Genomic DNA, 144,179 nt, shown 5'->3' with positions numbered 1-144,179 from the left:
AGAACTATTCTAGAATCAAGTGATTCTTGGAAGATAATACTATTGCCTTCACAATGTCTTCAGTTACCTCTTTCAGAACCCTGGAGTGCAGTCTATCTGGTCCAGATGACTTACCTATCTTCAGACCTTTCAACTTCCCAAGTACCTACTCCTTAGTAATGGCAACTACCCTCACTTCTGTCCCCGACACTCTTGAATTTCTGGTATACTGCTGGTATCTTCCACAGTGACGACTGATGCAAAATACTTATTAAGCTTGTCTGCCATTCTTTGTCCCCCCATTACTACCTCTATAGCGTCATTTTCCAGCGGGCCAATATTCACTCTCGCCTCTCTTTTACTCTATATATATCTAAAAAAACTTCTGGTATCCTATTTTATATTATTAACTAGCCTACCTTCATATTTAATCTTTTCTCTCCTTATGGCTCTTTAGTTGACTTCTATTAGTTTTTAAAAGCTTCACAATCCTCTAACTCCCCATTTCATTTTCGCTGTATTATATACCATCTCTTTTGCTTTTATTTTCTTGTCAGCTATAGTTGCTTCATTCTTCCTTTAGAATACTTTTTCATCTTTGGGATGTATCTATCTTGCACCCTCTGAATTGCCCCAGAAACTCCAGCCATTGCTGTTCTGCCATCATCCCTGCTAGTGTCCCCTTCAAATCCACTTTGGTCAGCTTCTCTCTCATGCCTCTGTAATTCCCTTTACTCCACTGTAATACAGATACATCTGATTTTAGTTTCTCTTCCCCAAACTGCAGAATGATTTTTATTATATTATGATCACTGCTTCCTATGGGTTCCTTTGTCTTAAGGTCCACAATCAAAACTGTTTCATTACACAACACCCAAACCAGAATTGCCTTTACTCTAGTGGCCTAAACCACAAAATGTTCTAAAAAGTCATCTTGTAGGCATTCTACAAATTCTGTCCTTGAGATCCAGCACCAACCTGATTTTCCCTATTTCCCTGCATTTTTAAATCCCCCTTGACTATCATAACATTGCCGCTTTTATATGCCTTTTCGATCTCCCATTGTAATTTATATCCCACTTCCTGGCTACTGTTCAGAGGCCTGTATGTAACTCCCATCAGGATCTTTTTACCCTTGCAGTTCCTTACCTCTATCTAGAAGCATTCTACATCTTCCAATTCTGAGTCACCTCTTTCTGATGATTAGATTTAATTTTTTTACCAGGAGTCACTCCACCTACCTACCTACCTTTCGATGCAACCTGTATGTGGATGTTAAGCTCCCAACTGTCATCTCTTCCAGCCATGACTCAGTGATGCTCATAACGTCATACCTTCCCATTTCTAACTGCGCTACAAGATCATTTACCTTATTCCATATACTGCATGCATTCATATATAACACCTTTGGTCCTGTATTCAGCACTCTTTTCAGTTTTGCCCCCATGTTACACTTTAACTCATCTCACTGACTGCAATTTTGCCCTATCATCTGTCTGAAACTTCCGCAGAGGCCCACTACACAATGCATCAACTTGTATATCAATTGCCTTATCTTCGGCCCTATCACTCCAGTTCCCATAACCCTGCCAAATTAGTTTAAAACTTCCACCAGGATATTGTTTCCCATTGGTTTCAGGTGTAACCGATCCTTTTTGTACAGGACATATCTTCTCCAAAAGAGATTCCAATGATCCAGAAATCTGAAACTCTGGTAGCTGTACCACCTTTCTCAGTCACTCATATCATCGTATTCCTGCCTTTACTAGCATGTGGTACTGGGATTAATTCAAAGATTACTACCTTGGAGGTCCTGCTCTTCAGCCTCTTCCATAACTCCCTATACTCACAGCGCAAGACCTCTTTCCCCTTTCTACCTTTGTCATTGGTGCCAATGTGCATCACAACCTCTGGCTGCTCATTCTCCCTCTTGAGAATCCTTTGCAGCCACTGTGAGACATCCTGAACCCTAGCACCTGAGACTGATGGAGTTTATGAGAAAGACCAGAAGAACTCCAGGAGGAAAAGAGTGAGAACTGAGGGGCAGGAAATAAATGAGGCATGGTCAATGAGCCTGCCAACTCTAGCAGAGGGCAGTCATGGCTGAGAGACCAGAAGAGGCAGCTTTTGGAAGAATTAGAATTTGGATTAAATATGATGGAGATGTAGGAATGGAAATTTTGTCATTAAAGAGTAGAACAAATATTTTCAAAGGTAATTTACAAAGAGTTGAATTCTACATTTATTGTGAAAGATTTCAAAATTAATGCTATTAGGATATATCCTAAACCCACATAACACATCAGTTCAGGGAGAATCAGCTTCAGCCATTTAAACATCGAGCTAAAATGGATGGTTCAAGTTCCTCTGATACTGTGGAAAGTTTTGAAGTAGATTGAACAGGGAACAACCAGATGAATTTTATTGTTTCTCATCATAGCATCAGAAGGGATGCTGATGAAATAATAGGAACAGCTGAATTCAGCTTCTGGGCACTATAAAGAGCAATAGGCATCATTGGTTACCAGGTCAATTCAAACTATTAGCTTTTGAACTGCTATCTGCAGTAAAGTTGGAAAATACTTCAGAATTTAAAGCTGTAATTTTGATTGAAGGAGTAACACGATAAGAAAACAATAGGATCTGTATCTGGACTTGAAAATATTTTTCACTTCTATTCTGTTTATCAGTAACAATAGATTTAAATGTATTGATAATTTGTACCATTGATAATTCTTCTGAACATTTGAAAGGAAGAGTGAATAATAATTGATTTGTCTTTTCACCCAATTCACTGACTTTTTTTTAACTTTTAGCAGCGATTGAAATCAATCTTAAAATGTTTAGAACAGTGGTCAGGGCAGAATATTTCACATAAGATTTTGAACTTTGGACAAGGGTAGCTGGTGATAATGGAGTCTGTGTAGGAAAAATCACCCCAAGGATCAGCCTGTTGTTGCCCATTTAGAAATCCAGGAAAGTATCACAGATAATACTGCCAAGGATTTTGTTAATTCAGCATTATATTAAAGGTAAAACCTAGTGGTTATACTGTCATAACCCTCAACATTTCTTCAGATCCCCAATGAACCATCTCCCAAACTCCAGTTCAAAACCCCAATCCTCTCTGAATTCTTTTCATTTTCTGCATTATCAGCCTCCTGACTTTTCCAACCTTATTCATAGACCTTTCCTAACTTTCCTCGTGCTGTTCTCTTATTCCTCTCCTACAGACCCTTCCCTCATCTTCTCCCACCAGATCATTTACCCACCTTCATCCACTTTCTTCAGCAAACCTTCTGCCTCCACCACTGATCATATCTACCACTCCACCCACAATCCAGTATCCAAAATGCTATCATCATTGTAAACACTGAAGTAAAGGCTAGGATGTAGAAGTTATCCCACTATGCAATTCATTCACACAAAACCAGCATGTTTTCACTCACATTCTGCAACAACTTACGTTTTTGTACCCATTTCAACACTCGGTAAAATACTCTTGCTGCATTTAAGAGAACTATGGCTCTTGAAATAGGATTAACATCCAGAGAAGTGAGGCAGATTAGTGAAGTATATTCAATTTCAATTTCATACAGATATGTGATAAAATTGTAATCAGTTTTTCCTTCTGGCCAAAACTGACATAATTTGGTATTGGAATGATTTCTCAAGATTCAAGATTGTTTAAAGTCATTTCCAATACACACGTAGGTCTGTAATCTACTGTAGTTTTTTGGGTTGTTTTACGTAGTTCAGTGTAGTTTTTGTATTGTTTCATGTAGCACCATGGTCCTAAAAAACACTATCTGACTTGACTTGACTCGATGTGTAAAGGAGAACAAAATAATCGTTACTCCAGATCTGATGCAGCACAAAAAATTACAACAAGATAAAGGGCACAATAATTTTTTAAAAAACACAAGATTCTGCAAGAGCTGGATTTCCAGAGCAACACACACAAAATGCTGAAGGAATTCAGTAAGTCAGGTAGCATCTATGAAACAGTCGATATTTCAGGCCAAGCTACTTTGTCAGGATTGGAAAAGAAGAGGGAAGACACCAAAATAAGAAGGTGGAGGGAGGGTAAAGAGGACAAACTGAGAAACAGAAGATGAAAGGCAGAGGGGAAAAGAAAAAAGAGCAACAAATACTGTAAGGAAAAATCAATGTTCGTGCCATCTGGTTGGAGGTTATCTAAATGGAATATGAGGTGTTGCTCCTCCACCCTGAGAGTGGCCTCATCATGGTGGAGGAGGAAGCCATCGACTGACATGTCAGAGTGAGAATGGGGACAGGAATTAAAATGGTTGGCCTCTGTATAGTCCTGCTTTTTACAGGATTAGTAGGGGGAGGATGAATGGACAAGGGAATCATGGAGGGAGTGAATCTGCAGAAAACAAAGAGTGAAATAATTTTTTAAAATACACAATAAATATGAATAAGTAAGATGGCTAATATACATAGTTTGATTATATGTCCAAAAGTGACGGTAAGTGTCTGTACATAAGGTGACTGACAGGAAATGATAAAGTAGAGGTGGTGGGGGATGTAGAGGGGGAACTGTTTTTGAGTCTGGTCATCCTGATGTGGATGCTGTGTGGCCTCCTCCCTGATGGAAGTGGAACAAGCAGTCCATGAGTAGGGTGGGTGAGACTCTTCATGATGTTACTGGCCTTTCTCCAGCACCTTTCTGTATAAACGTCTAAGATAGCAGGTAGGTTGGTGCCGGTGAAATGCTGGGCAGTTTTGACTTCCGGTTGTAGAGTTTTTTTGACCACCACAGTGCAGTTTCCATATGAAGCAGTGACGCAGCATTTTAGGATGCTCTCTACTGCACATCTGTAGAAGGAAGTGAGTGTAGCTGTGCGTAATCCAGCCCTCCTCAGCCTCCTCAGTAAGCAGAGGCATTGGTGAGATTTCCTAATTGTGTAGAATGGATGTACTATGAAAGCTTGTGCAAGATGTTCCAGGAGTTTGAACCTGCTTGCAGTTTCCACTGTTGTGCCACTGTGTAAAGGGACGTGTGAGTGGTTCAAGTTCTCCTGAAGTCGATAACCAGCTCCTTTGTCCTGTTGACATCGAGGAAGAGGTTATTTGCTTGGTATCAGGCCTCAAACTCTTCCACCTTGTCTCTGTAGGCCGCTTCATCTTTGTTGGTGACGAGCTCCATCAGTGTTGTGTCATCGGCAAACTTGACAATACGATTGCTCAAACGTTTGGCCGCGCGGTCATGTGTGAGCAGAGTGTACCACGAAGGCTCAACTCAGAGCCCTGGGGGGCACCTGTGCTGAGGAGGAAGGGGAGGGAGGAGTGATTGTGCATCCTGACTATCTGAGGTCTGTTGGATAGTAAGTTCAACACCCAGTTGCGCAGTGGTGTTTTGTTCACCAAGGGTTGTTGGGCAATAGTACTGAATGCCCAACAGCATTCTGACATACAGTAAGTGTTCCTGTTTTCTAGGTGTGCCAGGGACAGGTGCATGACAGATGCCATGGCATCTGTTGTAGAGTGGTTCTGTCGGTGAGAGTGTGCAATGTGGCAGGAATGGAGCTTTTGATATATGCCATACCAGCCATTCAAAGCACTTCATGTTGATTGGCCACTGGGTGGTAGTCGTTCAGTTCTGAAGGCATAGAGTTCTTTGGAACGGGGTGATGGTGGCTGATAGGAAACATGTGGGGACAGCACCCTGGATGAGTGAAGTGTTGAAGATGTCCACGAGCTGGTATGCACACTCCCGGAGTAGTCAGCCTGGGATGTTGTCTGGCCCAGCCACCTTATGGGGATTGACTCCGCAGAGTCATTCTCACATCTGCGGCTGTTACAGACAGTGGCTACTCACCTGCGAGGGGACTAGCTTTCATGGCTGGTATTGTGTTGCATGCCTCGAAGCCGGCATACAAGTTGTTTGGAGCATCAGAGAGGGAGGCATCACTGGTACAGTTTTTCCTTGTATAGTCAGTAATGCCTTTGATGCTGGAAATCATTATTGGACAGGTGTTGCTGAATATTTTGTGTGTAGGTGGTCTTTGCCCTCTTGATGACTAAGATGATATTTCTCCTGGCTGCTCTGAGACATGTTCTGTCTCCAGATTTGAAGGTAACATCCCAGGCTTTTAGTAGAAAACACCTCTATGTTCAGCCAGGGCTTCTGCTTGGGCCGTGAGATGACCATCCTTGAGGTACCAACATCACCTACACACTTACCACCGTGGCTGGTGACAGATGAGGATTCCTCGAGGTCTGTGTCTTCTCCATTTGTGGCAGCCTCCTTGAACATCTGCCAGGTAGTCTGTTCAAAACAGTCCTGAAGCATCGAGTTTGCCTCATTAGGCCATATAGTGGTGGCTCCCTTGACTGGTTTCTCCATGTTCAGCAGCGGTCAGGATGCTGAGATTAACATTATGGAGAGAGGCCAAGGTGAAGTCTTTCTAAGTATTGTGTCTGTTTGTTCCCCCGGTGACCATGGTGACATGTTGCTGGAATTTGGGTAAAACGTCTTACAGGATAACATGATTGAAGTCTCCTGCAATTATGAAGAGACTATCCGGATTTGTAGGGAGCTGATGATACAGTAACGCACTCAGTGTGTCCTTGGTATTTGCATTCAGGAGATGTAGACAGCAGTGATGAGCACAGCACTAAACTCATTGAGTGTGGCTGGCATATAATTGTAAGATATTCACTTGCCCCACAACAGTGACTGCTAACTACAGATGAGTTCATGCACCAGTCGTCGTTAGCATATACTCAGATTCCACTTTGTTCGGATTTCCCCAACTGGGAGTTTCTGTCCGTGTGGGATAGAATCATCCTGTCGAATTGAAATGCCAAATCGGGCATGCTGCTGTTTAGCCATATTTCAGTGAAAACCAGATTGCAGCAGTTTTGCATCTCTTCCTGTGTGTTCATTCCCAATCCCAGTGGTACCACTGGCCTGGTGGGGTTAGCACTCAGCCTAGTGAGGTACTCTGGCTCTCTTACTATATTTCCTCTTCCCCTCGCATCCTCCATCCCTCAGCTAAGCCATCTAGGCCAGGTCGCTGTCTCCGGGTCTGGTGTCCATAGAATCCCTATTCTACTAAGCTATTAACTCTGCTGACGGCAAATTAAAGGTAATTTTGTCTAAGACTTCAGTGGTGTTGTATTCATGGAGCTTTGGTTGACAGAAATCCGTGACTAGAAACTTTCAAACGCTATCTAAGGATTTAAAACTGGCACCATTATTGGGAGCCAGAGAAGCTGCTGTGTCTCAGCATGCTGCCATTTTTTGTTCTCTCCAGGTTAATCCAGTGCTCCCTTTTCTCTGTGTCTAAGACAGTATCTTAAGGATTGAGAATCACTTGCTTCCACGTTGGCTCAGTGCAATCTGATGCTCTTAAAGGCACCAATGTCAGACCTTCAGTTTCTGCCCCAGGTGCGATATGGAGTACTTAACAAGGGAGTTTGCTAATTTGAGGTGCACCTCTTCCGTCATTTACGCTGAGTTCCTTTGTGCTCCTGAAGAATGAACTCTAGTGTTGCAATGTCTCTTCATAGGCCAGGAGTTTCCACTGGTGGGATTGCTACACTTTTACAAATAGAAGAGAACACTTGTTTGCTCTATCCACCTGGTGATCTCTTGCAGTGTCAGTGCTTTGCAGGCACCTACCATTCTTTGTGTAAGAACCTTGCCTCACATATTACTTTCAACTGTTCCCCTCTCACCTGAAACCAATGCCCTCTCATATTTGACATTTCCAACCTGGGAATAAGACTTTGACCTTCCATCCCATCATCATTTGACGTACTTCTCTCGGGTTTCCCCTCAGCCTCCGATGTTCCAGAGAAAACAGTTCAAATTCATCCAACCTCTTGTTGTAGCTAATCCCAACATCATCCTGCTGAGCCTTTTCTGAACTCTCTCCAAAACCTTCACATCCTTCCTGTAACATGGCCACCAGAACTGCACACAATACTCCAAATGTGTCCGGATCAAATCTTTAGAGAGCTGCAACATGACTTGTCAATATTTATACTCAATACCCCAACTAATAAAGGAAAGTACACAAAACGCCTATTATGAGAGAGCTTGTTTGGGGAGTCTGGTTTGTAAACATTATAGCCTGCCCATTGGATCTGGCTGATTCAGTCTTCAATGCAGGGGACTTAGTCCTTGATTTATTTATCTGCTGTAGGTTTGAAACAAGGACTCATCCACATACTGCCAGGAGAAAGTAGTATTTACCCCCGACAGGACTGTGAGAAGTGTCAAGGGCACAATGGCTGATGCTCACTTTGGTGATTGCCAGCTTCACCCAGACATGTACATGTTACTAGCAAGATTAGCTCTCAGTCCTCTTTCCATTAGGGCCTATGCTTGATGTTTGTCTGACACCCAGTTACAACAAATAGCAATAAACCTTTCCACTCTCCTGATATGCTAACTCAGATTCCATTCGGAATGTGATTCTTATAGTGTAACTTTTGGCTTCAACCTGTTTAGTTTTGCCCATGTCCTCCAGGCACTGAAGGCTGGATTTGCATGTTGATATGCTCCCTGTACAAACCGCTGGACGGATTCATCAGAGTTGCTTTAACTGTGTTTGGACAAGTTTGCATTCTAAAATAATGAGACAGAGAATCATAATATCTTCGTAGGAGACCACTTAGTTCAATGAATCCAGTCAGCTTGTTGTAGAGTAATTCACTTAGTTCTATTCCCCTGCTCTATCCATGTAATCTAACAAGTTTATTTCTCTCAAGTGCTGATTCAGTTTCCTTTTTGAAAATTTACACCCATTTACTGGCTAATCTTGTTCTTAACTTGAGTATTTTTTAAACTTTCACTCACTTTCTCCAAACCAAAGATGAAGCTATGAGATTTTGCATGGGTCCAACCTATGCCCGTCTCTATGGGATATCTGAAAGAGTACTTGTTTCAGTCCCAGTCAGGCCTCAACTCTGTTCTGGGTATGTTGAATACTGCTTGATACTGCTTCCTGCACAAAATTTCACAACTTTTAGCTTCTTTGCCACTAATTTGAACCCAGCTTTTATTTTTACATTGTCAATCTGTGACTCTCTCTTTCCTTTTCACTCTCTCTACCTCCATAAAGTCTCACAACTAATATTCGGCACACACAGCACACAGACTTCCTTAACTGTCTCATCTACACCTCCACCCAGTCTGCTCCTATTCCATCCTCCCAGTTTTTCTGGGAGAATGCAATGGAAGTTTCTCTTCCACCTTGCACCTAGTGCTTTTGAGATGCCTTCCTTCTTCCTCAGCAGCAGTTCTTCCACCACTATTGCTGGCAGGGCTCTCAATTAGGCATACTCCACTTTCTGCATGTTTCCTCTCATCTCCTGTCAATTCCAAACCCATAATATGGATATAGGCTCCTTTTGTCTTCATCTTTCTCCACTCCAGCCTTCATCCTTCACAATTTCCACCACCTTGAAAAGATTTTACTACATCTTTGTCACCCATCACTTGTCTGCATTCCAAACGTAATTGGCAATAGATTTATTATTGTACCAAGATACAGTGAAAAACTATTCTACATTCACATGGATCATTTCAAATTATAAGTACATCAAAATATTACAAATGGCAAAAGCAATAACAGAAAGCAGAATACAGTTACAGAAAAAAGTGCAATGCAGGTAGACAATAAGGTGCAAAGGCCATCATTCCTTCATAACTTCCTGGGTTACTTTTCCATCACCAGCACCCTATGAATCCTCTTCTCACATCACTTCCCTACACAGCAGCCGGAGGTGCAACAGCAACTCTTTCGCTCTGTTACTTGCACCATTCAGGGGGCTAAAAACACCTTTTAAGTGAAGTAACTAATCATGTGCACTTCTTCCAGTTCAGTGTACTGAATTCTGTGTGCACAGTATGGTCTTTATATTAGAGAGCCTTGGTGATTGCTTTGGAAAACACTTCCATTCAGTCTATAAAGATGACCTTAGCCTGCAGTCATCTGTCACTGTAATTCTCTATCAACTCAGACCTCGCAGTCTGCAACCTTTCACTCTCTTCCAATAAAGCCCAAATTAACCCTGGAGTGATGCAGCACTTGGAACTCAATATTGAATTTGGTAATTTCAGATACCCAGCGTGTGTCAGAGTTTAGAACCTAAAGCACTACAGCACAGGAATAGGCCTTACAGTCCACAATGTCTGTGCTGATCTTGCTGATTTTAACTAATCCCATCTCTCTGAGTATGGTCCACATCCCTCGATTCTCTGCATGTTCATGAACCTCTCTAAATGCCTCTTTATTGTTGTTATTGTATGTGATTCCAATTAGCAGCACATTCTAGACAGCTACCACACTGTGTAAAAATAGCTTACCTTGTAAATCTTTAAACTCTTTCCCCCCGCCCCCACCCCCACCATCTTATATTTGTCATCTTGCAAATCAAATGGTTGTAAAGAAACTTCTCACCAGGAGTTGCATTAAAATTTGGGAGTATCTCAAACCACTTCACAATCTCTCTTCTCTCACTCAATAATAATAATCTATTTATGTAGTGGCTTTAAATATGATGTTTTAAGGCCCTCTTATTAAAGTGCTATCAAACAAACTTTGGGATTACCCTATACAAGAAGGTTTAGAACATAATGGGTTAGAATGAACCTCCCCCAAAATGTAATGGAGAAATCACATAGACAAGACCTCCCCCTTTTGGAGCCACATGATGAATTTAAGTAGCAAATGTCACTCATGACATGAGCTTTGTTCTGATGAGTCCTGTTAATGAACAGCTTCTTTCTAATATCTTCACCAGTTACCTAAAACCTATGTCCACTAATTGTTAAACTCCATGCTACCGGAACTAAGTTGTTTGCGTTCAGCCAGTCTTTCTCAATATTTGATATCTCCATTAACATTATTTTTGTTCATTTGGCTATAAAATAAGCAATCCCTACCCATCCACTCTCACCTAGAAAATATGATACTCAGTGACTGGCAGTTTCAATGTAAATCTCCTTTGCAACTTTCCCTTAATATAGTGACCAATTATATCTTATAGTTATTAAGTAGCTATTCTCTAGCCATATTACTAATGTTTTTCACAGTTCCAGCATGATTTCCCTGTTTTTATATTCAATGATTTGGCTAATAAAGACAAAATATTCCATATCAACACACAAGATGCTGGAGGAACATAGCAGGTAAGGCAGCATCTACGGAAGGGGATAAACAGTTGATGTTTTGGACTGAGACCCTTTATTAGGACTGGAAAGGAAGGGGGAGATGCCAGAATAAAAAGGGGGGTGGAGGGGAGAGGGGAAGAAGGACAAGTTAGAAGGTGATAGATGAAGACAAGTGGGTGAGGGAGGGGGAATGAAATAAGAAGCTGGGAGGTGATAGGCGGAAAAGACAAAGGGCTAGAGAAGAAGGAATCTGATAGGAGAGGAGAGTGGACCATGAGAGAAAGGGAAGGAAGAGGGGCATCAAAAGAAGGTGATGGATAGGGGAAGAGAACAGAAGAGGTAAAAGGCTAGAGTGGGGAATAAAAGAAGAGGAAAGGGGGAGGGGGAAAATTACTGGAATATTTCTTTTCATCACTTTGTCTGTCTATTCTGCAATCTTCAGGGATCTTTGAGTATGTGCTGCAAGATCAATCTGTTCCTCTATTCAGAGTGGCCTTTGAGGCAAGCAGAATCTCGACAAAATACAAAACAACAAATGGTGATATCTCAAACTTCCATCCTAGAAGGAGCTAGAAACATATATGAACATTCATTACCATAATCACATTGATAGGTACAAGTCATTGCCCTCTTCTAAGTTTGGTGTTCAATCTGTAATAATTGGTAGATTTCAATTAGGACAACCTTTTTACAAAATGTAGAAGGTAGAATTGGACCAGGAACAATCGAAACAAGTTTGGCCTCCAGCTGTGAGCCCTCATATTTACACTTTGTCATACTACCTTTCCTTGTTCTAGTGTGAAGAACGACCTGGTGTTTGGATGACTTAAATGCCAGAAAAGCCAGTGTGTCGGGACAAGAGGCGAGAGTTAGGCCAGTTCTGCTCTCCACTCCGTGACCTTTCACTCGGCTCTGGGCCAAAGTGAGGCTGATGCTATGGGCCTGCTCTGGCTGCCCCAGGCTACACGTCTATTGACTCAGTTTTGTTCTGAATGCTTTTATTGTTTGCACGATTTGGTTTTTTTTACACTCTCTCTGCACATTAGGTGTTTGATGGTCTCCTTTTCTATGAATTCTTTTGGATTACTTTGGTTTGTGGCTGCCTATAAGGAGATGAATCTCAAATAATATAATGTATGCATACTTTGTTAATGAATGTACTTTGAACTTTGAACTTCACCCATTTTCAGGACATTAACTCCTATTGTGTATATTTCTATAGATGCTAACATACTAAGGCTACGTCCACACTAAACCAGATAAATCTGTAACCAAAGCTTTTTCTCTTCGTTTTCACCCTCCGTCCACACTTAAACTGCGTTTTCATCCCCCAAAACCAGAGCTTTTCAGAAACGCTTTCCAGGGTATATATTTTTGAAAATGCCGCTTGGGCAGATCAGTGTGGACGGGGTAACCGGAGAAATCTGAAAACGCTGTCAGACGGCAGCGCGCCATTTCATTGTTTTCTTGAACGCAACCTAACAATTTCAGAACAGACGGCAACGAAACTGAAGCCAGAAGAGTTAGAAATCTACTCACCAAATACTTCGACCCATAACTTACTAAATAAATAAGTATACTCACTTTGCCCTGTTTTCTGTCCTTGCTCATATGAAGGTGGTTTACCTATTTATCCAAGTACTTCTCTGACAATAGATGTGTAACAGCCTAATGTAATATTGTATGGAAATACAAGATAATACTGATGTAGACATGTTTTACACATTTAACAAGGTGCTTTATTAATGCAACAGAGTTCTTCAGTTTTTCAATGTTTGTCGTCAGCTGGGTCATACTGTCTGTGAACTCCCTGGCGGTTGCCTCCATACGCTCCAGTATTTGTTTTTTTTTAACTTTTAAGTCCTCCTGCGCAAGAGCCAACAGCTGTCCGTCGTTTAAGTTTTTCTAGTCTGTAACTGAACAAACACACACCGTCTTTCACAGCGAGATTTGACACCAAACATGTCGCTTGTTTTTGGTAGATGTGTCCTGCGCATGCGCAGTAGGAGGAGATTCGCCGAAATATCCATTTCAATGTGGACAGAGATATTTTTAAAAACACATAATGTGGATGTCTATCGTTTTTACGTGAAACCGGCGTTTTCAAAATTATTCGGTCTAGTGTGGATGTAGCCTTAGTTAGGAAAAACTATCTTTTAGAAGCTAAATATAATTACATTTACAAACTGATTGATTTTCATCTTTCGGTTAACCCACTCAGAAAGAACTGATCTTATTTTAAACACAAGCAGTTCTGCAGATGCTGGAAATCCAGGTCAACATACAAAATGTAGGAAGAACTCAGCAGGTCAGGCACCATATATAGAAATGAATAAGCAATCGATGGTTCGTGCCAAGACCCTTCTTCAGAATTGGAAAGGAAGGAGGAAAATGTCAGATGGGGGGAGGGAAAGGGGGATAGCTAGAAAGTGATAGGTCAAGCTAGGTGGGTAGGAAAGATGAAGGGCTGGGGAGGAAGGAATCAGATAAGAGAGGAGGGTAGACCATAGGAGAAAGGGAAAGTGATAGGCAGGTGAGAAGAGCTAAGAGGCCAGAGTGGGGAATAGAAGAAGGGAGTGAGAGGGATTTTTTTTACTGGAAGAGCAAATCAATATTCATCCCATCAGATTGGAGGCTACCCAAATGGAATGTAAGGTGTTGCTCCTCTACCCTGACAGTGGCTTCATCTTGGCACAAGAGGAGGCCATCAACCAACATGTCGGAACGGGAATGGGAATCAGAAATAAAATGTTTGGCCACCGGAAAGTTCTGCTTTTGGCAGATGGAGTGGAAGTGCTCATCAAAGCAGTCCCCCAGTTTATGCCGGGTCTCACCAATGTTAAGGAGGTCGCTTCAGGAGCACCTGACACAATAGATCTTATCTCGCAGCCTCAATGTATGTAAGCCAGGGTAGAGATGGTGAAACTGGAAACAGATAGGGCCATAGAAAAGTACAACACAGAAACAGGCCCTTTGGTCCATCCAGTCTGTGCCAAACCATTGAAACTGCCTACCCCCACCAACCTGCACCAGGACCATAGCTCTCCACACCCGTACCATCCAATCTTCTCTTAAACATTGAAATCCACCTCACATGTACCACTTGCACTGGCAGCTTGTCCCACAATCTCACAAACCCTCTGAGTGAAGAAGTTTCCCCTCATGTTCCCCTTAAACTTCTAACCTTTCACCTTTAACCCATAACCTCTAGTTGTAGTCCCGTTCAACCTCAGTGGAAAAAGTCTACTTACATTTACCCTATCTATATCCCTCATAATTTTGGATTCATCTATCAAATCTCCCCTCAATCTTCTACATTCCAAAGAAAAAAGGCATAACCTATTCAATCTTTCCTCCTCAGGTCCTCCAGACCCAGCAACATTCTTGTAAATTTTCGCTGTACTCTTTTCAGCCTTATTTACGTCTTACCTGCATGTAGGTGACCAAAACTGCACACAATACTCCAAATTCGGCCTCCAAATTATGTCTTATGGAAGCAGAGGAAGTCATTTTGGTGAAGAAGTAAGTAAGTGGTCTTGCTGGCGACACCTAGAAAGTGAGAATATTTGCATTCTTTACCAGAAATAAAAGTGCCTTCCAAACTCTTTTAAGTGTTCAGTCAGAAATGACAGTACATTTAAGGATTTTACTGTGTTAAGTTGGTTTTCTACTGCTCGTTACTGCTGTCGGGATATAGAAGTTAATTTCCTCAGGCAATTTCAATCACCAGTTTCAAGTGGAAGATTAGTCCATAAGAGAAATGCAGGTGTTGAAATATCTAAACCAGAAACATTTCTGCTAATAAAGTATTTTTAAAAATATTTTTAAAACCCTTCACAGAGAAATATAGCTCCAAGTTTATTGTTCTGGGCATATATACCCAGGGTATATAACGCCTTTAGAGTTAACTTCTGCAGCAGCTGCACAGTACATTTCAAATATCAGTTAATTTATACTTAAATTAACATGAATTATACATACCTTAAACAACAACAATAAACTAGGGCAGCTTGATAGTGAAGCATTTGCACATCATTTTACAGTGCCAGAGATCACCGATCGGGGTTCAATTCTCCCCGCTGTCTGCATGGGGTTTGTACGTTCTCCCTTTTACCACATGGGTTTCCTCCAGGTGCTCCAGTTTCCCCCCATATTCTAAAGACACAGGGTTCAGTATAGCAAGTTTTGGCCATGCCACGTAGGTGCCATAGGTAACACTGGTGAGCTGCCCCCAGCACAAACCTCAGACAGTGTTAGTTATTGATGCAAAACCGCACATCGTTCTGAATGTTTCAATGTGACAAATAAAGCTAATCTCTATCTTTAAAATAAGCATAATAACATTACAGCAAGTTGAGAGGAGTTTAGTCCGAGGCAATGTTAGTGTTTTTTATCTTGGTTCAAGAACCTGATGACAGTGGAAAGAAGCCATTGCTGAACTTCAAGGTGTAAATCTTCAGGGTCCTGTATCTCCTGCTTCATAGCAGCATCAAGAAGAAGGCATGACCTGGTTGGTTGGGTCCTTAATGATGGTTGTCACCTTATTGAGACGTTGACTCCAGCAGACATCCTCGATGGTGGGGAGAGCCACGTCTGTGACAGACTCATCCACCATTGTCTGTAGCCTTTAGCATTTGTGTGCATCGGTGCATAGTGTGACTTTGAATTGTGGTCACACAGCGTTAACGTCATTGACTTGATGCCATTATGTGACTACTAAATAGCACGGGCTGAATCAGGCTGCCGTCCCAAAATGAATGAAGTGCTTCTACACCAAGAGTTACTGAAAATAGAGGACTAATAAGGCTACATCCTGGTTGTTTCCTATTTCCAATAGATCCTTCTGTACTTATTTTATAATGACAAGATATTGTCATAACCCCACTTCTCTTGGGTAGTCTTGCTGCTTTATTTCTCAAAATAGACTATTTATTATATATCTGCTAGCTTGGAATGCAGTAAACTAAAGGGAGTTCTTCACCACCAACAACTTACTGCTTCCTACCAAACACAAGTACAAAGTTAAAGTTTATATTAGTAAGAACCAGGCTTACCAAATGGAACGCTTGGTTCTGTCATATCATGAAAATAACATCCACACCCATACCTAGATAAAGTTTTACACTGGTAAAAGACACTCACTGGACAAAGTCCAGTAAAATAGCTATTCTGAGTATTTTTCTCTGATGAAGATTTCAGGTTCTATTAAGCCAACCAGCATCAGAATCCAAGCACAACTGGTGTTATTAATAGATTTGTTTACTGTTTATCCAACCATGAATGTATCCTGATTTAATAGTTTGAGAAATGTTCCTGCGTGCACTCATACAGCACAAGCTGCAGACCTATTTGTTCTCTGGCAAACAGTACAGCAAACCTCATTTACTGAGTTTTCAGATTTTAAAAAAACATTGGTGATTTTTCTTTCCCTTCCAGAACTAAACAACTACTGCCCAGTGGCACTGATGTCAATCATGATGAAATCTTTGAACAGCACATATCAAGAACTCCATTCTTGCCACATCTGACACTCAACAAAACACTTAGAACACAAGGACACTTATGTCAGAAGGTTGTTTCTGGCTTTCAGTTCAAAACTCAACACTATTGTCCAACAGACCCTGGTGAACAAACTCCTTCTCCTCAGTCTGAGTACACTACCGTGCAACAGAATGTTGTACTTCCAAATTAACCAACCTCATATCGTTAGGATGCACAGCCACTCCTCCCTCCCCATCATTCTCAACATGGGTGCCCCCCCCCCAGGGCTGTGTGCTGAGCCCATTGCTGTACATTCTGCTCACACATGACTGTACAGCCAAACACCCAAGCCAAACTGTTGAGTTTGCCAATGACAAAACGGTGGTGGGGCTCATTACTAACAATGATGGGTGGAAGTGCTGAAGGCCTGGTGCCAGGCAAATAACCTCTTCCTCAATGTCAACAAGACCAAGGAGATGGTTATTGACTTCAGGAGAACTCAAACCACTCACACCCCTCTTTACATTAACAACACAGCAGTGGCAAACTCCTGGGAGTGCACGTGTCACACAACTTCTCATGGTCCCAGAACACATTCCTAACAATCAGGACAGCTCACCAATACCTCTGCTTTCTGAGGAGACAGAAGAGAGCTGGACTTTGCACATCCATACTCACGCCATTCTACAGATATGCAGTAGAGAGCATCCTATCAAGCTGCATGGTATGGAAACTGCACTGCAAAAGACAGGACAGCTCTACAACAAGTATGCAAAACAGCCTGATGCGTCACCGGTACCAGCCTACCCACCACTGAGGACATACATAGAGAAAGGTGCCAGAAAAGGGCCAGTAAAATCATGAAGGATCTCACTCACCCTGCTCATGGACTATTTGTCCCACTTCCGTCAGGAAGGACCACCGGACTCAAAAGGAGTTCCTTTCCCCAAGCAGTAAGTCTAATCAACACCTCCACCCACTCTTTCATGCCTCCACAACCCCGACCAGTACTACTTTATGTACTGAGCCTAGCATCGCCATATGGGCAGACAATCAATCAATGTATATAAGCTATTTTATGTAGTTATATTTATTGTTTTTTTAAATTATTATTATGTTCCTCAATTTATTGTGGGCTTTTTTTTGTGCTGTATCAGATCCGGAGTAACAGTTACTTCATTCTCCTTTACACTTGTGCACTGGAAATGACATTAGGCAATCTTGAATGTTAATTCTATATTCATGTAATAAGTACATTGTGTTTTATTTTGGTGAAGCAGTCAATGTAAAAAAGTTCCTGGTAAGGCCAATAGCTTTCTCCATGCAACAGATCCAAGGCCCCACAGAAAATGACTGTGCATTATAACCTTGGGACTTATGAAAACGAGCACAGCAGCAACTTCTGATCAGAACTAACATTTGAAGGCTCATTATAATAAAAAGATATTGTCCAACAAAAGAGGTTTTTTAAAAAATCCTATTTACTCCTAAAAGTGTTGAATTATTTCACCATATAAAAACTCCATTTTTATATGGCATTTATTCCCTTATAATTCTGCAAAAAGGTATTTGAAATGATTTCTCCTTTATGTGAAACTTCCTTTAATTGTCTTATCTTGTGCTGTGATTAGTTGTGAACATGCATGATATTCAGTGATGTCAGCTGCATAAGTGAACTTGCCAATGAAAGGAGAATATTAAGAATCCAAAATCAAACTTCAGAATAATCCAGTTTCATACTTGCCAGAATATTCATTCCCATTCCCTTTCTTGTTCCCTTTTTATTTTACCTTCTTGTGGTTTTCATAGTCCAGGCTATAAAGATTGCTGGCCAGCATTTTGCTGTTTTTGGCTTCATTGTTTCAGCTGCTATGTGTTCTCTAATGAACTACTTTGAAATTGATAATTCTCCATCAGAAAGATTGAGATGTCAACAGCCTGAAACATTAACTCTGTTTCACAACTCAGCAGGCCAGACAGCATCTATGGGAGGAGGTAGTGACAACGTTTCGGGCCAAAACCCTTCATCAGGAGTGAAGTAACATGGGATGGTCGAGGGGGGATAAAAAGTGGGGGGAGGGATAAAGTAGAGAGCTGGGAAGTGATAGGCTGGAGGGAAATGGGCTAGGGGAGAATTATGGGAAATAAAAGAGAAAGAAAGGTAGGGCTGGGGGGAGATTATAGTGAGGGGGGAAAAAAGAGAGAGAGAAAGAGAACCAGACTAAAATAATAGATAGGGATGGGGGTAAGGTGGGGGCAGGGGTATCAATGGAGGTCTGTGAGTTGAAAGTTCATGCCAGCAGGTAGGAGGCTACCTAGGCGGGAGATAAGGTATTGCTCCATCGACCTGCGTGTGGCCTCATCTTGACGGTAGAGGAGGCCATGGACAGACATGTCGGAGTGGGAGTGGTCTGTGGAATTGAAGTGTGTGGCCACAGGGAGATCCCACCACTGCTGGAGGACTGAGCGTCAAGATGAGGTTAATGGACAGTTTTCCCACTTCTTATCCCCCCTCAACCATCCCATGTTACTTCACTCCTGATGAAGGGTTTCGGCCTGAAGCATTGTCACTACCTCCTCCCATAGATGCTGTCTGGCCTGCTGAGTTCTGCCAGCATTTTGTGTTTTTATTTATTTCCAGCATCTACAGATTCACTCGTGTTAACTCTGTTTGTCTCCAAGTTTTGCTGTCTGGAGCAGTATGTTCTTTTCCAAAAACTTCTAGCATCTGCAGTTTTTTGCCTTATAATAGTGCTAACATATGACACAAGAAGGCCTCCCAACCCACCCCCTGCAGTTTTATTGTGTGCATTTCTGCTCAGTAGATTTCAGAAAGGATGTGGAAGCTTTGGAAAGGGTGCAAAAGAGCATCACCACAGTATTTCTGGACTAGAGATTATTTTCTGTAAGAAGAAATTGGACAAACTTGGATTGTTTTCTCTGGAGTGTCAAAACCTGATCAAGGTTTACAAAATTATGAGGAGGTCAGATTGGATAGATAGTCAAAGTCTTTTTTTGACAAGTATTAGTGGTCACAGCTTTAAGGTGAAAGAGGGAAACTTTCCAGGAGGTGAAACAGCCAAGTTTTTTTTTACTGAAGTTGCTAAGTGACTGAACATTCTCTGTCGGGGTGGGATGGATGGCTGGTAGAAGCAAATAAGATAGATTTGAACAGGCCTGTGACCATGCAGGGAATGGAGGGTTATGGATCATGGGCAAACAGGTGGCATTAATTTAAATTGACATCATAGTCAGTGCAGACACTGGGGGCCAAAGCTGTACTGTTCTGTGTTCTATGGGTGTAGTGGCAGTGCAACGCTATTGCTGCTTGGGGCATTGGAGTTCAGAGTTCAATCCCAGTGCCCTCTGGAAGGAGTTTGTACATCCTCTCCATAGCATGCGTGGGCTTCCTAAAGGTGCTCCGGTTTCCCCACAGTCCAAAGACGTACCAGTTGGTATGTCAATTGGTCATTGTAAATTGTCCTGTGATTAAGCCAGGGTTACGTAGATGGGATGCTGGGTGGTGAGGCTTGAGGGGATGGAAAGGCCTGCTCAGTGCTGTACTGTATTTCTAAATAAATAAATGAAACGTTAATAGCATAGTAAGGCATTCAAATGGGCTAAAACTGGGCTCTGAGGTTGATAGAGGAATGCTTAAACGTGCAGTAGAACATAGATGATCATTGGGCATAAATATGGCAAAAGGAATGTAATCCAGAGAAGGGTGAGGAATTACAATGGGGAGCTGTTGGTGTGCAACAGGGTGAATTAATAATTGATAAGCTAGGGTTATTTTCTTTGTAACTGATGAAGAAGATGGCGCCAGCAAACAATGTGACCAAGGGCGATGTCCTCTAAATGGTTTGTGAAACTACTTCTTCCACATTTACTTTTTCCTTCAGTTGTGGTTCTACCACTGTTGGACCCTGTGATCTACATTTTGGTGCCGTGTTTTCAGGCTGACTGAACAATCTAGTGCACTGCTGTCTCTGAGGCTGTTCGGCATCAAGGCCCAGAAACCTGGAGACAGGGCACGGGTCCAGGATCGACTCCATTTCTCATCTATCTCACCCATTAAGGCACTGAGGAAGAACGAAATCATCGAGGAGTGAGTGGAACACAAGCGGAAAGCAAAAATTAGTGGGAAGATAGAGGACTGGGAAGTTTTTAAAAACTACAGAGAGCAACTAAAGCCATCATTAGAAGGGAAACGATGAAATATGAAAGCAAGCTAGCAAATAATATCAAAGCAGATAGAAGAAGTTTTTTCAAGTATGTTAAAAATAAAAGAGAAATAAGAGTGGATATAGAAAATGAGCCAGGAGGAATAATAACAGGAGACAAGGAGATGGCTGATGAACTAAATGAGTATTTTGCGTCAGCCTTCACTGTGGAAAACACTAACAGTATGTCTGATATAGTATGTGAAGGAAGAGAAGTAGGTGCAGTTACTGTTACATGAAAGAAGGTGCTCAAAAAGCTGAAAGACCTAAAGGTACTTAAGTCACCTGGATCAGAGCAACAGCACCCTAGAGTTCTGAAACAGGTAGCTGCAGAGATTGTGGAGGTATTAGAAATGACCTTTCAAAAATCATTGATTCAGGCATGATGCCAGAGAATTGGAAAATTGCAAATGCTACTCCACTCTTAAAGAAAGGAGGAAGGCAGCAGAAAGGAAATTATAGACCAGTTAGCCTGACCTCCATGGTTGGGAAGATGTTAGAGTCAATTGTTAAGGTGATGGAGTACTTGGTGGCACAGGGCAAGATAGTACAAAGACAGTGTAGTTTTCTTCAGGGAAAATCCTGCCTGACGAACCTATTGGAATTCTTTGACATTACAAGTAGGATAAATAAAGGGGATCCAAGCAACACACACAAAATGCTGGTGGAACTCAGCAGGCCAGACAGCATCTACAGGGAGAAGTACAGTCGACGTTTCAGGCCGAGACCCTTCATCAGGACTAACTGAAAGAAAAGATAGTAAGAGATTTGAAAGTAGGAGGGGGAGGGGGAAATCCGAAATGATAGGAGAAGACAGAAGGGGGTGGGTGAAGCTAAGAGCTAGAAAGTTGATTGGCAAAAGGGATACAGAGCTGGAGAAGGGAAAGGATCATGGGACGGGAGGCCTAGGGAGAAAGAAAGGAGGAGGGGAGCACCAGAGGAAGATGGAGAACAGGCAAGGAGTTATTGTGAGAGGGAAAGAGAGGAAAAAAGAGGGGGAGAATAGTAAATAAGGGGTGGGGTAAAAAGGGGAGGAGGGGCATTAACAGAAGTTAGAGAAATCAATGTTCATGCCTGTGGTGAACTATGTATACCTGTCTGGACACGCCCCTCTGCTGACTGCTCCTGAGGCTCCTCCCACCGACCCCTGTATAAAGGCGATTGAAGTACTGCTCCTCCCTCAGTCTTCGACATGTCATACTCCCTTTTCACTGTTAATAAAAGCCTATTGTTCACTTCCAGTCTCCGAGAGTTATTGATGGTGCATCAATGCCATCAGGTTGGAGGCTACCCAGCCGGTATATAAGATGTTGTTCCTCCAACCTGAGTTTGGCTTCATCTTGACAGTAGAGGAGGTCATGGATAGACATAACAGAATGGGAATGGGATGTGGAATTAAAATGTATGGCCACTGGGAGATCCTGCTTTCTCTGGCAGACCAAGAGTAGGTGTTCAGCGAAACAGTCTCCCAGTCTGCGTTGGGTCTCACCAATATATAAAAGGCCACACCGGGAGCACCGGATGCAGTATATCACACCATCCGACTCACAGGTGAAGTGTCACCTCACCTGGAAGGACTGTCTGGGCCCTGAATGGTGGTGAGGGAGGAAGTGTAAGGGCAGGTGTAACACTTGTTCCACTTACAAGGATAAGTGCCAGGAGGGAGATCAGTGGGAAGGAATGGTGCGGGGGGGGGGAATGAATGGACAAGGGAGTCATGTAGGGAGCGATCCCTGTGGAAAGCAGAAGGGGGGAGGGAAAGATGTGCTTGATAGTGGGATCCCGTTGGAGGTGGCGGAAGTTACGGAGAATTATATGTTGGACCTGGAAGCTGGTGGGGTTGTAGGTGAGGACAAGGGGAACCCTATCCCGAGTGGGGTGGCAGGCGGATGGGGTGAGGGCAGATGTGCATAAAATGGGAGAGATGCGTTTGAGAGCAGAGTTGATGGTGGAGGGAGGGAAGCCCCTTTCTTTAAGAAAGGAAGACATCTCCTTCATCCTGGAATGAAAAACCTCAGACGGAGGAATTGCGAGAAGGGGATGGCAGTTTTGCAAGAGGTAGGGTGGGAAGAGATTTCCCCCTCCCCCTCCTACTTTTATATCTCTTACTATTTCTTCTTTCAGTTAGTCCTGACGAAGGGTCTCGGCCTGAAATGTCGACTGTACATCTTCCTATAGATGCTGCCTGGCCTGCTGCATTCCACCAGCATTTTGTGTGTGTTGCTTGAATTTCCAACATCTGCAGATTTCCTTGTGTTTGCGCAGATAAAGGGGAAGTAGTGGATGTTGTGTATTTGGACTTTCAGAAGGCCTTTGACAAGGTGCCATACATGAGCTGCTTACCAAGTTAAGGACCCATGGTATTACAGGAAAGTTACTAACATGGTTACAGCATTGGCTGATTGGCAGGAGGCAGTGAGTGAGCATAACAGGATCCTTTTCTGGTTGGCTGCCAGTGACTAGTGGTGTTCTGCAGGGGTTGCTGTTGGGACTGCTTCATGTTATGCTGTATAGAAATGATTTAGATGATGGAATAGATTACTTTGTTTCCAAGTTTGCAGATGATACGAAGATTGGTGGAGGGGCAGGTAGTGTTGAGGAAACAGGTAGGATGCAGGAGGACTTAGAAAGATTAGAATAGACAAGGAAGTGGAAATGAAATACAATGTTGGAAAATGCGTGCTCATGCACTTTGGTAGTAGAAATAAATGTGCAGACTGTTTTCTAAATGGGAAGAAAATCCAGGAATCTGAAATACAGAGAGACTCGAGAGTCCTTGTGCAGAACATCCTGAAGGTTAACTTACAGGTTAAGTCAGTGGTAAGGAAGGCAAATGCTGTGTTAGCATTCATTTCAAGAGGTCTAGGATACAAGAGCAAGGATTTGGAGCCCTCATTTTGGAAAAGAGATCTTGGCATTGGAGAGGGTCCAGAGAAGATTGACAAGGATCAATCCAGGAATGAAAAGGTTATCTTACGAGGAACGTTTGATGGCTCTGGGTCTGTACTTGCTGGAATTCAGAAGGATGAGGGGGAATCTCATTGAAACCTTTCGAATGCTGAAAGGCCTAGGTAGAGTAGATGTGGAAAGGATGCTTCACATGGTGGGAGAGTCCAGGACAAGAGAGCACAGCCTCAGGATAGAGGGGCGCCCTTTCAAAACAGAGATGCGGAGAAATTTCTTTAGCCAAGGGTGTTGAATTTGTGCAATTTGTTGCCACATGCAACTGTGGAGGCCAGGCCGTTGGGTGTATTTAAGGTAGAGATTGGTAGGTTCTTGATTGGACATGGAATCAAAAGCTACGGGGAGAAGGGTAGGAACTGGGGTTGAGGAGGAGATTTAAAAGGATCAGCCATGATTGAATGGCGGAGCAGACTTGATGGGACAGATGGCCTAATTCTAATCCTATGTTTTATGGTCTTATCGGTGTTCAGCGCCATCTACTGGCCCATAGCTTGTTGCTACCAGATGAAGGTGCCTACATTCTCTCTCCCTCTCACTCAATGCTACCTGAGAATTGTGCCGGAGTCCTGGGTCTCGGGCAAGGTTTAATCAACGTGGTTTGTGGATTGGTCTCTGTAGTTCATTTTATGATGTGCTTCTGATTCTGGGTTGCTCCTTTCTGTTGCTACTTTGGGTGATTTTGACTGGGCAGCCAGCAGATAACGAACGACACAGTGCTAGATTGAACCGAACTGAACTGAACTGAATGTGCCTGGATTCTTTTCTTTCTGTGTTTTTTACTCTTTTGTTTGCCATTTGTGCAATTTGTGTTTTTTTTTGTGCATTGTGGGGAGAGTGGTTGATGTTTTTCTATGAACAGATTCCATGGTTTGCTTGTTTCATGGCTGTCTCTGGGAAGATGAATTTCAGAGTTGTATACTGCATACATACTTGAAACTGAGGGAAGAAATGTATAAAATTAAGAGGAGCTTGGATGGAATACAGAGGAAGGACCTATTTTCCATTTGCAGATCAGTCAGGCTTTCTAGTAATTAGTAGATGGACAGAAAATGTACATTCTTTTTCATGTCCTGGTTGGCAGGGTTCAAGGACACACTAATTGAAAGGTTAGTAGAAGCAAAACACTTCACCAGATTTAAAAATATGTTTGGCATACACTTGTAGAGTTGTGACCTGAGCCCAAGGGCCTAGTGCTGGCAGTAGGATTAGGTGGAATACCTCTTTTTCAACCGGCATGAATATGATAGTCTAATTGCCCTTACTTCATGATGCTCACTCCTTTAAATAACTACAGATTACTAGCACCACCTGCAGGGTAAAATATACATATGCGGAAAGCAGGTTTGAAATACAGGAATGGCTAGTTGGTATGTCTGTAGAAAACCATTCATTCTATAGACAACAAGGCAGGAATACATACAAACAAGAGAAAATCTGCAGATGCTGGAAATCAAAGTAATACACACCAATTTCTGAAGATTCCATAGATGCTGCCTGGCTCGCAGAGTTAGAAATATACAAACATAGAAAACTTACAGCATGATACAGGCCCTTCAGCCTACAAAGCTGTGCCGAACATGTCCTTACCTTAGAAATTACCTAGGGTTACCCATAGTCCTCTATTTTTCTGAGCTCCATGTACCTGTCCAGGAGTCTCTTAACAGACCCTATCGTATCCACCTCCACCACCGTCGCCAGCAACCCATTTCATCACTCTCTGCGTAAAAACTTACCTGATATCTCCCCTGTACCTACTTCCAAGCACCTTAAAACTGTGCCCTCTCGTGTTAGTCATTTCAGCCCTGGGAAAAAGCCTCAGACTATCCACATGATCAATGCCTTTCGTCATCTTGTACACCTCTATCAGGTCACCTCTCATCCTCCATCATTCCAAGGACATAAGGCCGAGTTCACTCAACCTATTCTCATAAGGCATGCTCCCCAATTCAGGTAATATCCTTGTAAATCTCCTCTGCACCCTTTCTATGGTTTCCACATCCTTCCTGTAGTGAGGCGACCAGAATTGAGCACAGTACTCCAAGTGGGGTCTGACCAGGGTCCCATACAGCTGGAACATTACCTCTCAGCTCTTAAACTCAATCCCATGATTGACGAAGGCCAATGCACCGTATGCCTTCTTAACCACAGAGTCAACCTGCGCAGCTGCTTTGAGTGTCCTATGGATTCAGACCCCACTGATCCTCCACACTGCTAAGAGTCTTACCATTAATACTATATCCTGTCATTACATTTGACTTACCAAAATGAACCACCTCATACTTATCTTGGTTGAACTCCATCTGCCACTTCTCAGCCCAGTTTTGCATCCTATCAATGTCCGCTGTAACCTCTGACAGCCCTCTACATGATCCACAACACCTCCAATCTTTATGTCATCAGCAAATTTACTAACCCATCTCTCCACTTCTTCATCCAGGTCATTTATAAAAATCACACAGAGAAGAGGTCCCAGAACAGATCCCTGAGGCACACCACTGGTGACCGACCCCCATGCAGCATATGACCCATCTACAACCAATCTTTGCCTTCTGTGGGCAAGCTAGTTCTGGATCCACAAAGCAATGTCCCCTTGGATCCCATGCCTCCTTACTTTCTCAATAAGCCTTGCATGGGGTACCTTATCAAATGTCTTGCTGAAATCCATATACACTACATCTACTGCTCTTCTTTCATCAATGTGTTTAGTCACATCCTCAAAAAAATTCAATCAGGCCCATAAGGCACGACCTGCCTTTGACAAAATCATGCTAACTATTCCTACTCATTTTCCTCCAGCATTTTGTGAGGAAACGCACACAAGTTCTTTTAACCTTTTACTTCTGAGTCAAGAGTACTCTGTAAGTTGCTGAGCTGATATTTAGACTTGCTATTATTCTAGTGGAGTTGTTGCCCTTCAATAATAGGCAAGTTTAAGTTTATTTGTTCTTTTTTTTTCATTTCAATGTATTTATGTTTTTAAATAGTTAATAGCGTTTCCGCGTATTTTTCAATTTACAATTTTTGCTGAGGTTTGTTTTTGGGACTTGATTTTTTTCAACTATTTCCAAATGTTTGTGATCATCAGGTACACTCAGTAATAGTGGGAAAACCTTCTCAAGGTCATGCCAAGGATGGCAGAAGGCCAACAGGGCAGTCCCAGGATATTACTCTCCGCTGCCTGAGACCTAACCATCATTAACAACTTTCTCTGTCATGGAAGGGCCACAATAGTGATACTTGCAGGACATGAGCAGTCTCACTGCAACAAAAATGTACTTTGGTCTCAGGACTGGCACAGAGAGCAACAACAAGGCAGAACTTAAAATCAGTTTGATCAACCCAACATTACCATGATAATCCTTTTGTCGACAGGAAGCTTTATGATCCAGAATCAGTTGTTTGTATGTTACTGAGAAACGTACTTGTATATAAAATTGTTCGGGTACATTTCATTTGAAAACAAATTTAGAAGGTGATCATTTCAAATAAAACTTCTGGAAATGTTTTGAAGTCTAGACAGGTAATGATATTTTGAATGTAAGCCAGTATAATACTTCAATTTCCATGGAAATTATAATGTTCAAGATGGAATATTTTGAATGTTTTTCTTGGAGGTTAAGAAACTTAAAGGGTACCAAAACATTTACTGTTATCTCAATCTAGTCTACTTACAGGTCCTAAATGATGTATATAATCAGATAAAAATTATATGTCCCTGGTTTATTACACTGTACAATGGGTCCAAGCTCCCCTCCTAAGCTGGCTCTTCACTGTATTTGAATGGAGTTCTGTACTTTAAGAAATGCATTCTTTCAGAGGAATCCACCTGTCTGCTCAGAAGTATGTCATTGAAGAATTGAAGAATTGAAGAATTGTTTTTCTAATATAAAGTAGTGGAGGTTATGTCCAAATATCACCAAAATTAAATTTATGGATTGCTGTTTGTGGGCTCTTAATATGTACAAGTGTACGACAGACAGTATTTCCCTACGTTACACTGGTATACCACAACAGCATCTCATTAGTATTTATTGGAATCTTGCAGTCATAAAACGACTGCAGTATATTGTTGTTGGTCCATGGTCTCCCCTACTACCGCGATAAAGACACTCTCAGGTTGGAGAAGCAACACCTCATATTCCGTTTCAGTAGCCTCCAACCTGATGGCATGACCAGTGATTTATCTAACACAGTATTTTTCCCCTCCTCCTTCCCTCTTCTACTGTACTCCTGACCTCTTCTCTTCTCCTCATCTGCCTATCCCCTCCCACTGGCGCTCCTCCTCCTTCCCTTTCTCCCACAGTGCACTCTCCTCTCCGATCAGATTCAGAATCAGAATCAGGTTTATTATCACCGGCATGTGATGCAAAACTTGTTAACTTAGCAGCAGAAGTTCAATGCAATACATAACCTAGAAGAGAAAAAAATATAATAAATAAAATAAAAATAATAATAATAATAATAATAATAATAAACAAGTAAATCAATTACAGTATACATATATTGAATAGATTTTAAAACAAGCAAAAAAACAGAAATACTGTATATTTAAAAAAGTGAAGTAGTGTCCAAGGGTTCAACGTCCATTTAGGAATCGGATGGCAGAGGGGAAGAAGTTCTTCTTGAATCACTGAGTGTGTGTTCAGGCTTCTGTATCTCCTACCTGATGGTAACAGTGAGAAAAATGCATGCCCTGGGTGCTAGAGGTCGTTAATAAAGGACGCTGCTTTTCTGAGACACCGCTCCCTGAAGATGTCCTGGGTATTTTGTAGGCTAATACTCAAGATGTAGCTGACTAGATTTACAACCCTCTGCAGCTTCCTTCGGTCCTGTGCAGTAGTGCCCCCCCCCCCCTCCACCAGACAGTGATGCAGCCTGTCAATGCTCTCCATGGTACACCTATAGAAGTTTCTGAGTATATTAGTTGACATGCCAAATCTTTTCAAACACCTAATGAAGTATAGCCACTGTCTTGCCTTCTTTATAACTACATAGATATGCTGGGACCAGGTTAGATCCTCAGAGATCTTGACATCCGGGAACTTGAAATTGCTCACTTTCTCCACTTCTGATCCCTCTATGAAGATTGGTATGTGTTTGTTTGTCTTACCACTTCTGAAGTCCACAATCAGCTCTTCTGTCTTACCTGATGTTGATCTGGTTGTTGCTGCAGCACCATTCCACTACTTTACTTCACTTTATTGTCACCAAGCAATTGATACCAAGAGTGTATAATCATCACAGTGAAGTACAAATCAAAATAAATATAATAAATCATAATTAGAAAACAGAAAAGGGAAAGTAAGGTAGTGCAAGTCAGGTTCAGATCCGGGTCAGGTGTTCAGCAGTTTTATCACAGTTGGAAAGAAGTTGTTCCCAAATCTGGCTGTAATTTTCAAGCTCCTGTATCTCCTCCCAGAGGGAAGTGGGACAAAAAGTGTGTTGGCTGGGTGGGTTTTGTCCTTGATTATCCTGGCAGCACTGCTCTGACCGCATGTGGTGTAAAGTGAGTCCAAGGATGGAAAATTGATTTGTGTGATGTACTGGGCTAGGTTCACAATTTTCTGCAGCTTCTTCCGGTCTTGGACAGGACAACTTCCATACCAGGTTGTGATGCACCCTAGAAGAATGCTTTCTACGGTGCATCTATAAAAATTAGTGAGGGTTTTAGTTGACATATCTCACTTCTGTATGCCCTCTCATCATTACCTGAGATTCTACAAACAATGGTTGTATCATCAGCAAATTTATAGATGGTATTTGAGCTATGCCTAGCCACACAGTCATGTGTATATAGAGAGTAGAGCAGTGGACTAAGCACACACCCCTGAGGCATGCCAGTGTTGATAGTCAGCGAGGAGGGTATGTTATCACCAATCGGCAGACTGTGGTCTCCGGTTAGGAAGTCAAGGATCCAATTGCAGAGGGAGGTACAGAGTCCAGGTTCTGCAACTTCTCAATCAGGATTGTGGGAATGATGGTATTAAATGGGGAGCCATAGTCGATGAACAGCATCCTGATGTAGGTGTTTGTGTTGTCCAGGTGGTCTAAAACCACGTGAAGAGCCATTGAGATTGTGTCTTCCGTTGACCTATTGTGGCAGCAGGCAAATTGCAATGGGTCAAGGAATTCAGGCAGGGAATGAGGCAGGAATTCAGTTTAGTCATGACCAACCTCTCAAAGCATTTCATCACTGTCGATGTGAGTGCTACTGGGTGATAGTCATTAAGGCAGCCCACATTATTCTTCTTAAGCACTGTGTATAATTATTGCCCTTTTGAAGCGAGTGGGAACTTCCACCCGAAGCAGTGAGAGGTTGAAAATGTCCTTGCTGGTTGGCACAAGTTTTCAGAGCCTTACCAGGTACTCCATCAGGAACTTCCATCTTACAAGGGTTCACTCTCTTTAAAGACAGCCTAACGTCAGCCTCTGAGACAGAGATCACAGGGTCATCAGGTGCAGCAGGGATCTTCACAGCTGTAATTATATTCTCCCTTTCAAAGCGGGCATAGTTGAGTTCATCTGGTGGTGAAGCATCGCTGCCATTCCTGCTATTGGGTTTCGCTTTGTAGGAAGCAATGTCTTGCAGCCCCTGCCAGAGTTGCCGTGCAGCCGATGTCGCCTCCAACCTCATTTGAAATTGACTCTTCACCCTTGAAATAGCCCTCAGCAAATCATACCTGGTTTTCTGGTACAGGGCTGGATCACAAGACTTGAATGCCACAGATCTAGTCTTCAGCAGACAACGTACCTCCGGGTTCATTGACAGCTTTTGATTCATTCTTCTTCAGCCTCCTTTTTACCATTTCACCATCCCTCTTCCCCCACCCAGCTGGTTTTACATTTCATCTTGTACTCCTTGTACTCCTTTTCCTCCCCCCCCATCCTCCGCCACCTTCTTACTCTGCTTTCTTGCCCCTTCCTTTCCAGTCCTGATGAAATGTTGTGTTTATTCCTTTCTGCAGATGCTGCCTGGCCTGCTGACCTCCTCCAGCACTTTCTACGTATTACTCTGGATTTTCAGCATCTGCAGAATCTCCTGTGTTTATTACTTGTCTGCATTAAGCATATTCAAAGTGGCTACAGCTCAAGGGAAATCTATGTGAACAGTGTTGTGATGCCCCCAAGAGACCATTTGGTGTTAGAAGAATCTACGCTATATGCCTACAGCAAAACTAATATGCATGAGCAGTTTTAGAAACGACTTTACTTACATTTTCACAAACACAATTATCCGTAAATTTTTCATCATTGTTGTCGCTGCTGTGGAAGTGTAATAAAAAATTATTCTCTCTATTCATCTACGCTGCTAACAGGTATGTATGATCATGAGTGGATTAAAGCACTTTATTTTGATTACTTTTAAAATATGCTAAATCTCTTCTAGAAAAATCTACAAGCTCTCTATTAACAGGAAAAATATTTTTAAAGCTGCTATTAAAAAACCATCATGAAGACCCTGGTATGGTATGATTTATGTCTTCAGTCTAGTTTACTTAATAATCTCTTGTACTTGTGATTGATCTTTTTGTTTTTTTTGTCCATGCCATTAGCTGTTCTGTACAATATAATACCAATAAAAATTGCACCAAATCGAAAAAGGTTAAAAATTGTTATTCTTAAAGTCATAGGAACAATTTTTATTTCAGATATATATCACCACTCCTTCAATCAATGCTTGATTTCATGCAGAAATTGATCTCAGTGGGTGCTCTGTTGCTGAAATTTCAAGAGTTGTTTAAACGTCATTGAAAATCTCTACCTTTTCATCAAAACCACCAACGGTTTGTGGATCTGCTAGCGCCTTACCAATGGGCATAACTTAATGAAATCTGCACCCGTTTTTACCAGAAATTCTGAATGTCTAAATTAGAATCCATTGACAAAATTGAAAAGAATTGGCCTTTCTGAGCTTTTGTCAAACAGAAACAGAACATTCTCCAACTTCCGTTGATGCCCCTCCTCCCCTTCAAACTGTGGTGAACTACACATATACCTGTCTGGACACGCCCCCCCCCCCCCCCCCCCCGCTGACTGCTCCTGTGGCTCCTCCCACAGCCCCGGTCTCAGTCTCCAGGATGTAGTGTGGTGGTCAATTGCTGCTTGTTCTTTCTTCCAGCCAATAAAAGCCTATATCTTGCCTCACATCTCCGAGAGTTATTGATGGTGCATCAATTTTATTGGCTGGAAGTTTTAAAACATGGAGAGTATTTTACATCCGGAAAAATTAGATTTCAACCCCCAAGCTCCAGAAGCAGCTCTTGCCTTTGAACTCTGGCTTGCATGCTTCCAGTCATACTTGGAAGCGATTCCAGTGACTGAGCCTGCCACAATGTACAAAATACCACTATCCAGAGTAAGTCCGAAAGTATTCTCCCTTATCAGAGACCTGCCAACCTACCAAGGGGCACTGGATGCCCTCAAAAGACAGTACCTGCGGCCGGTGAACACTGTCTATGCAAGACATCGCTTAGCGACGCAGCGACAGCGACCCGGCAGGTCGAGTGGGGAGTTTCTCCGAGCCCTACAGACACTCGTGCGAACCTGCGACTGCAGAGGACTGACGGCGGAACAACATGCGGAACTGCTAGTACGAGATGCCTTTGTTACGGGGATCAGGTCAGTGTACGTGCGCCAACGGCTGCTGAAAAATGCCGATCTTACCTTACGCTTGGCGATCAAGACAGCCGACACGCTGGAGGCTGCTCTGCACAACGCTGACACTGTCCACCCGCGCAATGCCGCACCGGTTCCGTGGACGCTGCAGACCCCGCCGCCGCCAGTTCCCATGAGCGAATTCACCACCTCCGCTGCCAGTCGTGAGCCCACGAACTCCCCGAAACCAACCACAGCTGCTGCCAGTCACAAGTCCGCATGGTGTTACTTCTGCAGACTCGAAAAGCACCCCCAAAAATGCTGCCCGGCCCGAGAAGCTACCTGTTCCAGCTGCGGGAAGAAGGGCCATTTTGCCAAGGTCTGTAAGTCGGAACCACGAGCGGGGTCAGGCAGCGCCGCGTGTGAGGCATGGGGGTCGCCATCGTGGTCGCTGCCATCTTGCCTGCCTGCCTCATGCAAGGCAATGGGGGCGGCCATCTTGCCTACCCACCTCGTGCGAGGCATGGGGGTGGCCATCTTTGTCGGTGCCACCTCGCCACGCCACCAACCCACAGGTGTTTACCAGGCACCAAGACGGCGGTTCTACTCTGGCTTCTGTAACCCTCGACCAAAGCGCCCCACACCAGCTTGCAAGGTCAATGATGGACTTCCTGGTGGAGGGGCACAGGAATGCTGCCTATTTGACACAGGTAGCACTGAGAGTTTTATTAACCTGGACACGGTGCAACGCTGCAGACTCGTGTCACGGCCAGTAAGCCAGAGGGTTACCATGGCTTCTGGGTCTCATTCCACAGACATCCAGGTGGGTTGTGTAGCATCATTGGTGGTGCAAGGCACAGAATGTCGGGACTTTGCGCTACTGGTCATGCCTCAACTGTGTGCGCCTGTGGCTATTGGGGCTGGACTTCCAGAGCCACCTCAGAAGTGTGACTATGGCATATGACGGGCCCCTCCCACCACTCACTGTCAGGAATCCTCAGTTTTGTGGGACTTCATCATATACCCCGCTACTGACCACACACACACACACACACACACACACACACACACACACACACACCGACCCGCACATCCCAGCCAGCACCATGCCGACAGCTGCGCTACTGACACCACTTGCAGCCTCTCCACCCTCAAGATCCCTCCCCCACCGCTGTTCACCAACCTGACCCCCGACTATCAACCTGTGGCAACTAAAAGCAGGAGGTACAGCGCGGGGGACAGGGCCTTCATTCAGTCAGAGGTGCAGCGGCTGCTCAGGGAGGGGATCATTGAGCCAAGCACATGTCCTTGGAGGGCCCAGGTGGTTGTTATTCGGACCAGGTGGAAAAATAGGATGGTCGTGGACTATAGCCAGACCATCAATCGGTTCACGCAGCTTGACGCGTACCCCCTACCCCGCATCGCGGATATGGTCAAGCAGATAGCTCAGGGGGGCGTCACGTGATGTCATAGGATCGAGACGTTGGGAATCCAGCTCCCTCGTAAAAAGTAATGAAATAAGGTTTCAATGAAGAAGAGTTAACAAATACCTACTAGAAACTATTTACAAGCAACTCAGGATTATCTTTTGATATGGCTCCTAAACCGAAACAGAAGAAAGCTACTATTTCGAAGACTGCGCAAATCAGCGGGGAAAAAGGCCTAACCGTCTCGGCGAAGCCTCGGACTCAAGTTGGATCTCCTCCCGGCGAAGTGCATGGCACTTCTGATGATGCGGGACAGGAAGTAGCAGCAATGTCGGCGGTCTCTGAGAAGAAACGGCAAGAACAACGCATGCGCGAAAGTTTGCATGAACAGATATTAACAAAACTACAAATCCCAACTATGACTGGAAGTGAATCGGAAGTAGAATCAGACTCTTTGGGAAATTCAGAGGAAGAAGAAGAGGAAAAGAAGGAGGAGATTAAAGGAGACATAAAAGATATCCTGATGTATATGATGAATGAATTAAAAGCTATAAGAACAGATATAAGAAGGATGCAGAATACACTCGATAATGTGGTGGAAAAACAAAAGAAGATGGATAATAAAGTTAAAGAGATGGAAGTAAAAGTTGAAGAAAATACTGAAAGAATAGATAAGATAGAAGACAATAATCTTGCTTGGACAATAGAAAGAAAATGGATGTTGGAAAAAATAGATGTGCTTGAAAACTCTAGTAGACGAAATAATATCAAAATTGTTGGTCTTATGGAAGGTACAGAGGGAGAAAATCCAATAAAATTCTTTCAAGAATGGATTCCGAAAATTTTGGAAATGAAAGAAGGAAGCCAAGTAATTGAAAGAGCACATCAAGCTTTAAGACCAAAACCTCAACAAGATCAAAATCCAAGATCAATTTTGATAAAATGCTTAAGATACCAAGATAAAGAAATGATCTTGAAGGCAGCTACTCAAGGTGCTAAAAAGAGAAATGGGCCATTGATAATAGAAAGGAAAAGAGTTTTTTTTTTATCCAGACATAAGTTACGATCTTCTGAAGAAGTGGAAGGAATTTAATCCAGTGAAAAAATCTTTATGGGAAAAGGGCTATAAATTTTTATTGAGCTACCCAGCAAAATTGATAATTTTCCTGGATAACGAAGAAAGAAGATTTTTCTTTGACTACCGGAAAGCAGAGAAATTTGTACAAGAATTACCTGATGTCCACGAAGAGGACTAAAGAATTATAGAAATGAAATGGACTAATGATGAAGACTGAAACAAGGTTGGACTTGACGGACATTTATAGGGAAAAAAAATAGTTGAGGAGTATTAATTGGGAGTAGACATTAATTATTTTCTTTTTTTTTTCTTCACTCATATATTTTCTTTTTTTTGTGTGTGGGGGAGCTGGAGGAGCTCCTGATCGATGGCTGCGAGCTTCACCTGTACAATCATGGCGATTGCCATGACCCGTAAAATGGGGGGGGGGTAATGTTGTGTTCTTTTTATTCGCAACATTAGTGGGCGGGTATTTTGTTTTTTTTTCTTATATATTAGTTATCTTTCTTCTATTTTTCTTCTTTTTTGCCTGGATGGTTGGGGAGAAACTCATAGCAACATGGAGAATTTTAAAGAGTTCCCAAGGTATTATGAATGATTAATTTACTTAATTTTTTAAGTTTTAATGTTAATGGAATTAATGGACCTGTGAAAAGAAAAAGAGTTTTAACATATATTAAGAAAATGAAAGGAGATATAGCTTTTTTACAAGAAACACATTTAACAGAAACAGAACACAAGAAATTAAAGAGAGATTGGGTTGGAAATGTCATTGCAGCTTCATTTAATTCAAAATCGAGAGGAGTTGCAATTTTGGTTAATAAATCTTTACCAATTAAAATACAAAATGTGATAATTGATTCTGTGGGGAGATATGTGATTATACATTGTCAAATTTTTTCAGAATTATGGACTTTTATGAACCTTTATGCACCAAATGAAAATGATGCAAAATTCATACAAGAAGTTTTTTTAAACTTGGCTGATGCACATGATAAAATATTAATAGGTGGAGATTTTAATTTTTGTTTAGATCCAGTTTTGGATAGATCAACTAAAGTTGCTACAAAATCAAAAGTAATAAAACTAACTTTATCATTAATGAAAGATTTAAACCTGATTGATATATGGAGAAAAATTAATCCAAGAGAAAGAGATTATTCATTTTATTCAAATAGACATAAAACTTACTCAAGGATTGATTTTTTTATTATCAAAAAATATTCAAGATAGAGTGAAAAGTGTGGAATATAAAGCAAGAATACTGTCAGATCATTCCCCCTTGATAATGACAATGATAATGATGGATAAGGAGGAATCGATCTATAGATGGGGATTTAATTCAATTTTATTAAAACGTCAAGATTTTTGTGATTTTATGAAAAAACAAATTCAATTTTTTTTTGGATACAAATTTACATTCAGTTGAGGATAAAATTGTATTATGGGAAGCGATGAAAGCATACTTAAGGGGTCAGATTATAAGTTATACATCTAAAATTAAGAAGGAATACACAGCAGAAATAGATCAATTGGAAAAAGATATCATAAAGTTAGAAAAAGAATCTCAAAGATATATGACAGAAGAAAAACAACGTCAACTTGTTAATAAAAAACTACAATATAATACACTCCAGACATATCATACAGAAAAAGTAATTATGAGAACTAAACAGAAATATTACGAATTAGGTGAAAGATCACATAAAATTCTTGCTTGGCAGTTGAAAACAGAACAGGCTTCTAAAACAATAAATGCAATTAGAACAAGTGTAAATAAGGTTACTTATAAACCTTCAGAAATTAATGAAGCTTTTAAAAAATTTTATACTGAACTATATCAATCAGAATCAAATTAAGATTGCTGAGATAGATAAATTTTTATCACAAATAACCCTTCCAAAATTAAATTTGGAAGAACAGAAAGGATTAGATATGCCCTTTACATTAAAAGAGGTTGAAGAAGCTTTCGGATCAATTCAGAGTAATAAATCCACAGGAGAAGATGGTCTTCCTCCTGAATTTTATAAAAAATTTAAAGATTTATTAATTCCTCCTTTTATGGAATTAATATACCAAGTGGAAAGAATGCATAAACCCGCACTTTTTTAACAGCGATCATAACTGTATTGCCAAAAAAGATAGAGATCCTTTAAAACCAACATCATATAGGTCTATTTCTTTGTTGAATACAGATTATAAAATACTAGCAAAAATTTTATCTAATAGAATATCTAAATATTTACCAAAAGTAATACATATGGATCAAACAGGTTTTATTAAAAACAGACAATCAATGGATAATATAATCCGGTTACTTAGTTTAATTCATTTGGCACAAAAAAGAGAGGAAATGAGTGTGGCAGTTGCTTTGGATGCAGAAAAAGTATTTGATAGATTGGAATGGGATTTTTTATTTAAGGTATTGGAAAAATATGAGTTAGGAAAATCTTTTATACAATGGATTAAAACTTTAAATACTAATCCTCAAGCTAAAGTAGTTACAAATGGTCAGATTTCAACACCATTTTGCTTAACGAGGTCAACTAGACAAGGCTGCCCATTATCACCTGCTTTATTTGTATTGGCAATAGAACCATTAGCTGAATTAATTAGAACACATTCAGACATTGGGGGCTTTAGAGTTAATCAAGAAGAATATAAGATTAATTTATTTGCTGATGATGTTTTGATTTATTTTGCAATCTTTGCAAAGATGATCTTTTAGATTGGAAGAATATGGGAAAATATCAGGGTATAAAGTAAATTGGGATTTACCCCTTACCAAAGGAAATTATAATCAATGTTGATTAGTAACTCAATTTCAATGGTCACTAAATGGGATAAAATATTTAGGTATTAGAGTTGATAATGATGTAAAAAATTTATATAAACAAAATTATTTGCCATTATTAAAAAAATAAAAGAAGATCTTGATAAATGGATGATGTTACCAATAACATTAATAGGTAGAGTTAATGCTGTAAAAATGAATATATTTCCTAGATTGCAATATTTATTTCAAACTTTACCAATACAATTACTTCAGAAGTTTTTTTCAAGAACTGAATAAATATGTAAGGAAATTTCTTTGGAAAGGAAAGATGTCAAGAATATCATTGGAAAAAATTGACATGTAAATTTGATTTAGGAGGGTTACAACTTTCAAATTTTAAGAATTATTATAAAGCAAATCAACTTAGATTTATTGCATCTTTTTTTGATGAAGAAAAACCGGCATGGATTAGAATAGAATTAGATAAGATAGGAGAAAACATACCAGAAGATTTTATATATAAATGGGAATCCAAATGGATACGGGAAAAAAAAGAATCTCCTATATTAAGACACTTGATTGATTTATGGAATAAGGTAAATATGGATGATGAGATAAAGAAATCTTTATTAGCAAAAAGAACTTTAATTCAAAATAGGCTTATTCCTTTTACAATGGATAATAAACTTTTACATAATTGGTTCCAAAAGGGGATTAAATATATAGGTGATTGTTTTGAAGGAGGTATATTGATGTCGTTTGATCAATTAAAAAATAAATATAAAATATCAAATAACACCTCTTTTTTGTTATTTTCAATTAAAAGCTTATTTACGAGAAAAGTTGGGCCAAACAATGTTGACGCCAAAACCTAGTGAAATAGAAATATTAATTCAGAAGGAAAAATTTAAAACTTTACATCTTGTATGTATGATTTGATTCAAAAACAGACAATTAAATCAGGAATTCATAAATCAAGACAAAAATGGGAATCTGATTTGAATATTAAAATTGATGGAAAAATTGGTCAAGATTATGTTCTGATAGTACGAGAAATACAATAAATGTTCGACTTAGATTAATACAATATAATTTTTACATCAATTATATATAACACCACAGAAAATAAATAGATTAAATTCAAATATGTCTGATCAATGTTTTTGATGTAATCAAGAAATTGGTACTTTTTTACATTCTACTTGGTCTTGTTTTAAAATTCAACCATTTTGGATAAATCTAAGACTTTTATTGGAACAAATTACTGGAGTACAACTCCCACATAGTCCAGTATTATTTTTATTAGGAGACATTGAAGAGACAATACTGAAACTTAAATTGAATAAGTATCAGAAAAAATTTATAAAAATTGCATTGGCAGTAGCCAAAAAAGTTATCGCAGTTACTTGGAAATCTGATTTATATTTAACTATGGATCATTGGAATAATGAAATACATAGTTGTATTCCACTTGAAAAAATTACATACAATCTAAGAAATGAATATGATATATTTTTGAAAATTTGGTTCCCATACTTACAAAAGATAGGATTAAATACATAGGTCCTTTGAAGATAAAATTATAAAGTAATTGGGGAAAGAAAAAAATAAATAATAAAATTATTTTGAACTCCATGAAGCATGTGGGGATCCTCCGATATCCAGGCAATCTTTCTCTTCTTTCTTTTTTTTTTCTTTCTTTAGACAAGGGTTAAGGGGGGGGAGGGTTAATATTATCTTTCTTACTATTTTATCATCACATTTATTCTTGTAATTTTCTAAAATTTAATAAATAAATAATTTGAAATTTAAAAAATTGAAAAAAAAACAGATAGCTCAGTATAAGGTATACTCGACAATAGATCTGAAATCCGCTTATCACCAGCTCCCCATCCACCCAGAGGACCGCCCCTACACTGCCTTCGAGGTGGGCGGCAGGCTCTATCACTTCCTGCACGTCCCCTTCGGTGTCACAAATGGTGTCTCTGTCTTCCAGAGGGAAATGGACCAGATGGTGGACCAGTGCCAACTGAAGGCCACATTTCCCTATCCGAATAACATCACCATCTGTGGTCACGACTGGCCGGATCACAACGCCAACCTCCAACGATTTTTCCAAGTGGCCAAAGCCCTGAACCTTACCTATAACAGGGACAAGTGTGTGTTCAGAACCACTCGACTCGCTATCCTTGGGTATGTCATGGAGAACGGGGTCATTGGCCCTGATCCTGTCCATATGTGCCCCCTGTTAGAACTCCCTCTTCCCACCACCCTCAGAGCCCTCAGATGGTGCCTGGGCTTCTTTTCCTATTACGCCCAATGGGTCCCTCACTACGCAGACAAGGCCCGCCCCCTGGTCAAGTCCACCACAATTCCCCTCTCTGCCGAGGCCCGCATGGCCTTCAGCTGCATTAAAGGGGACATTGCCAAAGCAACGATGCATGCGGTGGACGAGAACATTCCCTTCCAAGTAGAGAGTAACGCCTCCGATTTCGCGCTGGCTGCTACCCTCAATCAGGCAGGAAGGCCGGTAGCATTCTTTTCTTGTACCCTTCAAGGCCCTGAAATTCGGCACTCCGCGGTGGAGAAAGAAGCCCAGGCCATAGTGGAAGCTATTAGGCACTGGAGGCACTATCTCGCCCGCAGACGGTTCACCTTGCTGACCGACCAGCGCCCAGTTGCCTTCATGTTCAGCAACCAACAGCGGGGCAAAATCAATAATGATAAAATTTTGCAGTGGAGAATAGAGCTCTCCACCTACAACTATGATATCCTGTACCGGCCTGGAAGGCTCAATGAGCCCCCTGATGCCCTATCCCGGGGAGCGTGTGCCAGTGCACAGCTCGACCGGCTATACGCTCTCCATGCACATCTTTGCCACCAGGGGTCACCCGATTTTACCATTTTGTGAAAGCCCGGAACCTGCCTTACTCCCTTGAGGACATCAGGACGATGACCAGGGACTGCCAAGTCTGTGCTGAGTGCAAACTGCACTTCTACCGTCCTGAAAAGGCGCAACTTATCAAGGCCACCCGCCCCTTTGAGCAACTGAGCGGTAACTTTAAGGGCCCCCTTCCCGCCACCGACCGCAATGTCTACTTTCTCAACATCATCGACGAGTACTCGCGGTTCCCCTTTGCCATCCCCTGCCTCGATACCACTACCACGTCCGTCATAAAAGCCCTGCGCCAGCTCTTCACTCTGTTTGGTTATCCCTGCTATATCCACAGTGATAGAGGGTCCTCCTTTAAGAGTGACGAGCTGCGCCAGTACCTGCTGGCTAGGGGCATTGCTACTAGTAGGACCACGAGTTATAATCCCCGGAGAAATGGACAGATGGAAAGGGAGAATGCCACAGTGTGGAAGGCCACACTTTTAGCCCTTAAGTCAAAAGGGTTGCTGGTCTCTCGATGGCAGGAGGTCCTCCCCAAGGCACTCCACTCTATCCGCTCCCTGTTATGTACATCCACCAATGCCACCCCTCATGAGCGACTCTTTTCTTTTCCCAGGAAGTCTGCCACTGGGATCACCCTACCGGCTTGGCTGACATCCCCAGGGCCGGTGCTGCTCCAGAAACATGCGAGGAGCAATAAATACTCCCCGCTGGTCGAGAGGGTTCACCTACTATATGCGAACCCCCAGTATGCCTACGTGGTGTTACCTGATGGGCGGGAGGACACGGTCTCCGTCCGCAATCTGCACCCGCAAGAGTAGCAGACCACTACCCCGAACACTCCACCGTAATTATGAACCCTGTACCCGAGGTGACACCGCGCACACCAAGCCCTACACAGACTCCTCACGACACTCCCATACCGGGCACCTCGCACACGCGTGAGGGATCACTGACACCTAGTGGGCTGACACCTCCAGTCAGGCCGGAACCAGCACAACCACTGTCTCCGGTGCAATCACCACCGGCATCTGTGCAATCACAGCCGGTGCTACGTAGATTGCAGCGACAGATTCGACCACCTGATAGACTTAACCTGTAAATATACTTGTAAGAAACTTCACCCCATGGGGACTCTCTTTTAAAACAAAGGGGGGGTGAATGTGGTGAACTACATATACCTGTCTGGACACGCCCCGCCCCCCCCCCCCCCCGCTGACTGCTCCTGTGGCTCCTCCCACTGACCGTGGCTCCTCCCACGGACCCCGGTATAAAGGCGATTGGAGACACAGCCCCGGCCTCAGTCTCCAGGATGTAGTGTGGTGGTCAATTGCTGCTTGTTCTTTCTTCCAGCCAATAAAAGCCTATATCTCGCCTCACGTCTCTGAGAGTTATTGATGGTGCATCACTTACCCCATCCCTGATATATTTAGTTTTTTTTCCCCTTCCCTTTTTTTTCTTTGTCTCTCTGCCCATCACTCTGCCTGTTCTCCATCTCCTCTGGTGCACCCCTCCCCCTTTCTTTTTCCCTAGGCCTCCCTCCCTTTCCCTTCTCTAGCTCTGTATCCCTTTTGCCAATCACCTTTCTGGCTCGCAGCTTCACCCCACCCCCTCCGGTCTTCTCCTATCATTTCACATTTTCCCCTCCCCTCCTACTTTCAAATCTCTTACTACCTTTCCTTTCAGTTAGTCCTGACGAAGGGTCTTGGCCTGAAATGTCGACAGTGCTTCTCCCGATTGATGCTGCCTGGCTTGCTGTGTTCCACCACCATTTTGTGTTTGTTGCTATCTATTTGATTGTCCACTAGGGTTGGTCCTAACTCCAGTTTCACATAAAGTTATTCAACTTATGACAGAAAGTTAACAAATATGAAAATCATTGTTTCTCTGTAGTTTCTCTCATCCAAGTGCCGACCTCGAGGTAATCAAACTTGGGCAGGTGTGGGGTGGGGATAACTTGAGTGCTCATATTAGACATCATTTCAGTTTACAAAGCTGGCTTTCTTTGCTCTATTTTCACTGGATAGTCATAAGTGAAATCTGAATCCATTTCTACTGATTCAGAATAAGATCAAATTATTGAGTGAAAAGCTCCATAATAATATTCTTCTTTCTCTCTTTAGTGTAGTAAACACAGAAACTATAAACTCAAATAGCCAGGCTATCTTTCCAAGGCTAACCCAGTTAAGTCTGCATAAAGCTGGCATGTAGTCGAGCGGGCAGCGGAGTCCGTGGAAGCAGAATCCTGGGCTTTGGCTAAGTGGGCTTTGGTGTAAGGGGACTTCGGTAAGCCTGTGTGATTGCTCGCTGAGGGGAAGAAGGTAAGGTCACTAGGTGCTTTTTAGACTTATTCTATCAATCCAGTTCAGGTATGGGGGAGACAGTCAGAGCAGTGGTGTGCTCCGTATGCAGTATGTGGGAAGTCAGGGTCAACACAGTTGTCCCTGATGACCACACCTGCAAGAGGTGCGTCCAGCTGCAGCTCCTATCAGCCCGAGTTGGGGAGTTGGAGTGGGAGCTGGATGAACTACGGATCATTCGGGAGGCAGAGGCAGAGATAGATAGGAGTTATCAGGAGGTAGTCAAACTGAAAATCCAAGAAGTAGGCAGATGGGTGACGGTCCAGAGAGGAAGGGGGAGCAGGCAGAGAGAGCAGAGCACCCCTGCGGCCATTCCCATTAACAATAAGTATACCGTACTGGATACTGTTGATGGGGATAACCTACCAGGAATGAGATGTAGTGGTCCTGCCTCTGGCACAGAGGTTGAACCCTCAACTAGGAAGGGGAGGAGGGAAGAGAAGAGAGCGATAGTTTTAGGGGATTCTATATTCAGGGGGGCAGATAGGAGATTTTGTGGGGCAGATCGGGAGTCTCGGATGGTATGTTGCCTCCCTGGTGCCAGGGTCCAGGACATCTCAGATTGGGTGCAGGATATTCTTGAGAACGAGGGCATGAACCCAGATGTAGTGGTCCATGTAGGGACCAACGATGTAGGTAAGGTGAGTGAGGGGGTCCTGCTTAGAGAGTTCAGGGAGTTAGGAGTGAAGCTGAAAGGCAGGACCTCCAGGGTGACAATCTCGGGATTGCTACCTGTGCCACGTGCGAGTGAGGCGAAGAATAGAATGATTATGCACATTAATACGAGGCTGAGAGCATGGTGCAGGAAGGAAGGGTTCAGGTTTTTGGATTATTGGTCTTTGTTCCAGGGACATTGGGATCTGTTTCGAAGGGACGGTCTACATCTGAACTGGAGGGGTACTAACATTCTTGCAGGAATGTTTGCCAGTGCTGCTCGGGGAGGTTTAAACTAGATGTGCAGGGGGCAGGGATCCAGATTACGAGAGAAGATGATATGATGAAGGATAAGGGACAGGTGGGGAATACACGTTTCCCAAATATTAATTGTGTAAAGGAGAAAGGTGAGACAGAACATGTGTTGGAAAAGTTACATGTACAGAGGGTTGGTCAGAAGGAGCATGGGGTTAAATGTGTAGAAGGTTTGGGTGATCTTGAGAAGGTCATCAAAATTCAAGGTGCAATTAGCCCGATGGAAGTTCAAGGAGCTGGGTTAGGTACAATAGACAGTGTTTTAAGCAAAGAGAGGAGGAATGGGCTAAGAATTCTATACTTGAATGCGCGTAGTGTCAGAAATAAGACAGATGAGCTTGAAGCTCAGATGAAAATGGGGAACTACGATATTGTTGGGATAACGGAGACATGGCTGCAAGGGGATCAGGCCTGGGAATTGAGTGTACCAGGGTATACGTGCTATCCTAGAGACAGAAATATGGGAAGAGGGGGTGGGGTGGCCCTGTTGGTGAGGAATGAGATTCAGTCCTTAGAAAGGGGTGACTTAGGAACAGGGTAAGTAGAGTCTGTGTGGATTGAGCTGAGGAACAGTAAGGGTAAAATGACCCTAATGGGTGTTGTGTACAGGCCCCCAAACAGTAGCGTGGATATTGGGTACAAGTTGATTAGGGAGTTAACATTGGCATGTGCTAAAGGTTATGCAGTCGTTATGGGAGATTTCAACATGCAGGTGAACTGGGAGAATCAGTTAGGTGCTGGACCCCAGGACAGGGAGTTTGCGGAGTGTCTACGGGATGTATTTTTGGAACAGCTTGTGCTTGAGCCAACTAGGAACGAGGCTATTTTGGACTTGGTGATGTGTAATGAACAGGAATTGATAAGTGATCTTGAAGTAAAGGAGCCATTAGGAAGTAGTGATCATAACATGATAAGTTTTTATCTACAATTTGAGAAGGATAAGGGCAGATCAGAGGTGTCAGTGTTGCAATTAAATAAAGGAGACTACGGAGACATGAGGGAAGAGCTGGCCAAAGTTAAATGGGCGGATGCCCTGGCAGGAAAGACAGTGGATCAGCAGTGGCAGATATTCTTGGGGATAATACAAAAGATGCAAAAGCAGTTCATTCCAATGAGAAGGAAGGATTCAAAGAGGGGGAAAGGGCCACAGTGGTTGACAAAGGAAGTCAGAGATTGTATAACATTAAAGAAAAAGAAGTATGACTGGGCTAAGATGAGTGGGAATACAGATGATTGGGTAAGTTTTAAGGAACAGCAGATCTTAACTAAAAAAGCAATAAGGAGAGAAAAAATCAGGTATGAGCTCAGTCTAGCCAGGAATATAAAAGGGGATAGCAAAAGCTTTTTTAGCTATGTGAAGAGAAATAAGATAGTTAAGAACAATGTTGGCCCCTTGAAGAATGAATTGGGAGAAATTGTTATGGGAAACAGGGAAATGGTAACAGAATTTAATGCGTACTTTAGATCTGTCTTCACCAGGGAGGACACAAGCAAACTCCCAGATGTATGGACGGGCCAGGGTCATAAGATATCAGAGGAATTGAAACAGATTGACATTAGGAAAGAAACTGTGATGAGTAAACTGATAGGACTGAAGGCTAATAAATCCCCGGGGCCAGATGGTCTGCATCCGAGGGTTCTAAAAGAGGTGGCTCAGGAAATTGTGGATGCATTGGTAATCATTTTCCAATGTTCCTTAGATTCAGGATCAGTTCCTGAAGATTGGAGAGTGGCTAATGTTATCCCACTTTTCTAGAAGGGAGGGAAGGAGAAAACGGAGAACTATCGCCCTGTTAGCCTAACGTCAGTCGTGGGGAAGATGCTTGAGTCCATTATTAAGGACGAAATAGTGGCATATCTTGATGGCAGTAATAGGATTAGGCCGAGCCAGCATGGATTTACCAAGGGCAAATCATGCTTGACTAATCTGTTGGAGTTTTTTGAGGGTGTAACAAGGATGTTAGACGAGGGTAAGCCAGTGGATGTAGTGTACCTAGATTTTCAGAAGGCATTCGATAAGGTGCCACATAGGAGATTGGTGAGTAAAATCAGAGCTCATGGCATTGGGGGCAGGGTTTCAACATGGATAGAAAACTGGTTGGCAGATAGAAAGCAAAGGGTAGCAGTGAATGGGTGTTTCTTGGACTGGCTGGAGGTGACTAGTGGGGTACCACAGGGCTCTGTATTGGGACCATAGCTCTTTACGATTTATGTCAACGATTTAGATGAGGGCATTGAAAACTATATCAGCAAGTTTGTTGACGATACTAAACTGGGTGGCAGTGTGACATGCGAAGAGGACGTTAGGAGAATACAGGGAGACTTGGATAGGCTGGGTGAGTGGGCAGATACTTGGCAGATATCATTCAATGTGAATAAATGTGAAGTTATCCACGTTGGAAGCAGGAACAAGAGGGCAGAGTATTGTCTGAACGGTGTAGAGTTAGGTAAGGGAGAAATGCAAAGAGACCTAGGGGTCCTAGTTCATCAGTCAATAAAGGTGAATGAGCAAGTGCAACAGGCAGTGAAGAGGGCAAATGGAATGTTGGCCTTTATTACAAGGGGAATTGAGTACAAGAGCAAGGATGTCCTTTTGCATTTGTACAGGGCCCTGGTGAGACCACACCTGGAATATTGTGTACAGTTTTGGTCTCCAGGTTAAAGGAAGGACATTATGGCAACTGAGGAAGTGCAGCGTAGATTCACTAGGTTGATTCCTGGGATGGCAGGGCTGTCTTACGCAGAGAGATTGGAGAGATTGGGCTTGTACACACTGGAATTGAGGAGATTGAGAGGGGATCTGATTGAAATGTTTAAGATAATTAAAGGATTTGATAGGATTGAGGCAGGAAATATGTTCCAGATGTTGGGAGAGTCCAGTACCAGAGGGCATGGATTGAGAATAAGAGGTCAGTTATTTAAAACAGAGTTGAGGAAAAACTTCTTCTCCCAGAGAGTTGTGGAGGTGTGGAATGCACTGCTTCGGAAGATGGTGGAGGCCAATTCTCTGGATGCTTTCAAGAAGGAGCTAGATAGATATCTGATGGATAGGGGAATCAAGGGATATGGGGACAAGGCAGGGACTGGGTATTGACAGTGAATGATCAGCCATGATCTCAGAATGGCGGTGCAGACTCGAGGGGCCGAATGGTCTACTTCTGCACCTATTGTCTATTGTAGTTATGGTAATGATGCCAATAAAAAAAAATTTATAAGATAATTTTCATGGTTTACCTGATTCTAAGCATTTGGTTCCTTTATTTCTCTCTGTTCTAATCATATGACTTGGAATTTGTTTTAAGCTTTAAGAAAAGTATCAATGGATATGTATGTCACCATATACAACCCGGAGTTACATTTTCCTGTGGGCGTACTCGACAAATCTAAAGAATAGTAACAAGATCAATGAAAAACCACCCAACTAGGGCATTCAACCAAAGTTCAGCAGACAACAAAGTGTGCAAATGCAAATATAAATATATAGCAATAAATAATGAGAACATGAGTTGAAGAGTCTTTGAAAGCGAGTCCATTGGCAGTGGGAACATTTCAATGATGGGTCAAGTGAAGTTGAGAGTACTCTCTATTCCCTTTTGTTCAAGAGCCTTAGGGTTGAGGGGTAGTGAGTGTTCTTGAAGCTAGTAGTTCGAGTCCTTAGGCTCTTATACTTCCGGCAAGATGGTGAAGTGCTCGGTCACAGTGGCTTCTACAGCGTCAACAAAAGGTGCTATTTAAACGTATTTCTAATGATCGCAAGATCATGCTATACATTAAAAACTTAACGTACTGCAGGTTTGGCACATCAGCAAGTTGCTAGCTGGTGGAGATAATGAAGGAACAGCACAAAGTGCTGCTGCCTGAGTCAATGGAGGCTGAGTCTGATAGTGAGTGGCCGTCATGGTCACTTTTATTTTGCAATCGTAAGGCCCCTGTGGATGTTGTTAATCTGGCATGCCGCAAGTGTGATTCGCTGATGTATTGGATGAGAGTGGGGCGGGATGGCAGGGGAGCTGTGTGGACTTGGTTGTAGCGAGAACTAGTCAGCAAGCTACGGTGCCACCTGGTTGCAGCCGCCAGGAGCGAGGGGACGAAGCCCGTGCACTCCGTCGGGGCTGGTCTGCTGCAACATCCAGAACAGAGTCGCTGCTGCTCTTGCAGCGTTTTGCTCGGCAGAAGACAAGCTCTGTTGTGGTCGACTGCAGATTTTGGCAGCGCTCAAAGGACTCAGGGCCTCAGGCGGTGGGCTTGCCTGCTTTACAGCCGCCATGGGAGGGCTTCCAGCTGGACCGCTCCACCTGACCGCAGTTGTGGTCGACTGAAGATTTCAATGGACTGGATGGTCTGGATTGCCCACATATAATTTGCTTGGTTGTATTTTACTAGTACTTAATATGTGTTTGTACGTGCGAAGACTGAGCTTTAAGCCATCATGTCGCCTGGGGGGGATGTGGGAGGTATTGGGGTGATGTGGCTGGAGTCAGTGCTGCCCCCCAGTGTTCACTCAGTGGAAGACAGTCTCTATTGTGGTCAACTGTGGATTAATAGCACAGATTTTGGGATTCTTTTATTGCATGGTAGTGATACCATTTGTGCTTGCTATCTTGTATGTGCTTTGTGCTGTGTGTGACTATTGGTTCTGTGTTTTGCACCTTGACTCTGGAGTAATGCTGTCTTGCGTGTCTGTATTCATGTATGGTTGAACAACAATTAAACGAATCGAATTGTACCTTCTACCTGAGGGCAGCAGCATGAAGAGAGCATGACCCGGGCGATGGATGCTGCCCTCCTACAACAGTGCTTTCATGTAGTTGTGCTGAATGGTTGGGGGGGCTTTACCCATGATATATTGGGCTGAATCCACTACTTTTTGTAGGATTTTCTGTTCAAGGGCACTAGTATTTCCATACCAGGCCATGATGAAGTTAAGTCAATATATTCTCCACTACACATCTATAGAAGTTTGTTAGTTTTAGGTGACATGCCAAATCTCCACAAACTCATAAGTAGAGGTGCTGCCATGCTTTCTTCGCAATTGCACATATTGGGTCCATTACAGGTCATCTGAAATAGTAACATCTAGGAATTCAAAGTTGCTAACCCTCTCCACCTCTGATCCTCCGATGAGGACAGGCTCATGGGCCTCTGGTTTCCCTTTCCTTAAGTCTGCAATCAGTTCTTTGGTCTTGCTGACATTGAGTGAGAGGTTATTGTTATGAAACCACTCAGCTAGATTTTCAATGTCCTGCCTTATATGCTGATTTGTCACCACCTTTGATTCAGCCTATGACAGTGGTGTTATCAGCAAACATGAATATGGCTTTGGAGCTGTGCTAGGCCACACAGTCTTAAGTGTAAAGCAAGTAGAGCAGGGGGCTAAACACACAGCCTTGTGGCGTACCTGTACCGATGGAGTCTGTGGAGGAGATGTTGCAGCCAATCTGAACTGACTGGGGTCTACAAGTGAGGAAATGCAGGATCCAATTGCACAAGAAGGTATTGAGGCCAAGGTCGTGAAGCTTATTGTTTAGTTTTGAGGGAATGATGGTATTGAATGCTGAGCTGTAGTCAATAAAAGGCATTCTGATGCATACACCTCTGCTATCCAGATATTCCAATGTTGAGCGAAGAGCCAATGAGAGATGGCATCTGCTATGGGCCTGTTTCTCCAGTAGGCAAATTGGAATGGATCCAAGTTACCTCTCAGGCAGGAACTGATATGTTTCATCACCAACCTCTCAAAACACTTCATCATGTGTATTTAAGTGCAACTGGGTGATAGTCATTGAGGCTGGTTACCACGCTGTTTTTGGGCACAGGCATAATAGAAGTCCACTTGCAGCAGGTAGATACGAGGCACTGCTGACATGAGAGGTTAGAGATCACAGTGAACACACCAGCCAGTTGATCAGCGCAGGGAAGTCATTAAAGACCAAAAATATATACTTCATTGCTTATTTCACATTTATGAGGTTGGGCAATATTCTGCCTGACCACATCCTTGTCAAAAAATTGGTGAAGTTGTGGATAATGAAAAAGGTTGACTAAGGATAAAGCGGGATATAGATCAATTGGAACTATGGGATGAAAAGTGGCAGCTATAGTTTAATTTAGACAAGTATGAGATTTTGTATTTTTGGAAAGTAAAAAGTAAATGGCAGGATCTTTCATAACATTGATGCACAGTGGTACCTTGAAGTACAACCTAAGAACTCGGGGGAAAAAATGGCAAAATAATAGATGGGGAGGTATTGAAGGCAGATGGCGTACTTGCCTTCATTGGTCAGGGTACTGACTATAAAAACTGTAAAGTAATCTTACAGCTGTGTTAAACTTTAGTTAGACCATATTTGTAATATTGTGAGCATTGCTGGTTGCCACATTACAGGAAGGATATGGAGCCTTTGGAACAGGAGCAGAAGAGATTCATCAGGACATGCCCTCGATCAGAATATCAACTAATCAGGAGAGTTTGGACAAACTTGGAGCATCAGAGGCTGAACGTCTGACAAAACAAAAATATATGAAATTGTGTGAGGCATTGTTAGGGTAGAGACTCTATCTTTATCTCAGGTTAGGAACATCAAACACTAGAGGACATAAGCTTAAAGTGAGAGGGAGAAAGTTTAAAGGAGATGGGTGAGACCTCATTTTTGTTACACAGAGAATGGTAGGTGCCTGGAATGCCAGGAAAGTAACAGAAGCAGATTTGTTTACCAGACATTTAGACAGGCAAATGAACAGGCAATGTTATAGACTTTGAGCAAGCAGATGGGATTAGTTTAAAAGGTCATTGTGTTTAGCACTGAAGTTGTGTAACTGTGCAGCACAGTTCTATGTAATATCTTATTCCCATTTGATTGAGTTTAACAAATGTCCTGTCCATATGGTAAACCATTTTATCATTTCAAAGTTTTATTTTAAATTTTGTGAAATCTAGACATTGCTGCCCTTGTGAGTCACCACTTTGAACCATTACAGTCCTCTCAGTGCTGCCAGGACTGTAGACCCAGTGATGATGAAGGACTGTGAATTATAATGCACTTTCTTACTTACGGGAATGTTTATTCCCGGGACTTGATCTGCAAGTGGTTAAAGTGCTTGGCTCTCAGTTGAAAGTTCATAGAATCAAGTACGAAACCCTGTCAAGTACTTTGTCTTTTCTTGAGCAGTTCCTCATGTACAAGAGTGACCTGCTTCCATTACAGGTTTAGTAATGCTCCTGAGATCAATGTGGGAACTACCACAAATGGGGTAGGATGTGCCTGATGGAGTGGGCATGATGGAGAAGCTTGATACTATGCCACTTTCAAGCTTCTACAAGGCTTCAGTGCTTTCCTGATACTAGCTCTTGGTTCTCAGTGCTACCCCAGTTGCTTGTTTTCCACTCTGAGCAGTGAGTGGCCAGGGATTCCCTAACGTCAATGGAAGTATCACATTCTTCATGGAAACTTTGAGTACAAAAGAATCTTTTTCTTTGTCAACCTAGCAACCTCTTCCCATCATAGATCTCGGAATAGTGTACAGGGAATCAGAAGGCAAGCAGGCAACGTAGCCTTCTGGTGAAGCTGACTGAGTATAACTTGTGCCTCAATCCTGGACCTGGGAGGAACACTGATACTGATTTGCTTGACCTTCCTGTCAATCTGAAGAATTTTATGGCATCTGCATTAGTGGCATTTTTCCAGTTCCTTGAGACATCCACTGCAGACTACACAGTTTTCAGAAATATTTGAAGGGCTGGGATCATTGCAGCCCAGTTGATACGAGTTTTGTACCAGGTCTGAAGTCTTGGTCTGCAAGTAGACCATTCTTCACCAAAGGCTGTGCTGGCTCACTGAATCCAGTGATGATGCCAAGATCCAACTCCTCCTGTTATAGTTCACATTTTCCAAGGTCTCATCCTGAACCCTCAAGCCTGAGGTAGGTTTGTAGATCATTTTACTTGGTTATATCATTGTCACTTAGCAATGAATTTGCAGTAATACTTTATTTCTTATTTAAATAAGTTTTACAAACAGCCAATGTGGTAGGTGATCCGTCTTAACTGTTTCTAAGTTTTCACATCTGTGAAATTCTGGAGCATGTTAAAGTCAATAAAGATGAGGTGTTTGTGGTCTTAGTGAACAAAAAGATGTATCAATCGTTTAAAATGATGTATTCTAGGCTATCATGATCGGCAAGGAAGAAGATTGCTGGGATATATTAAAATCTTACCTGGCCTCTGGTGAGGCATCATATGATTGCAGGACACCAAATGTGGTGCCTTTATTCAAGAAGAACAGCAGGGACAAGTCAGGTAATAGACAATAGGTGCAGAAGTAGACCATTCGGCCCTTCAAGCCTGCACCGCCATTCTGAGATCATAGCTGATCAATTCCTATCAATACCCGGTTCCTGCCTTGTCCCCATATCCCTTGATTCCCCTATCCGTAAGATACTTATCTAGCTCCTTCTTAAAAGCAGCCAGAGAATTGGCCTCCTTCTGAGGCAGTGCATTCCAGACACCCACAACTCTCTGGGGGAAGAAGTTTTTCCTTAACTCTGTCCTAAATGACATACCCCTTATTCTCAAACCATGCCCTCTGGTACTGGACTCTCCCAGCATCTGGAACATATTTCCTGCCTCTATCTTGTCCAATCCCTTAATAATCTTATATGTTTCAATCAGATCCCCTCTCAATCTCCTTAATTCCAGCGTGTACAAGCCCAGTTTCTCTAACCTCTCTGCGCAAGACAGTCCAGACATCCCAGGAATTAACCTCGTGAATCTACACTGCACTTCCTCTACAGCCAGGATGTCCTTCCTTAACCCTGGAGACCAAAACTGTACACAATACTCCAGGTGTGGTCTCACCAGGGCTCTGTACAAATGCAAAAGGATTTCCTTGCTCTTGTGCTCAATTCCCTTTGTAATAAAGGCCAACATTCCATTAGCCTTCTTCACTGCCTGCTGCACTTGCTCATTCACCTTCAGTGACTGATGAACAAGGACTCCTAGATCTCTTTGTATTTTTCCCTTACCTAACTCTACACAGTTGATAATAATCTGCCTTCCTGTTCTTACTCCCAAAGTGGATAACCTCACACTTATTCACATTAAACGCCATCTGCCAAGTATCTGCCCACTCACCCAGCCTATCCAAGTCACCCTGAATTCTCCTAACATCCTCATCACATGTCATTATAGGCCTATTGGTCAAATGTCAGTGGAAAAAATGTTGCAAAGAAATTACAGGGGTAGTATTAATCTATGCTTGAAAAGTTAGGGATTGATCAGAGATAGTCAGTGTGGATAGAGTGACAGAGATCCAGGCTGATTAATTCAGTTGTATTTTTTTGAAGAGGTAACTGAATATCATAATGAAGACAGAGCAGTTTATGTGGTTTACATAGATTCTAATAAGGCTGGTCACAAGATCTCACATGGAAGATTACTCCTGAAATTCAGAGCCCTTGGGATGTAAAGCTAATTGATACAAAGCTGATTTGGTAATGAAAGACAAGGATGATGGTGGAGGGCTGCTTTTGTGAACTAAAGCCTGTGACCAAGAGTTATTGATGGTGCATCAATAGTACAGCACATTACAGGCCCTTCGGCCCACAATGTTGTACCGACCCTCAAACCCTGCCTCCCATATAACCCCCGACCTTAAATTCCTCCATATATCTGTCTAGTAGTCTCTTAAACTTCACTAGTGTATCTGCCTCCACCACTGACTCAGGCAGTGCATTCCATGCACCAACCACTCTCTGAGTGAAAAACCTTCCTCTAATATCCCCCTTGAACTTCCCTCCCCTTACCTTAAAGCCATCACCTCTTGTACTGAGCAGTGGTGCTCTGGCGAAGAGGCGCTGGCTGTCCACTCCATCTATTCCTCTTAATATCTTGTACTCCTCTATCATGTCTCCCCTCATCCTCCTTCTCTCCTGATCATAATCCATACTCTCTAAACCAGGCTGCATCCTGGTAAATCTCCTCTGTATCCTTTCCAATCCTTCCACATCCTTCCTATAGTGAGGCGACCAGAACTGGACACAGTACTCCAAGTGTGGCCTAACCAGAGTTTTACAGAGCTGCATCATTACATTGCGTCTCTTAAACTCTATCCCTCGACTTATGAATGCTAATGCCCCATAAGCTTTCTTAACTACCCTATCTACCTGTGAGGCAACTTTCAGGGATCTGTGGACATGTACCCCCAGATCCCTCTGCTCCTCCACACTACCAAGTATCCTGCCATTTACTTTGTACTCTGCCTTGGAGTTTGTCCTTCCAAAGTGTACCACCTCATACTTCTCCGGGTTGAACTCCATCTGCCACTTCTCAGCCCATTTCTGCATCCTATTAATGTCTCTCTGCAACCTTCAACAATCTTCTACACTATCTACAACACCACCAACCTCTGCAAACTCTGCACCCTTCTACCCCCACATCCAAGTCGTTAATAAAAATCACAAAAAGTAGAGGTCCCAGAACCAATCCTTGTGAGACACCACTAGTCACAACCCTCCAATCTGAATGTACTCCCTCCACCACGACCCTCTGCCTTCTGCAGGCAAGCCAATTCTGAATCCACCTTGCCAAATTTCCTTGGATCTCATAAATTCTTACTTTCTGAATAAGCCTACCATGTGGAACCTTGCCAAATGCCTTACTAAAATCCATGCAGATCACATCCACTCCACTACCTTCATCTATATGCCTGGTCACCTCCTCAAAGAACTCTATCAGACTTGTTAGACACGATCTGCCCTTCACAAAGCCATGCTGACTGTCCCTGATCAGACCATGATTCTCTAAATGCCTGTAGATCATATCTCTAAGAATCTTTTCCAACAGCTTTCCCACCACAGACGTAAGGCTCACTGGTCTATAATTACCTGGACTATCCCCACTACCTTTTTTGAACAAGGGGACAACATTCGCCTCCCTCCAATCCTCCGGTACCATTCCCGTAGACAAAGAGGACATAAAGATCCTAGCCAGAGGCTCAGCAATCTCTTCCCCTGCCTCGTGGAGCAGCCTGGGGAATATTCTGTCAGGCCCCGGGGACTTATCCGTCCTAATGTATTTTAACAACTCCAACACCTCCTCTCCCTTAATATCAATGTGTTCCAAAACATCAACCTCACTCATATTGTCCTCACCGTCATCATGCTCCCTCTCATTGGTGAATACCGAAGAGAAGTATTCATTGAGGATCTCGCTCACTTCCACAGCCTCCAGGCACATCTTCCCACTTTTATCTCAGATGATACTGATCAGCTGATAAATTAGTAAATCAGACTCATGTTGAGACAGAGTACACTTGGTAAACACACTCCTTACACACCCACATTCACCCATTCTGCTGTCATTGCGCTCGATGTACGTACTCCAACGCCTTCTGCAGTACATCCTTATAATAGGTCCTAAAATGAGTTGATGCACTTGGATTGGCTTTACGATATCTTTCCCACCATAGATAGTGGAATATTTTGCTTCTTTAGTCAAGAGGATGTGTACATATGTATATGTAGTTTGGATACTGTACTTGAAGTAGATACTTCTGTTTATTTTGTAATATGATTGTAACGATATTGTGGGTGCATCACATTCAAATTCATATAACCATATAACAATCACAGCACGGAAACAGGCCATCTCAGCCCTCCTAGTCCGTGCCGAACTCTTAATCTCACCTAGTCCCACCTACCCGCACTTAGCCCATAACCCTCCACTCCTTTCCTGTCCATATACCTATCCAATTTTACCTTAAATGACACAACTGAACTGGCCTCTACTACTTCTACAGGAAGCTCATTCCACACAGCTATCACTCTCTGTGTAAAGAAATACCCCCTCGTGTTTCCCTTAAACTTCTGCCCCCTAACTCTCAAATCATGTCCTCTCATTTGAATCTCCCCTACTCTCAATGGAAACAGCCTATTCACGTCAACTCTATCTATCCCTCTCAAAATTTTAAATACCTCGATCAAATCCCCCCTCAACCTTCTACGCTCCAATGAATAGAGACCTAACTTGTTCAACCTTTCTCTGTAACTTAAGTGCTGAAACCCAGGTAACATCCTAGTAAATCGTCTCTGCACTCTCTCTAATTTATTGATATCTTTCCTATAACTCGGTGACCAGAACTGCACAGAATATTCTAAATTTGGCCTTACCAATGCCTTGTACAATTTTAACATTACATCCCAACTTCTGTACTCAATGCTTTGATTTATAAAGGCCAGCGTTCCAAAAGCCTTCTTCACCACCCTATCTACATGAGACTCCACCTTCAGGGAACTATGCACTGTTATTCCTAGATCTCTCTGTTCCTCTGCATTCCTCAATGCCCTACCATTTACCCTGTATGTTCTATTTGGATTATTCCTGCCAAAATGTAGAACCTCACACTTCTCAGCATTAAACTCCATCTGCCAACGTTCAGCCCATTCTTCTAACCAACATAAATCTCCCTGCAAGCTTTGAAAACCCACCTCATTATCCACAACACCTCCTACCTTAGTATCATCGGCATACTTACTAATCTAATTTACCACCCCATCATCCAGATCATTAATATATATTACAAACAACATTGGGCCCAAAACAGATCCCTGAGGCACCCCGCTAGTCACCGGCCTCCATCCCGATAAACAATTATCCACCACTACTCTCTGGCATCTCCCATCTAGCCACTGTTGAATCCATTTTATTACTCCAGTATTAATACCTAACGACTGAACCTTCTTAACTAACCTTCATGTTTCATCTTAAGTTAACTTTGTTGGTAATTAATGATGGTATGTCACCGGGCCAAATAAAAAAGAGCTCTTCACTCTCAGTGAGATAGATATAGGGAATGCCAGGAGCTCCCACTGGACAAGAATATAAGTATGGATCTCCTTTGAGTTTTTCTGGTAGAAATCTTTTCATAAATATTGGCAGTTTTCTTTTCAATATTTTCACATTTTTTGCAAGTTTGATTTTTGATGCACATATAAACAGCCTTGAGTTGAAGTGCTGAGCAACTCCAGGCATTTTTACTTTGGTCATAATCCACAATTTAACACGTGGTTATTATCACTAACATATGTTGTGAGATTTCTTTTGTAGCAGCAGTACAGTTCAAGGCATGAAACACTACTGTAAGTTACAATAATAAGTAAATAAAAGGTGCAAAAGAAGAACAGCAAATAAGTGTTCATGGATACATGGGCTGTTCAGAAAACTGATGGCAGAGGATATGAAGCTGTTTCTAAAACATTGAGTGTGGGTTTTCAGGCTCCTATAATTGAAGCTGCTCACCTCTCCATGAGGATGAGAAATAGAAAATGGAATTTAATCCTGACAAGTATGAGGTGATGTATTTTAGAGGTCAAGTAATGGTGCGTTAGGAATGGCAGCACCCTAGGGAATATTGAAAAATAAAATGACCTTGAAATTCAAGTCCCAAGATACCTGACAGTAACAACAATGCTAGAGCTAGTGGAGGTGAAGACATACGAGGTACTTGCCTTCTTTATAGAAGAGAAGGGAGAATTTGGCACAATCATAAAATATTGATTAGGCCACATATGGAATATTGTGTGCAGGTTCTGCCTATCATGCCATAGAAAGGACATAATGAAACTGAAGAGGGTGCAAAGGAGATTCACAGATATGTTAGCTGAGATGGAGTGTTGCAGTTTGGAGGAGAGAATGCATACACTGGGTTTATTTTCCTTGGAGCATAAGAGGCCAAGGGGGACGTTGATAGAGATATACAAAATTTTGAGAGGCATTGCTAGGTTGGGTAGTGAAAAACATGTTACCCCATGACACAGGTTCTAAGACCACAAGTTAAATGTAGAATAGGAATGTTAGAGGGTATCCAACTTTTTGCCCAAATAGATTGTGAATGTAATTTGAAATGCATTACTTGAGGTGTTGGAGATCGATACTCTCACAATACTTAGGAAACCTCTGGATGAATACTTGAATTGCAAAACTATAGTTCAACGCATGTTAAATGGGATTAGCAGAGATAGGTACATGATCGTTGGCATAGACAAAAGGCCTACCTCCATGCTGTATGACATAATTACTCTGTGAAACTAAGTAGATATCAGAGGTAATAAATCAGCTCCATGAAATATCAAGTCAAATAATATAATTTTTGAATCTTGTATGAATTACCAGTTTAACTTCAACATAGATTCACAATTTCTTAACCTTAACATGCAGCTAACGATTTACAGCAAAGACCTGTGCAACCTGCTCTTGATATCGGTTAAGCTCTTCACTAAAAACTCCTACAAAATCCTGTTGGAGGTGCAAAATATTAACTGTACTACCAATGATTTAATGAAGAATCCTACAAAGATGAATTCAGCACAACTTGAGATTTGTCCTGCTTATTTTTCTTCCTTTTTAATCACAAATTTTCAAGGTCCCTTGTTAAAATAAAACTCTTCAAAATGAGGAAAGAATCCATGCAAAAACTGGATAATAGAGCCAAACAAGAAATGCTATGCCATTTTATTCAGAAACATCTGAAATGATACTTTTGCTTTAAAAGGCTTATATTGGCAAAAGCTATACGTAGCTAAATGATTAATTGGGTGACAATTCTGAGCATTTAGTGGATGAAAGTTAAGTTTATGTATAATAAACCATTCATAATTATTTAATTGTGCAATAAGGATTTCTTATCCATCAGTGTCTATTATATATAGGCCAAAAATTATCTCAAGAACATTAACAGTTATTCTCTGTTCTTTTATACTGAAAATACTCAAAAACAACAAAGCATATTTCTCCTGTCTTTGGCAATGCGAAGATAAATTACAGAGGAGCCATCAGAGTGATTCCCTCTGCATCTCTACACTTCAGCAGGACGCCATTGACAAATAGTATCAATGGCATTCTTCATGAACGAATGAAGGGCCCATCCAGATGGTACATCGCATTCCTGGCACCTGAGTCAAAGATAACACTGAGCAACTCCAAAACATTCAGGGGAAAATGAACAGTCAGAGATCATGACGCATGTCAATACCAACGGTGTAGATAGATAGAGAGATGAGGTCCAGCAGGCAATCATTAAAGGTTGATAAACAAAGTCTCATAGCAGTTGTTTCTGGAGTAATTTGCGCTGCCTGCAGGCAAATAATAAAATAGGACAGTGCGAACAAACACGAGTGGAGGCATGTTGTAAGAGTGTCTTTAGATTACTGGGCAAATGAAGCAGTTTAAGGGAAAGCAGGACCTGCTCAGGTGGTCTACTGCTCTCACAGTGCATCTCTGCACAGTAGTGCAATGAGTTAAACAACTTCTCAGAAACCACATGAGTTGGAAGCTTCCTTCAGGGTTTTTAATGAGATCTCTAACTCGTGAAGCTCCCGAAAGTTACGTAAAATACGTATTAAATTCAATATAGAATTGTCACATGTCTGAATATATTAATACGGTCAATTATTCTCACAATTGGTATTAACCAGTATAATACACATACACAATACTCCATAACTGTGCCAAGTAAACAAGAGTAAATTCATGGTGCAACAATAATTAATAGTGATAAATGATAAACATAATACTTCCTTCAAAATATATCTACTAAATATTTACCAACATTACCAAAAACTTGAGATTAGCAGATGATGCTGTTTCAAGAGAAAATAAAGAGTGGATGGTTATGAATGCCTTCTCATCGTGTGCTTCAAATCGAATCAAGTTTAACCTGTGCAGGAAATTATATGAACCAGCTTACGTACAGGAAGTGATGTTCATACAAAACAAACTGTGCCTCTGGAGGCCAGAACAGATGGGATGTGTTGCACCAAAACAGGACATTGATGCCTTTGAGGAGAATGGGGAACTGAGAAATGGAGAGATGGAAATAAAACTCAGAAAATTAATGGAAGACTTTGAGGAAAATAAGGTGAGAAAATAGATAAAAAGATATGTAGCCCTGCTTAATGGTATATTTGCTAAATGCATGAAGTAGAGCAAAAATGGCAGATGGATTGAAACACTGGAAAATATGATCTAGGTATTACAGAAATGTGGCTTAAAAACAGGCAGGAAACAAAAGCTTAACATTCCAGGGTACAGGTTTTGTACAAAATTTTCTGGAAATTCAGATTAGCAATAACTCCAGCCTGAGATTCACCATTGAAGAACCTCGACAGCAGTCAGTAAAGCCAACAAGGACCACAGCTAGCAAAGATCTAACTTGAGGGCTCCAACTAAGTGAGAGGAGGTGGGTACCAGCACCACCTGAGGCAGAAGACCAATCATTGTGAAGACCAGAGAAGCCGAGAGAATGCAAAGAGACCTGTGACTCACCGCAAGTATAACAAATGTTTGGGACACACTCAGATACTGAGAGTCTAACTACTACTTGATTAACTGTGTATGTCTGTCTCAAGTTGTGTTTGCACTGAGATTCAATGGATCCTTTTGTTTGTTTTGAAAGGATAAAGAACTTTTTAAGTTTAAGTTTATGTTATTATTCAACTCTACAGTACATGAACATAGGAAACAGTTCATGAACAGTGTTCCTCCAGGCTAAGGTGCAAAACACACTACCAACAGCACACTGCACATAGAACAAATAACACATATGGTTGCAATCGTAGAAGAACATACAGTCACAAAGAAAAAATATATATAGCCCAAGTCCCTGAATGGCATGGCCTGTGGATTGTTGGCAAGTTGTCCTCCGAGCAAACACTGGAGAACAGTGAATAATACAGTGCAGCACTTACAGAACAGGTCTGCCCCCAGCCCAGTACAGATGCCACTGAGGCCTCTCTCCCACACCACCTCTGGCATTTCCTCCCCAGGCAGCTGCAACAGGTGACTCCACAGCATGAATCTGTAGTCCTTCCCACCACCGAGACAACACAGCTCCTCCAGTCAGTCTCCCCAATGAACCACTGAACCGGACTTACAATATTCTGCATTACCAATGTTCAGTAGGGTCTTTCAATGATAATAAAAATGTCCAAGACACCACACACCACCTCAGCACAATGGTAGACAGGTCCATGCGACAACAATAACAACAGTAGACAATAAATCTAACCCCATTGCTATCAAGCAACCTGCTGATGGGATGGTCCTGCAGTACTTCGTATCCAGCAGTGTTTTATGATCATGTAAAAGGTGTAAATGATGAACAATTACATCTTTGATTGGACCCAGACTGGAGCATGCCGTCATCTTACCATCATCCTTTTTAAAATGGATATTGGATGAAGTCAAGTCAAATCATTTTTTATTGTCATTTCCACCATAACTGCTGGTACAGTACGCAGTAAAAGCGAGACAATGTTTTTCAGGACCATGGTGCTACATGAAACAGTACGAAAACTACACTGAACTACGTAAAAACAAGACAGAAAAAAATGCATTGCTCAGTAAATGTAGGAGTAAGCTTTTTTGTCTTGCATTTGCAGACGGAAGTGATGCACGAGATATCGGCTTTTATTGACTGGAAGAAGTGAGTGACCACCATACTACACCCTGGAGACTGAGAGGCCGGGCTCAGGCCTTGATTGCCTTTATACTGGGGTCTGTGGGAGGAGCCACAGGAGCAGTCAGCAGGGGGCGTGTCCAGACAGGTATATGTAGTACACCACAGGAAGCCCGTCAGATTACAGTGCTGTTTTTTTTATCCAACTCATAGTGCCAGTAATGAGATTTGCAATGATGTTTTCCTTGTTTATACTAGCACTGCTGGAGAAGCAGCACACAAAGTGGAAGCAAGGAGGATGGGCAGCAATTTGACAATTACACTATATAACATCTACCTCTGAAAAATCTAGAATCTTGCACATCTGACAAGAATATATTCAAGATGTTCTCCTTGTCACTAATAAGGTTCCCAAGGGAACTGGAGCAACTTCCCCACGAAAACGTGCAACAAAGACCATCTTGCTCTCCAGCTTGCATAGCAGTACAAGAGACTACTGTGATCAACTGTTTGGCCTGCTCCTCATTTTAAGCTACCAGATGAGTTGCATAATACCACACAAGATGTTAGCCTAGAGCACATTTGTCAATTTACTGGGACACCTTTTTGTCTGTCTAGGGCATAGGTGTCAAACTCAAGGCCCGCGGGCCATATCTGGCCTGGCGTACAATTATATCTGGCCCGCGAAATCATTTTAGATAGATCTATTATTTTAATTATTAATGGCCTGGCGATATGAAGCCTATGATTGTAAGTTAATACCAATCATAAAAATAATGCTTGCTCAGCAGTCTTCTTCATAAGAAACGGAATTTGTGAAGTGAAACACTTTGTAGTTATAGCAGAGACTGAGACACATGAGAACAGGCTGAAAAAACGGAGGCAAAGAAAGCTGCGTTTGCACGCGCCCGACTGATCCGGCCCGCATGAAGCTGCATTTTGCCCAATTCGGCCCGTGACATAAAATGAGTTTGACACCCCTGGTCTAGGGGATTCTTCAAGTTCTTTATTACACTAAAGTGGTAATGTGAATAGGATCTATCATTACAATGCAGCCAGGATTCACATAGTATTGGTAGATTCTATTACCCCCTATAGCCTTCTTAATGGCAATAAATAAAATCTGGGGAATGCATGGACTTATCACACTAATGGTATAGTGTAGATGCTTTAAAATTCCACAACGGTGCTGTCCACAGGAACCCAACTCTTTCTGAGCTCTTTACAAAAGATGATCAAATGAAAAGTTTGTGGATGGCAATGCATAATATTTATTGACAGTATAATACTCCACTAAGGAAAGCAGTAGCAGCAGCCAAAGAGGTGCATGGTTTTATATAAGATGTCAGAGAGAAAAACAGAAACATCTTAAAGATAGATCAAATAGGAAGTTTTGCACCCTTCTCATCTACTGTGGAATTCATGTATAATTGCATAGTACTACAATGAAGCTATTCTATTCTGTTGTCATAACAGACATGTTAATGCTACCAAGTATTTAAAGATGAAAACCCAATGAATTATGCCAAATTAACAATGTTTTCAATCTGCTAATTCAAGTGCCATAGAAGAAGCAGAACAGCTTTTTGGAACTCTTGGGTTGATAAGTTACACAATAAAAACAAATCGAAGAAAAGCATTCGATCTGAAAAAAACTGCATGCTCAACACCTGGTAAATAAAATCGGACAGGAAAAAGCAGAAATTTTCAGTAGTTTAAATATACCATTTTACCACAGAGTCATAGAAAATAAGAGCAAGAAAAGGTTATTTAGCCTTTCGGATCTGCTCCGCTATTCAAAATAACCATAGTTGATTATCACAGTTCCAATGTTCTTCCAATACCAACTGATCTCCTGAGAATAAACATATTTACCTTATTCTTGAATATACTTTGTGATGGCTTCCTTAGCCTTCTGTTGTGGCTCACCAGTACATTGGTAAAAAAAACTTTTCCTAGTTCAAAGGAGAAATGTTTGAAATGAGTTTCAGAGTATCATAGCAAATATACTGCCAACAGTGATCTGTAAATTGTGAAGTGTCAGCTGCCACTACCTAGACTTCGGGGTTGAATGATTATAGGTTCCCTTACAGATCCAGGTACAATGCATGACTGGAATTCTATCTGCTGAAGATGGCAAATCACAACTAACTTTGTAAATCTTCATCTGCTCATTAAGAGACTCAGGAAATTCTTGAAGAGGGCTGGACGAGGTTCTAGCCATCCTGTGAGAAAAGACTTGCAATTAGTTGTCTCTTTCTAGGTCTGGTGATATTGAAAGCCCAATGGGACCGCAACTGGAGATTCTAAATATTTATATGAAGCAACTTTCACTCCAGGGTTTGGGAAAAACTGTTCCAACAGTTCAAGCAACAGCCTTCAGGCACCCTCTGCCATCTCAAAAAAAGGCCCTACAAAGACTTTCATGATCCTTTTAAATACTGTCAGTACAAAGTTTTATCCTGATGTTTTGACCTGCTGATTTTATCTTCCACAAGAACTGACATCTCCCCTACATGTTTTGTGCATAGGCAAAATGCATGGTTGAAAAACTGCACAGTATGTGCAATATGGTAATGATCACATTTTATGATTAATTTGTTGCTGCAAATCAATTGTGGCACACCTAAAAGACCTGCTGCATCATAAGATGTAGCAGTAACCCTTGCATGAGAAATGTTATGCTTCTAGCCAATTCTCTCACAACAAAGATGGAGTACATTTTTACTAACAATCACACAAAAAAAACTTGGATAAACCTAAATTGTTAAATAACCCTTTGAAGTGGTTTAGGAAGCCACCAGTTGCACTTTTAGTGCAACATTAGAACAGAGAAGCAATAAACCTGGGATGGACCAAATAAATTCAGATTGAATCAACCTTGCATATTCCGAGCCAACAAAAATATGGAGACGCACATCCAAATTTGGACAGTAATCACACAAACTAGTCAAGAAGCACAAGCGATTCTGCAGACACTGGAAATCCAGAGTAACCCATACAAACCTGTGACCACGTGGCTTTCTTCTGGATCCTGTGTGTTATCACACAGTCCAAAGATGCATTGGTTGGTAGGTTAATTGGCCATTGTAAATTGTCCCATGATTAAGCAATCAGGGATTGCTGGGCGGTGTGACTCGACGGGTCAAAAGGGCCTATTTTGCACCGTTATCTCAATAAATAAATAAAATACTGGAGGAACGCAGCAGGTCAGGCAGCATCTATGGAAATGAATAAACAGTCAATGTTTCTGGCCAAGACCCTTCATCAGGACCTATTGGGCCCCTCCAGCACTTTACATGTGTTAGTCAGGAAACAACATGGCCATCATATCTGCAGAGCAGAGGAACCAGCCCTTTAGCTCACCAGGTGTACTGTATGTCAATCACGTAGACTAATCTTAATATGGAAAAAAACTTCTTTGAAATTCCCCCAAGATTGTAATCTTCATCCAAACGTTGTGGCTGATTATTTGGGAAGTGCGAAGCAACTACAAGCAATGTAGCGCAGCGATTTGTGTAACACTATTACAGTGTCAGTGGCCTGGGTTCAGTTCCACCGCTGTCTGGCAGAGGTTTGTACATCCTCCCCATTACCACATGGGCGTTCTCTGGCTGCTCTGCATTCTTCCCATTCCAAAGATACACCATTAGTACGTTAATTGGTCACATGGGAGTAATTGGGCAACACAGGCTCATTGAGCCAGAAGGGCCTGTTACTATGCTGTGTCTCTCTTTCTTTATCAATCTTTTTATTAGTTAAATAAAGAAGTATATATGAATATAAACAAGAGGAGAATTATCACAAATATCCAAATAAAAGGAAAAAAAGCATTATCAAGATCAAACATAGTATTAATCTAATAGTATATAATAAAGAGGAAGGTAATTGATTCTCCTCTTATCCATAAAAAGGAAAAAAAAAGAAACTTTTATAATTGAAATGTATGGGGAAAAACCCCCAAGACACAAAAAAAAAACAAAAAAAAGGAAAAAATAACTGGGCAGCTCAACTGAGAGTGAAAGCAAAAAAACAAGGAAAAACTTTCTGATCAAATCCAAAACTTCAAAAAGGTAACTGGAAGGGCCATTGATGCACTATCAATAACTCCAAAAGACTGGAAGTAGAGTAAATACTGAAAGGCTTTTATTAGCAGTAAAACGGAGCACGTCCATGCCGGATGACTGCCCTGGACTGTGGGAGGAGCAGTGACACAGTCACCTTTATCCAGGGGTCTGTGGGAGGAGCCACAGGAGTAGTCAGCTGGGGGGCGTGTCCAGACAGATACACATGGTTTACCACAGCCATAAGTCAGAGCATATGAAAATACTGAATAAAAGGTCGCCAAGTTTCCTCAAATTTAGAAGACGTATCAAATGTCCAACTTCTTATTTTCTCTAAACTTAAAGAGGACATAATGGAGGTAAGCCAATGAATAACAGTAGGTGGATTAGAGTCCTTCCATTTAAGCAAAATGGCTCTCCTAGCCAATAAAGTTGTAAAAGCTATCATCCATTGAGCAGATGTCTCTCAAAAAAATTAAAAATTAAAAACTTAATCCTGATCAGAATCAGAATCAGGTTTAATATCACCAGCATATGTCATGAAATTTGTTAACTTTACAGTAGCAGTACATTGAAATACATGATAAATACAGAGAAAAAAACGGAGTTACATCAAATACATATATGTCTATTAAACAGTTAAATAAAATAAGTAGTGCAAAAAACAGAAATATAGAAGTACTGCGGTAGTGTTCATGGGTTCAATGTCCATTTAGAAATCGGATGGCAGAGGGGAAGAAGCTGCTCCTGTATCGCTGAGTGTGTGCCTTCAGCCTTCTGTACATCCTTCCTGATGGTAACAGCAAGAAGGGGGCATGTCCTGGGTGGTAGGAATCCTTAATGATGGACACCACCTTCCGAAGACACCTCTCCTTGAAGATGTTTTAGATACTACGGAGGCTAGTGCCAAGATAGAGCTGACGAATTTTTCAAGTTTCTGCAACTTACTTTGATCTTGTGCAGTAGCCCCCCCCCCCCCCACCCCACCCCACTCCATACCGGATGGTTTTGCAGCCAGTCAGAATGCTCTCCACAGTACATTTGTACTGTGTTTTTGTATGTCTTAATTGTCAAATGAATTCTCCTCAATCTTCCAATGCAGCTTTTCTCAACCTTCTTTTGCCCTGGAGGAAACATTGAAATAATTTTCACATCTCAGAGAACCCCTGCATAAATGTATTACGTCTACAGCTCATGGTACGTTGGCGTGATCAGTAAGTTATAGATATAATAATCCAAAGATAATTGTCAATGCTCTTTTGAGTAGAAAATTCATTTGAGCCAACCTTTCTCAAAAAAACCAGATGCTAAGCACAGCTTACCTTTCTTGAAATTAATCTCTTTTCTTCCCTTTCATAAATATTAAAAACTCAGAATTTCTATCCATGCTCTTGTTGCTTGTTAAGCAAGAAAAAGCTTGCTCACACACGTAAGAAGTTGAAAACTGCAGCAGTGTTCTTTGCTTTCCTATGAATGGCAGGATACTCTTCTTTCACAGAAATCCAGAACTTGTCCAGGGCAGATCAGTAAACCACATCTTGAAAGCGCGATCAGACTGCAGCTCACAATGTTCATCCTCTTCTCTCAAAGTCAAGTTTATATCATCAAAACGCTGCTCAGAGACCGCGAAAGGAGCCATGGCGTGTCAATGCACCTTCACGTGCTGACATGCCACACAAGCGCTAGCCCAGTCCCTGATGTCCTTATTAAGCCTATGCCACACAAACTTCTCTGTCACCGATTCGTGTGATGCCCTCCAGCCTGGGTGAGAAAGCTCATGGACCACATCAAAGCAACATCCACCAATTTCAACCCTGTTTCTGCTGAACACAGTAGCTGCATGCTCGGGTCTGAAACCTGGTCTGCCACTTTCTGAGAGTAGTCCATGCCCAAATGGACAACAGCAGTGAAGATCCAGGAAAGGCAGTCAGCCACAAGGTTACACTTCCCTCAACATGCTGGATGTCCGTGGCGAACTCTGAAATAAAAGTAAGATGGTGCTGCTGTCGAGCAGACCAGGGTTCAGAGACCTGAGTCATGGCGAATGTGAGGGGCCTATGATCCACAAAAGCTGTAAATGGATGGCCCTCAAGGAGAAAACAATAATGCAGCACTGCCAAGTACAGGCCAAGAAGCTCAGTCGAGTGTGCTGTACTCAAGCTCACAGGGGTGCAGTTGACAGCTAAAAACTGCGAGAGGCTGCCAAATGCTGTCAACCAATCGCTCATGTACTGTGCTAACTGCGCAATCCAACGTGTCTGCGGTGAGAGCGATCGGCCTGTCTGGGACGGGGCATGCCAAGTCCAAGAGATGTTCATCCCTGGAAGAGATGGCTACCAAAATAACATCTAGATAAACAAACAGGAAAGGGAACACTGTCCTGTCCTGAGAACACTGTCCATGAGGTGCTGAAAGGTCTGGGCTGTGTTCTTCAGCCCGAATGGCATTCAAAGGAACTCAGACCAAACGGTGTTTTAATACCGGTTTTAGGAATGTCACTTGGGTGGACAGGGACCTGGTGATAACCACAAATGAGGCCCACCTTCGAGAAAATAATTTTCCCTGCCAGGCAGGTGGAGAAATCCTGGAATGTGCAGGATCGGTAATCAGTCAGGGATCGTGGCGTCATTGAGGTGGCAGTAATGCTGGACCACCTGACAATGCCCAGGTGCTCCATAACATCAAACTTAGCTTTGGCAATGGCTAGCTTCTCTTGGTCGAGGCGCTTGGCGGTGAACAGGCGGTGAGGATGTGGTGCCCCTCTCTGTGTTTAGCGGTGGAGGACGAGAAGGTGAACTTGGTCAGGTCTGACTTCGTCTTCAGCGAAGAGGAGGAGGAAGTTATCAGAAGCAGAAAGGGTGCCGGACTACTTTGAAGTGTCGGTGATGCTGAGTGTGCCAGAAAGGGAGCAGAAAGTCTCTGCATTGATGAGGTGCCGGTTCTGGACAATAATGAGAAGACTGTTGGCGCACAAGAAGTCATTCTCCAGCAGGGGTGTAGGCACAGCCCCCCACAAAATTCCGGCCGAACATCCCCCCCACCAAAACACAATGCCATCTCACGCTTACCAAACGACCAGAAGACGCAGCTGTTCACAGCCTCGAGAGACGGTCCATATTCCCCAGTTCGTATGTTCAATTTCAACGCAGGCAGGATGCTCACCTGAGCCCCCTTGTCACAGAGGAAACAGCGTCCAGAAACAGAGTCTGTAATGAACAGCAAACTGCCTGGCCTGCCAATGACCACAGCAGCTAACGGGTGCTGGCTGTTCTGTCTCCTTGAAGCTGCAGAGTGGGCAGCACTTCTCGCTCTCGGCCCAAACCTCGCCTGGTAGAAACACAGGGTAGGGGTCCAACGCTGAACCATGATTGTCTCGTGTTCAGGTGGTGAAGTTGTCCAGCCGCATGGTCACACAGGCCCTGTTGGTGGTGGAAAACACCTTGTCAGCCTGTCTTGCCACAGATCGGAGGTCACTGAGGGGAGAGCCAGACAGAGCGGGATGCACCTCGCCTGGTAGCTGTTGCAGGAAAAACTCTCTGAAGATGAAACACAGCTGATATCCACCAAGGAGGGGACACACAAGGTCCATCAACTCCGACGGCGGGCAGTGAGAGGAGCCGACGGGCATGCTCAGACACTGAAAGATCATGAGTATCTAGAAGGTGCTGCTGAACAGTCTCGTATCTGCCGACTTCCGGGAGGTGCTGTAGAACACTTATCACCTTGGTCACCGTAAAGCTGTCTAATGCTGTGACGACATAGTAATATTTCATGTCGTCTTGCAAGATTCCCCGCACTGCGAATTGGGCCTCTGCCTGAGCAAACCAAATGGCGGCAAGTTCCTGCCAGAACTCAGGGAGTCTGAGAACAATGCGGTTTGCAGCCATGATTGTAAAACAAGCAAAATCACTCAGGAATCATCCAGAGGAGCATCGGGGTCACCAATGTGGGAGAGTCGACAAAAATCGACACGAGTGTGATTACTTCTGATGTACATTTTGTTCCCCAGCAAACACAACTGTGTGTGTGTGTATATAAACCCTCTCCCAAAACATAACAACGTAAAACATAACACAGCAAACTTACCCCTTAACAGTCTGGGTGAATTCTGCCTAATGAAATTAAGGCGTAACTACAAATTTTGACTTCTATAGATGAGCAGTGCAAAGTGAACTGACTTACATCACAGCCTAGTATGGAAACACCAACAGAAAATCCTACAAAAATGGATACAGCCCAGTCCATCACGGGTAAAGCCCTCCCTACCAGTGAGCACACCTACAAAGAGCTGTCACAGGAAAGCAACATGCATCAAGGAACCCACCATCCAGGCAATGCTCTCTTCCCACTGCTGCCATCAGGAAGGAGGTACAGGAGCCTTAGGGCTCACACCACCAGCTTCAGGAACAGTTACCTGGCTCTTAAACCAGAGGGATAAACTTCACTCAACCACTCGCCCCAACACTGAACTGTTCTTACAAACTGGGGACTCACTTTCAAAGTTTCTTCATCCCATTTTCACGGTATTTATCGCTTATTTATTGTTATTAGTTTGTTTTTTTTGTTTGCACCGTTTCTGTCTTTTGCACATTGGTTGTTTATCTTATGTGCGGTTTTTCATTGATTGTTTTGCGTTTCTTCGCATAGGCCCACAGGAAAATGAACCTTAGTGTAGTCTGGTAACATAGATACACGATACCACCGGTTCAACAATAATGACGAGTGGCAGCGACGGGCCGCCGCTGGTGCCTGTTTCCGCCGACAGCGCCTCTTGCGGCAGCACCGACGCCGGCTGACCTTCGAGGCGCATGCCTGGTCAGCGGCGGAGGAGGGGTTGGACAGGGGCGCAGGTTTCCGTCGTTTATTTTTCTCTCTGTTTCGGCCCCCGTTGGGTCGGGTTTCATTCGTGGGAAACGAGAGCAGTGCCCCGAGGGTGTTTGGCAATTTACGGGAGGATGTGAACGGTAGTCCCGAGGAGGATGGCGGAGCCGAGAGAGGCACCAGGTGGGGTATGAAAGGCTTGGGCCGAGTCGGACCTAGCGGGTCGCAGTGCTGGCTGAAGCTGTCTCCTGGAGCAGCTTCACGGCGGAAAGCGTGAAACGCCTCTTTGTAAGAGAGATGGTCTCGCAAGGCCTGTAAGACTATGAAGAGGTTTGATAGGGTGGGTGACGTGGACGGATTATTCCCATTTATCAAGCAATAGTCCAAATCTGTGGCCCACAAACGTAGAAAATCCAATCAAGAATTCAGTCAAACATTATTAATTGCCTTAGAAGGTAGAAATAGGATAATAATATGACGAAAATATTACCTAAATGAGTTGGAATGATTCTGTGAAGCTTAAATATGAAAATGAACTTCGGTTGAATGTCATTTTTGAACAGGCAAAAAGAAATAGCTTGAGTTGGTGTCAGTGTCACCGAGGGTTTTCAGCCATGGCGTGAATGTAGAGTGAGTTTTGTTGTGTAAATATTTCTTATGCCGTGAATTTGTGACAAGTAGATTCGGGCAGTTTTGGTGAATGAAGCTTAAATTATTTTGAGTAGGAATCATAAATTATTCGGAAGCTATGCAGCACTAGGTTCAACTGGAAAAAGAATTTGGGAGCGTGATTGGGATTTGAAACAAATATCGGAGAAACAAAACATAGAATAAACCTTCATATTATTGAAATAAGAATGGAATTCTGGAAGTTGACAAGTCAGATCGCATCTCTGTAAAGAAGAACAGACAACATTTTGGGTTCGAGACCTTTTGTTAGAAGTGAAAAGGAGATTGAGCAAGCCTGTAAAGTTGTGGGATGGCTAAGAGAGAGGGATGTCTCTGAAATACAGGGTGACTAAGGGGAATATCAAAGTTATCTGATCAAAAGGCAACAATTGGAGACTAAGAATGTAGAAATTGTGAAATCTAAAGCAGGATGAGTTGGCGAAGTTAGCAGTTTATTTGTGACTATTGGGACTCTTTGCCAGGTTACATTTAATGTTGCTAGCCTGGTCACCAAACTGCAGAATGATTTGTGCCAAGAAAATTAATTTGCGGCATCTCAAAATCGACCTAATTTCAAATATTTCCAAAGAGAGGAAAATGGTATTGTGTATTTTATCACATTATGTTAGATAAATTTAGGTCTGGGTAGAAAAATAGGGTAACCGTTTTCAGTGAAATTGAAAATGTACGTTTTGTATAAATGGACTCCAGTTAATTGGGCCATCGGTTAATCAGGGCAGCTGGTTATTTAGGACTACTCGTAAGAACAAAAACTAATTGAAGAAAAATACCCAGGGTTTCCTTTGGTTATTTGGGACACTATGCCATTGCTGAACAGTTTTTTTTCTAGTGTCTAGTTTCTTGTGTGTGCTTGTGTTTATATGCTAGTAGAGGCATGTCCCTATTTTACCGGCTTATGAGGTCTGCCAGATGCCCTCACCTGGTTTAGCCCACCTGTTGAAGCAGTGTACCAGTGAACAGTGTGGCCACTGTTACGTGCAGACAGATACTTGGAGCCTCTGGTGAGAGCTGAGCATCCGGTGGGGACCAAAGGTGTGTGAACTGCCCCAGAATAGACATAAGCCCCTTCACCAGAGGTGCTCCCCTCCCTGGACACTCCATATGCAACAGCTGGATGAATTCCTTGGTCAATAACTAATACAGTTTTATGGTACTGTAGTAGAGTTGGTAGTGTCTAAATTGTTATGTATTTAATTTTAAGTATTAAATTTGTTCCTCAGTCAAATGATAGTTCTTTTTTGTACCTTTTTAACTATTTAATGAAACTTCAGCTAATTGGGCAGCCCATAAGTACTGGTCCTGATTAACTGGAATCCACTGTAGTTCTGCTACAGTTCTGCCACTGTAGTTCATAATACAAATTGAAAATAACATGATTGATGAATTAGGGAACACTATTTGTAATGCACAAAACTGAAAATAGTATAACTGATTTTGATCAGGACTAGAACATTGCTTTGGAAATTACCAAGTAGAATAGAAAATGTTTTTGGGAAATCTCAATTTCTCTAGCCTTTTAACCTCAATTTTCCCTTGATGTAATTGTTTTTATGTTTTCTGTAATGAGTTTCTTAGGAACGCAACTTTTACAATTCAGAATCATCCACATTAATGTGACTTCAGACTCTCACTATTGTATAATTAGTTGGCAGTTTTTCTTCTTTAAAGTTATCAGTAAATTAGATGCAACAATTCAAAAGATAATGGATTATTATTCATACTAAAAGTTAATTCTTCAGTAAATTTAAATTCCTTAGATGAGATGCTGGGATTTGAACTTGCCAAATGATAATTTTTTTTATATCTGGTACTAACTATAATATGGACATTGATAGCTTTCATATAAATATATACTTCAAAAAGAGCAAGAGTGTAAATGTCAACCCTGGAGGAAATACTTCTGTCTTGGCACCCCTGTTTTGAAGCAAGTCAGTCATCAATATTTATATCCGTACTGCCATTGTTTCTTTAATCCCATAATCTCTTATTATGTACTCCTACATTACTGAAGTATTCAGAAAAATGTCATAAACTAACAGCTCAACTTTTTATTCTGAAATCATTGAACTTTTCATTCTTTGTGCTACTAGCCATGTTACTTCAATTTTATTAAGGAGTTAATTCCTTGGAGAAAGACTTGCAGTAGCCTTTATGAATCCTACAATTTACAATTTATATGAAACTCTATCCAACAGGTGGGTTGGAGCTAAATCCAGATGCTGCAGATTTCATTCCTCGGGAAATTAAAGAAACACGAAAAAACAAGAATTCAGAGGATTTTAGCAGAAACAACACATGCATGCCACCATCAAGACAGCAGCCATTTCGAAGTTATCGTTGTGGGTTGACGCACAGAAGGGAATATTGCCAGCAGTCAAGAAATCATTATGAAGAACCTAACCAGAATTCTCAAACTGGCCCTGAGGGGCATAGGACTAACCAACCTAAAGCAGGTATGCACAGCTTCCAAAATCAGCGTCGTCACCGGATAAAAGATGACAAGTCTTGTTCTGGAGAAATGTCATTTACTGATGGCTCACAGAGGGAAACTGCTGAAAACCTTGTGCAACCAACGGAGAAAAAAGTGGTGAGAGATTCTGTAAAGAAAAACACAATGGAAGAGGGAGCAAATTCAATGAGAAACAAGATTCATGACCTGGAGCAAGAAAATTGGTGTGAGCCAGAAAATCAAAGGGGTGCTAAACCAAAAAAAATGAATCTGTATTTACATAAACCCACTCGAGGAAGACTGGTCTTTGAAAAAGACAGTAGAATATTTAGAAAGAAGTTCACTGAAATAACTGAAAATGCTTACCCATTGGAGGATGACCAAACAAAAATTTTTAATGAGCCTAGGAGAATAGATAAGGACGGTGAAGAATCACAAAGAAAGTTTCTTAGAAGTAAAAACAATTATAGGGGGTTCTCTAGGGGCAAAGAGTATGCTGTTGATGAAGTGTACAAAAGTTCAAGTGTAGACAGTGTTAGAATAGGCTCGGGCTGCTCAATGACTGCTTCAGGTTTGGACGCCAAGGCTGATATAGGTGAGGAAAGGGTGAATCCCAACCTGAGAGAGCGTTTGAGTCACCGAACACAATCGTGGAAAGTGAATGAAGTGGACAGAAGGAAACGACGGCAAGATCTGCAAAAAAGATCCTTTGATTCTGGAAGGAAAACATTTTGGAAGAAACAAATGGAATTGCACAAGAGTAAAGAGACTCACACAGGTTAGATTATTAAATATCATTGCTTAAAGTATTGATTATATTTAAGAACACTTCCAGTTTCACAAAGTTATTGCATTTCTAGGTATTTGAAACCGTATTTCATCCTCCCACTTTCCAGTCTAACTTATGTTGAAGGCATTACAAAGATAGAAATTGTTATATATTGCAGAAGGAAGTATGTTGTCTTGTAGGTTTTCTTATAGTTACAGCAAAATTATATGGGTAAGTTGGTTAAGTGAACTTTTTTCTGTTTTAAAAAAAAAACTTTGGATGTAGTAAATGCACAGTTTATTAAGTTACCATGGCAGGTTATAAGCACCCTTGGAATTCCCAATAGATTCTTAAGAGTTGTACAGCATAGAAATCATTCTTTTGGCTCAATTCATTCCTACGACAGTATCAGAGAACCAGAGTACATAGATTTAATGTAACTGATGAAAAAGCCAATAGATTATATGTGAGGTGAGGAAGAGCAATTAGTTTGAGAATTTGGAACAGAAAGAAATCAAAAAATTCAGGAGAAAGTTAGCATCCTCCATTATATCTGTTTGAGGGTCCATAAGCTTAAAATTTTTTGTTATTCTCCACCTCACTCCCTCTGTGACCTTCCTGCTTTTGACCTCCGACAACAAGAACAGTGCCTCATCTTTCTTTTGGGCACCTCATGGCCCCTGTGACAGAAAACTGAATTCATTACTTCCATTCTGTTAACATTTTCTGCTTGCCAGAACTCAGCAGTTCTGAAGTAGGGTCATCCACTTGTACCACAAGTTCAGTTCTTTAAAATTTTTGCACAGATACTACCTTGCCTGTTAATCATTTCCAGCATTCTTTTCTGACAGATTTTCAGCAACAGCTGCTTCTGCAGTTTACTTTCACATTGTGCTTTCTCCCTCATTCATCTTCCACTGTTTACGTTTCTCCAGACTGATCTGTTACAATTAATCACAGTCTCTTGGAAAGGAACCAACACACTTTGAATCACCTGAACAATTTTGGCCTTCTGTTCTCACAGACAGTTCCACTTGTTATCTTCAGCCTTCATCCCTTTCTTCAAATTAATACATACTTGTTTTTCAATTTTTCTCATTGATCTGGGTGATACTATTTCCCTTTCTACTGATGCTGTGTTCCTTACTGTGTCTTTCTATCTTACCCTGCTTTTAATAGGACAAAGGTCTAGTGTTTGTGAAAGCAATGAATGAAATTACTCTTCTTTAGAGGCTGATAATGTCATTGGGATTTTTCTGAATATGTAACTTACTGTGAAAATCCCAGTGTTGCTGCCAGCAATATACATGGCCTTCTCTGTGATAATGAAACTGAAATCACAAGAACAAACTTAAATTGCAGATATTTACAAAGCAGTCCTGCGTTAAATGCCAGAAAAATCTTGGTTAAATGAACACCAACTGTTTTTCTAACAATGTGCTGTGCATAATTACTGCACACCAAAATACCTAGCCAAAAAGAAGTTCCAAAAGCAGGAAATTTAAATTTTCTTGCATAAGAATTTCTAAAGTGTGCATTACTATACAAGTAGTTTACTTTTCAGAATAGCTCTTTAGTGTGTTTTCCAGTTTTTTTACTTTATTTTTTGAAATCTATTACAAGAAGCAGTTTTTAGTATCTTTGAGAAGTTTCTGAGAATCCTAACGAACTAACATCAACGAGTCCAATCGCAAAGAAAAGAAAATCTGCAGATGCTGGAAATTCAAGCAGCGCATACAAATTGCTGGATGGTCACAGCAGGCCAGGCAGCATCTATGGAAAACAGTAAATGGTTGATGATTTGGGCTAAGACTCTTCATCAGGCCTTGAAAGTTGGTACAACGGACTGAATGATTCTTACAATGTTTTCAAACATTCTTATCATTTGGGGACATCCTTAATGGATGGGTTGAGGCAATATAAATAATACGATTTGTACAGCATATTCGAAAAATGAGGATTTTGCAGATGAGACTCTTCCTCTATCAGTTGCATTTGATTCCAAATGCTTTTGATTCCTTTGTATGCATTATTGTGTAACCACGTTTTCCTGTCCTTCAGCCATTTAGAAGACTGCACAGTTGATGTTAGTTCTAATGAGAAGGTGGTATTGTTGAACTGCCCTGCTGAAACTTGAAACCTTGTACATTCAATTCTTCCAACAAAGCTCTTTTCATGAAGACATAGTATTTACATTTGTGGGAAAATATCCCTTTTGAATGGAGTAACTAGAAACCTTTAACTTGAATTGGAACTTTTTAAATATAGTTATTGGTTTCTGCAATAAACTAGCTATTTGCTATAATTTGTAGCTGAAACTTGTGGTTTTTAAAATAGTCTTTGATTTTCTATGTCATCAGATCAGTCCTAGAAAATGACTTGAGCTAAGAACATTGTATCCTGTAATTTCTATATTAACTTTTGTTTCCCTTTGATTCAAAATTAACAAGAACAAAATATTTTAAATAAGTATGTGGGTTTCTGATTATTTTACAGAAATAAAATAGTTCTTTATTTGTCTTGTATTGTTGATCTTAATAGTAAGTTATATTTTCTTAGCTATTTGACATCGTTGAAGGCAACCTCATAGGGTATACCAAGAGAGTCTGCAACACTGAAGGAAATTATTGATCTATTTGTGCTTTTGTAACAGTCCAGCAAACTTTCATAATTATTTAGCGAATGTTAGTTCACCAGACTTGGTTGAATTTAATTTCTCAACTCCTGTGCCAGCATACAGTTTTTTTTCTCTGGGATACTGGACTCCTATCATAATAGCTTTGTTTCTTCACCACACTATCTTTACGTTTGTGTAAGTAAATGATTTGATTATGAGCCTGCAAGTTGTGGAAGCAATTTGAAATGAAGTAACCACATCTCATTCTATTTTTGATATGGCTTTTCATGTGTTCTCTAAATGTGACTTCATCTCTTCATTTTATATATAGCTTATTGAAATCAATGACAACAGATGCCATTTCATTAGCTCTTCAATCACCCCTGGACTCGTATATCAGTATGTTCTTTATTGACTACAGCTTGGCATTTAATGCTATCATCCCCACAAACCTAATCAGTAAGCTTCAAGACCTTGGCCTCACTATGTCCTTGTACAATTGGATCCATTATTTCCTCCCTTGCAGACCCTAGTCTGTTCAGATTGGCAGTAACATCTCCTCTACATCAGCATCAGCAAAAGTGCACCATAAGGCTGTGCGTGTAGCCGACTGCTCTTCTCAATTCGCCCTTACGACTGTGAGGCTAAGCACAACTCCAATGATGTTTTTAAGTCTGCTGATGACACCACTGTCATTGCCCAAATCAAAGGTGGTGATGAATCAGCATATAGGAAAGAGTCTGAAAATTTGGCTGAGTAATGCTGACATCAGGAGGAGGAAGCTGGAGATCCTTGAGCCAGTTCTCATTGGGGAATCAGAGGTGGAGAGGGTCAACAATTTTAAATTCCTCAATGTTATCGTTTCAGAGGGTCTGTCCTGGGCCCAGAACGGTAATGAAGAAAGCACAGCAGTTCCTCTACTTAAGAGTTTGCAAAGATTTGGCATGATAAATCTAAAACTTTGACAAATTTCCATAGATGTGTGGTGGAGAGTATATTGACTGGCTGCATCACAGCCTATAAAGGAAACATCAATGCCCTTGAAAGAAAAATCCTACAGAATATAATGGATACAGACCAGTCCAACATGGTAAGGCCGTCCCCACCATTGAGCATGTACACAGAGCGCTGTTGCAGGAAAGCGGCATCCATCGTCAAGGACCTCCACCATCCAGGCCATGCTCTCTTCTCATTGCTGCCGTTAAGAAAGTACAGGAACCTCAGGGGCCACACTACTAGATTCAGGAACAGTTATTACCCCTCAACCATCAGGCTCTTGAGCCAGTTGGTTAACTTCACTCGCCCCATCACTGAACTGTTCCCACAACCTATGGACTTACTTTCAAGGACTCGTTATCTCATTTTCTTCATGTTTATTGCTTATTTATTATTATTGTTTCTCTTTTTTTCTTTTGTATTTGCACAGTTTTTCTTTGATTCTGTTATGTTTCCAGGAATTATTGAATATGACCACAAAAAATTGAATCTGAGTTGTATATAAGACCATAATAGGAGCAAAATTAGACCATTCAACCCATCAAGTCTGCTGTGCCATTCCATCGTGGCTGAAATCATAAAAAGAGAACCTGCACAATAATCTAACAACTCTGGTTGAGGCAACTAAGCTGCAAGGAAATGAAGTGTGAAATAGTAGAACTTTAAGATCATAGTTTTGCTCAACTAAAAAGAGAGATCCAGAAGAGAAGTGTGGAAGTTATTCTGTAATGCGGATGGATATGTATGATAAACAGTCACCTTTCCTTCATACGTATTTTAAAAATAAATTTAAACTTTCGATCATGGTCAAATGACATTTTAAAATACTCAGTTTTTCAGACCAACAGCAGTTCTGTTGTTTATTCACTGTACACCAGTAGTTTTCTTCTTCGGGTACCGGTATTATTTGTTTCATCTGTTTCTTTCTATCAGGCTTGCTGATTGAACACCTTACAACTGAGAAATATGAATGTATGGTTTGCTGTGAGGTGATCCGTGTAATGGTACCCATCTGGAGCTGTCAAAGCTGTTATCATGTATTCCACTTGAATTGCATTAAAAAATGGGCAAGATCACCAGCTTCGCAGGCTGAAGGTTAGTTGTTGTACTTTAATTTTCACGTGCAGTATTTGAAATTCTGCTCTGGCTTCCTTCAAAATATTTGTGTACACAAATTATATCAATTAATTTTGAGATTTTATAGCACATATTATGGATGTGCTGAAAGGTGCACAGGAAATCTGATGTTGGGTTCTACTGTAAATGTCTTATTTCCATTGTAAGTTGTTGATGATAAAATGCTGTTGATATTTGCTCAATTTGTCTTTTTACATTGGTTGTCAGTCATTATTTTTTTTAATAAATTCTTGTGTACCGAACAGGATTTGATAAGCGATCTTGAAGTAAAGGAGCCATTAGGAGGTAGTGACCAAAATATGATAAGTTTTTATCTGCAATTTGAGAAGGATAAGGGCAGATCAGAGGTGTCAGTGTTGCAGTATGGAGCCATGAGGGAGGAGCTGGCCAAAGTTATCCTAGCGGAAAAGACAGTGGAACAGCAATGGCAGGTATTCTTGGGAATAATGCACAAGGTGCAAAATCAGTTCATCCCCCAGAGAAGGAAGGATTCAAAGGGGGGAAAGGGGCCACAGTGGTTGACAAAGGAAGTCAGAGATTGCATAGCATTAAAAGAAAAGGAAGTATGACAGAGCTAAGGTGAGTGGGAAGACAGGTGATTGGGAAATTTTTAAGGAACAACAGAACTTAACTAAAAAGGCAATACGGGGAGAAAAAATGAGGTACGAACGCAAGCTAGCCAGGAATATAAAGGAGGATAGCAAAAGCTTTTTTAGGTATGTGAAGAGAAGATAGTTAAGAACAATGTTGGGCCCTTGAAGAATGAATTGGGTGAAATTGTTATGGAAAACAGAGAAATGGCAGAAGAATTTAATAAGTACTTTAGATCTGTCTTCACTAGTGAAGACACAAGCAATCTCCCAGATGTATGGATGGGCCAAGGACATAGGGTAACAGAGGAAATGAAACAGATTGACATTAGGAAGGAAACGGTGATGAGTAGACTGATGGGACTGAAGGCTGACAAATCCCCAGGTCCAGATGGTCTGCATCCTAGGGTACTAAAGAAGGTGGCCCTGGAAATTGCGGATGCATTGGTAATCATTTTCCAATGTTCCTTAGATTCAGGATCAGTTCCTGAGGATTGGAGAATGGCTAATGTTATCCCACTTTTTAAGAAAGGAGGGAGGGAGAAAACAGAGAACTATCGTCCTGTCAGCCTAACATCAGTAGTGGGGAAGATGCTAGAGTCCATTATTAAATATGAAATAGTGGCATATCTAGATAGCAGTGATAGGATTGGGCCGAGCCAGCATGGATTTACCAAGGGCAAATCATGCTTGACTAATCTATTGGAGTTTTTCAAGGATGTAACCAGGAAGTTAGACAAGGGAGATCTAGTGGATGTAGTGTACCTCGATTTTCAGAAGGCATTTGATAAGGTCCCACATAGGAGATTGGTGGGTAGAATCAGAGCTCATGGCATGGGGGGAAGATATTGACATGGATAGAAAATTGGTTGGCAGATAGAAAGCAAAGGGTAACGGTGAATGGGTGTTTCTCGGAATGGCAGGTGGTGAATAGTGGGGTTCCACAAGGCTCGGTATTGGGACCACAGCTGTTTACGATTTACATCAACGATTTAGATGAAGGCATTGAGAATAACATCAGCAAGTTTGCTGATGATACTAAGCTGGGTGGCAGTGTGACATGTGATGAGGATGTTAGGAGAATTCAGGGTGACTTGGATAGGCTGAGTGAGTGGGCAGATACTTGGCAGATGACGTTTAATGTGAATAAGTGTGAGGTTATCCACTTTGGGAGTAAGAACAGGAAGGCAGATTATTATCTGAATGGTGCAGAGTTAGGTAAGGGAGAAATACAAAGAGATCTAAGAGTCCTTGTTCATCAGTCACTGAAGGTGAATGAGCAAGTGCAGCAGGCAGTGAAGAAGGCTAATGGAATGTTGGCCTTTATTACAAAGGAAATTGAGTACAAGAGCAAGGAAATCCTTTTGCATTTGTACAGAGCCCTGTTGAGACCACAGCTGGAGTATTGTGTACAGTTTTGGTCTCCAGGGTTAAGGAAGGACATCCTGGCTCGAGAGGAAGTGCAGCGTAGATTCACGAGGTTAATTCCTGGGATGTTTGAACTGTCTTACGCAGAGAGGTTAGAGAAACTGGGCTTGTACACGCTGGAATTAAGGAGATTGAGAGGGGATCTGATTGAAACATATAAGATTATTAAGGGATTGGACAAGATAGAGGCAGGAAATATGTTCCAGATGCTGGGAGAGTCCAGTACCAGAGGGCATGGTTTGAAAGTAAGGGGTATGTCATTTAGGACAGAGTTAAGGAAAAACTTCTTCTCCCAAAGAGTTGTGGGTGTCTGGAATGCACTGCCTCGGAAGGCAGTGGAGGCCAATTCTCTGGATGCTTTCAAGAAGGAGCTAGATAGGTATCTTATGGATAGGGGAATCAAGGGATATGGGGACAAGGCAGGAACAGGGTATTAATAGTAGATGATCAGCCATGATCTCAGAATGGCGGTGCAGGCTCAAAGGGCTGAATGGTCTACTTCTGCACCTATTGTCTATTGAATTCAGATCTGCCTTGAACAATCCTGGGGTATCTTAAATTTAATCATGTACTTGTGAACAACAGACAATGTTCTAACAGAACTGAGCTGGTCATGTACTTTTGAAGACTGGTTATTGTTATGGGAAGCTCAAGAGCAAATTTGATCACACTTAATACCTTAAACAGCAGTGTGATAATAGGCCAGTTGTCCTAACTGTGGCCAGCAGTTCCAAAAGGTAACGTCCAAGGATGTACGGTATATCAGAAAGATAGTTTAGTTGGCAGAGGGGGTGGTGTGGCTCTGTGTATAAGAAATTATATTAAATCATTGGAAAGAGATGACATAGGATTCGAAGGTGTGGCGTCTCTATGGGTTAAGTTAAGAAATGGCAAGGGTAAAAGGACCCTAATGGCAGTTGTATACAGGCCTCCAAACAGCAGCCAGGATGTGGATTACAAATTACAGCAGGAGGTAGAAAGGGCAGTCAGAAAGGCAATGTCATGATAATCATTGGGGATTTTAACATGAAAGTGGATTGGGAAAACCAGGTCAATACCAGACCTACAGAGAGAATTTGTAGGATGTCTGAGGGATGGCTTTTTAGAACAGCTTGTTGTTGAGCCCACTAGGGGTTTGGCTGTGCTGGATTGGGTGTTGTGCAATGACCCGGAGGTGATAAGAGAGCTTAAAGTTAAGGAACCCTTAGGGAACAGTGATCACGATACTGGAAAGGGACATTTGCAGGAAAGACAGCAGAGCAGCAATGGCTGGAGTTTCTGTGAAAAATGAGGGAAGTACAAGACACAGATTCCAAATAAGAAATTTTCAAAGGCAAGAAGGACACTACCATGGCTAACAAGTGAAGTCAGAGCCAAAGTAATAGCAAAAGAAAGGGCATACAAGGAAGCCAGATCTAGTGGGAGATAGAGGATTTGGGAGCTTTTAAAAACTTGTAGAAGGAAACTAAGAAGGTCATTCGGTAGGAAAAGATGAATTATGAAAGGAAGCAGGTGACGAATATCAAAGGAGGTACTAAAAGCTTTTTTAAGTATATAAAGGGTAAAAGAGAGCTGAGGGTAGATATAGGACCAATACAGAATGACGCTGGAGATGTTGTAATGAGAGATGCAAAGATGGTAGAGGAATAATTGCATATTTTGCATCAGTCTTCACAGTGGAAGACGTCTGCAGTACACTGGACATTCAAGAGTGTCAGGAAAGTGAAATATGTGCAGATAAATTATGACTGAGAAGGTGCTCGGGAAGTTTAATGGTCTGAGGATGGATAAATCTGGACCTGATGGAATGCACCCTCAAGTTCTGAAGGAAGTAGCTGGAGAGATTGCGGAGGCATTAAACAGGAACCGATAGATTCTGGCATTGTACCAGATGACTGGAAAATTGCAAATGTTCCTCCACTATTTAAGAAGGGTGTGAGGCAGCAGAAAGGCAACTATAGACCTGTTATCCAGACATCAGTGGTTGGGAAGTTGTTGGAATCGATTGTTAGGGATGACATTCCAGAGAATCTGGAGGCACATGATAAGACAGGCCAAAGCCAGCATGGTTTCCTGAAAGGAAAATCCTGCCTGACAAACCTACAGCAATTCTTTTGAGGAAATTACAAGCAGGGTAGACAAAGGAGATGCAGTAGACGTGATGTACTTCGTTTTTCAGAAGGCTTTTGACAAGGTGCCACACGTGAGGCTGTTTAGCAAGGTGAAAGCTCATGGAATTACAGGGAAATTACTAGCATGGGTGGAGCATTGGCTGATCGACAGAAAACAAAGTGGGAATAAAGAGATTCTATTCTGGCTGGCTGCCAGTTACCAGTGGAGTTCCACAGGGGTTGGTGTTGGGACTGCTACTTTTTACGATGTATGTCAATGATTTAGACTATGGTATTAATGGATTTGTGGCTAAATTTGCCGATGGAAAAAGATAGGTGGAGGAGCAGGTAGTGTTGAGGAAACAGAGAGCCTGCAGAGAGACTTAGATAGTTTAAGGGAATGGGCAAAGAAGTGGCAAATGAAATACAATGTTGGAAAGTGTATGGTCATTCACTTTGGTGGAAGAAATAAATGGGCAGACTATTATTTAGACGGGAGGAGAATTCAAAATGCAGAGATGCAAAGGAACTTGGGAGTCCTTGTGCAAGATACCCTAAAGGTTAGCTTCCAGGTTGAGTCAGTTGTGAAGAAGGCGAATGCAATGTTGGCATTCATTTCTAGAGGTATGGAATACAAGAGCAGGGATGTGATGTTGAGGCTCTGTAAAGCAGTCGTGTGACGACACTTGGAGTATTGTGTGCAGTTTTGGGCTCCGTATTTTCAAAAGGGTATACTGACGTTGGAGAGGGTTCAGAGAAGATTCAGAGAATGATTCCAGGAGTGAATGAGTTACCATATGAGGAACGTCTGGCAGCTCTTGGGCTGTATCCCCTGGAGTTCAGGAGAATGAGGGGGAATCTTATAGAAACTTTGCGAATGTTAAAAGGCCTGAACAGATTAGATATGGCAAAGTTATTTCCCATGGTAGGGGAGTCCAGGACAAGAGGGCATGACTTCAGGATTGAAGGATGTCCATTTAGAACTGAGATGCAGAGAAATTACTTTAGTCAGAGAGGGTGGTAAATCTGTGGAATTTGTTGCCACGAGCAATTGTGGAGATCAAGTCATTGGGTGTATTTAAGGCAGAGATAGATAGGTTCTTGATTAGCCAGGGCATCAAAGGACATGGGGAGAAGGCAGGGGAGTGGGGATGACTGGAAGAATTGGATCAGCCCGTGATTGAATGGTGGAGCAGACTCGATGGGCCAAATAGCCTATTTCTGTTCATTTATCTTATGGTAAATGCTTGAGTACTCCACCACAATCCAGTCTCTGATGGAATTAGGAACAGGAGCCAGAATAGATCTTCTCCAAGTTACAAATACCTGACTTATTGACCAGCAGAATGAATTTGGTGTGCAGGTTTCAGTTGGCTTTGCTATGTGGATACTTAGTTCACAGCAATATCAGTGTATTTTGTAGAGAAATCTGAACAATTGAGTTAAATCTCTAGGTTTAACTGTATATTTCCCTTGGTTAACCTTTGTTTTTTAAATAAATTGCCAGGAAATTTGTCTCTGACTCATTGCCAATTGGATTAGATCTTAATAGATTTCTTTACCTAATGATATGACAAGGCAAGTTTTTAATTTTTAATTTAAAAATGACTTAAATATTACTTTTAAGTACTTACAAATTTTAGCCTAATGATAACAATGGGTAAAAGTGGCTTTCATATTTCTTAATAATGCAGTTTAAAAACTTAAACTATAATCAAAATTTTACTTGTTAGAGTCTTGTCAGGGGTTTACAGAACAGGCTTTTAGCCATTTACTACCTGAGGTCGGCTCTTTGCCCAGGTCTAGTCCATCCTTAGTGTGACAATCAGTTCATTCAGCTCTGCTTCAGGTGCATATATGTGAAAGCCAAATACCCTGGACGCAGACTAAATCCAATTAATTTTGACTTGGTGATAGTTTATGCTAGAGTGTCCTGGTCTTCTGGTGATATCCTGTGCATCCAACTGAGAGGATGGACTGAACCTTGGTTTAGCAACTGGACAGAAGGCTACACTCCAATTGTGCAGTATACTCCAGTGGCTCTCCATGTACAGCAAATCATGGCAGCATAATGACTAATTTAACTGAATTAACCTATTCTTGCAGACTTTGACTACAGTGTCTTTATTATTTATCTTTCACCTGGTGTGCACTCTAGCTATGCTGTGAATGGTGGTGAATAAACTGCAATGTCAGGCTGGATAATGTGTCCTGGATGGTGGTGAGCTTCTAGATATGACTGGTCTCATGAACTTTATGGTCAATGGTAATCTCAGAAAGACATCACAAACATAGTAGTGAAAAGTTGATCTATTTTATTTTGGAAATTGTTAATTTATACCCAACAATCAAATAGATCAGTATTCTTCACCGTTTTTAAACTTCTCCTGCCTGTCATAAATTATGGGAGAAAAATAACATTTGGTGTATTAGCTCCATGCTCTACGTACTACAATTCAGTGTTTAAAAATTTCAAGTGCCTTTATGGATCAATAGCCATTTCATTTCCTTGATTTTATTTTTCGAATTAAATAAACTTGGGTCCCAAACCCCTAATTGTACAGGGAAAATGGTGGTCAGGGGAGAGGCATGTAAGGTGATTTCTAGAAGCTTCCAAACTAAATACCATCATGGTCAATTCCAAGAATACGATTTCACAGAATACTCCATTTTCTGTTAGTTTGTATGCATTTTTGTCTCAGCTGTCAGTTGGACATTTCCAGTACCTTGCCACTTAATATTCAAAGTGATAACTCTGGGAAAGCAAACTGGTCTAACCTAGCTTTTCACTTAGATAACATATATTGTTCATGTCTTCCTACAAATAATTCTGAATTAAAAATTTGTGATTACTGATGTGCTTGGTATTTGTTTTTATAACTTGGCTAGATGCAAGTGATGGTTGGCGATGTCCTGCATGTCAGAATGTTTCAGTACGGGTCCCGAACACTTACACATGTTTCTGTGGTATGTATAAAACTGTATGAAAATACCCAAGAGTGATTTGCTTATGAAAAATCTTGTACAAAGTCTGTAGTAAATGGTGTATTGAATGGTAATTTCTGAAATGCAAAATATAGGACCATTTATGCACAGTTTCTAAGATGCAGTGGTACATTTATTCCATCCGTAACACCAGACACGATGGTTTAATTATCATCTGATAGAGGACTATTTAGAGTCATAGAGTAATGCCACATAGAAACAGGCCCTTCAGCCCAACTGATCCATGCTGACCAAGATGCCCATCCAAACTAGTCCCATTTAACTGCATTCAGTCATCATCCTTCTTAACCTTTCCTGTCTATATATGTGTCTTCTAAAAGTTGTTATTGTACCTCCTTCAGCCACTTCCATAAACATACCACCCTCTGGCTTTTTTAAAAAAAAAAGTTGCCCCTTAAGTTCCTATTAAATCTTTTTTCTTTCACCTTAAACCTATGCCCTCTAATCCTTGATTCCTCAGCTTTGAGGGAGAGAAGCTGGAGTGCATTCACTCGATCTGTACCCTTATTTGCTTCCTTTAGTGGCAGTAAGTTACACACTTGTGGGCTTTAGAGCAAGTAAAAATGAACAACTATAAGAACCTCCATGCTCATAAGATGTTCTTATTTGGACCGTGGCGGAGACTATCCATGATGTAGTCTGGTTGGAAGATGGAATATTTTACTCTTGTAGCAACATCATGGTATGTGACCTGGATGGAAACCTGGCAGCGATCAGTGTTCCCACTGGCTAGCCTTAACCCTTTAGGTAGATGTGATTGTTCCTTTTGGAAAGTGTTGCAGAAAAATCCATAGGGATTTGTTGCCTGGCTATCTTGTGGATTATGAACACAGTTTGCTCTTTAGAGATGAATAGTTCACTTTACTGCAGATGCTCCACTTCTGACTTTACAATGTGGGGAAAATCATTGATGGAGCAGCTAAAGATTAAATCAATCCTGGGTCACTATCCTGTAGACTTCCTGCAGTAACGTCCGGGGGCTATGTTGATTCATACCTAACAACCACATCTTTGTGGTATATATGACTCCAAATATCTTTCAGTGTTTTTTGTGAGTGGTGCACTATTTCATCAGCTGAGTAAAGTTGGTTGGTTGTTATAAGCAGGAAATTTTCTTGGCATGACCAGGCGTCACAAGACTTAATTACTCCAGGGGCAGTTGAAAAAAAATTCCGGAGTGACCCAGTCTTAATTATTTAGTTCAATACCATCATCCCACCATACCTTGGATAATGGTGGAGTTACTTAGATAATGTTGGTGGCATCTGTAATACTGGCAGATAGACAAATCAGAAAAAATGTCTATCATTTGTCTAATTTCTGGAATAGATCTATTTTGTCAAATATTAGCCTGGGTTTGCAGAGCTGAATGTTGTGCTTAGATTTGTGCTGGATTTGTTTTCATTCTTATTCTTCATTGACATAACTGAGTGACACTTACTGGACCATTTTAGCCAGCAGCTAAGGATTGACTTTATTGCTTTGAAATTGGGTTTGCATGTTGTCCAGACAATAGTGTAGGTGACACTTTCTAAGTAGCCCATAATGTTATAGACTTCAGTTAAATTTTTGTCAACCTTTTCTGTTTCAAGGAATATTTCCTTTTTTTTCATCCAAGCTCAAACTACCCCAGCCTGGCTTTATGTTCTTGCAAACATCTAACTCATCCTCCAATATAGGAACTAAATGCAGAACTCCAACCACAGCTTTACTAGTATTTCATCCAGGCCTAGGACGATAATTTTGTATTCAGTGCCTCAACTAATATCAGCAAGTATTCTAAATACTCTTCAAATTAAATCTATTAAATGTGTGCAGTTTTGGTCACCAAATTACAGGAAGAATATTAATAAGGTTGAAAGAGTGCAGAGAAGGTTTACAAAGATGTTGCCGGGACTTGAGAAACTGAGTTACAGAGAAAGGTTGAATAGGTTAGGACTTTATTCCCTGGAGCGTAGAAGAATGAAGGGAGACTTGATAGAGGTATATAAAATTATGCTGGGTATAGATAGAGTGAATGCAAGCACTGAGGCTAGGGGAGAAACAAACCAGAGGACGTGGGTTAAGGGTGAAGGGGGAAAAGTTTAAAGGGAACATTAGTGGGGGGCTTCTTCACACAGAGTGGTGGGAGTGTGGGATGAGCTGCCAGATGAAGTGGTAAATGCAGCCTCACTTTTAACATTTAAGAAAAACTTGGACAGGTCCATGGATGAGAGGTGTATGGAGGGATATGGGCCAAGTGCAGGTCAGTGGGACTAGGCAGAAAATGGTTTGGCACAGCCAAGGAGGGCCAAAAGGCCTGTTTCTGTGCTCTAATGTTCTATGGTTCTATGGTAATTGCTTACCTGCTATCTTCATTTGTGGTTCAAATTTTTATTGCAATTTAGTCAAATGTTAATTAGCTGAAGATAAGTTTCATTGCTGTCATTGTTTCATTGCTCTAGTTATACAGATGGAGATACAAATCTATAAAGTTGTAAACAAAGTCAAAGTACAAATTTTCTGACAGGCAGAGTTTAATTTGGGGAAGTGTGAGATTAACCTCTTTGCCTCCAAAGTAAGCCAGATTTTTTTTTAATGTAATACTCTAGGGGCTATGGAAATACAAAAGGATTTGGGTACTAGACTATGTTCAGAGGTATTTGAAAAGAATATTACTAGGGTTAGAGAGTTTCAACGCAGGTAAAAAATCGGCTGGAGATGTATTTGAAACAAAGGAAGTTGATGGGCAACCCTAGTTGAGGTGTATAAAATAGAAACAGTTTAACGTCAATAAAAACGACTGCACATGAAAGTAATCAAAAACCTAATGGAGTGTTTTTGTAATCTCAAGAAAATCGGGCCGCACAGTAACGTAGTTGTTAGCACGATGCTTTACAGTATAGGCGACCCAGGTTCAATTCCCTCCACTGCCAGTGAGGAGTTCTCCCCGTGACTATATGGGTTTCCTCGGCTGCTTTGATTTCTTCTCGCATTCCAAAGACTTACTGGTTGGTATGTTAATTGGTCAATGTGAATTGTCCAATTATTAGGTGAGAGTTAAATCTGGGGTTGCTGGGTAACATGGCTCGAAAGGCCAGGAGTGCCTGTTCCACATTGTATCTCAATTAAAGATAAATAAAATTGGAATGTAGAAAGAGGGCAGTATGGTCTAGTGATCTGCAGTAATACCATCAATGAATGAGATGGAAGTAGGATTAAAATATGCAACCATGATTTGTGATCTAATTGAATACAGAATCGGTTCATGGGGAAGAGTGGTCTGTTCTTGCTCCTGTGTTGAATTCCACTGCTGAATAAAGTATATGTAATTCAAAGCAGCAGACTGCTCTGAAAATCTTGACAATAGCAAGATTCTACCAATAAGGCTGAAAGAGAAATGGAACAAATGGATTAATTAAAATTACAACTGCAGAAGTGCAGGAAAATCCTGTGTATTCAAGTGTATGATATATTAGATTTAGTCATTTGGTACTATATATCTCCTGTTTTTATATTCATTTTCTGTCTCAGAATCCATCTTAAACCATCTGTTTTGGCCTGCATGTATGGTAACATCCAATGAAAGACAAATCTTGCATGAGAGCGCAAATTGGACACTAATTCATTTGCTCTAGCTTTACCGTTTTATCTCTGCTATGCTTATTTATATGATGCACTGCCAAATTTTGAGTTTATGGGTTCTTGTCAGCACCTTTTCAGAAGTCTTAAGTAAACAGTGTGTTGATAGTTCAACTGTCTCCTTATAATGCATCCTCCTTTTAAATCCACAGAACACATTTTCTCATGTTTAATTCTCTCAGTAAAAATTATGTGATAAATGGCATTCCGGGGTCATAAACAAGTACTTCTGCAGCACGCTATTTAGGTTGTCTTCAGTTGTTTTGCTGTGCTTTTTTTTAAGAAGTCAAAGCTGGAGTGTAGGTGACGTTTTATTTGTGTTTTTGTACTCCCTAAGGCAAGGTGAACAATCCAGAATGGAGCAGAAATGAAATACCTCACAGCTGTGGAGAGCTTTGTGGAAAGAAACGACCTGGAACTGATTGCCCTCACTCATGCAACATGTAAGTACAAAAATATGTAATAACTTGCATCCTCCTGGGTTTTTATTTTTCCTGTATTTAGTACCTGATACATTGCTGGTCTTTTTTTAACATTTCCTTTAGACAGGCTCTTACTTTGTTTTGCATAAGAAATTCATGACTTTTAATTTTCAGTTCCAGTTTTTTTTTACTGTACTGTGGTATGAATTAAACATTGGATACATTTTGTTTTAGTAGTTTACTAATAAACAGTTTTGGGTGTATCCCTCCTACCCTCCATAAGTAGAAGGTATTTGAGAACGTAATAAAATACAGTAGAATTTATTTATGTAAAAAAGTCATTTAGAAAGAATTTAAGAAATTAATTCAGCTAATCCATTTGTCAGATTGATTATAAGAAGGCTACCAGTTTATGTGGAAACTGCATTTCGTGTTTTTTTTTAAACTTTGTCTCCATATATCCTGTAAACCAGACATTCTCTTTGAACATAGAACGTAGAAATCTACAGCATGTAACAGGCCCACAATGTTGTGCCGACCATGTAACCTACTCTAGAAACTGCCTAGGATTTCCCTAACACAGGGCCCTCTATTTTTCTAAGCTCCATGTACCTATCTAACAGGCTTTTAGAAGACCCTATTGTATCTGCTTCCACCACCTCCTCTGGCAGTGCATTCCACACACCCACCACTCTCTGTCTGAAAAAAGTTATCCCTGATATCCCCTTGGTACTTATTTCCAAGCACCTTAAAACTATGCCTCCTCATGTTAGCCGTTTCAGCCCTGGGAAAAAAGCCTCCGGCTATCCACATGATCAATGCCCCCTCATCATCTTATACACCATTATCTAATCTTTGCTTAGGTTTGACAATTAAAAATTAAATTAATTTCACTCCCACTATTTTGTCAGTGCTGCTTCATTCATTCTGCAATGTTATATTACAAAAAGAAAGTAACACAAGCAAATCTAAGTTTTACAACCCAGTCCGGGCACCTTTACTCTTCCAAACCAGACTAGTCTCCCAAACAAGTGTGTAAACTATAGTGTATATAATTAGGCTTAAATATTGGTAATATTCCCTGCATTTAATTGCTGAATAATCATTAACTTGAACTGGAACAGTTCAAGTTTCAAATCATCAGGTATAAATATTCAGGCATGATGATCAACAAGAACTGTCTCAGTTGAAAGAAATCAGTGAACAGAAAACTAATGAAATTTCTAAATACAAAAACCATGCTTAATAAAACTAAAAGGAAATGACATCTCAGAATTGAGGTTAATTGTGTATAGACTAACTTACTGTCTAGTTAGTAAGGACCCCACCCCCCCGGTCCTAACCTTACTGGAATGCATGTGTTGTGATTATGTTAAAATATACCTTCATCAAGGAAATTTAAATTTGGAGGAAAAAAATCCAACTCTATTGCAGAATAATTAATAATCATGCTATAAGGTCCACAGAGAGTGAATTACAATTGCCTTCCTCTGTTCTAATCATGTTAATTCATGTTGACAAAACTGCCTATGTAGTTGATTATTATCATTTTGCTTATGAAAACTTAGTGGTGCTGGAGATGTAACCATTAAATTCCAAAACTTTTATGCACACGTCCCAAGATACTAATGGTGCAGCAGTCATTGCTCTGAGAATGCCTGAGATAGTTTAATTGGCATTCAATTATCTGTTTATCCTAGCAAGTTTACAGTGAGGAAACCACTTGAATGTGAAGTCTAACTTTACCCAAGTAAACTATACACATGTAAGCAAGTTTTTAAATAAAAAATAAAACTATTTCAACTTCTTATCTTCTCTTACCTTTCCCCCATTTCTTTTCTTGACCATCCTCCTTGATTTATTTTAACCTTTGCTTTATTTCCAATGTACCCTGTTTCAACCAACTTGAAACTCTTGGCCTCTGACTGAAAATCATCTCTGAAGGCTAGATGAAGCTCAGAAATCTTAAAAAATGACAGGTTTGTGTTATGTACATGTGTGTGTATTAATATAAATATTGCTAACAAGGTCCAATCTGATAAATTTATGACAAATCAGGAAGAAAATAAGTGTAATCTATATTGCTAGATTTTAAATTCCCTTGTCAAATTTGTAGCCGATCTCTGAGATTTTTCTGACCAGAACAAGGACTAGTTGGTATTTAAGTACAAATGTCATATCAGCCACTTTCCAACAAAGAAACCAATAGTTTGTTTTTCAAACACACATCTAAACAAAACGTGCAGTATTATTGTTAAAGTTGAATGAACTCCTGATGAAGGGTTTCAGCCCGAAACGTCGTCACCTACCTCCTCCCATAGATGCTGTCTGGCCTGCTGAGTTCTGCCAGCATTTTGTGTTTTTATTGAATGAAGTTTCTTGTCTTGCTATTGAAAGTAAAAGCCTCTGAAGCAGAATCTATCTTTTCAGTCTGTGCCATCCTGGACCATGCCCGTCGTGTCCTGCATTTGTGACAAAAGCATGTGAATGTGGGAAAACAAGGTAAGCAAATCTTTGAGCTATTTTTGTGTTGTTCACATCTTTTTCTGTTTATTATAGCATAATAAATTGAAAGAGCATGGTGAAGTTGGTGCTAGGACTTTGTTTGGACTTTGATATGGCTGTGATCATTTTATTCCCTTGCTCTTGCTTCATAAATTGCTGTTGAGGGTGGGGGAACTGTTTGGATAAAATGTATCTGTTTCTTCTTTTCTGATGGCATGTTGAATTGATTTGAACATCAAATGTTCCAGATATCTTTCATTCTGGCACTTCTGATCCGTTTGCCAACCAAGTTGAATTTGTGTCCAAAGCAAAAATAAAAGCAGATGTGCAAACTGGAGTTATGGTCTTCTTGTCTCTGGCAGTTATTTTCCTTCATTTCACTATTTTGAATCCTAGGACCAAATATTCTCTCAATGCTGTATAATTCAAACAAAAACCTGATTATCCAACCACTGCCTACCCATCAATCCCTACCCAATCTCATCTGTATCCTTTGCATGATAGTGAAGCAGATCTCTTAAGTGTGGTACCCAGATTTGAATACAGTTCTGTGAAGCCAATCTGTTTTATAAAATTTGGTATAAATACTTTGTATCTATATGCAGCTTCAAATCATAGGCACACTTTGTAGTATCTGTTCTATCCAAGGAAAAAAATCAGAATATCTTAAATCCCTCTGATCCTAATATTCCGTAGGAAAAATGACCTTCATCTTCTCCCGATTAAAAGTAGTTGTCATGTATTCTGCTGAACTATATCAGATGCCATTTCAGTGAATCGTCACTCAGTTCTGGGACATCTGTACAGTGAAGATGCTAACATCTGGATGTTCTTCATTGACTATAGCTCTCAATTCAATACTATCAGTCCATCAAAAATAAGTCCAAGGCCTAGACCTCACTACCTCCTTGTGCAACTGGACCCCAGTCAGTTTGGATTGGCAACATCTCCTCCATCAGCACAATACAAGGCTATGCACTTTGCCCCCTACTGTACTTGCCTTATATTTACGACTTCAAGGGTAAGTACAGCTCCAATGCCATATTCAAGTTTGCTGACAATATCACTGTTGTGGACCAAATTAAAGTAGTGACAAATCAGCATATAGGAGGGAAATTGAGAATGTGGCTGAATGGTGCCACAACAACAACGTCTCACTCAAAATCAGCAAAAACAAAGAGCTGATTATTGGCTACAAGAGGAGGAGACCAGAGGTCCATGAGCCAGTCCTCATCAGGGGATTAGAGGTGGAGAGGATTAGCAACTTTCAATTCCTTGGCGTTATCATTTCACAAGAAGTGTCCTGGATCCTGTAAATAACTGCTATTACAAAGAAGGCGTGGCAGTGCCTCTGCATTCTTGTGTGCAGATTCAGCATGTCATCTAAAGCTTCTATAGATGGCCTGGTGGAGAATATATTGACTGGTTGCATCATGGCCTGTTATGGAAAAACCAAACTCTTGAATGGGGGAATAAAAACTACAAAAAAGTGTGGAATCATCCCAGTCCATCACAGGTAAAGCCCTTCCCACCAATGAGCACATTAAAAAAGAGCACTGTCCCAGGAAAGCAGAATCCATCATCAATGCCCTTAACACCCAGGTCACGCTCTCTTCTCACTGTTGCCTTCAGGAAGGAAGTACATGCTCATCAGGACCTTCACCACCAGATTCAGGAGCAGTTATTCCCCTCGGTCATCAGGTGCTTAAACCAGAGGGGATAACTTCACTCATCTCAACACTGAACTAATTCCACAACCTAGGCAGCAACACACACAAAATGCTGGAGGAACTCAATGGACCAGGCAACATCTGGGAAAAAAAAACATCGATGTTCTGGGCCAAAACCCCAACTGTACTTTTTTCTGTAGATGCTGCCTGGCCTGCTGACTTCCTCCAGCATTTTGTGTGTGTTGCTCAGATTTCCAGCATCTGCAGATTTTCTCTTGTTTGTGATTCCCCAACTTACGGACTCAGTTTTAAGGACTCTTTACATCTCATGCTCTCGGCGTTTAATGCTTTTTTTTTCCTCTTTGTTTTTGTACAGTTTGTTGTCTTTTACATATTGTCCTGTTTTGTGGTTTTTCAGTGATTCTATCATCTTTCTATTTACTGTGAATGCCTGCAAGAAATGAACTTCAGCGTAGTTTTTGTACTTTGGATAGTAAATTTATTTTGAACTGAGAACCTTGCTTTCTTCAGCCATTGTTGCACCAGTGCTACCAGCTTCATTTAAAATCCAAATTTTGTGAGGTTTGTTTGTTTGGCACTTCATTAAATTCTGTTTGCAACTTCAACCACATTGTCTTCATCAGCCCTTCTTGGTACCCCATCAAAGAACCGAGTTAAGAATAAAAACTGTACTTGTTTATTTCAAATCCATGTTGTCTTTTAAACCTTTAGAAATGCTGGTTAATTTTATACCTGATATTTGTCTCAGGAGATATTTGTCTCCGCACTTCTCCACTGCGGAGCCTGTTACTGTATTTTTTGTAAATGGGATGTAAAAATTGCAGTCCTCTAGCTTTCAGTCATGATCTTCCTAATAAAGATTGTTGTGTTGTGCCAGAGCCTTCACAGACTTCATTGCTAAAGTACCTGCCTGGCCTTCATGCCAAGTTGGTATATCTCAGAGGGTATTCACTACTGACTGATGCCTTTTCCAATAGCCATTGTTTATTGTGCTTAAGCATGTAAAGCAATGCTTAATAAAGCCGTTTTTGGGAATTAAAGCTTATTCGGCATGTTGACGGTTACAGATTTAGATTTACTATATAGACACATCACCTGAAGGCAAAAAATAATTCAAATTTGTCCAGTAATAAAGTTTTGTGCTTTCTATCTTTGAACCAAATTTTAAGTTAAATATGTTTTCCCCAAATCAATCTTCTTAATTGATATAGAAATTAACAAACTAGTAGAACTTAATTCTCCATTATTATCATAGTACCTGGTATTGTGTTAGTGGTGTTTTGCTGATTTTGTTAAAGTAACATTGAAATGTTTAGTTTAAAAAAAAGACAATTATTAATTCATAATGTGCTGATTCTCCCTTATGTCTATTTTGTTTTGGAAAATAAATTCTTGAATCTTGATGAGGAATTGTATTTTTCTTTTTCCAACAGTCAGTCAGTTCGTTGTGGTCAACCTGGAAATATTCAGTGCAAAAACATATGTGAAAATTTCCTGAATTGTGGAAAGCATACATGTGTCCAAGTATGCCATTCAGGAAAGTGCCAGCAATGTCCATTTATAGTTCAGCAAGGTAGGTAGTCCCAGTCCTTGTCGCTGCCATAATCATCAGTTGACTGCATAGTAGGTTTTCATAAGCTAACTTTAAAGCTGTTGTTTAGGAGTGCTCCATTGCAATAGGGAACTTGGTCAGAGTTCTGCATGCCAACTATCTTCACAGATTTAGATTTAGTACACATGTCACCTGCCAGCTCTCCCCCACTATCTCATCTGATCCTTTTTGGATGCATCACAGCTTGGCATGGCAGCTGCTCTGCCTGTGACCGCAAGAAACTGCAGAGAGCTGTGGACGTAGCTCAGCACATCACAGTAATCAGTCTTGTACCTTGTCTTTCCTTTCTGCCTCGATAAAGCAGGCAGCATAATCAAATACCCCACCCATCCCCGACATTGTCTTCTTCCTCTCCCATCAGACAGAAAGCTGAAAAAGTACCAACGGGCTGCAGGACACCCTGATGTTTGGAGACTATTGAATGGTTCCCTAGCAAAATAAATGGACTCTTGACCTCACAATCTACCTTGTTATAATCTTGCACCTTATTATCTGCCTACACTGCACTTGTGCTGTAGCTGTGGCACTTTATTTTGTGTTATGTCATTGATTTATCTTGTACTACCCTCGTAATGAATTGATCTAGATGAATAGGATGCAAGTTAAGCTTTTCACCTCTGACCTTTGTTTAATCACTTTCCTCCTTCACCGATGCAGGGTTTTGTCCTGAAACATCCTTTCCCTGCCCCACAGATGCTGCTTAATCTGCTGATTTCTTCCAGCAGGTATTTGCTCCCAATTCTAATCTCTTGTTAACACACACCAAAAAATGGTGGAAGAGCTCAGCCGGCCAGGCTGCTTCTATGGAAAGGAATAAAAAGTCCTTTCAAGATCCCTTCATCAGGACTCTTGTTTCTCCTTAAAAATTCTTATTATTCTAAGTTGATTCTGATTAACAGAATACAATGAATTTTGAGAGATTTCTAGAAAGTTATAAATAATGTATTCTTTTTAATTTTATCTAACTCTCACAGATTAGAATATTAGAAATGTAACCCCACTCTAAGTGGAAGGGGAGGAAAAAAATTGGAAACTATAGACTACTTAACCTAATGTCACTTGCTGAAATCTATTATAAAAGAAGAAATTATAGAGCATTTAGAAAATTATTAGGTTAGGTCACATCATGATGGATTTGTGAAAGGGGAAATATGCATGACTAACAAACATTTTTTTCTATGTTGTTACTTGCAAAATAGGTTAGGGCAAAAACAGTGGATGAGGTGAGTTTAGACTTCGAGTTGTTCAGGAAGGGAAAGCAGCAAGGACTATTCAAACCAAATTAGGAGGATTCCGTGTTACGTACAAGTATAAATGGCTCACTTTCAGCTCCTGTTGCAGAAATTAATGGGATTTGCCACTACCTGCCATTTCTTCGCCCATTCTCCTGAACTAAGTCCTTGTGTAGCCTCTCTACTTCCTCAAAAGTACCTGCCCTTCCACCTATCTTCAGATCGTCTGTAAACTTTGCAGCAAAGCCATCAATTATCATCCAAATCATTGATATATAACATAAAATGAATTGGTCCCAACACATACCCCTGTGGAACACAATTAGTCACTGGCAGCCAACCAAAAAAAGGTTCTCTTTATTTCCACTCTTTGCTTCCCGCCAATCCACCATTGCCTTATCCACGCTAGAATCTCCTGTAATACCATGGGCTTGTAGCTTGCTTAGCAGCCTCGTGTGTGGCACTTTGTCAAAGGCCTTCTGAAAATCCAAGTACACAACATCAACCAATTCTTCTTTGTCTATCTGCTTGTTATTTCTTCAAAGAATTCCAACTGATTTGTCAAGCAAGATTTCTCCTTGAGGAAACCATGCTGACAACGACCTGTTTTATCATGTGCCTCCACATACCTTGAGACCTCATCCTTAATAATTGACACCAACATCTACCCAGCCGCTGAGGTCACACTAACTGACCTATAATTTCTGTCCTTTTGCCTCTCTCCCTTCTTGAAGAATGGGATGGCATTTGCAATTTTCCAGACTTCTGGAACCATTTCAGAATCTAGTGATTTTTGAAAGATCATTACTAATACTTCCACATTCTCTTTAGCCACCTTTCAGAACTTTGGGGTGTTCTGAAATCTAGCAGAACACTGGAATCCCTCCTGGATTCCGGCACTAACCTGATTTTCCATTCTATCTGCATATTGAAACCCCCCCCCCCCCCCCCCAGACTATTGTAACATTGCCCTTTTGGCATGCATTTTCTATCTCGTGTTGTTATTTGTAGCCCATGTCCTTACTACTGTTTGGGAGTCTGTATACAACTCATATCAGTGTCTTTTTACCCTTACAGTTCCATAACTCTATCCAAAACTATTCAACATCGTCTGACCATATGCCACCTCTTTCTAATGATTTGACTTCATTTTTTTATCAGCGAAGTAATGCTGTCCCCTCTGTCCTTTCCATACAATATATACTCTTAGACATTAAGGTCCCAGCCACAATCTTCTTTCATCCATGATTCAGAGGTGACTACAACATCATACATGCCATACTGTGCTACAAGTTCATCTACCTTATTGAGTATACTGCATGCATTCAAATATAACACCTTCAATCCTGTATTCATCCTTTTCAATTTTGTCTACCTTTTATGTTGTAACTCATTTTGGTGGCTGCAATGTTGCCCTATCAACAGCCTCTCCTCACTACACGTTACCTCTGTTTGTAAACCAGCTATCTCATCTTCAGTACTATCATCCACCTTTCCTGAAATACTTGTTACATTGAAATATACACAGGTCAGGACGCTAGTTGCACCATGCTCAACCTTTTGATTCTTAACTGTCTTGAGTTCGTACCAATATCTGCCTCCACAACCTCTCCATTAACTGTTCTGGCACTCTGTTTCCCAACCCCATGCACCTCTAGTTTAAACCCCCACCATGCACCATTAACAAACCTTCTCGCTAGGATGTTTGTCCCCCTCTAGGTCTGGTGCAAACCATCCCGTCTCTACAGGTCCCTACCTTCCCTGGAAGCAAGGCCAGTGATCCAAAAATCTTATGCTCTCCTTCCTGCACCAACTCCTTAGCCACATATAAACTGTATAATTTAACAAGATCTGCAATATCATGTCTTGAAATGTTAAGATCCTTGTTCATTTCTCATTCCAGCGTGCTACTGTGAAGCTACTTCTCGAGAAGTTCTCTGTGGAACTGATAAAGAATCATTTGATGGCAATGGCTACTTTTCATGTCAGAAGCCTTGTGGGAGGTAAGTAAACACATGCAATTTTATATCAATTAATATTGTTTCATATTGAAGCAATGTCTACATTGAGTCAAAGTAAATGTGTTATCTGCAAGTCGGTCATCTCTCCCTGTGAAGCTGGAAACTGATCATCAACCCAGTTTTCCCTTCGAAAAACAAGAATGTTTCTGACTGCTCTTACCCTCTTCAAGTTCAAGACAGTATATTCTCACTCTGATCACTCTCTTATTACTCATTCTCATTTTTGTCAACTAATATATTTAATTATTTACAGCAAATCATTCTTATAAAGAAAACACAAGCAAAGAGCCTTGTATTTTTCAAGAAGAATCAACAATAGTTCCACTTTTGGTGTGCCCAAGACTCTTTACTGAAGCCTTGACAAGCCAGATCCTCAGTTCACCTTTATTAATTATTAGCTAGCACCAGCATCACTTGTATCATTCAGTTTTTCTTGACCTCTACTCTGACACACACGTCCTTCATCTCTCTGTTTCTTCAACTCCTTTGATTTCGAGGATTAATGAAAGGTTTTTGAACTGAATTGATATCTGTTTCTCTCTCCATTGAAAGTCCATGACTTGCGTGTTCGCAGAATTTTCTGTTATGAATTCTGCAATCAGTGCTACTTAGAAACATAGAAAACCTACAGCACAATACAGGGCTTTCGGCCCACAAAGCTGTGCGGAACATGTCCTTTCCTTAGAAATTACCTCAGGTTACCCATAGCCTTCTATTTTTCTAAGCTCCGCGTACCTATCCAGGAGTCTCTTAAAAGACCCTATTGTTTCTGCCTCCACAACCGTCGCTGGCAGCCCATTCCACGCACTCGCTACTCTCTGCGTATATAAAAAAAACAGCAAACAAACAAAACAACTTACCCTTGACACCTCTGTACTTACTTCCAAGCAGCTTAAAACTCTGCCCTCTCGTGTTAGCCATTTCAGCCCTGGGAAAAAGCCTCTGACTATCCACACAATCAGTGCCTCTCATCTTACATACCTCTATCAGGTCACCTCTCATTCATCCTTATCATTGTAATTACCATTGAGATGCATTCATTTCAATGCAATTTTAAAAGCTTTTATACCAATTAAACCCTCACATATTCTCTAATAATGAAATGTCCATCTGCCACTGTTGCTTCATCTGTTCCGTCATGTTGTTATCCAACCTAAATTTGAAAGGATAGTTAGAACTAAAGCTTTGTAAAGGATTCAGTTTTTTGCTCTGGTTTTCTTGAATGCATGATTCCTGCAATAATCTTGCAGCTTATGCATTAAAGTATTTAAATTTCCATAGTCTTAATCTATGATCATAGTTGTATGTGGCATCATGGTATTTATCAGTATTGAAGCAAGTATCTGCTTTGTGTATTCTTGTAATATAACTAATTGCATTCATTGCACTCAACTTTATTAAAAAAAAATATGGATATGTTTCCTCCCTTAGGATGCTTACCTGTGGAAACCACAATTGTCTCCAACTGTGCCATCCATCTGCATGTCAGCACTGTCCACGTTTGCCAACTCTAGTACACAGTTGTCCTTGTGGGCAGACTCCTTTGTCCAAACTTTTAGAGCTTGGTTACCCTGAACGTAAGAACTGCACTGAACCAATACCATCGTGTGGGAAGACATGTGGCAAGCCCCTGCCCTGCAGTTCTGATGGTGAGTAGAGTGGAGAGTTTTGAGTTGTGTTTCAAATAGTTTTTAAAAGTATTTGAAAGTAAGATTTCAATGCTAATCATCAGTAGTTATTACTTAATTGTGAATAAAGTTACTAAAGTTTCCATGTTCACATTTTCCAAGGTGAAGTACGAGAGGTGATTGATAAGTTCATGGCCTAAGGTAGGAGCCAATTTTAGAAAACCTAGCACATTTATTTTTCAGCATAGTCCCCTCCTACATGTACACACTTAGTCCAGTGGTTTGTAGAAGTGGTCCATAGCAGGGGTGATTGATAAATTCGTGGCCTGAAGGAGATGAGTTATTCACTTCAAACTTTCTGCATTATCACTCAGAGTTGAACTGCACATGCATGCAACAAGAGCTATATAACTCATCTCCTTCTACCTTAGGCCACAAACTTATCAATCACCCCCCTGCTGTAGACACTTTCTGGAGGTCCAAGACGCCGACTTCTACAAAGAAGGGATCAGTATGCTCCACGACCACTGGACTAAGTGTGTAAATATAGGAAAAATAAATGTGCTAGGTTTTCTAAAATTGACCAGTTCAGCCGTAGGCCACGAACTTATCAATCACCCCTTGTAATTGACAGCTATACGTGTAGTATAGTCTCAGCCATCCGACAACCATTGTGAATGAGGGTACCGGATGCCTGAATATGCTGGTTGTATGAAGATCCCTCAAAAAGAAACACTATACAACACAAACTAGTTTTTCAATAAATTACCAAACTCTATCTCAATTTCTTATTCTTTCAAATAATGTTTTTCACGGCAGTTCTGTGTTTTATGTCTGAACTGTATTTTGCAATAGTCTTCACTGTGAAAGGCGCTAGGGATACCCATAGCCCTGTATTTTTCTAAGCTCCATGTACCTATCCAGAAGTCAGACCCTATCGTATCCGCCTCCACCATCATTGCTGGGAGTCCATTGCACACACTCACCACTCCTCTCTGCGTTTTTAAAAAAAAACTTACCCCTGACATCTCCTCTGTACCTGCTCCCAAGCACCTTAAACCTGTGCCCTCTTGTGGCAGCCGTTTCAGCCCTGGGAAAAAGCCTCTGACTATCCACACGATCAATGCCCCTCATCATCTTGTACACCTCTATCAGGTCACCTCTCATCCTCCGTCGCTGTAAGGAGAAAAGGCAGAGTTCACTCAACCTGTTTTCATTAGGCATGCTCCCCAATCCAGGCAACATCCTTGTAAATCTCCTCTGTACCCTTTCTATGGTTTCCACATCCTTCCTGTAGTGAGGTGACCAGAACTGAGTATAGTACTCCAAGTGGGGTCTGACCAGGGTCCTATATAGCTGCAACATTACCTCTTGGCTCCTAAATTGAATTACATGATTGATGAAGGCCAATGCACTGTATGCCTTTTTAACCACAGAGTCAAGCTGCGCAGCTGCTTTGAGAGTCCTATGGACTCGGACCCCAAGATCCCTCTGAACCTCCACACTGCCAAGAGTCTTACCATTAATATATTCTGCCATCGTATTTGACCTACCAAAATGAACCATCTCACACTTATCTGGGTTGAACCCCATCTGCCACTTCTCAGCCCAGTTTTGCATCCTATTGATGTCCCACTGTAACCTCTGACAGCCCTCCACACTATCCACAACACCCCCAACCTTTGTGTCATCAGCAAACTTACTAACCCATCCCTCCACTTCCTCATCCAGGTCATTTATAAAAATCACAAAGCGTAAGGGTGCCAGACAGATCCCTGAGGCACACCACTGGTCACCAACCTCCATGCAGAATATGACCCATCTACAACCCCTCTTTGCCTTCTGTGGGCAAGCCAGTTCTGGATCCACAAAGCAATGTCCCTGTGGATCCCATGCTTCATTACTTTCTCAATAAGCCTTGCATGGGGTACCTTATCAGATGCCTTGCTGAAATCCATCTACACCTCATCTACTGCTCTTCCTTGATCAATGTGTTTAGTCACATCCTCAAAAAATTCAATCAGGCTTGGAAGGCATGACATGCCCTTGACAAAGCCATGCTGACTATTCCTAATCATATTATAACTCTCCAAATGTTCACAAATCCTGCCTCTCCTCCATCAGCTTACCAACCACTGAAATAAGACTCACTGCTCTATAATTTCCTGGGCTATCTACTCCCTCCCTTGAATAAGGGAACAACTTCTGCAACCCTCCAGTCTTCTGGAACCTCTCCCATCCCCATTGATGATGCAAAGATCATCGCCAGAGGCTCAGCAATCTCCTCCCTCGCCTCCCACAGTAACCTGGGGTACATCTCATCCAGTCCCGGCAACTTAACCAACTTGATGCTTTCCAAAGCTCCAGCACATCCTCTTCCTTAATATCTGCATGCTCAAGCTTTTCAGTCTGCTGCAAGGTTATGGAGGCATTAGTAATGATCTTTCAAAAATCATTGGACTCTGGCATTGTGCCAGAGGACTGAAAAATTGCAAATGTTACTCCATTCTTTAAGAAAGGAAGGCAGCAGAAAGGAAATTATAAACCAGTTAGCCTGACCTCAGTGGTTGGGAAGATACTGGAGTCAATTGTTAAGGAGATTATGGAGTACTTGATGACAAAGAACAAGATAGGACAGGGTTGGCATGGTTTCCTTAAGGGAAAATCTTGCCAGAAGAACCTGTTGGAATTCTTTGAGGAGATTACACGTAGGATAGATAAAGGGATTGTAGTAGATGTCGTACATTTGGACTTTCAGAAGGCCTTAAACAAGGTGCCATACATGAGGCTGCTTACTAAGTTAAGAGCCCATGGTATTACAGGAAAGTTACTAACATTGTTAGGGCATTAGCTGATTGGTAGGAGGCAGTGAGTACAAATAAAAGGATCCTTTTCTAGTTGGCTGCCAGCGACTCGTGGTATTCCATAGGAGTCGGTGTTGGGACCACTTCTTTTAATGCTGTATATAAATGATTTAGATAATGGAATAGATGGCTTCGTTGTCAAGTTTGCAGATGATACGAAGATTGGTGGAGGGGCAGGTAATGTGGAAAAGGTAGGCAAGAAAGTGGCAAATGAAATACAATGTTGGAAAATGCAAGGTCATGCACTTTGATAGTAGAAATAAATGTGCGAACTGTTTTCCAAATGGAGAGAAAATCCAGGAATCTGAGATCCAGAGGGACTTAGGAGTCCTTGTGCAGAACACCCTGGTTAACTTGCAGGTTGAGTTGGTGAGGAAGGCAAATGCCATGTTAGCATTCATTTCAAGAGGTCTAGAATACAAGAGCAAGGATGTGATGCTGAAACTTTATAAGGCACTGGTGAGGCCTCACCTTGAGTATTATGAATAGTTTTGGGCCCCACGTCTTAGAAGATGTGTGCTGGCATTGGAGAGGGTCTGGAGGAGGTTCACAAGTATGATTCCAGAAATGAAAGGGTTATCATACGAGGAATGTTTGATGGCTCTGTGTCTGTACTCGCTGGAATTCATAAGGCTGTTGAAAGGCCTAGACAGAGTAGATATGGAAAGAATGTTTCCCATGGTGGGAGAGTCTAGGACAAGGGGGCACAGCCTCAGGATAGAGGGGTGCTCTTTCAAAACAAATGCAGAGAAATTTCATTAGCCAGAGGGTGATGAATTTGTGGAATTTGTTGCCACATGCAGCTGTGGAGGCCAGCTCGTTGGGTGTAGGTTCTTGATTGGAAGTGTTGTGGAAACAGGTAGGCAAGAAAGTGGCAAATGAAATACAATGTTGGAAAATGCATGTTTGTAATAGAAATAAATGTGCAGGAAATCCAGGAATCTGAGATCCAGAGGGACTTAGGAGTCCTTGTGCAGAACACCCTAAAGGTTAACTTGCAAGTAGAGTCAATGGTGAGGAAGGCAAATGCAGTATTCACATTCTTTTGAAGAGCTCTGGAATACAAGAGCAGGGATGTGATGCTGAGGCTCTACAATGTAGTGATGAGACTTCACCTTGAGTATTGTGAACAGTTTTGGGCTCCTCACGTGCTTACATTGGAGATGGTTCAGAGGAGGTTCACAAGGAAGATTCCAGGAATGAATGGTTTACCATACGAGGAATGTTTGATAGCTCTAGGTCTGTACTTGCTGGAATTTAGAAGAATCAGGGAGGATGACATTGAAACCTTTTGAATGTTGAAAAGCCTAGACAGAGTAGATGTGGAAAGGATGTTTCCCATGGAGGAGTCTTGGACAAGAGGGCATAGCCTCAGGATGGAGGAGCATCCATTTAAAACACAGATGGGGAGAAATTTCTTTCACCAGAAGGTGGTAAATTTGTGGAATTTGTTACCACAGGCAGTTGTGGAGGCCAGGTCATTGAGTGTATTTAAGGCAGAGCTTGATCGGTTCTTGATAGAACATGGCATAGAAGGTTACGGGGAGAAGACCAGAGAGTGGGGCTGAGGAAGAGAAGAAAGGATCAGTCATGATTGAATGGCAGAGCAGACTCGATGGGCCAAATGGCCTAATTCTGCTCCAATGTCTCGTGGTCTTATTAGTGTAAAATAAATTACTGCTATCACCAGTACATGAAGTGCCAAATCTTAGAGTACAATTCCATCTAAAATTGCCCTGCCCTTATTCATAAATGTAATAAGATTTAATGATAAGATAAGAATAAGTACATCAGTCAATGAAAGCAAGCATGCAGGTACAGCAGGCAGTGAAGAAAGCTAATGGCATGCTGGCCTTTATAACAAGAGGAATTGAGTATAGGAGTAAAGAGGTCCTTCTACAGCTGTACAGGGCCCTGGTGAGACCCCACCTGGAGTATTGTGTGCAGTTTTGGTCTCCAAATTTGAGGAAAGACGTTCTTGCTGTTGAGGGAGTGCAGCGTAGGTTCACAAGGTTAATTCCCGGAATGGCGGGACTGTCATAGGTTGAAAGATTGGAGCGACTGGGCTTGTATACACTGGAATTTAGAAGGATGAGAGGGGATCTGATTGAAACATATAAGATTATTAAGGGATTGGACACGCTGGAGACAGGAAGCATGTTCCCACTGATGGGTGAGTCCAGAGCTAGAGTTTAAGAATAAGGGGCAGGCCATTTAGAACAGTGATGCAGGTAAAACTTTTTCACCCAGAGAGTGGTGGATATGTGGAATGCTCTGCCCCAGAAGGCAGTGGAGGCCAAGTCTCTGGGTGCTTTCAAGAGAGAGTTAGATAGAGCTCTTATAGATAGCAAGGTCAAGGGATATGGAGGGGGAATACAGGAATGGGGTACTGATTGTGTATGATCAGCCATGATCACATTGAATGGCAGTGCTGGCTAGAAGGGCCGAATGGCCTACTCCTGCACCTACTGTCTATTGTCTATAAGATTCTTAAAAGCCTTATTTGGCCTTATCAGGCACCTACTATTAAGAGAAAAGCAAAAGTAGTGTTTCAAACTAATTACCCTTAGTGTAAGATCATTAACCTGAACAATTTTTCTTTCTTTATCTATAAGGTACTGCTGTACTTCATAGCATTTGGTAGTGGTATGTTCAGTGGAAATTGTATTATAATAAATGTTGTCATAATCTATCAAAATAGTCTGGAAATAGTTAAAAGCTATGGAGTGACAGTGATAGTACAAACGTTTGTACATAATCGGTTGCCGAACATGGAATGATTTAGTTTCCAAATGTTTTAATCACATTTGGGGTTTGGAATCTGATGTAGAAACTATTACCATATAATATTTAAACAAGCCAGCTATTTTTTTTGGATGCCAGAGCGTAAGAAAAATGGGACAGCCACATGTGGACTTCCAAAGGGAAGCAATCTGCCACAGCAAGATATTTCAAATGCTCTTTAGAAGTGGTCACCAAAGTAAATGTGATCAAATTGGAAACTGATGCATTCCATTAAGAGTCTTGCACCAACACCTTTTTTGGTGAATGTAATTGTGGCATATTGGCAAATAAGTAACTCTACAAAATTATGTAATTGGATGGTCTGCTTCTAGACAAACAGCTATATAGCTTGGTGACTGACCTCTGAGATTAATTTTCTTTTTAATTTCGATACGGTGCATCAGCCATGTGCATCTTTGTACTAAGGTTCACTTTGGGAGATCAGAAAGCATCCATCATCCATTTTTTTTTATCCTGAATATATTTTCACAGCTACCACTTCCTTCAGTGGTCTGTTTAATAGATTCCTTTCTGTGTTATTCAAGTGATTATGTAACTGCTAGAGTAGAAAATGAAACTACGAGTTCAGAATCAATATTGTTTTTTTTTTGAAATTTAGATTACATTCATACTTGTAGCAATCTATGCCATGAAGGTGAATGTGGATCATGTAATGGAACTTCAACAATTAGTTGTCGGTGTGGATTTAAGAAGAAGGTAAGTGGAAAAAATAGATTTGTAAAATATTAAGTCCAATTTATTTTTGTCATTATCAGCACTAATGAACTTCTGACATTGACTGTTAAATTTACATACTGTTTTTATAATTACGATGGATGACCTACAGAACATTTGTGAAGATTCAATCTGAGCTGTAACATGTCACAAAATTATTGTAATTACCAGCATATATTAAATGTCAGATAGTACATATTCCAAACTTGAAAGCATTAAATTGCCACCAGTTAAAGAAATTACTGACCATTATAGTAAAAAATTTGCTGTTGAGTTCTGGATTCGGTTTAAGGTTTCAGTCAAAGAAACTTAATATTAGTTGCTTATGATCTGGCAGTTGGCCTGTTTAGTTTAATCAAAAATAATTTTGAGTCACCTTTAAGACTTCAGCTTGTGTAATGATTGGTCATCTTCTCCATAGGATGTTCCTTGTGCCAGTATCACTAAGGAAGGTAAGTACTAGGATGTCAATAGCTATTCTCTCTTCCATGTTTATTTTTCATTTTGACAAATACATCTTTGAAACTTCATTTTGTTTAAAATGAATCAACATTTATATATTTTAAGTTGCTCTTCCTCAAACCCATATATACTATAAGTGGCTTAGGATTGTAGCTACTATAGTTGTTGCCTCATGGCACCGGAGACCCAGTTTCAGCCCTGACCTTGTGGCATTTCTCCCTGAGAGATTCCAATGGATCCTCAGGTTTTCTCCCCCATTCCAGAGGTATGCGAGTTGATGGGATAATTGGTCTCGGGGAGTAGATAAGGATATAGGGGGAGTTGATGAGAATATGGGGAGATTGGAAAATTAGTGTAGTGTAAATGGTTGACTGATGGTTGGTGCAGATTCGGTGAGCCCTGTATCCATGCTGTAGATCTCCATGACTTTGACTCCAACTTTCAGATGAGGCAAGTATTCTCCAGAACCACCATGAAATTGTTCACTTAAAGTGCTCATAGTGATTGAATTACTTTTGTCCCATTCAATCCATACCGCTGAAGTTTTCTTATAGCACAAGAACTGATTTTGAAAGTTTTGCTCACATCATCCAGTCAATATTAAGTATTTAATGAGAACTGAAAAGGGTACTCCAAACTTCCATGCACTGCAGTTAAATATGAATCTGTGATGTATTTACTTTTTAGCCTTTTCCAGCCCACAACTGCTGTCGCCTAGCTCCAAAGTATAGTAATGGAAAGGAACATAAATTACAGTCACACCATCATCACACATGACATTTCTATTATGATATGTAATCTGTTAGTTATTGAGGGATTGCCTTTTAATATTACTAAAGTTTAGAGGTGCATTCATGCCAACCAGTTTTGTAGCTGATGACACTGTAGTCAACAGAAAACTGCAATTGCTGTTATTGCCATGAGAATCCAAGGTGGAAAGCTAATGCCTTTCTGAAGTGCATTCCAGATGTACTGCTCTGATTTGTGGCGTTAATTGAACTTTTGAAAAGTTGATCAGACTGTTACTATAATGGCACATCCTTGAAACAGTTGTTTTTTTAATTATCCATAGCAAAAACACTCATGAAATCTTGCATAACAATGAGATATTTAAAATTTTCTGTTTTGTTTAAATTCCAAAACTATACATATTTGCAGAGATGTAAGAAAGGATTGGTTCTATTTAAGCAAAGGTCGTGCTATTAATCTCTACAAAACATGGTATTTTTGGACATTATTGCATATGTTTTGTTACTGTTATACTGCCTATGTGTAATTGTATTACTGGAAAGATATTATCCATTCTGTAGATCTAAGTGTCATCCACTTTTAAACCATCTCCTCCCTATGTTTGAGAATAAATTCTCTTGTCTAATAGATCTGGTGTTCTTGTGTGACAAGCGCTGCAATAAGAAACGTTCTTGTGGCCGCCATAAGTGCAATGAGATTTGCTGTGTAGTAAGTAGAATGAACTACTTCTGGGAGATGTCATTATTGTTTGTTTTATTTGTTTAATACAGAAGCAAAATGTAGTGACAAATATTGCATTGTGATGAATAAACTTACGAAAATATATATGGACATCTTTCAGTTTTAATCAAAGGACAGTAAATGTGACTTATTAAATTCAGAAGCTTTGCCCATTATAATAGGACAAAATTACAGTCATAATTGCAGATGTTAACGGAGCTATTCGACCAGTATTCGGAATTAACAGCATGGCAAGCTGTGGCCACTCATTTATTCCACAGTACATAAAGAAAAATGTGAAAGACTTTTTGTGTGGTTTTCAACTCAGGAGGGTGATATGACCACCAAATACTGCCTGCTCACTGCTGCATTTAACATATTTTGCATTGCTCCATGATTTTATTTATCACAATGGTAAAATATTACATGATTCCTAAAATAGAATTGTGAATTATGTGTGGAAGACTCACTGACTGATAATTAAATATTTAAGGCAACATTTTAATTTAGAACAGTTCGCCTCTTATGGCAAAGAGGCACATGGAAGCACCACTGGTTCGCCACCATACAATTACCTTTACTAAATGTGCCCTTCATTCCTCCTGGACTAGTTTATCAGAACTTATTTCACTCTGCCTATCTTTACTGTTCTTGGATCTCTACAATGCTTCCTACATTTTGATCTCTTTCTACTTCAAAGAATATTATAACACACCTGCATGTTTCCATCGAATCACTTTGAATTCTTCAGATTCTGTATTTGGAATAACCATATATAACCATATAACAATCACAGCACGGAAACAGGCCATCTTGGCCCTCCTAGTCCGTGCCGAACCCTTAATCTCACCTAGTCCCACCTACCCGCACTCAGCCCATAACCCTCCACTCCTTTCCTGTCCATATACCTATCCAATTTTACCTTAAATGACACAACTGAACTGGCCTCTACTACTTCTACAGGAAGCTCATTCCACACAGCTATCACTCTTTGAGTAAAGAAATACCCCCTCGTGTTTCCCTTAAACTTCTGCCCCCTAACTCTCAAATCATGTCCTCTAGTTTGAATAGTTTAGAAATTGTGGTACCATTTGTAATATAATTCATTTCATTCTCATTTTTTCCAAGGACACCGAACACAAGTGCCTTCTTCTTTGTGGGCGCAAGCTTAACTGTGGACAGCATAAGTGTGAAGAGCCTTGTCATCGTGGAAACTGTCAGAATTGCTGGCAAAGTAGTATGTAGCATGTCATAAATGATTGTTTCATTTTGACCTTTGGCATTCATGAGCCATATAATAATATTAGGTTAATATTTAAGTTGACCTTGCACTGCAAAGAAAACCGATGCCTATCCCGAGTAAGTAACTGCATCGTTGCAGTATCTGCCTGCTTTAGGTATCAAATTGCTTTGAGATCACTGGGACCAGATTATCCGTTGTGAAAACTGGTCTAATTTTTCACAATTTGCAAAACAGATGTCTGAATTCTTCAGAAGATTTTGTGATCTTTGTAATTACTTGCTGTTTGCTCAGTAAGTTCTTAAAACTATTGCACTGTAAAATTAAGACTATTTATCAATCAAGAAGCATATTCCTTGGGTTGCTTTGTCTGATGAGGTAGAAGTCTTAATATTCTTAAGAGTAAACAAGGCCAACCATTTTTCAGGTTAGTTATAATACTAAATAAGTAAGCTAATGCTTAGAATAAACTGAAGTCTACAGCTGAAATGAAGCCTTGTATAAGAAAACATAATGTGTATAATGGGTTGTAGACTCTGTTCCTTGGACCACTCCTTGATCTTAGCCCCACTATACATGATTCCCTGATATCTAACAGTCTGTTGACCTATGTTATTGAGTGACCTCCTAGTCTCCTAAGTAGAGAGTTCATTAGACTTTACAACCACTAGCAAAAGAAATTTCTTTCCCTGAATAATTGATTCCTTATTTTGAGACTGTAACATCAGATTCTAGAGATCCAACCAAGTGAGCTATCAGCTTTACCTCCACACTGTTAAATATAGAAATGTGTGTCGTATTATAATGAGTTCACCTCTATTCTTTTAAACTTAAGGCTGTATGGTCTCTCCTTGTACTACAAACCTGCCATTTTAGAAATCAATCCGGTGAACTTCACTGTACTCTATTCATCACAAGTAGATCCTTATGTGGAGAAACCAGACCAAACCAGTAATCCAGATGTCGTCTCACCTGGACTCTACGTAAATTAGTCCAAGACACAACCACTCTCAAGTGATTATGTAATAAAGTCCAAAATACTGTTTGCTTTACTATTTACTTGATAAGCCTATTAATGTCTTTGGGGAAATTCTACAAAATTATTTTTTGTGACCAGGAATACTATAGTGGACTCTGGTTAGTTGGGACAAATCAGGACCAATTCATTTTGGCCCATTTAAGCCGCTGTCCAATTAGCTGATGTTTCATAGAAATAGTTAAAAAGATATAAAAATGTCAAGCTACTGTTTAATTGAATAATGAATCATGTATTTGAAATGAAATACAGAACAAATTAGAACATTTACAGTACTATAAAACTGTATTAGTTCATAATAGTTATTGACAGAATAATTCAGCCAGAGTATGCTGCCTTGTCCTTTTGATTAACTGTAAATTAGCAAAATCAGCGCAAACATCTAGGGTAGTTTTTTTTGGCTAACGTCAGATCTTTTTGTGACATCTTGACAGGAGTCTTAATTTTTAAAGTCAAATAAAAAGGAAAATTATGTGTTAGTTGACCCAAATGGATAACTTAATACAAGCCCACACACAACTGACACTGTTTTTAAAACTGTCTGCTTTAAGCACTGTATAGTGTCTAACAGCCTCACAAATGCACTTGACCTATGCTAGTTAGAAACTGTTCAACAGTCTCCTGTCCCAATTAAATGGCACATCATCCCAGGTAAAAGGAATCCTGGATATTTTCTTGATCAGTGTTTGTTCTTTATTTGTCTCAAATAAGCAACTGCCTAAATTAACCAATGGGCTAATTAACTGTAATCCACTGTACCTAGAGTATCTTGGTAAGATGCTTTCAAATCCACTGCATACCACTCACCTGGAATATCCACATCACCCCCCCCACCCCACCGCCAAGCTGTTCTGTAACTTCCCATTGCAGAAGCAAGTGGATGAGTAACTCGGTAGTTAAAAGTTAAATAGTTTCATGCTGTCTCTGCTGGTCGGAAATCCTACTGCAAGTTGCTCAGATTTTAAAAATCTGTTGGCAGTTCTTTTATTTCCTTACCCAGCTCTCATTTTCATTAGACATGTTACTCTTTTATGTCTAAACTGTGTATGTTTCCATCTTTTGACATTGAAAGCTTTTGTCAGGTACTTCTTCCACAGTTACTTGAATATTTTCTATTTAGGTTTTGATGAACTGACATGTCATTGTGGAGCATCAGTAATCTATCCTCCAGTGCCATGTGGCACCAGACCTCCTGAGTGTAAAAACCCCTGCACCAGAGAGCACGACTGTGATCATCCTGGTAAGGAAGAATAACTTCGAGCTGTCCATTAAGTTACTAACATTGTGTTATTGTTAATGTAACAGCACATTGTACAATTGAAAAATATATAAAGGTATAAGGAACATTGTGAATGTAAAATAAGCATGAATTGAGAGGGTAGAGGCAGGAACATGAGATTTGACAAGGTAGTGCAGAATCGTGAAAAAGTTTATAAATGAGGTACACTGAGGCAAGGAGGTTAACAATCAGGACTTACCAAGGGATAACGGAGATCAGAGTTCAAGTTTGTGTTTGGAATGTTGTGGGGTTCCATTGAAAAGCACGTTATGTTCATTCCAAGGAAAATAAAGACACCTAGCAATTATAGGCCTGTCAGTTTGACGTCAGTGGTGGGTAAATTAATGGAAAGTATTCTTGGAGACGGTATATATAATTATCTGGATAGACAGGGTCTGATTAGGAATAGTCAACATGGATTTGTGCGTGGAAGGTCATGTTTGACAAAACTTACTGAATTTTTTGAAGCGGTTACGAGGAAAGTTGACGTGGGTAAAGCAGAGGATGTTGTCTATACGGACTTCAGTAAGGCCTTTGACAAGGTTCCGCATGGAAGCTTAGTTAGGAAAGCTCAATCGTTAGGTATTAATATTGAAGTAATAAGATGGATTCAGCAGTGGCTGGATGGGAGATGCCAGAGAGTAGTGATGGATAAATGTTTGTCAGGTTGGAGGCCAGTGACTAGTGATGTGCTTCAGGGATTTGTACTGGGTCCAGTGTTGTTTGTCATATACATTAATGATCTGGATGATGGGGTGGTAAATTGGATTAGTAAGTATGCAGATGATACTAAGGTAGGTGGCATTGTGGATAATGAAGCTGGCTTTCAAAGCTTGCAGAGAGATTTAGGCCAGTTAGAAGAGTGGGCTGGAAGATGGCAGATGGAATTTAATGCTAATAAGTGTGAGGTGCTACATTTTGCTAGGACTAATCAAAATAAGACATACATGGTAAATAGTAGGGCATTGAGGAATGCAGTAGAACAGAGTGATCTAGGAATAATGGTGCATAGTTCCCTGAAGGTGGAATCTCATGTGGTAGGGTGGTGAAGAAAGCTTTTGGTATGCTGGCCTTTATAAATCAAAGCAGTGAGTATAGGAGTTGGGATGCAATGTTAAAATTGTACAAGGCATTGGTAAGGCCGAATTTGGAGTACTGTGTACAGTTCTGGTCACCGAATTATAGGAAAGATGTCAACAAAATAGAGAGAGTACAGAGTAGATTTACTAGAATGTTACCTTCTGCACCTAAGTTGCAGAGAAAGGTTGAACAAGTTAGGTCTTTATTCTTTGGAGTGTAGAAGGTTGAGAGGAGACTTGATAGAGGTATTTGAAATTATGAGGAGGATAGATCGAGTTGACGTGGATAGGCTTTTTCCATTGAGAGTAGGGGAGATTCAAACAAGAGGACATGAGTTGAGAGTTAAGGGGCAAAAGTTTAAGGGTAACACGAGGGGGAATTTCTTTACTCAGAGAGTGGTAGCTGTGTGGAACGAGCTTCCAGTAGAAGTGATAGAGGCAGGTTTGGTATTGTCATTTAAAGTGAAATTGGATAGGTATATGGACAGGAAAGGAATGGAGGGTTATGGGCTGAGTGCGGCCCAGTGGGACTAGGTGAGAGTAAGCTTTTGGCACGGACTAGAAGGGTCGAGATGGCCTGTTTCCGTGCTGTAATTGTTATATGGTTAAATGCAGTATCTTTAATACAGTGGATGATGAGCCTGTGAAAAACAGCTTGGAGGAATAGCGAGTTTTTTTTTTGCAAATCACTGCTAAATCATACTAATTTCTGATTTATTGGGAGATTGTAGAAATGCTGGTGTATTTGGGCAGTTAATTCTTAAGCCAAAAGAGGGCAGTGTAAAGATGAATCCACTGATGTGGCTAAAGACTGAAACGTTAATGAAGATTATAGTTATTTTCTCAGATCAGTGGTCAGAAACAGCATTCACATTCATGCTTATTTTGCTGAAGATCAGAAATCAAGTTGAAGTGATTTAAGCAGGGAAAGGTTAACACCAGAATTGGGTGGCAGCACATAGTATCTTAAAAAGCTGAGGTTGTAATTGATAAGGTTAGACTCACTCTTAATAAGAATGCTACAGAGGATTGGGGGCAAGATGAGAAACTATATGTGGAACAGTAAAATTAAGTTATGAACAAGTGTTGATGTAGGTGCAGAAGACATTTATTATCTGATGGAGTTAAGTCCTAAGTAGGTGAAAGTCAAAAAAAAATGTCAAATGTTGGAAATCTGAAATAAAAACAATGCTGGAAATCCTCTGTAGATCAGGCCACATCTGTGGGAAAGAAAGTTAATTTTTCAGGTCAAGAAACCTTTGTCAAGACTGAAAAGGAAACAAAAGAAGGTTGCAAATGCAGCAAGAGGGTAAAGGAATGTCTCTGAAAGATAAAACTCATCACTGTGGGGGATACACTGCGAAATATGTCATCTGGCCAACAAGCAAGTGGGAGCAGTTACAGATGTACGCAGCCTGCTTCTAGGAGAAGGCTACATGGGTGTATTTCAAGCAGGGATTGACAGTTTCTAGATGGGTATGTGAGTTAAGAGTTATAGGTGGAAGACAGAGAATGGTGTTGAAAAAAATAAATCAACCATAATTGAATGGTCTAAATGACTCAATGGCCTAATTCTGCTCCTATATCTTAGAATCTTGTAAATTAAATGTTAAGTGTCATATTTTCATGATTTTTTTCTACAGTTGTAAGCTTAGTTTACTGTAGTAAATTCACATTCTTTTAATTTAGATTGTGATATGTCTTTTACAGTGCAAAACACTTCAGACTCCTTACATGTATGTTTCCTTTTTTGCATTTGGCAGTGTTCCACAATTGCCACAGTGAAGAGAAATGTCCACCTTGTACCTATCTCACTCAAAAATGGTGTATGGGGAAACATGAGGTAAGTGCATCTTAAGAAAACATGACTTGTTATAAGATTTGAAACTTCAAGACATACCAGGCATTAGGAAGAAAACTGCTGAATACCCATTTCTTGTGTGACTGTAGCTTTGGTGACTCCTGCTCAACAGTTAGTGCCTGGTAACTTCGGAATCAGTCATGTTGAATATCATTGGCCTATGTCGTGAAATTTCTTGTTACATGGCAGTAATTCATTGCAATACATAATAATGTAAATTACAGTAAGTATATGATGGCAGAGGGCAAGAAGCTATTTCTAATTTGTCGACTGTGTCCGTTGCCTCTTCCCTGATGGTAGCAATGACCTTTACATGGATGTAAAGAAAACTGGAAAACTAATAGATTGAAGTATAACGAAAAAAGTTATTTCGAAAAGTGGTCTTGTACAAGAAATATCAAACTGAAACCTTGGTGGTACTAACTCAAGGGTTACAAAGATCCAGACCTCTAGTATTGTCTGTGTCAACTCTGTGTATTCTCCCTGTGACTATGTCTGTGCTCTGACTTCCTTCCATGCCCCAAAAGATTGTGACTTGAGGAATTAACTGGCAACTGTAAATTGCTCATCGTGTGTAGATGAGGGGTAGAATCTTGAGGATCTTAAGGTATTTATGGGCAGAGTAAAACATGGGTTTAGTATAACTGAGTGCTTGATAGTTATCGTGGACTCCTGGCTGTGCTCAAGATTCAGAATTTGTACGTATTACATAGAAAATTACAAATATTATTCCATGATTTACGAAACAGGTCCTATCAATTCAATGATATTGAATGGAATGATGGTTTCTGCCATGGGAGAAAGAGTGACTAGAATGTGCAGATAAGAGATTATAAGACAGGAGCAGAATTGGGCTATTCAGACCATTGGGTCCTCCACCATTCGAAAACGGCTGATTTATTTTCCTTCTCAACTCCATTCTACTGCTGTTTTCCCTGTAACCTTTGATACCCTTACAAACAAGAACCTATCAACTTCTGTAAATATACCCAATGACTTGACCTCCACAATTGTCTCTGATGGTGAATTCCACTGATACACCATCCTCTCATCTCTGTTCTCCTCTTGTATTTTGAAGTTGTACCTTTTGCTCCAAGACTTCTATGATTGGAAAACATTCTGTTCTTGTCCACTCTATCAAGGCCTTTCAATATTTGGTAGGTTTCAATGAGATCCAGTACAGACAGACAGACACGCATGCACGCGCGCACGCACGCACACGCACACACACGCACACACCCCCGCCCTGTTCTTCCAAACTCCAGTAAGTACAGGCCCAGAGCCATTAAAAATGCATCTCACATCCTTTCACCTTTCATGCTTGGGATCATTCTGGTAAACCTCCTCTGGATCCTCTCCAATACCAGCACATCTTTTCTTAAGCAGCCCAAAGCTCTTTACTATGCTCCAAATGTGGGCTGATCAATACCTGAAAGCTTCAAATCGGTCTGAATTTGTTCAGAAGCCAAAAAAGAAAGTAACTGTGGAGGCTGGAAATCTTAAATGAAACATAAATTACTGGAAATACTCAATAGTTCAGATAGTATCTATAGAGAGAAAAAGAGTTCATATTTAAGTTTGAAAGATCATCAGCTTGAAATATTAACTTTCTCTCTCAATAGCTACTATCTGCTCTGCTGTGTTAGTCCGGCTTTCTTTTTAATTTTATTTTAAAATTTGTGATAAATCATGACTAATTTTATTAATTTGTTTAAGCATGCTGGACATAGCTTGAATTTCTAAAGATGAAAGATACTCCAGATGCTGGAAGAATAAATGAGACAGCATCACCTACCATCCTCTGTTGAACCCAGCTCTTCCACCAGCCTGGCTTCATTGGCCCATCAACCCCTCCTCATCTGGTTCCACCTATCACTTACCAGGCTTGATCCCACCTGCACTCATACAACCTTATTCTTGCAATCTTCCCTCTCAGTCCTGATGCAGTCTTAACAGAAATTGTCAACTTGCACATATTGACTCCCCAAATGCTGTTTGACCTGCTGTGTTCCTCCAACATCCTGCTTATAGTTTGAATTTATACAGTAGTGGTCGCCAACCCCTCGATTGCGATCGACTAGTCGATCTTTGAGACTTTCCCAGTAGGTCCTGGAAAAAAAAAGAGAAATAAATACACAAATACTGTTGAGAGATTGTTTCCGGGTTGCGGGGTTTTAGTTCCGTTCTTTCTGCCCAGTGTGCATGTGTGTAGCTCCCCCGCACTACACAGTGTAGTTCAGTGGTCCCCGACCACTGGGCCACAAGGAAACGATAGGAGTCAGCTACACCTTTCCTCATTCCCTGTCACGCCCACTGTTGAACTTGAACCCACACGAGGCCTAACCGCACTGACACCCTCGCGCCAGGGATCACTGGTTGGCCTCGGGTAACCGGTGGGAAGTGCCATTGCTACTGGCGTGAAGCGCTGCCTCTAAACCTGTTTACCACACCGAACGTTCGTGTGGAATCCAGTGCTAAAGTATTCGCAGACAACCTAATTTGGGCTCTGCGTTACCTAAGTATCAGAGCAGCTACCGCGCTGCGATCTACTGAAACAAACTTTTGTCGGCCGATAGATCCTACAAGGGGGGGTGGGCAGGCGCCCTGTTGCACTCCTTGCTGGATCGGTCGCTCCCTCCGGACTGTGACCGCCGTGGCCCTGGCACGGGGACCTCCGGCCCTGACCTTGTCCTCTCACCTGACCCACGACCAACCGCATCTGGCCAAGGTGTCTGGCGACGGGCGGGAGGCTGGAGCTTAGTCCCGGAGGCTTTCTAACGAGGCAATGAAGCCCTCAAAACTGCTTCGGCACCCTTAGTCCAAGCATCCTGAACTTAAAGACAAACCAGTTGAATTTTTTCAGCGGAAAAAACATGAGCCGCGCGGGACAGAAGCTAAGTGCCGAGAGCCGCGAAAACTAAATTGCAGAATAGACTGGACATAAGGAACCAGCTTCGAGTACTGCTGTATTCCCATCGTGTTTCACCCCCCCGCCCCCCGTTGGCCAGTCCACAAGAATATTGTCAATATTAAACCGGTCCACAGTGCAAAAAAAAAAGGTGGGTACCTCTGGTGTTTATGCATTATTTCTACTTCCAAGTTGTGGGGTTTTACTTCCGGTCTTTTCTGCCCCAGTGCGCATGCGTGTAACTAATTGATGGGTCGATCTTGCCTTTTACTAAGGCCGAAGTAGGGGATCTTGGGCTGAAAAATGTTGCTGACCACTATTATACAGAATGTCTCCAAGGATATTGAAGTTTTATAAAAGTGATTATTGTAGTTAGAATTAAAAGGACAGTGTAATGACCATCTGGCACCAGGGGTTGATAATTAGTTTGGAAAGAAGTGAACGGAGTTAAAGGATGAAAGGAACCAACTCTTAGTGGCAGATTGTGATAAGTTGTATTCCCTTTGGATCTCAACCAAGGCCTAAATGTTTCATCACAACATACATTACTGATCTACATTAGAGAGTAATGTACATGGCAACAAGTGGGATGCGGTAAATTGTATAAACGGGTTAACAGCCTAGAAAGGATTAGAACAACTTAAGTGATTGGGGAAAATTTAGACAAATGAAATTAAATATGTAGAAGTATAATGCTATCTACTTCCTGTACAAGAACTACAAGTCAAAATATTTCATTAATGGAAAGATTTGGAGGCGTAGAGAAACAAAACGATATACATGTCCAAGTGTATGTCATTAAATCCTAATGGAGGGAAATAAAAAAGAATAATCAAGAAGGTTAGTGGAGTTGATTGTCTTTAGCTCAAAGAGATGAGTTCCGCTTTAATTGGATTAAACCCCACAGGGTTCACTAAATTACGGCAAGTAAATTATTAAAAAGAGTTGCATAAACAGCATATATTTTCTTGTGTTTTGTGGGTCCAGAAATCAGAGTCATAGGGTCACACCATAAACAATAGGTCCTTCAGCCCACCATAACCATCTTTGTAAATCCCATATGACTCCATATCCTTCTAAGCCTTGCCTATTCAAGTGCCTATCTAAATGTTGTTATAATATTGATTCACAAACAACAGAAAATCTGCAGATGCTAGAAATCCAAGCAACACACAATAATGCTGTGGAACTCAGCAGGCCTGGCAGTATCTATGAAAAAGTAAACAGTTGATACTTCGGGCTGACCCTTCATCGGGACTGGAGAAAAAAAGAGTAAGAAGGTAGGGGAGGAAAGGAGGAATTACAAGATAGTAGGTGATAGGTGAAATCAGGAGAAGTGAAGAACTGGGAAAGTTGATTGGTGAAAGAGATAAAGGGCTGGAGAAGGGGGAATCTGATAGGAGAGGACAGAAGGCTGTGGAAGAAAGGGAAGGGGGAGGTGCACCAAAGGGAGTTAATGGGCAGGTAAGGAGATGAGGTGAGAGAGGGAAATGGGAATGGTGAAGGGGGTGCCATTACCGTAAGTTCAAGAAATTGACGTTCGTTCCATCAGGTTGGAGGCTGCTTAGATGGAATATAAGACGTTGCTTCTCTAACCTGAGTGTGGCTTTGTCGCAGTAGTAGAAGTGGCCATGGACTGACTGTCGGAATGGGAAGTAGAATTAAAAAGGGGTGCCCACTGCGAGATCCTGCTTTTCCTGGTGGATGCTCAGCGAAATGGTCTCCTAACGTACATCAGGTCTCACCGATATACAGGAGGCCACACCAGGAGCACCGGATACTGTTGATGACCTAAACAGACTCGCGGGTGAAATGTCACCTCACTTGTTGGGCCCTCGAATGGTAGTGAGAGAAGAGGTGTAGCACTTGTTCCACTTGGAAGGACAAGTGCCAGGATGGAGATCAGTGGGCAGGGACGAATGGACAAGGAGGGAGCAATCCCTGCAGAAAGCAGAGGGGAGGGAAAGATGTGCTTGGTGGTGGGATCCTGTTGGCCATCCATTGGAGCACACCATATGCATTCTTCACCTCTGCATAGCTGCCTGTATTGCCGTTTTCAGGGAACAAATGTTCATCTGTTCATCAACATTCCTTAGTGTCCTACAAATTACTGTACATATCCTAAAGCTCTTTGTCATACTAGAATACACCAATTTGCACACAATAGTGTGACATTTTCCTGCCATTGCGCTACCTAACATCTGTATCCTTTTATGACCTTGGCTTTCCTCATTATCCACATCATCACCAGAGCAACACACACAAAATGCTGGAGGAACTCAACGAGTCAGGCAGCATCCATGGAAATGAATAAACAGTTAATGTTTTGGGCTGAGACCATTCATCAGGACTGGAAAGGAAATGGGAAGAAGCCATATCACCAGCTATTTTTGTGTCATCTGCAGACACAGTAGTACATTTCTCCTAGATTCATGCTAAAGCATTGATGAATATCACAAGAGATCCTGCAGATGCTGGAAGCTGGAGCAACACATACACACAATGCTGGAGGAACTCGAGTCAGGCAGCATCTATGGAAATAAATAAACAGGTGACATTTTGGGCTGAGACTCTGCTTCAGGACTGAAGAGGAAGGGAGAAGATGCTAGAATAGAAAGATGGGGGCGGGGAAAGAGAATAGAGGGCTGTAGGTAAATCTAGTAATTTCTAAGGTAGGGACATGTTCATCACAGCTTTGTGGGCCGAAGGGCCTTTATTGTGCTGTAGGTTTTCTATGTTTCTATGATAGGTGAAGCTAGGTGGGTAGGAAAGGTAAAGGGCTGGGAAAGAGGAATCAGAGAGGAGGGTAGACCACAGGAGAAGGGGGAGGAAGAGAGGACCCTGGGAAAATGATAGGCAGGTAAGAAGAGGTAAGGGGTGAGAGTGGGGAATAGAAGAATGGAGTGGGAGGGATTTTTTTAACCAGGAGAAATCGATATTCATGCCATCAGATTTGAGCCTACCCAGATAAAATGTAATATAATGCTCCCCCACCCTGACACTGGCTTCATCTTAGCACAAGAGGAGGCAATGGACCGACATGTTGGAATGGGAATCGGAATGAAAATGCTTGACCACTAGGAAGTTCCACTTTTGACATAGTTTTTCGCTCCGGAGGTGCACAGTGAAGCGGTCCCCCAATTTAAGGTGAGTCTCACCAGTGGAGAGGAGGCTGCACAGAGAGCACTGGTCACAATAGATGACCCCAGCAGATGCACAGATGAAATGTTGCCTCACCTAAATGAAGGCAGGGGAAGAAGTGAATAGGCAGGTGTAATGCTTTGGATGCTTACAGGGATAAGTGCCAGGAGGGATTAGTGGGGAGAATGAATGGACAAGGGAATCTCGGAGGCAGGATCTTTGCGGAAAGCGTAGGCAGGGGGTAAAGGATCGCTTTGGAGGTGGTGGAAGTTGTGGAGGATTGCGTTGGATGCAGAGGTTCATGAGGTGGTAGGTAAGGACAAGAGGAACTCTATCACCATTAGGTTGCGGGAGGATGGGGTGAGCTCATGTGCAAAGGAAATGGAGGATTATGTGGGTGAGAACACTCTCAATAGTGGAAGAAGGAAAACCCTGTTCTTTGAAGAAGGAAAACATTTCTGATGTCCTGGGAAGGAAAGCTGCATCCTGGGAACAGATGTGGTGGAGGCATGGGAACTGAGAAAGGGAATTGCATTTTTACAGGAGATGTGGTAGGAAGAGGTATAGTCAACATAACCGTGGGAATGGGAAGGTTTATAAAAGATGTTGGCTGATAATTTGTCTCCAACATCACAAATGCAAAAAGATCTCAGGCTGATATGTGGTATACTAAATGAGCATGACATAAAGATGACCAGAAATTCAAAAGTGAAAGTTTCCATTGATAGGTTTAAAGAGATTTAAATGTCTATTGGTCCTGTAGAATGGAAGTTTGATTGATTAATATTGGAAAATAAGGAATAGGCAGCTTATATCATCAGCTATTTTGCATCAGTCTTCACTGCAGAGGATACAAGTGATGTTCCAGAAATAAATGTAAATGAATTCAGAAGAGTCGATGAGCTTGAGAAATTTTAAGAGTTAGGGAAGAAATACAGAGCAAATTCTGACAAGTTTTTTGGTACTGAATTGTCTTCGTCCTAAGGTCTTGGGACATTGATAGAAGGGACACAGTAATTGAACATCAAGGCTAGTGTTTGGAATCTTTTTTTGGAGATGGTCATTATTTGACACTCTGTAATAAATATTACTTTCCATTTTTGAACCCATGACTGAATGATGTCTAGGCTTGTTGCATGCAGGCATGACTCCAGTCATTTACTGAGAACCTGCAAACTGAAATGAACATTATATAATCATCAGCATGTATTTCTATTCCTGACCTTGTGAAGGAAGGAAGGTCATTGATGAAGCAACTGAAGACAGTTACACTCAGGACATAGTCCAGAGGAACTTGTGCAGTGATAACTCCATCAATCAAAACAACCTTCCTTAGTGCAAGATGTGATTCCAGCCACGGGAAGGTTTCTCCTTGATGCCCATTGATTTCAGATTTGCTATTTTTATTACAGGTATAATTTGCCTGTATCTTGTGGCTGTGATTTACTTAAAACCATAACTTACAGTTTATAGCTATAAATCTCACTATTCTATTCATTGCTAACTATGTTAATTTCTTATTCTAAATAAAAGGTTCACCAAGGGCTCATTTGATGAAATTGAGAGTTTGGAACTTGTATGTGTATGATGGAGCAGGTGTTGTATCTGTGGATTTTAAGGTATATGGATTTAATACAGTATTTAATTTCCAGATGCGGAACAACATTCCTTGCCACCTTTCTGGCATTTCCTGTGGGCTTGCATGTAACAAACTCTTGCCTTGTGGAATGCACAAATGTAAGAAGATCTGTCATAAAGGTGACTGTGGTGCTGAGGAGGAATGTAAACAGCCATGTACCATTCCACGACCTGATTGTAATCACCCGTGCTCATCTCCATGCCACCCAAGTTCACCGTGTCCGAAGGTGCCATGTCATGCAGAGGTACAGTCGCACTGCACAGTCACTGTTTAAAAACATGTCTTTTGAAAAATAAGTTGTATTTGAGCAATACCTGGTGAGATTGTAAGGAATCTTGAAGGCAGAGAGTTAAATTTTGAAGTACGATCTCTTCTGTTGTGCAAGTGGGGCAGCTAACGTACATAAACCAGTCATTGAACAACTGAATATGTAACTGATTAAACAACTTTTCATACCTGTCTGAGAGAGATTTCAGTCAGGAGGCAAGCAGAACCTCTTTGCATCTCTGCAAGGCAGGTTAGGTCTCGCTCAACATCTCCAAGTATGTGGTGGGGTGTAAGATTCTAAAACTAGAGGGAAAAGTTTTAAAGTGAAAGAGAGGAAGTTTAAAGAAATCTGAAGCATAAATTTGTCACACAGATTAGTTGGTAACTGGAATTTGTCAAAGGAGATGGTGGAAGCAGGAAGCAGGTGGAAACAACATTTAAGAGGCATCTGGACAGATCCTTGAATAAAGCATAGAGGGACATGGAGTAAATGCTGGTAATTGGGATTAGCACAGATTGGCATGATGGTTGGCATAGATACCCTATGCTGAAGAGCCTGTTTCTAGGCTGGCACACCTGGGAATTTGGTGCCTAACTGCCAGATTTTCCAGTCTATTAGATATTACTTCTATTAATATCCTACTATATGTATAACTCAGTGTTTTAGTGTTATCTGCTATTATATCAGAAGAGTACAGTAACAGGCTAAGCATGCATCCTTGATAGTCAGCGAGGAGGAGATTGATTGATCTCTCAATAGGAGGTCAAGAGTCTAGTTGTAGGAGGAAGTATAGAAGCCCAGGTTTTGAGGCTTGATTATTAGTACTGAGCAAATGATGGTGGGGAATGCTGAGATGTAATCGATAACAGTCGTTGGATGTATGCCTTGTGGTAGTCTTGGTGCTCCAAAACCTTATGAGGTTACAACTGCTGTAGACTTGTTGTGGGAGGTAAATTGAAGCATATCCTGGTCATTGATCAGACAGGAGTTAATTCAAGTCATAATCAGCCTCTTGAAGCACTTCATTCTGATAGTGGGTAATTGTCATTGAGGCAGCTGATCTTGCTCTGGTAAGGCAGATACACAGTTGGGGTCTAACGTCTTGAGTGTTCACCCTCCTAAAGGATATTTAAATATCAGTCTCAGACAGAGATCACAGGGTCGCCAGACACTGCGGGGGTTTTTGCACAGGAGTAGTGTTTTTCTCCTTTTTAAAGCGTGCTAAGACAGCATTGAGCTCGTTAGAGAGAAAAGCATCATTGCCATTTGTACTTATAGTTTCACCTTATAGAAAGTAGTGGCTTGCCAACGGTTCCACAGCTGTCATGTATCCATTTGTCTCTAGGTTCCCTCAGAATTGCCCTTTTGCTCTTATGATGGTCTTTGGCAAGACACTGCACATGAGCCTGTTAAACAAGATAGGAGCCGATGGTATTACAGGAATGATGCTAGCGTGGATAGAGGATTAGCTGACTGGCAGGAGGCAAAGTGTGGGACCTTTTCTAGTTGGCTGCCAGTGAGTAATGGTTTTCCATGGGGTCAATGTTGGGACCACTTCTTTTCACACTAGATGTCAGTTATTTGGATGATGGAAATAATGGCTTTGTGGCCAAGATTGCAGACATTACAAAGATGGTTGGAGGGGCAGGTAGTGTTGAGGAAGCAGGGAGTCTGCAGAAGTACTCAGATAGAATAGGAGAATGGGCAAATAAGAGGCAGATGGAATATAGTGTAGGTAAGTGTATGGCCATGTTCTTTTGTAGAAGGAATAAAGGTGTAGGCTGTTTTCTAAATGGGGAGAAAATTCAGAAATTTAAAGTGCAAAGGGACTTGGGAGTCCTCGTGTAGGATTTCCTAAAGGTTAACTTGCAGGTGAAGTCAGTAGTAAGGAAGACAAATGCAATGTCAGCATTCATTTTAAGAGGACTAGAATATAAAAGCAAGATGTAATGTTGAGGCTTTATAAAGCACTGGGCAGACTGCACTTGGAAGTATTGTGAGTAGTCTTGGGCCCCTTATCAAAGAAATCATATGCTGGCATTGGAAAGGGTTCAGAGTAGGTTCACCAGAATGATCCTAGGAATGAAAGGGTTAACATATGAGGAGTATTTGATGGCTTTGGGTGTGTGGTAAAGTTTAGAAGAATGAAAGATGATCGCATTGAAACCTATTGAATATTGAAAAGCCTAGATAAAGGGATGTCCTTTTAGAACAGAGACGAGGAGGAATTTATTTAACCAGAGGGTGGTGAATCTGTGGAATTCATTCCCACAGGTGGCTGTGGAGGCCATCTTTGGTATCTATTAAAGCAGAGGTCAATAGGTTGTTGATTATCCAGGATGCCAAAGGTTATGGGGAGAAGGTAGAAGAATGATCTTGAAAGGAATTTAAATCAGCCATGATGAATAGACTCAATGGCCTGAATGCCTAGTTCTGCTCCTATGTGTTATGGTCTTTTGACGGCCTCCCATTGTTTGTACCTGGACTTGTTCGATTCTGGATTGCTGGTCTTGAATGCCACAGTTCTAGCATTCTCAGCAGATTGTTTATCCAGAGCTTCTGGTTGGGAAGATTTAGTATGTTTTCAAAGGAACACCATTGTTCACACGTCAATGACATCTGTTGCATTTTCATTCAGAACCAAAGATGAAAGTAAAGTTTAAAAGGAGTGCAGAAAGGAGTGGAAAGGGAGCATAAAAAACACCACCCTTTTGAACTAGATTATGATCCATAGGGATTAATAATTAGTTGTATAACAGATTATTGGAGTATCACTGTATTGCATACTTACTGCAACCTCTTTTCAAGGTCACCTGAAGCATGTGCAAATCCTGGGACTTTTTTTTTAAGCAGTATAATTTAGTGTAATGAACTTTCATAAACTAAGTTGAGTAAAATGATTACATTACTTGAGTCCATTACTATGTAATCAGACCTTTAGTGTTTCAAATATGGGGAAAATAGTATGTCTGAAATCTAGCTTAACACTTAAAATGATTATGATTTTTACATTCATAGTTATTAATTACAACTGTTGTGTTGCAGGTAACATTATATTGCAGTTGTCAACGCAGGAAAGAGGTAATGATTTGCAGTGAAGCTTCCAGTAACTACCAAAGGTTTGTATTGCTTCTAGAGTGAAATTCTACATAGAACATAAAGCTAAATTAATTAATGAATAACGGACAATTTTGCTGGGATGGGAGTGTGAAGGAAGCCTGTCCAGGTTTTTTTCCCTCAGAACTGGCCATTTTAGTTTGTGAAGTTGTACCTCTAGCTACTGATTTTTCACAAGTTTCCCAGTTAGAACATAATCATCTTTCCCTAATCTTTCCATGTCGTCCCTTGCTATGAGACAAAGTGTAGTGAATTTGTCCATGATCAGACTTTACACTGTCTAAAACAGTTAATACGTTCTGTTATCTTGAATGCATGGTATATCTATTGATGAAGATTGAAGAATGCACATCAGAAGGGCAGCTACCAACTTTGCCTTATTAGAAGTAGGCATGGAAGCATAACAAACTGATCCTTAGACCAGTAACAAAACTGCATACTTGGTGTATTTCTCTATGGATATACATAAACATGAATATGCACAGCAGCCAAAAAGATGCAGACTTACACTTCAATGTCCCAGCATATTTTGCTGCATCAAGTGAAAGGAAATTTTTCCAACGCACATCCTTTCGGAAGCAGAGAATTCCAGAACTCATGAAGCCAGATAGATTTCTCTGGATGAAAGATGGCTGCATCTCCACAAATGTACCATACAGAGACACGACAGAACCAAAAGAACAAATCTCCATTTTAAGGATGTTAGTAAAATAATATAAAACCCTTCATCTTGGAATCAGTGCTAACATTTGTTCATGGAAGTTAAGAATCATTTCAACCCTTAACTGTAACCTTGATAACCTGATATTCAGATTAGGCATTAAGCTGTTTGTCATCCATTAAGTTTGGCTCACTGATGGAACTTGGAGGCTAAGTCTGCGTTGAATTTTGCATTACACATTATGTCCTTGACCATTGGGGTAATAGGCAGATAAACAGTGAAAGAGTTCCAACTAACTTTTTCTTGTAAATCCTTAAAATATCAGATGTTGATAGTGATACAATATTTCAGCACATGAAGTTCCCGAAGTGAATTTTTCCTTTGTAGTTTGTGAGAATAACCTAGAGTCATACAACATAAAAATGGGCCATTTGGCCCACTGAGTCCCTACCAGCCATCAACTGCCTTTTTATGTTCACCCCATTCTGTTCTCCATGTTTCCATCAATTTGGCCCACATTCTACCATTCACCTATCACATTGCAGCAATTTGCAGTGGCCAGTTAATTGAGATGTGAAAGGACCCACAGCCACAGAGAGAACGTACAAATTCTACATGGACAGCACCGGAGACTCTGATTGAACCTGGGACAAGGGAGCTGTGATGTAGCAGCTCTACCCATGTACCACTGTGCGGTCCTGACATAAAGTGCTATCAAGTTACCTTGTTTTATATTCTGTTCTTTGTTTGATCTCTTTATAGGATAACTGCTATTTCCATGGCTAGTAAACTCTCTGACATACAGCTTGGAGACTCTGTGGAAATCAGTCGGCTCATTTCTAAGAAAGAAATTAAACAAACCAGGTAAGCCATTCTTGAATAGTATAGTAGCCATAAGGGAATAGATTATATCATAGTAATTTACCAGTCTAAAAAAATCTGTTGAAAAAATTTAGACTACAAAATATGTTGCTGATTTATTGGACTATATTATCAGAATGAAGAAGATGCATTATTGTATTCACTGTTTATTATGTTTAGTTCTTTTTAATTACAGTAAAATGTATAGCCTTGAATTAAGTGCATTTTGAAAACTTGTTGAGTTTTTGAAATGTAGTGCAAGGGTCAGGATGGTCACCCAGTAACTAACTTGCTTTTCCATGCAGACTGGAATGCGATCAAGAATGTGCAACACTGGAAAGAAACAGGTGTGTTGTGAAACATTGTGAATTCAGACTTGTGTATGTGCTAATACTTCTGGACAAATAAACCTGTTTAAGATTGATGAAGTCATGTTACAGGCTGAAAATGTATAAACTATCAGAACAAAATTCCCCTGTTACAATAATAAGTTTATCAGCAAAGAGCAAGAAGTGCAGATGGTTCAGGAAATTGTAGAGGAACTGGTATTTTAAAAAACTAGCATGAAAAATTTCAGAACAAAATAGATTAAAGAGATAACACTGAAGCACCTAAATTATTGTGAGGATAACGTGCATCCGATACTCAAATTGTTAGGTTTTAAGATCCTAAATGCCATTAGAGTGAGAGGGCAGAAACTTCACTTTGTGATTAGTAGCTTTAAATTTGGAAATTGAAAGTAATGAAATGCTTAAGGGGCATGAACTTTAAGAAAAATAGCTTGTTTAAAAAAAAAGTTAGTGGAATCAAAAGTGGCTTGTGTCAGGCATCAGGCTGACCAGATTGAAATATAAGAGAAACCAACCTTGTGGAGAAAATATCTTTTCTGGTCCTTTTATTAATTTTTAATATTACATTGTCAGAAAGCCTGGGCCACCATATTCTGACACTTTTTTTTACCCTCCCTGGTTTCGTAGTTGACTGCTTAGTGCTGCAGTCCTGTTTTGTCCCAACCTCGATACGAACCCTCATCACAAGGACCTTTCACCCCTTAGCACGGCCTTTTATTGTCTCTGCCCTATTGGCTGACGGTGCTTCATCCAAGCCTCTGTCATATTCAGTTTTAATTGTCTCATTGCTGTCCTCATTGCCTTCTTCCACCCTTCATTAATATCATCTTTTATAACTCCACTGCTATTACTGTAACCCATTCAAATCTCGTATTCCCATCATTTCAGTTCTTGCCAGATTCTATCAAGATCTGCAGCAATCTTACCATAATATCACAAAATTCTTCATAACCAATGAAGTACTTTTGAAGTGTACTTGGTTTGTAACTGTAGTTAATATGCACAGTGTAATACAACAAGTAGCAGTGTATAGGGGGAAAAGCTCTTTGAGAAGCTCTGCATTTCACAGCTCTAGTGACCAAGGCTCAATCCTGATGTCCATTGCACATTCTTACTTTACTGTATAGGTTTCCTCTAGGTGCTTCAGTTTCCCCTTTCATCCAAAGATGTGGACTTGGTAGGTTACAGTGACTGTTGTTGTTTGACCCTGCAGTGCAGGTGAGTGAATAAAGTGGAGTTAGTGTAAGTGATATCTCATCTTACACTGTTGTACCTTTGGCAGTACTTAACTGCCTCAGCAGTATAAGCTTGTAACTAATCAGATCTGTGAATTTGAGGTAAGGTTGCAATCACAGGGTTGTAATTGTCACCAGTTATTATGTGGCCCCATTGAACCACAATTTTGAGCAGAACAACATTCCAGCAGTTGGTGTTTGGGATATGTCAGTGGCTTACTTGTCACCATATAATCTTTTAAGTTCCTCTTTGTTGCTGTGCATTACTATGTTTAACGTTCATCTTTTTAACAGACGGATAGCAGATGCTTTAAATATTAACCCTGCCTCAGACCCATTTCACACTCGCAGTTTAGGATCCAAGTACAGTGACAGTCTGAAGGAAGATGCGAAGTAAGCAAAGTCAAATTGATTATCTGCCTTGAAATGAAGTATAGATATACAAGAACCAATGGTAGAACTATACTTGGTTGTGTAATATCCTGAATATAAAACAGATGGGTTAATGTGTCTATGATTTCTTTATTAGTAAGTTAAACAATGTTCTTAGCTAAATCTCTAACATAACTCAGAATGCAAGAAAATACTAAGTTTAATCTGTTCTTCTCACAAGTTGCCTGTGTAAAACCATTTGCAGAATTCTGAACAATCTCTTAAAACTATCTGATTTTAAATTGTGAATCTGATAGATGTAAACAAAACAATCTGTTTTGTATTGGATTTCCATTTTTTTTCCTTGTATCTTTTTAAAACAATGTGACTTTTCCCTTCGTATTGAGAAATCAGGGCATTTCTTGCCATTGACAACAACCTTAATGTTGGTATGCATAGACAGTGCCTTGAAAAAGTATTCAGCCCCCTACAGCAATGTTCACATATTGCTGTCTCATTTTATACATTTAAAATATGTTGAAGTAGGATTTTGAGCTGATCTAAGAAGTATTCTGCATCATGTCAAATTGAAAGAAAAATTTCAAAACCTGTCAACAAATTATTAAAAATTAAAGGCCAAAATTGTGAGACAGAAAAAGTATTCTTCACTAAATTTCCTCAGGTGCAATACTATATATTAAACGAACTCACCTGTTTTGTTGATATAGAAAGTTGGAGGGTCACCTGAATGAATCCCACTCTCTCTGTAAGGTCCAACAGTATGGTAGATTTCCAACAGACCAAACCAAAATGAAGACACGGGAGCTCTCAAGGCAAGTCAGGGAAATTTTGGTGAAGCACAGATCTGGGTAAGGGTACATGACCATCTCAAAGGCACTTCAACATACCTCAGAGCTTAGTTCAGTCCATCATGAAAAAGTGTGGAAAAATATGAAACTCCAGCCACACTGCCTTGGTCAGGCCACCCCTTTAAACTCAGTCGCTGGAGGAGAATGATGCTTTGAGTGAGCTGTAGAAGTCAGTAGCTGCAACTGAAATGAAGTTCATGACTCCACAATCGCTTTAAAAAAGGTATTTATGGAAGAGAAGTAAGGAAGAAGCCCTGTTTTTTTTTAAAAAGAAGCATATCGTGGCCCGTAAAGACTTTCCAAAGTGTCACTTAGAAAATACTATAAAGATGTGGAAAAAGGTTTTGAGGTTGGATGAGACTGGATAAAGTGGAACATATTGGTCTCCATGCTAAGTTGTACATGTGCATGAATTTAATACTGCACATCAGCCAGGAAACACTATTCCTACTGTAAAGTATGGTGGACATAGCAGTATGGTATTGTAATGCTTTTTAGCAACAGGAACTGGAAATCTGGTCAGGATTGATGGGAAAAAGAATGCTGCTAAATACAGAGAGATCCTGGATTAAAACCAGCTAGCCTCTGTCAGAAAGTTTAAACTGGCAGAAAATTTGCCTTTCAGCAGGACAACAACCTAAAGCACAATACCAGAGCACCCATGGAGTGGCTTCAAATGAAGAAAATTGTCCTTGAGTGGCCCAGTCAGAATTCTTACCTTAACCTGATCCAACATCTCTGGCAAGACCTTAAGATTGCTGTCTACTGCTGCTCCTCAACTAACCTGCCACATCTTGAGCAATATTGCAAGGAAAAATGAGAAAATCTTCCTCCGTCACATGTGTAAGGCTAATAGAGACTAATCCAAAATGTCTTCTGGCAATAATAGCTGTGAGAGGTGGATCAACAGTACTGAGCAATACTTTTGAATTGCTAACATTTCTGTTTTTGAATTTTTAGTTTTTCATGCTTTACAATTTTCAAAGGTTCAAAACAGGTTTAAAGGTTCATTTATTATCAAAGTATACAACTCTGAAATTCTTCTTCTCTGGGGAACCAAGAAAGAAAAGAGCAGCAGGACGATCTTCAATCCCCAAGTACCTCCTCCCCACACAAAATACGAACAAAAACTGAATAGGCTCATTGAACCCCAAATCCTCCTCCCCTGCTCACAACGTTAAAAAATATGATTTTAAAAATGTTTATAGGCCAAGTCTACATCCAAAACGCAGAAAACCTGGGTAACATTTTCTGGGCACGACTGCAGGCCTTTCCTGCTGTGTAGCAGAGTGATCCTAGCAGCGATCAAAAGGCAGTCTCCCTCTCCATAGCAGAGCGATCTCACCAGCGTTCAAAAGGCAGGCAGCCTGCGCTCACCTTCTCCTTCTGCATTTGCCTCTATGTCTCAATCTCCCTTGTCACTTTAGTCGGAAAACAGCGAAAGCTCTCATCAGTGAAATTGAGTCAAACATCGGCACAAGGTTCGTGCATGCTGCCTCTGCCTCCTGGAATCCTCTCAGTCTGCAGAGTGCTGGAACACCCAAACGATCTCCAATTTGCAAATCACAGGTTCCAGTGGTTCCAGAGTCATATTCAAGATGAAACACAAACGTAAAAGACACAAAAGAAGTGAATGATCTATGCAGAAGATATCGACCGAAGGAGCTTTGTATGCAGGCGCCATCTTGACCCTGTTTTTTGGACTCAACTATGAATAAAAAAATTGTGATTCATAAATTAAGATTCTCAATTAAATTGCTCAAAATCCCTGTTTGTAATACTCATGTTACCAAAGGTTTGAATATTTTTACAAGACACTGTAATTGAATCTGCTCATGTTATTGTGAGATGTCTATAATCAATCTTTCTAAATATAAATAGCACCAAATAGACATTCCACAATTGAAATGGGTCTTTCAACCTTATTTGTTAACTGGTTTCTTCAATAAAATAGAAAAGGTTTAAAAAATTATTTTGTCTTCTGAGTAGAGAGCTGAGACAGTTTTCTTCTTCTATACTGTGTTGAATGATTTGGGAAAATGCTATAAATTGTGAATAACTGTGTAATTGCTTTTGTGTTTGTGTTGAAATATGCACAGGGACAGCTTTCTGATAGATTAATATGAGATACTGAATAGCTATATGAAAAAAAATCCATGAGCAATGGAAGGCATAAACCTGGGTTTGTTCATTAAAAGTTATTTAGTTATATGCATGGTGCACTTAACTATTAAGTCCATAAGTATATGGATTAATATGTTTATTAATGTGTGCTTAAGTTGTGTATTTTCTTCATGACTGTAGGAAAGATTTAAAGTTTGTGACTGAAGTGGAAGAAGAAATTAAGGCTCTGGTAGAAGCTGTCAATAAGGTTAGCTCACCAACTAATAAATAGCCTTTATTATTAAAATACTCTCACGTACATCTTGCCTGAATGCTCATTGTAGAAAGGGAAATAGAATAAAGTGATTGCTTGTCTGGGCAAAGCTAAACACAAAAGAAGAAAACATTACCTGTGTTATTCAATATCGACCAGTGCTCTTTTCGAAATTTTCACTCAGCAGGACGGTGGTATATTTTAGTCATAATTGGATTAATTAGGTCCATCTAAATGGCGGATGATGGTTGAAAAGAAGTGGAAATAACATTAGTCTTTTGTGTGATTTCTGCCACAATGCAGTATTATTTATTTAATAGATACAAAAATGCTAGAGGAACTCAGCAAATCAGCATCTATGGAGGAGAAAAACAGTCGACATTTTGGGCTGAGATCCTTCATCAAATCACCCTCAAGCAGATGTGCTAAGCTCCCATTTTAGTTTAAGCTTCTGCTTTGGTGGCTGGGAGTTTCATCATCTGAAAGTATTTGGGGGAAACTGGTCTTTTAAGTTTCTATTCTTAGGGATTCAAGGCAAGTTTCAAGAGAATATTAAATTTTTGCTGGAGAAAGAGAATAGAATAATACTCATCTTTTTCGTATGGATCCTATAGAATCACATTATAATACGTTGCTTTGCTACCCTTTCAATTAAGTAATAGTGCTTGACAGATAGTTAAAAATCTGCAAAATTGTAATCTTGTTAATCTGAGGATTGCAGCAATATTTCCATTCTTCCCTCCAATGATAAACTGCCAAGTCAAAGTATACCAGTAAAGATAAACATCTTTAGCATGAATTATTTTAGTGATAATATTAAATATTTTCTTTTGTTTAAAAAAAATAATAATTTTCAGGGCAAGCAGCAGAAGAAAAGTCGTTGCTACCCCCCTATGAACAGGGAGCACCGCAGAATCATTCATGAGTTGGCTGAAGTCTATGGTGTTGAAAGTGTCAGCTATGATAGTGAGCCCAAGCGCAATATTGTTATCACTGCTGTGAAGTAAGTATGAGGAAGCTATTATGGACTTCTGGGGGGGTGTGGGAAGAGTTCTGCTGTTCACGTGTGGGATATAGAGGGACAAATTTGGCTCTGGGAAAGTTATTTAAATTTCCTTTAAGAGAACAAATCCAGCTCACTTTATATGATAACTGAAGATTTTATCAGTCACTGTTGAGGTTGGGCCCGCTACTGAAAACTGACTTAATTTTAGAAGTAAGTAATAATTTCATTAAGAGCCTTCAGGAAGACAGTTCAAAATGGGAAATGAAGGGAAAGGGTTGAAGTGCAACAGTAGAAGTTGGATGCACAAGTCACCTGACAGCAATGAATTATCAATTTTCCTAGCTACAGTGCTTGAAGATACTTGTTGAAAAAGTAAAACAGTTATAAAGGAAGACTTCGTATTTTAAAACTACATTTCCTAAATGCATTTGATTTGTAAGCAGTAATTTATCACCGTTAAATTTTAGTTTTTTAATTGATAACGTGCTGAAAACTGGCACGTGATATGAAATTGTAGTAGTTCAACTAATTTTATTCATTTACACTCAGTACTCCGGAGTCCGTTATCTGATCCAAACTGTCGCAGTTTTTTTTCTTTCATTGTTTGAATGATTTCAATAAATTATTCTTATTCTCAGAGGAAAATCAATATGTCCAAATGTTTCACTGACTACTGTAATAGAGAGAGAGATGGTAACAAGACCACCACCACCAATTGCCCACTACAGGCAACAGGTTCCCAAGTAAGTTGCATGTGCAATTGTAATCTACTGACTGTAATTTTACCAATAAAATTTTTTGTGCACAAAACCAAGTTAAATCTTAAAGAAAATGTAGTTATGTAAAATCTATTCTTTCTTTGGAACCTCTGAAATTAACATAATTGAAATGAAGTATGAATCCCAAAGAGGATGTCAATGAACCAGGCAGGCTAGACATCCCTTCCAGCACTGTACCAAAGAAGCTAATGCCATAATGTTTACATCTGGCAGCTTGAAGCTCAACAATGCTCACGTTGTTTCAGTTTTAGCCGTTTAGTTGAACTCTAACCTGATCCTGTCTTCTATCAAATCATAGCATTATACAAGGGCTAGGGACACAGATTCCAGTTAAGGGCAAGAGACAGAGATGCAGGGAAAGTTTTTTTTAAACAATCTGGAACTTGCTGTCTATGGGATGTTGGAAATGGAGAATGATTTCTAATGGAACGTGGATAAGCACTGGGAAAACGAGGAAAAATAATGAGCAATGCTACAGAGATAGAGCGAAACAAATAGAATTTACTAGACTGGTCAATAGAAACCCAACGTGGACTCAATGGACCAAAGCAAACTCCTGCATTCTAATACTGGAGAGGTAGCTGCCTTTCATCACAGTTGAAGCTGAAAATGTGAATTGACGTTGAACATCAAACAGTATAGGCCTTCAGCCCACGATGTTGTGCCAATCTATATAAACCTACTCCATGATCAATCTAACCCTTCCCTCCTACACAGCATTTCCATTTTTCTTACATCTATGTGCCTGTCTAAGATCCTCTTAAATGTCCTGGTAGTAACCTCTACCACCACCTTCTGCAGTCCATTTCAGGTACTTACCAGTCTGCATTTTGAATGAATGAATGAATGGATGGATGGATACATACATACATACATACCTCTAACATCTCCCTAAACTTTTCTCCATCATTCACTTCATTCAGCTCATCATTCACTGCCTTCACCACCTATGCCTTTGTTTCTCTACACTGCTAAGAATCTGACATTTTTCTGCCCTGCTCTGCATCCTGTCCATGTCCCATGATAACCTCCAACACTATCCCCAACACTTCCAACCTTTGTTCCATCAATAAGCCTACTCACCCAACCCTTCACTTCCTCATCTAAGTAATTAATAAAAACCACACAGAGCAGGTGTCCCAGAATAGATCCCTTCAGAGCACTAGTCTCTCTGCCTTCTCTGGACAAGCAAGATCTTAATACACACCGCCAAGTTTCTGTGAATCCTATGCCTCATAACTTTCTGGATGAGCCAACCATTGGGAAACTTGTAAAATGCACCTGTAAAATCCATAGATACCACTCTACCTGAATCATTTTGTTTTGCTACATCTGTGCAGCATGACCTGCCCTTCAAAGTCATGCTAACTATCGTAAGCAGAGAACGCCATCAACCAACAATGATGACCTGTGTTGGGAAAGTGATTAAAGTACTTTAATCACTTTCCCAACACCAGTTTAAACATAGGCTTAAACACTCAAACCCTTAATGAATTCCTAACAGCAATTGCACAGCATTCAGCAAATCTTGGACGAGCTCCCACAAATGTAACACCCTCACCAGGCTCGCATGCAAACTTGGTTTGTTAGCTGACTCTGCTAACATCCAGGGACTTAGATGTGAGAAGGCTACCTTTCTTAATGTACATTTAGGGTCAGTATGATTTGGGTTCAACTATTTGGATGTTTTGATTAACAGAACCCCAATTGAGTGAATGCTGTGTAAATACTGCCCATATGCCATTATCAGTTAGCAAGAAATAACAGATCATACATCATGTACAATTATAAAGAAAGTGTATTTACTAATTTCAGCTTTATCAAATAGTTATGAAGAGAAAGAAAAGAAAAAATAACAGGGCCCATTACAATTAAACTAGTCTAAATATGCACATGCATTGGAACTTGTGTTGTCCAAAAGCTGGGTGTAATCATTACTCATGGTGCTGAATTCTCACCACTAATCACCAGTAGAGCTTCCCATCTTGGACTCCTCTCATCTTGCAAATCACTCCTTGTGATCTCCTCTTCCCGCAGGATAGAATCCTATGGCCTGTCTTCCTGATCTTCTCTGCATCTCCACCAAAAAGACCAGGAACCCACTAGTGTCCACCCAGTTCTCTCTAGAAACTTCTCCCAGTTCCACTATCCTGACACAACTGTCCTAATTTAAACATCATAGCCGCTTATCTTTAGCTGAAACCAAGCAATTCTACTAGCAGGACAAGCTGCGTTTACAGCAAGCCCTAAATAAAATGCCCTAAAGCATTAGCAGTAAAAATCTCAACCAGGGCATTACCCTAATAAAAGCTTCTCCAGATACTTGCCTGCCTCCAAGAATACTCTCCAATATTTTGCACACCATTAATGTAAGACACACTGGTCTGGAATTCCCAGGTTTATCTATTACCCTTCATGAGCAATGGAACAGCATTTGCAATCCTCCAATCCTTTTGTACCACATATGTGGCTAGGGAGAATGCAAAGATCCTCATCAATCCATTCTCTTTCTTTCATGGTAACCTGACGTATATCCTGTCAGGTCCCAGGGACTTGCCTATCTTAATGGTATTCAGAAGCTAAACATGCTTCAACACAATGTTGACCTCACATTCATCGAAGTCCCTTTCCCTAGTGAACACTGAAGCAAGGTATTCATTAAGGACCTCACTTACCTCCTCTGCCTCCAGGCACGTTTTCCCTTTTATCCCTGAGCAGTCCTACCCTCGCTTGATCTTCACATAAATGTAGAAAGCTTTGGATTTCTGTTGAATCCTACTTGCCAAGGCCTCATCAAGTCCCCTTCTAGCACTCCTAACACAGTTCTTAAGCTCCTTCCTGGCTACGTTATAATTCTCAACAGCCTTACCTGAGTTTTATTTACTTCCCAAATCTTAACTATGCTTCCTTCTTCCCCTTAACTAAATGTTCCAACTCTCTTGACAACCATGCCAACTTTTCCCTCTCAGTGGGACAAACCTATCCAGAACCCCATGCAACTGCACCCTCAAAAACCTCCACGTTTCTGCTGTGCATTTCCCTAAGAACATCTATTGCCAACTCAAGCTCCCAAGTTCCTGCCTAATACCATCATAATTAGACTTACCCCAAATAAATACTTCCCCATATCATCTACTCTTACCCTTCTCCATGGCTATGCTAAAGGTTGAGGTTGTGGTCACTATCTCCAAAATGCTTGTCTACACATAGAGGTGTGTCACTCAGCCAGATTCATTGGGCTAGTATCAGATTCAGTATGCCATTTCCTGGCACTGAACCATCCACATACAATCAAGAGTCCTTCTTGGATATATCTAAAAATCTGCTCCAATTGATCCTCCTGAACTATGGAGGTGCCAGTCAATATTAGGGAAGTTGAAGTTGACCATGACAACAACCCTGTTATTTTTGCATGTTTCCAACATCTGCCTATTCACCTGCACCTCAGGGTCCCAGCGGAGGGCCTATAGAATGCTCCCAACAGAGTGGTTACTCCCTTTCTATTTCTGGCTTCAACCCACACAGACTCAGTAGACAATTCCTCCACAATGAATTGTGCAAATGTGATTCTTTCCTCGATTAGCAGTGCCACCCCTATCCCCCTTTTACACCTCATCTAAACCCCAGAACATAAAGCGGCCATTTCTGCCCTTGCCCAGCCAAGTCTCTGTAATGACCACAACATTGTAATAACATCTACTGATCTATGCCCTTCACCCTCACTTTCATCTCATCCAACTGACTACATTAACGCCCTATCCTTCCTCTGGGAGGCAACATACCATCCATGTGTTTCATTCTTGTCCAGAATCTTCTGTCTGTTCCCCTAACCAATATATCTGGTCTCATTCTCGCATTCCTCTTCTCCTCCTTCCCTTTTAAGTTCTGATTCATTGCCAGAGACCTGGCCAGAAAATCTGTGGTTTTTCCCTGTTAGGCCATTTTCACCCCCCGCCACAACAGTAAATTTGTTTTTGAGCATAATTTCCTCAAGGCTAGCCTACAATGTCTGCCTGTTCCCTTTTCTTCTGGCAGTCGCCAAGCTGCCTGCAACCGTACTGTGAGACTACCTCCCTGTAACTCGAGTCTATCAACCCCTCAGCCCCCTGAGTGATCCATTTAGTTCTACTTCTCTAATGTGGTCTGTGAGGAACCGCAACCAGATGAACTTCTTGTAGGTGTAGTTATCAGGGACACTGGAGGACACTAGGGACACTAGATTTCCCACATACTACATGCAAAGCATACACTTATCTCTCTGCCATTACTACTGCTCTAACTGTACAATAAAAAAGAGACCTCACCTTAGCCTCTGCTCACCCTAACCTCCAAACCAAAGAGTCGACACTTCACCCTCACATGGCACTTGCTCGCAGCAGGATTGCAACCAAAACCCTACCTGCTGCTACCTTTGCCTTCTGCCTGAAGCCTTTTTCTTCAGGAGCTGTCTCCCCACACCTGGGCCACTAACTCTGCTTCATGCAGTCTCTTGATCTAAAGCCTGGCCTACTTGCACAGCCAAGTCTCTCCAAATGGCCACTCTGTACCTTACCCTACCTTATTGGTATTGGCTGCTATTGATTAGCCAATCAGTTATTAACTAACAAATTCCAAATGTGCCTCTTTGAAGGTCCTGTTCAGTGAAGCACATCACTGAACACTCATCAGAGAGTGCGAAGGCCTGCCTCCTTGATACTCACACATCTCAATCCAAATCCTGCTGTATTTTCAGTGGTTAGACAACTAGCTTCACACTTGATATAATAATCTGGATTTAGGATAGTTATCTCTTGCACACTTCTCTCAGAATGAGATGTCTTGCTGAGAATCCTATGATAACAGGTGTTGCTAGATGTAGTAGAGAGTGTTTAAAGGTCCTTTCAATCTTTGATTTCAGTTATTAGACTGCTCTGGGCAGCCCTTCATTTTGAATGCTCAACTAAATCTTGGTCCTTTCCAATTTCCATAGTGAAATTCATTGAATCTTTCATTGATTTTGTTCTATAGGTTTATTGCCCACAAGAAAATAAATCTCAGGGTTGCATATGGTGACATACAGTACAGTGCCTATAAAACATATTCATCATCTTCCCCCCAACCCCCTGGAAGTTTTCTTCTCTTATTGTTTCACAGTATTAAATATCAGTGGATTTAATTTGGTTTCTTTTGACATTGATCACCAGAAACAGACATTTTTGTGTCAAAGTGAAAGCAGATCTCTACAAAGTGATCTAAATTAATTACAAATATAAAATACAAAATAATTGATCGCACAAGTATTCACTCCCCTTCCTCTGCGCACCCCCCCCCCCCCCTTAATATGACAAACCAAATCGTCACTGGTGCAGCCACAAGTAAGAGAAAATTTGCAGGTGCTGGAAATACAAGCAACACACAAAGTGCTGGAGGAACTCAGCAGGCCAGACAACATCTATGGAAAAAAGCACAGTCGACATTTCAGGCTGAAACAACTGTACCTTTTTCCGATAGATGCTACCTGGTTTACTTGTGCAGCCAGTTGGTTTTAGAAGTCACATAATTAGTTAAATGGAGATCTGTTTTTGGAGACCTGTGTGCAGTCAAGGTGTTTCAATTGATTATAGTAAAAATACAGCTGTATCTGGAAGGTCCAACTGCTGGTCAATATCCTGGCAAAAACTACACTATGAAAACAAAAGAACACTCCTAGCAACTCTGTGAAAAGGTTATTGAAAAACATAAGCCAGGAGATGGATACAAGAACATTTCCAAATCACTGAATATCCCTTGGAGTACAGTTAAGTCAGACATCAAGAAATGGAAAGAATATGCCACAGCCGTAAATCTACCGCGAGCAGGCTGTCCTCAAAAACTGAATGACCAGACAAGAAGGGGCCTAGTGAGGGTGGCCACCAAGAGATCTATGACAGCTCTGCAGGAGTTACAAGCTTCACTGGCTGAGATGGGAGAGACTGAACATAAAACAAATATTGCCCAGATGCTTCACCAGTCGCAGCTTTATGGGAGAGTGCCACTGTTGAGAAAAAACTATGAAATCTCAGCTAGAGGTTGCCAGAGTACTGAAGTCAGCTGGAAGAAAGTTCTATGGTCAGATGAAACCAAAGTAGAGCTTTTGGGCCATCAGATTTAAACGCTGTGCAAGCCAAACACTACACTACATCAAATATACATTGTGAAGCATGGTGGTGGTTGCATCATGCTGTGGGGATACTTCACTGCAGCAGACCCTGGAAGGCTTGTGAAGGTAGAGGGTGAAATGAATGCAGCAAAATACAGGGAAATCCTGAAGGAAAACCTGATACAGTCTGTAAGAGATAGCAAGATAGTGACCCCAAGCATAAGCCAAAGCTACACAGAAATTACTTAAAAACAACAAAGTTAATGCCTGGAGTGGCCAAGTCAGATTCCAGACCTCAATCCAATTCAGATTTTGTGGTTAGACTTGAAAAGGGCTGTTCACTCATGATCTAACAGAGCTTGAGCAGTTTTGTAAAGTAGAATGGGGAAAAGTTGTAGTGTCCAGATGTGCAAAGTTGTTAGAGACCTATCCACACAGACTCAAGGCTGTAATTGCTGTGAAAGGTGTAAATATTGACTTGAAGCGGGTGGACTTTGTAAAAGATCTCATTTTGTACAGCTCTGTTTTTACTTTGACACAAAAGAATCTATTTTTGTTGATCAGTGCCAAAAAGCCAAATTAAATCCATTGTAATTCAATGTTGTGAAACAATAAAACATGAAACATTTCAGGGGGGATTGTGAATACTTTTTATAGGTACTGTATATGTACTTTGATAAATTTACTTCCAGCTTTATAAGGCTAAAGTTTATAGGATCATAGAAAAGCTACTGTCACAGAAAGAAGATCATTTGTGTCATTACCTCGATGTTGGTTAAAAAAGCCACTTTGTCCATCGTCCTCCAGGTCACGCATCCAAGTCAAATGTGAGGTTTTCTGCTTTGGCCATCCTTTCTAGTTTTGAACTCCAGATCTCCACCAGCTGTGGGGTGAAAGAAAACATTCTCTCTCCTCCATTAATACTACTACCAATTACTGTAAAAATCTGTACCACCTCCCCCACCCCCCAAGATTCTGTCACCTTTGCTTGGGGAAAAATGTCCTTTCTACCTACTCCATCCAAGCCCTCATATTTTATGCACGTCAGTTAAGCTTCCCTTCGATTTCCTGGGCTCTGAAGCAAACTCCTTGTAAATCTTTTCTGCACTCTCCAGTGTTGTCATAGTTCTGTTCTAGTGTAATCATATACAGTTCTGAAGTTCTGAAATGCTGTTTGGCGCCATATCCCCTCCCACCACCATTTCCACATTTTTTTTTTTCGTTTTTGGAAAAGCCAACCATAATTTGTGTAAGAGTTCCATTTAAGGGTTTTAGCTTATTTAGCTGAGACATCATATAATTTGATGTTTGAAGAATATTTCTTGTAGCTCATTCTGTGAATTTACCCAGAGAATGACACTTAAACACAGTAAATCTTCCCTGGGGTATTGCACTTGTGCTTTAGCAGATTACATTTAAACAAATAAATTGAGATTGATAGGTGAGACCGTAGAAAGGTTTTGAAATGATGAGAAAACTGAGCTATTGCCCTTCCTTATTCATTCAGGAAATGTGGACTTCACTGACAAAGCTACCACTTACTGCTCCTGAACTGAGGATGCAGTTAATCAACCATATTTGTGATTTTGGAAATGAATACAAGGATGCAAGACCTTATATCCTTACCTGATTGCCATTATAGATGAGTGCACACAGCAGACAACTGACTAGGTTATTGTGAGATAACAGCAGAGTTGAATATATAGGTTTAAAGAAGACGGTAGACGAAAGCCAAACAGTTGTGCATTAAAATTACACTCAACAGATCAAAGTTAAATTTTGTAACATGCATGTTACTAAATTGCAAAATTCTAAACTCTTTTCTGTTATCACCCAGGATTGACAATGGAACATTCAACATGCAAAAACCATTTAAGGAGGAACCAATCATTGATTACTTTGATGTTCAAGATTAGAAGAATACTTTTTGATTATATTTGGAGTTTGGACCGCACATCCGAAATTAAGTGAAATGCAGTAACAGATTCAGTAATTAATAACAGAGAGCTGAGGAAAATTCGTAGGAAGAGACAGATTTGGCAATCGTAAATTCAGTTCAATAGGCAGAACACAATGGAATGCCATTCTACTCTGTTGGATATTACAATTGTATGAGAAACACAAAAGTGAAAACGGCAACATCTATGGGGTGAAGTGTGTACTGTACATTTCTGTCAGCATTTGTGCTGCCGCTGCAGACAGTGTTGACCCAAGGCTTAACATCGTTTTCTCATTTGTTTTGTGCTTTTGATAGAAACCTACTTTAGCACAATGTTAAAGGTGGCTGTGTAATTATTGAACTCAATAAAGATGAAATTAATCTGAACACATGAATTATACAGTGTGCTAACTAGAGATGTAATTCTGGTAATCTAGTTGCAAGCAGCTAGAATGAAAGGGTGATCTTTTATTTAAAAATCTCTTCCAGCATTTTCTCAGGTCAATTCTTTGCACATTTTTTTAAAACGGTGATTCAGTAAACCTTATTGTGTGTCTTTGCTGAATTGTTAGACGTTAATTACTTCTGAAACAAAAGGCCAGCAAACAGAAGATAAAACTGTGGAGAGTTTGATGCAGGCTAGTATTGTTCTGCATTGTATTCTTCAAAGTACATCTGCAAATTATTTAGCTCTGGAAATGTTATAGTTCATTTAAACATGCCCACTTCTATGTTGGTCACTGGAGGTGATGTGTTTAAAGGACACCAATTACCAAAAGCTTTTCCTGTCATCAGCACTTAGACTTATTGATGGATCTCAATCATTGTAGGTTGTTACATCCCTGTTCAACAGTACAAGCTCAGAAGCTGCAAACCACTTATTTCACATAAGTATATTCAAAAGGCATTTGATACAATGCAACATAATAGATGTCTGCAAAATTAAAATCTCTGAAGAATAAAGTATGG

At 40.9% G+C, this 144,179-nt stretch overlaps 1 protein-coding gene across 1 annotated transcript; it reads left to right on the top strand.

The window, feature by feature from the left end:
* The first annotated feature begins 70,227 nt into the window (after positions 1–70,227).
* Positions 70,228–143,597, top strand: nfx1 (nuclear transcription factor, X-box binding 1). The gene is made up of 24 exons (XM_059972538.1): positions 70,228–70,418; positions 73,121–74,152; positions 78,690–78,851; positions 85,912–85,989; positions 89,987–90,092; positions 92,502–92,573; positions 95,701–95,840; positions 99,015–99,114; positions 100,564–100,781; positions 107,028–107,125; positions 107,565–107,595; positions 108,984–109,063; positions 110,204–110,312; positions 112,472–112,591; positions 115,473–115,552; positions 123,272–123,502; positions 126,572–126,645; positions 128,067–128,168; positions 128,471–128,512; positions 130,045–130,143; positions 133,296–133,362; positions 134,226–134,371; positions 135,013–135,117; positions 143,109–143,597. The coding sequence occupies exons 1-24, from the start codon at positions 70,394–70,396 to the stop codon at positions 143,185–143,187; spliced, it is 3,396 nt and encodes a 1,131-aa protein (XP_059828521.1). The 5' UTR covers positions 70,228–70,393; the 3' UTR covers positions 143,188–143,597.
* Positions 143,598–144,179: the final 582 nt, after the last annotated feature.

Source organism: Hypanus sabinus, chromosome 6, assembly GCF_030144855.1.
Source record: "Hypanus sabinus isolate sHypSab1 chromosome 6, sHypSab1.hap1, whole genome shotgun sequence".
In the NCBI taxonomy this organism is placed as follows: Eukaryota; Metazoa; Chordata; class Chondrichthyes; order Myliobatiformes; family Dasyatidae; genus Hypanus; species Hypanus sabinus.
The sequence above is the reverse complement of the archived record's forward strand: the minus strand, read 5'-3'. Positions and strand labels throughout refer to the sequence as shown.

Coding starts and splice junctions, on each gene's coding strand:
- nfx1 (XM_059972538.1), top strand. CDS start 70,394: ATGGCGGAGCCGAGAGAGGCACCAG. Junction 100,782..107,027: donor CCTGCCCTGCAGTTCTGATG/GTGAGTAGAGTG, acceptor TTTGAAATTTAG/ATTACATTCATACTTGTAGC. Junction 123,503..126,571: donor AGGTGCCATGTCATGCAGAG/GTACAGTCGCAC, acceptor GTTGTGTTGCAG/GTAACATTATATTGCAGTTG.